The sequence below is a fragment of the Magallana gigas genome, chromosome 6, assembly GCF_963853765.1.
Source record: "Magallana gigas chromosome 6, xbMagGiga1.1, whole genome shotgun sequence".
Taxonomy (NCBI): domain Eukaryota; kingdom Metazoa; phylum Mollusca; class Bivalvia; order Ostreida; family Ostreidae; genus Magallana; species Magallana gigas.
The window spans coordinates 48,209,743-48,318,008 of record NC_088858.1 but is presented as its reverse complement, the minus strand read 5'-3'; the positions used below and the strand labels follow the sequence as shown (position 1 = coordinate 48,318,008).

The 108,266-nt window shown below is 34.6% G+C and overlaps 8 protein-coding genes and 1 long non-coding RNA gene across 13 annotated transcripts in view; 3 read left to right on the top strand and 6 right to left on the bottom strand.

Moving 5' to 3' along the window:
* Positions 1-1,928, top strand: part of LOC105321348 (heterogeneous nuclear ribonucleoprotein U) — a 13,056-nt gene extending 11,128 nt beyond the window's left edge. The window contains exons 17-19 of the mRNA XM_034458936.2: positions 4-104; positions 658-885; positions 1,149-1,928. Coding sequence (XP_034314827.2) covers positions 4-104; positions 658-885; positions 1,149-1,352 — 533 coding nt within the window. The 3' untranslated portion in view covers positions 1,353-1,928. The remainder of the gene's footprint in view (positions 1-3; positions 105-657; positions 886-1,148) is intronic.
* Positions 1,929-5,509: 3,581 nt separating this feature from the next.
* LOC105333177 (uncharacterized) lies at positions 5,510-17,722 on the bottom strand. The gene is made up of 15 exons (XM_011436023.4): positions 17,433-17,722; positions 16,454-16,507; positions 15,717-15,953; positions 15,123-15,230; positions 14,787-14,864; positions 9,861-10,635; positions 9,549-9,662; positions 9,273-9,418; positions 8,744-8,840; positions 7,852-7,932; positions 7,456-7,575; positions 7,093-7,157; positions 6,555-6,645; positions 6,084-6,142; positions 5,510-5,876 (listed from the first exon to the last, which is right to left on the bottom strand). Exons 1-15 carry the CDS (start codon positions 17,628-17,630, stop codon positions 5,802-5,804), a joined length of 2,298 nt encoding a protein of 765 aa, XP_011434325.3. The 5' UTR covers positions 17,631-17,722; the 3' UTR covers positions 5,510-5,801.
* A 7,475-nt stretch (positions 17,723-25,197) lies between these two features.
* LOC105331140 (uncharacterized) lies at positions 25,198-25,974 on the bottom strand. The gene is made up of 3 exons (XM_011433221.4): positions 25,696-25,974; positions 25,531-25,584; positions 25,198-25,404 (listed from the first exon to the last, which is right to left on the bottom strand). The coding sequence occupies exons 1-3, from the start codon at positions 25,903-25,905 to the stop codon at positions 25,261-25,263; spliced, it is 408 nt and encodes a 135-aa protein (XP_011431523.2). The 5' UTR covers positions 25,906-25,974; the 3' UTR covers positions 25,198-25,260.
* An 868-nt stretch (positions 25,975-26,842) lies between these two features.
* LOC105331138 (zinc finger protein 106) lies at positions 26,843-40,558 on the top strand. Of its 3 annotated transcripts, XM_066086779.1 has the most exons (20): positions 26,843-26,926; positions 27,673-27,793; positions 28,157-28,215; positions 28,383-28,550; positions 28,854-31,468; positions 31,581-31,768; positions 32,343-32,394; positions 32,981-33,117; positions 33,439-34,644; positions 35,090-35,301; positions 35,707-35,935; positions 36,206-36,331; positions 37,773-37,889; positions 38,022-38,210; positions 38,884-38,946; positions 39,083-39,202; positions 39,408-39,488; positions 39,607-39,675; positions 39,790-39,942; positions 40,103-40,558. In XM_066086779.1, exons 2-20 carry the CDS (start codon positions 27,689-27,691, stop codon positions 40,136-40,138), a joined length of 5,925 nt encoding a protein of 1,974 aa, XP_065942851.1. In that variant the 5' UTR covers positions 26,843-26,926; positions 27,673-27,688; the 3' UTR covers positions 40,139-40,558. The 3 variants fall into 3 exon arrangements, with proteins under 3 accessions (XP_065942851.1, XP_065942852.1, XP_065942850.1); XM_066086780.1 differs by lacking the exon at positions 33,439-34,644; XM_066086778.1 differs by having other exon boundaries at positions 32,981-34,644.
* Positions 40,559-40,869: 311 nt separating this feature from the next.
* Positions 40,870-55,693, bottom strand: LOC105331137 (F-box only protein 6). Its single transcript, XM_034467499.2, has 6 exons — positions 55,302-55,693; positions 54,393-54,497; positions 46,112-46,238; positions 43,433-43,559; positions 42,941-43,080; positions 40,870-42,024 (listed from the first exon to the last, which is right to left on the bottom strand). The coding sequence occupies exons 1-6, from the start codon at positions 55,654-55,656 to the stop codon at positions 41,937-41,939; spliced, it is 942 nt and encodes a 313-aa protein (XP_034323390.1). The 5' UTR covers positions 55,657-55,693; the 3' UTR covers positions 40,870-41,936.
* A 1,831-nt stretch (positions 55,694-57,524) lies between these two features.
* Positions 57,525-67,635, top strand: LOC105331136 (protein farnesyltransferase subunit beta). Of its 2 annotated transcripts, none has more exons than XR_004601214.2 (13): positions 57,525-57,680; positions 61,851-61,918; positions 62,249-62,333; positions 63,232-63,323; positions 63,533-63,582; positions 64,055-64,151; positions 64,689-64,772; positions 64,930-65,016; positions 65,265-65,394; positions 66,350-66,479; positions 66,611-66,751; positions 66,919-67,033; positions 67,301-67,352. XR_004601214.2 is itself a non-coding variant. In XM_011433216.4 (13 exons), exons 1-13 carry the CDS (start codon positions 57,585-57,587, stop codon positions 67,391-67,393), a joined length of 1,242 nt encoding a protein of 413 aa, XP_011431518.1. In that variant the 5' UTR covers positions 57,525-57,584; the 3' UTR covers positions 67,394-67,635. The 2 variants fall into 2 exon arrangements, 1 of the variants encoding a protein (XP_011431518.1); XM_011433216.4 differs by having other exon boundaries at positions 66,611-66,725; positions 67,301-67,635.
* Positions 67,636-72,282: 4,647 nt separating this feature from the next.
* On the bottom strand, positions 72,283-77,730 carry LOC105331135 (protein max). 2 transcript variants are annotated; one of them, XM_011433214.4, is made up of 5 exons: positions 77,573-77,730; positions 77,395-77,457; positions 76,593-76,727; positions 74,277-74,400; positions 72,283-73,287 (listed from the first exon to the last, which is right to left on the bottom strand). In XM_011433214.4, exons 1-5 carry the CDS (start codon positions 77,609-77,611, stop codon positions 73,133-73,135), a joined length of 516 nt encoding a protein of 171 aa, XP_011431516.1. In that variant the 5' UTR covers positions 77,612-77,730; the 3' UTR covers positions 72,283-73,132. The 2 variants fall into 2 exon arrangements, with proteins under 2 accessions (XP_011431516.1, XP_011431517.1); XM_011433215.4 differs by having other exon boundaries at positions 76,620-76,727; positions 77,573-77,728.
* A 2,267-nt stretch (positions 77,731-79,997) lies between these two features.
* LOC105331134 (protein FAM177A1) lies at positions 79,998-83,325 on the bottom strand. The gene is made up of 5 exons (XM_011433213.4): positions 83,185-83,325; positions 81,477-81,641; positions 81,241-81,307; positions 80,940-81,037; positions 79,998-80,814 (listed from the first exon to the last, which is right to left on the bottom strand). The coding sequence occupies exons 1-5, from the start codon at positions 83,218-83,220 to the stop codon at positions 80,674-80,676; spliced, it is 507 nt and encodes a 168-aa protein (XP_011431515.3). The 5' UTR covers positions 83,221-83,325; the 3' UTR covers positions 79,998-80,673.
* Positions 83,326-93,293: 9,968 nt separating this feature from the next.
* Positions 93,294-94,327, bottom strand: LOC109619107 (uncharacterized). The gene is made up of 2 exons (XR_010714964.1): positions 94,188-94,327; positions 93,294-93,824 (listed from the first exon to the last, which is right to left on the bottom strand). It is a non-coding gene; the product is annotated as an uncharacterized lncRNA (long non-coding RNA).
* Positions 94,328-108,266: the final 13,939 nt, after the last annotated feature.

The window sequence follows — 108,266 nt, the reverse complement described above, 5'->3', positions numbered from 1 at the left end:
TAGGTTGGAATGACCGCAGTGGTGGCTATGGAGGCGGTGGTTTCAATCGTGACAGAAATGATCGCCGCTGGTCTGGTGGAGGGGGAGACAGAAGAGACAATAGGGTAGGTAACTCTTGGTAAATTTATTGAGTGTTTACATATGTTTTAAGCTTAGAAGTTTGATATTTTGCATAATTTTAATCAAAATTTCCTCCAAAGATGTTTCACAAAAATAAAATTTAGTACATGGATCATTGATAATTATCATTGGCAAATTGATAATGAAAGACAATCTTAGGAATAGTTATTCAGAGACAAAATCAGTAATTACTGATGATTTGCCAGTAGTTAATTGTACATAATTAAGAAAGATGGAATATTAATAAATTCTCTTTCTATAACTGGTGCTAGATTTTAAATTTGTGTTCAACTGTTACTTAAAAGGTAATCAGATATTCCTTATTAACTGTGAAGTAATTGGCTAAGATTGTATGGAGGGAAAAAAATTTGTAAAGAAAAATCATTGCAGTTTTAATTTGTTTTATGTACCTATAGTTCATTAGTTTTCCTAGTGTTTGACACAAAAATCTTAATTTTGTGGGAAAATTGCATTATCATATATAGGTAATGATAGTTTTATAATTTCTCAACTATGTCATATCTTCATATACTGTAGGATCGTCAAGGTGGTGGCAGAAACTTTGGAAGTGGTGGAAACAAATGGGGAAACCAAGGAAACAGAGGCAGAAACTGGGGCAGTAACCAAGGAAACTGGAGTGGTAACCAGGGAAACTGGGGTGGTGGTCAAAGTGGAAACTGGAGAAACCAGCAGGGAGGGTGGAACCAGGGAAACAGTTGGGGGAACCAAGGACAGTGGAACCAGGGCTCCAATCAGGGATACGGGGTATGCTTTTAAGTACAAAGTTAAACTAGAAATGAAAGTTTTTGAAATGTTCCATTATAAATATGAGTGTAGTTGTGTATCTGCTATTTATCTGGGGGGTTTTCATCAGTCATTTTATTCTGTCTACAAATTAAATCCTTTCTGTTTATTATACAGAAACACTTAGTTTTGTTGACATTCTATATTAATTCATTTTAAAAAAGATAAGCTTAGCAACTGCATGCCTCAATTATTGATGACTTTAACTCGTTATTTTATTTCAGCAATGGAACTATGCTCAGACTGCGGGGCAACAACAGGCAGCTGGTCAGCAACAAACCTGGGGGAACCAGCAGAGCTACTGGCCCCAACAACAACAGCAGCAGCAGCAGCAGTACGCCACCAATCCGCAATACCAGCAGTGGTACGGCCAACAGGCTCAGCAGAATTACTCCACCAGCGGGGGCGGGGCCGGTGGCACCAAGTAGATCTCTCCAGGACTGTGCAGGCAGCTTACTCTCAGTGTTGTTTTCATTGTTAGGGAGTCCTAGTCTCCTCTGTATATACAGTAGACCCATACTTCGTTGTGTCACTTGGTACCTATAGGGAAGGATGAACTCATACATTTAGCATGCACTCCACTTCTCATTCTCTCATTGGGTCATTTATATATTGCTTTATATTATCAGGAGATCAACTATTGCTCTGACAAGGGAATTGTCTGGCATTCTGAAAATTTTTAATCATTTCATATATTCTCTGAATGTACATCATCAATTTGAAGAAAAAATTGTAATCTTATGTTTTTGAAATGTTTAAAAGAATAAGAATTCACATTTTTGACAAACCATATATATTTTGTTTTGGAGTGTATCATATCATAATACTAAGTAATATGTTTTCCATTTTGTACATGTTTCATAGCAGTTTTAAGAGTTTTATATAACTTATCACCTTGCATTGCATTCAGGTGAAGTTTTTTTTTAATGATTTTTCATGAAGGCAATGATGGTGTTTATAATGTGCAATTGCCTTTCTTGAGCAAATAAATGTTAAAATGGCAATTATTAACTTGTTTTATTTTATTCCAAGAGGCCTTCAGTTGCAGATAATTGGAAAGCAAATGTTATTAATCATCATCAAAGAACTATATATGATATTAGTTAAATTTGGCCCCCAAAATTCACTATTTTTAAAATGATTCAGGTACATTAACTTCTTGTGTTATTTTATAAAAGAGTTGACATGAAATATGTTTTTCACCTATTTCTTTAATTTATATGCACTCACTGGCAGTATATGACGTCAGAAGTGATGCTATTTTCATAATTCGATCAAAACCAAAAATTGACATTTTTCTCATCTTTTTATAAATAATAGAGCGACTCTTTGAACAAGAACGAACTTTTTGTCACTTATAAGTATTGGAAAGATACATCTTTGGTGAAAATATATCTGTTTGTTCAAGTAGTCGCTCAATGTTTCCTTAAAGAAAAACTGCCTCAAAACAAGCCGTTTTATGCTAAAAATGAGAAAATGGCGGGAAAAGGTAAACTTTATGATGTCATATTTTTAAATTGTGGGCACTAAAATCAAAATGAAAATTATGAAAAAACTTCAAATGTATATTTGTACAAATAAAACGAAGAATTACAGTAAAATGACAATGTTCATTTTAAGGGGCCATTTTAGGCTAAAACCATATATACCGGTAGTCCTTTCTTTGAATGGTTTTATACATTTTCTATTCCTGGATGTATTGTTTGTTGCAAAGAGATGTAAAATCTTTGATTACCCAGTAGTAGTTGCTGATGATTAAGGACAGCTGCAGACATTGCAGTGATGAGGCTAAAATTAGTAAAAACTCAAATTCTGCCAAAGACTCGATCCTTAAACATTGACGAGTGGTTTTGTTTCTGTGCTTGTTTTCAGCAAACTTAAAAATGTAGCTTAATTCATGGCCGTGTCTCATGAAAGTTCCAAATCACTCTTCGACTTATCCTCATTCTTAAGACTTGCTAGGGTGAGTTGGCCATCCAGCAATCTTGATCCACAGCTTAAGGTATACCCGGTAATCCAATTCCATTTTATTCTCGCCCATTTTTCTATCCACCTTTCCTGGATTTAAACTAGTACTTAGCATTATTGAATATCTTGTCAAATTAGCAGTTGTTTCTGCTGCACGAGTAGCAATCGTAAATCAACAGCAGTGATCCATAAGTTGAAGCTTCTCTGTTCTTCACTGAGAGATTAATATTTTGAAACCCCATCATGGCCCCCTCTTGACCCCAAGAGGTTTGAGGGTTGAGCAATGTTGAATGTTCTGATATTAATGACCCAATGGTTGGAAAGATTTTGAAGAAAAAAAACACAACCAATTTCTCTATAATCTCTCTTACTTACTCACATACGCTTTGAGTTGAAATAAATGAGTGTAGAGGTCTTGAACAGACATGCCAGGCCAACGAAAAGATATTTCAACAAGGAGATTGAAATATGTTACTTTAGTTGTGAAAAACTTGTTTACAATTCATGTAGAAGGACATTCCTGGTCCAATACTTTGTATAAGTTGCAACCTTTTAGTCATAAAGTTTGAACAAAAATTCTTTAACAAAGGTTACTTAAGGTCTTAAATATTGTTATCTAATCTTAAGTCATTGACCCTTCTTCTCTCAGAGGTCATCCGAGGTGATTTATTTATCTCCATGATATGTGCAAGGGGTGAACAGTAGGAACACATCAGGTTTGTGTGTACAATATGTACAAGAGTGAAATAACCAGAAAAGTTAACCACACCCATTTTCCAGTTTGCACTGAACTTAAATTCAAGCTCATTGCAAACCTCATAGGTTGATCTTAGCAAATTATAGCTAATTAGAAAGAATTAATGGTCCAAAATTGGGTTTTAAAGATTGGCTATGATCTTTACATTTGACCTAAAACATGGTTCAAGGTCACTGCAAACCTTTTACATTAAAACTCTGTTTAAATGAAGTATGAACCAGGAAGGGCTAAAGGGAGATAATATGTGTTCAAGACAAAGATTTTTAAATGGGTTTTCCAACGGAAAAATCCAGTTATTAAAATAGTGAAAATGGCTGGCGGGCGGGCGGGTGGGCGGGCGGCTGCCAAAAGGGTACCCTCATTCTACGGATAACTCCTCCTACAGTTTTCAAAATAAGAAGTTGTTCTTTTGCACATCAATTGTACATATATCAGAGGTGTGCATATTGCTAGGATTTTGATTTTTCGATAATTTGTGAAGAAAATACCAGCTTTTGAACTTGGTCATTTTTTGGCAAAATATTGCATGAAGGGTACCCTCATTGTACGGATAACTCCTACAGTTTTCAAGATAGGAAGTTGTTCTTTTGCAAATCAATTGTACTTATATTAGAGGTGTGCATATTGCTAGGATTTTGATTTCCGGTAAGTTATGGAAAAAAAACCCAGCTTTTGAACTTAGTCATTTTTTGGCAAAATATTGCATATAGGGTACTCCATTTCACTGGATACGGGTTGACATGGATTATGGATACAGTTCACATTAATGAAAACCTGGTTTGCTGTCACATTGACAGCTTTTCACTTGTACAACATGGTCTGATATGACCTTGACCCTTGATCTAGGAAGTTCATTCAAGGTCACTGCACACCCTAGACCAAAGGCACTATGTGGATGAAGTATAAATCAGATTGGACCGAGGGGAGAGAATATATGATTTGAACAAGGATTTTCCACATAATTCTACTATGACCTTAACTGTAGTCCTAAAAACTTGTTTCAAGGTCACTGCACATGCACTATGTGGGTGATTTATGAGCCAGATTGGGGCAGGGAGAGAGAAAATACACTCCAGACATGTGGTTTCAGATGGACAGACAAATGAACAGATGGACAGTCTGGTCAATAAAGGGCACCTACAATGGCACCTACAAGTAGTGCAATGGACAATGCACTCGCTTCTCACTACCGAGACCCGAGCTTAATCCCTGTGATTGCCAGTGGGTATGGAGATGGCCAACATTAAAAAAAATAACTAGAAAGATAAGTTGAAAAATTTTTATTTAACAAAACAGCCACAAATTATGAAATATTTTTGTAGATCATTGAACCAATCTCTTATTTAAAAAAAATTTCATGTGTAAATAGTGTAGTCCTTGGCACAATTACATGTAATAAGAAACAGGTCTTGAGATTTCCGCATTACCAGAATAATTTCAGGAGGTATACTGTACATGTACATGCATGTTAAATCTATACACAATACCGTAATTATTTATAAATACTTAAGTTACAATATGATTTCAGCAAATAAGATTAAAAAAAAAACAACAGCTATTTATTTATCAAATATACAGAAGGCTTTACTACAGATCAACAGATAGGGAGGCTAGAAAAAAAATCAATCATTAAAAATAATTCAATTTGGGGGAGAATATTTAAAAATTGAGAATATTTGAAAAATTCCATTGATTTCAGATCATATTAAGGGGAAGAAATGCAATCAATACTAAACAATAGTAAAAGTATACACGTAATTACAAGTATTTAAACAAGTTTTGATCATACATTAAAATGACTTATAATTACTATGATATTATTGTTGTTGAAAACTGTTAGAGCAAGCAAGCAGAAAAAAATGACTTTAAACATGTTTATATATTTATAATCAAATGAAAGACAAAGCACAAAATCTAAAAAGTAATGAGAAGCCGCAAAAAATTACATCATTTCTTTGAGGACATAAGTATATACAAAGTTAATAAGAAATCCATCAATCTCCATTTCGTTTTGACAACTAAAAAGTCAGAAATTGTGAGACAAACTCATGTCAAAATAACAATCATTATCACATTTGAAATTTTAATATACTGGTACATTGTTCGATGATGGACTTAAGTACTGCATGTAGATCTGCTAGTTTTTTTATCCTCAGTTGACAACGGCTGAGGTACACATGGTGTTCAAACCACAAACTCCGGCCCCGCGGTAAACCAAGTAGTAACCCTACAACAGATAATAAAGACTTGTGTATAGTTCTCTCTATCCATAGGGGTGGAAATAGGGTAGGGTCTTTGACGAGGAAAATGATAATTAAATTCAAACCAAAACAATGATAATTTAATCAATGCGACAATTTTTTTTCAGAATTTTCAATGAGAAGAAGGTGCAACAAAACATCACAAATGGGTTACACAATCAAATAATGCAAACCTTTTCTCCCCAATCTGGGCCCCAGCTGTTCTTGATGATCCAGTATGGTTTACTTCCCTCTGAAAACAAGAGCATTTGCATGATTTCAAGAAGAACCATCTATAATATGATCTTGAAAAACAGTCCTGCATATTAGGCTATAAATACAAAATTGTTTTGTTTCATTTCATTTATTTATTTTTCACTGGTCATGCAGGTATGCATCAATATTTATATACATATACAGTTAAACACGCTTATAACAAAGTCCCAGGGACAGGGAATTTTACCTCGTTATAAGCGTAATTCGTAATATCCGTCAAGTTTACAATGTGTAATAAAGTCACGGGGAATGAAAATCACTTCGCTATAAGCGTCAATTCATTGTAAGCATGTTCGTTATAACCGTGTTTTACTGTATCTAAGTGTAGATGGACTATTTTAATGTATAACACAGGCTCTTTTCTTTTTATTTTATGTCACTGTACTTACCGACTCCGTATCCCACAATTAACACTCCATGATCCAATTCTTTAGGATTGCAGAAAATTTTCCAAGGATGTGAAATTCCTCCCATGTAAAACTGCAGGAGAACACAGGAGATAACACTTTTGAGAAGTTTAACCTAAAGATACTGATTGACAAAAAGCTTTAGAAACTTTCGAACAACTCATTAAGATTCTTGATCATCCTCTTTTCTTCAGGGAGTTTGATTGAAATCTTTATATCTCATCAAGAGCACTTTAAATATAACCTTTGCATACAAATGTTCATCACCTAATGCTGACAAATTGTGATCTTTACAGTAAACATTTCTTTTAAGGTTGTAGGTGAGGATTGCGTTGCTTATTGAATTGATAATCAAACTTTGGTGGGACCTTTATCTAACTCTCCCAAACAATGAACTCCAAACCCTACAGACGTTCATCTTACATCATCAGGGTACTAGGACCTTGATTCAAGATAATACCTTACTGGACATGGTCACATTTTGTGTTTAACAGAGAAGTAATATATAAGCTAACTGTACCTGCATAGCAAAAGCATTGATTCCAATAGAGATTGGTCCATTCTTCACTAACCAAGCTGCCATTTCTGTAAAAAAAAAAAAAAGCACCTTATATCTGAACTGGGAGTATATAGACTAATAAAAACAAGCAATTTGGAAAACAATAGATCAATAGTATGCCGGAAAATCTATTACCGGTACTAAGTATTTATTACCAGTAATATATTGAATATATTATGGGTGTAACTATCTGTAAATACCGGTATTCATTATTGTTAACTTCCATATAAAGATATATGTTTTGATTATTTATTTCATAATAAAACTAATGTAAATTAAACACAAACATTCATAATTTTGCACAAGATTTAAGTCTGTAGAGACCTGTTTCATTGCTGGAGATGGACACAGAGCCGTTGATTTTCACCCGGATCTTGGATTTATCCATGGAGCATTTCTCGTTGTGACCTCGGTATTTGTAATCTGTCTCCGTCTCCAGTCCACCTGTAAAAACATGTATCCCATAATGCAATAACTGGGTATTTCTACTGATAATCTCCATTCAAACTCAGAGGGCAGGGGGAGTAACTGATATAATAATTGGTACAAATAAATACAAACAGGCAAAAATGCAGTGAATCATCTATAAAACTTATATTAGGGCAAGCAATTTTTGCTTCTTTTTTTTTTAGTTGTATTTTTTTCAATGTGAATGTAAAAAACAAATCATTTGGTATCATGTCTATTGAAAATAACTAGACATTCCCCATGCTCACTGACCGAGTCGGATGATTTCTTTGTAGGCCTGGCTTGGTAATCCACCATTGCATCCTTCATCCACTTTGTCACAATCCACCAACTCTGTAACAGAGACAGAGAATATATATACCATAAATACAGTAAAACATGCTTATAACGAAGTGCCAGGGATGGGCTAGTTTGCTTTGTTACAAGCGTAATTCGTTATATTCGTCAAATTTACAACATGGAATAAAGTCACTTGGAATGAAAATTACTTGGCCGTAAGCGTCAATTCATTATAAATGTGTTCGCTATAACCAAGTTTTACTGTAACCACACATTTACAATGTACAGATCTATATAAAAAAAAAAGACACCATTCAAGGTACCGGTATATGCATAACAGTGTTTAAGAAATACATATTTGTGTACATGACATGATTTAGAGTAACTTTTATGTGTCAGAACATGACAAAAATATTAAATTCTTATTCAAAGTAGACATAAAAGCGAGTCTAGAATGAGCTACATGTATCTACATATATATGCAATAATATCCTCAAATGATTTAGTTTGAAGTTTGACCTGATTACAGATCCCAGTTATATTAATGGTAGTCTATTTCTTGACACCATGACTGAGAGGATATTAGTATCGTAGTGAGATCAGAAATAATCGTCCTTGACAGAGAGATAACAGAGACCATGCAGTCGCGAGACAAATGATCCCAAAAATAATGATAAGGACAAATACAGGCCACTTGTACTTCCATGTCCAAAATAGTCTTCAAATTTGAGTCTCTTCTCTTCAACTCAGTACCATTCTACTGGCTACATATAATTACACATAAACTAAGAAATGTATATGTATCACGATAATCCATTTTTAAGTTAAATAAGGCTGTAATATAAATGTAATGTAGCTTGTTTACCTTGTTCGGAGAGGGAGACCAGTTTCTTTTTGCTGATGGCCCACTGCCCTTCAATGTTCCCAGTCGTGGAGAAAGCCCAGCAAGACCCACAGGACCCCTAAAACATAGCCACACATACAAGATACTTAAGTTTTGTTCATATTCAATAAAATAAATCAAACTAGATACTGAAAAAGTTCACAGCAATTTCATTTTCGTTCCATTTGCACTATTAAATTTGATGTAAAACTGGATAAATTAATTTGAGACAATATTTAAAGTATTTTTTGTTTTACATTTATCTTTTGTTAGGGGCAAATTCTTTCTGCCATGGATTCTTTTATCACTATGATTGAGCCAGTACGTAGTACAGGTTTAAAATGCAATTCTTTGCATTGAGACTATAGACTTTAGAGCCAAATAAGAAAACGTAATATATCGTATAGAGCAAATACTCCTCTCTACACTCAAAATGCTCTTTAACAGTCAATGAGTTAACATTGTGAATGCACTGTATGACACAACCATATAGTTATCATCAATATCTGACCTGGTTTTTGACCTCTGTCACTGCCCCATGCTCCCTCCAGTCAAAGCTATTGGGCAGAGAATTCATCTTAGGGATTTTTGCCTTTTTCATGCCTTTGTTGGCATTCTGGTCCCACACTTTGCCAACATACTGCTTGAATTCAGATTCTGAAAATTGAATATGATAAATTGTTACTACTCCATTCATACACTTAACACTCCAAATGGTATACATGAATTTTGAATATATCAATAGCACTCTGACTAAAGTAATGAATCTAAAATTGCAAACATTTACCAGACATATCTGCAAATTTTGTGACTCCATAAACTGCAGTTCCTTTCTCAACATCTTGTAACTTTTTTGCTTTCCTCATGTTCTCACAAAAAATCTTAAATCGGGTTTTCTCCTCTAAAAACATTAATTTATATAATCATATGCATCACATTCCAAGAGAGTAAAAAAGCATATAAAAGCATCAGTATTATTTGAACAGTATTAAGATGCAGCACTGAAAAAGACAGATATTGGAATATGTTATTTCCAAGCAAGATTTCATGATTTGTGTTGATGAAATGAAGACAGGTTAATAAGTCTTTTTTTACTTACCCTGCTTTGACATGTACAACCTCTTGAAGGCAGCCTGAAATTGTTGAAATACAACCCACTTACAGAGATCACCAACATCTCCATTCAACATAGGACTTCCATTTAAAAGCAGTCCTCCACCCAAAGGATTAAAGTTTCCATGAGGTTTCAAGTCATGTCCATCTCCACCTATCAGATTTGACTTTCCATGAGGTTTCATGTCATGTCCATCTCCACCAATCAGATTTGACTTTCCATGAGGTTTTAAGTCATGTCCATCTCCACCAATCAGATTTGATTTTCCATGTGGCTTTAGATCATGTCCATCTCCACCAATCAGATTTGATTTTCCATGTGGCTTTAGATCATGTCCATCTCCACCAATCAGACTTGATTTTCCATGTGGCTTTAGATCATGTCCATCTCCACCAATCAATATCTGCTGTTTGTGTGGCTTCAAGTCATGATCATCTCCGCCAATCAAATTTGATTTTCCATGAGGCTTTAGATCATGTCCATCTCCACCAATTAAGTTTGATTTTCCATGTGGCTTCAAATCATGTCCATCTCCACCAAATACATTAGGTTTTCCATGTGGCTGCATGTCATGCCCATCTTTACCAAGAAGAGGTTTCTTAAGATTCTGCAATTTCTTACCGAACTTGCAGTTTCCTTTGCAGTCCATTGATGCCATTATTTTTTGTGCTGCATCAGATTTCAAATTTAATCCAAGTTTACTCTTTAGTTTGATTAATTTCTGGACTTTTGGATCCTGTTGTTGTACGCCATGGTCTGCCTGCAGGTCAAAAAAATAATCATAAAGCTAGTTAATAATCATTTTAAAAATACACTTCCATTTAAGGACTCTTTATTTTCATATGACTTAGTTTTGAGTTTCATTAGGCCCCTTTCACAATTGGCGCACGAGCACTTTACAACACTTTGTGATCGGAATTTTTTTTACTTTGCTATCGCATATGTTGCACAATTAAGCTCTGGCATTCGTTGCATGAATTTTTGTGGTCACATCAAGTCTCCTAAAAAATAGTAGGCATACACTTTTCAGATGCCACCGAATGGGATCCAAATTATTGCAATGCAATGCATGAACATTAGTACAAATGTTTTACGTTTTGTGTACACGCAAGAGCGATGCCCGATATTTAAAAATTGTAAGATAAATTGCAGCTGTTTATGCCTCTGTTGTGCGACCATGAGACTGTTGCTGAACGTGTCTCGTGTAATCTTGCAACGTTTTACTATCATTGCAAGATTTATCGATTTCAGTTTCCATGCTTTGCCACTAGAATATACAGGATAAAGGTTTATTTTGCCTTGTGACATTTTTGCTTGACTTCTGGTTTTTGCTCGTCTTGTCTTAATTCACTGACAAAAATAGTGAATCGAGCATTAAATAAAACAGTGGCGAACAGTTACCTTAAACAGTACACACTGTATAACATATCTGTTTCAGGCCACAATTAATTGACCTTGATTTTGGCTGTTGCATTTGTAATCTTCTTGGGTGGTATCTTCTCTTGCATTCAACTATTTCTACTGAAGAGCGTCGAAAACGGGCAGTATATATATCCCCTCTGACTCGCACAAGCATTTAATTGTACGATGAAACGCACAATCAGATCAGCGCTGTTTGTCTTACTGCATTGGCGCTAGTTCAATCATCCGATCATGTGGTCATTCATGCAATCCTATTGCATTATCTTACAACACTCGCTTTCATTGTACAACAGTTGCATACAGACGCAAGATATATCGCAAGAATTATTGCATTTACATCGCACAACATTCGCTCTGAATCATGTGAGTTTTGTATGAGTAATTTTTCATATGTGATTATTTTGACAACAGTTTACAAACATGTCCATTTTTTGGGGGTCGTATAATATTTTGTCGCTTCTGCACTAATTGTAAAAGGAGCTTTAGCTAATGAATTTAATGTACATTGTTTAACTGAAGGTGATGGTGAAGATGATTATCAAACAGTGAGTCATAATCACAATATTTACTGATAGCCACTCTGTATGTGTATATAATACTGCATATTTATGGTATACATGTATATGTACATCACACCGCAATTACATGTACAGCAATTAAGTGGAATTTTGTCATTTGCACTTCATATTTACAAAATATGCTTACTAGTTATGTACATATAGTTAATTTACCGGTAAAAGGAACATCCAAAAATGATCAAATGATATATATTGTAGTACATTATATTTTAAATTTAAGAAAATATTATATGATTGTATTGTACACGCAAAACCTCTGAATTTTCTACCGTAACTTTTTTCTTCACTCAAGTCTCAGTTAGTAGAAATAAAATCCTATAATAATCATGCACAGATCCTTTACAGGATTCTAGAATGGGAAGATGAAAACATTTTTATAGAGGGGTCTGAAAGATAAATTTGTTTCCCTAGGAAGAGGGGTAAGGGCCTACTTTTTGCAATTTTCTAGGTGAATTTAATTTGAATTTTCCAATGGGGGGGGGGGGGAGAAAGATCTGGACTCTTCCTACCCTTCTCTAGATTTATGTATAATAAAATTATCAAAAAGAGGCCTCAAACCCTCCCATCCCCTCTGGCAAACAAAATCATCCCATGGACACCCCCTGAAAAAAAAGCAATGTCTAGAATTGTGCATGACTATTATCTCTTGGCTGGTACAACTGGCTTAATTATGTAAAGTATCTAATTATAAGTTTCCTACTGAACTCCCTAGCTGATCTGAAATTTGTCATAACATTGATCCTTTTCTTTACAATAAAGGCCAAGGTCATTGCAATAAATTAGAGATGGTAAAGGATGTGTATATCATTTTAGTATTTGGAAATTCTCTAGTTTCTTCAAACTGTTAAGCTGAAACCTAACATTCAATCATTTTTTACCAGACCTAGCTCATCCAAATGAACTGAAAAAAAAAAAACATTTTTAGGGTGACACTTCAAAAGATTTGTTTTATTTTTTGTACTTCAATCTATCACATGCAGGAATATATGACAGATAGCTATCGATTTCATGTTATTCTGGTAAAAATTTAAATGGTATTATACATGTAATAAATGGACAGGAAATTAATATTTGTTTCCTAATTATAGATTAAAAAGCTTAATAGAAATTCATAACTATAAATGTTATATATGTAACTATTGTGTAGCATTGTTAATGCCAGCAATAGTAAGTGTGTGATGTTAGTCATAAGAAGTAGCAAAACTGAATTTAATGTAAACTGTAAAAAAAAATCTGCATATCTTTGAAGTGTAACACAACAATTAAATAACATGACTATCATAACACTGAAGTTTTACAAAATAGGAAAGGAAGAATAAATGATGAGAAGGAAGAACAGACTGGTGTAAACCCATTAAACGTCACTTATACCAAAATGAGTGTTCATGTAGAGGGTTCTCGAAGCAACAGTTGTTTTGTCAAAGTTCAAGTACAGCTGAGTTATCTATGTCAATGACATATAGTGCAGTTTGTTAAAATAATGGCTCTGAGCTTGTTTTCATTGGCAGTATAAATAAACGAGATTAAATCCATGACAAATTTTTAACACAAGTAAATACTGAATACAAAGAGATTATATTAATATAATGAAAACAACAAAATTTTGACCCAATGAAAATTTGTGCTTCTACAGTATATTTGATATAATTATAGATAATTTATAAAGATAGCATAATGTTATCTTACTTTTTTTCAAATACATTATTGTACTTTAATTTGAATAATTTACAAAACAAAAATATGTAACTAAAAATATGGTACTGATATTTAGCATGTTTCTCTCTTGGTATTTCATGTTTCTCACTTGGTATTTACTTATTTATGTACAGTTTAAGTAAGTAGAATGTTTATAGTTACTTAGCTGAATATAGATTTACATGTCACGAAAAGTCAGGATCATCATGCAAATTTCATCAAAATCATTTTACTAATGATAAATAGGCACCATTATGCAGGTATAAACCTTTAGATTTTGTAACAACCAATTGCACACCTGATACTACAGCAAAATACTTTAAAAAGGGGTTGTAAGGATAGCAGGGATGAAAGAGAAGTATGGCTGACAATGACTTTTATGAGTCCTGTCTAGTTTTAAATGGATTCATGCAGTCAATAATCTAAACAAAGAAATATGAAGAGAGTGTAATATACTAGCTGTTTTCTGAAGATACAATGTAATCCAAATATAAATTGAAGAATCCACGTAGAAATCAATGTAGGAAGACAAAGTGTATAAAAACTTTAATAATAAACAAACCAATATAGCAACAACAAATAAATTAAGTAGGTTAATATGGTCATCTAAAATCACAACAGGAGATCCTAAGTAGGTGATGGTATTAGTAAATTAGTGTGATGTGTTAGTTGCCGTGTCACCCAGGTAACCGTTTAGTGCTGAAAATAAGACCAAAATGGACAATAGTTATTGTAAGGTAGATCCATACATGCTCATGCACTTCAGTGGAATTAAAATTGGTTATAAATCAAAAGTTTTAAAGGAGCAAAACAATAAACGTGGTGCACATGTACATGTATTTGAAAAATGCATCAAATATAAACAAACAACATTTCTTCCTCTGAATGTACATGTACACTTCCTTGTGTTCATTGTTTAAAGTACGACTGGGAAATCAGTAAACAAAAACTATGCAGGGATATTGTTTCAAAATAAATAAAATGATGGTACAACTGCGAAAAAAGTAAGACAACTAAATTACTGTGTGCTTAATCTATCTATAGAAGTAAGTGCATACAGTACATATCCATAAAGTTAGTGATTAATAAAAGCAGAGAGGGTGCAGATCTTAGGCACACAAGTAGAAGGAACAAACTGTTTGTCTATCCACTATTCCTGAACATTAATTACTGTTGACTATTTGACATAATAAAGGAGGCCACGTGTGATACCTACCACCATTGTGAGCTGGTTCAGTGTGTACTTGGTGGGCATCCAGGGCTGGGACACGATGTCCACATGCCAGGTGGAGGACTGAAACAGAAACAACACAAGTTTCATCAGGAGAAGTCAATCAGCAGTTTCCTACCCAAGTCAAACTTCACGGAATATTCTTTACAAAAATAGTGAGAAACTTCATGGAATATTCTTTACAAGAATAGTGAGAAATATGTTTTTTCCATTTCTAATATGAGTTCAGCATAAAAAATGTCTTTATAGCTTTCAGTCACTAAGGTTAAGCTTTCTGTTGTACAGTCTTTTTAATAATGAAGATATGTGTATAGTACTGACCATTCCCTGGCTCTTGACGGCACACAAGGACAAATCTCTGTTGTCACTCTTGGTGCATTCGTTCTCACCCATTGTGACATCACAGACATATCTCATACCAGCAACAACCTACAAATATCACAAACCTAACTACAATGCACTTATCTTCAAACAAAAAGTATCTATCTATTGGTATTTCATCTTAATTCATCCTATCACTTCTGACACTAGTATCTCTATCTTTAAAATATCAGTTTATCAAAACTTCTGCCTTATTTTGTAAATGAAAGTTACAGAAGGTATTTAATGTAAATTCCAATTAAAGAAATAGGTTTAATGTACTTATTGAGCAAATTCAAAATCAAAGTACTGATATATATAGCAGCTAATTTTGCAAATCATGCATTAATATCTCATAAACACAATGCATCTAGTAAATAAAAATCATGAAGTCAAGGGTCACAAATCAAGCAGGCCCAAAGTGCTACAAAGCCCTTCCACTTATTGTGCACAAGAGGTACCAGATTTAGAATTAAAGATAGAATATTGCCAATAAAAACTGAGAGTGTTGTTTTGTGCTTCATCAAGCCATTGATATCAACTGAGGGTGCTGACCTGCTGGAAGCAGTGGCTATAGTGTACAGGGCTGGATCGGAACAATCCATTGCTCTGCAAGTCCACCTGGGAGGCAACGTAGCTCATGGCATCTTGGAACTGGGTACTGGTGGTGTCAGCATGAGACATACCTCCAACCAAGGCATTACGGTGGTGCCCTGAGGAACAGTGGTCACTGGTGAGCTCTCTTGTCTTGGTCCAGGACTGGTCAAATACTACAAAGTTGCACACTTTTGTCTGCAGAACAATGAACAGTATTGAGTTTAGTGTTATCCATCAAATATATCATATCCAATTATTTGAAATATCAAAGTAAAATCTCATTCTTTAAACATGATTTTAAAATCATGTACATGTATAAAGTACATTTGTACCACATTCTTAAGTACACTTTTTAAATATCCAAATAAGGAACACAATGGTAATTCTATATAACATACATTTTTGTCCACAAAAACATATTTATTGTCAGTTAAAAAATGTGACTTGGATGAAATCCAAATCCTTTAAGATTAAAAACAGTGTTTTTAAAAACCACAAAATCTAGGTTCTTGATAAAGGTTTGGTGTAAATGACACATATGATTTCAATGAATCAATAGATATGATTATCATGTAACTTAAAGATGTATGTCACAATAACAGCCATCCCACTCCTGATTAAATGACAGAAAAGTCAATCGTGATCCGTAGATCAAGGGGAGTGACTGAGATAAGAATCCACAATAATTCCCTTACCTGTCCACCGCAGGTAGCTTCTACGGTCACCTTGTAGTTCAGACCGGCAACAACCTGTTCAAAACAGAATAAAAAGATTGATAAAGCTTCACTTGTTTAATTTATTGAAATTCTTTTATGACATGGGTGAATAGCAAGCAATTTTTTCAATTACTCTAAAGACATTTGATGATATATATAGTATATATTTACATTGTATTATGTTCATAATACTATTATATTATAAATATCACCAAAAGAATCTAAAATATACTGGTATCTAAATATTATCTCCAAGAATACTTATTTAATCTTTAATTAATGTTCATTTCATAATATAGAATTTATTTCGATCAAATATCTTATCATTATTTTTTAATAACTCAGTTCAATTAATTCATATTTTTTAAAAATCTTATTAACTTTTATGAAAATAATACTTTCTATTCATATTTTGATAATCCACAGTATTACTGATATCACAATGTGTGTAAAATCAGAATGCTGACTTAAATCAGAGATATATAATTAACATCTCAAAATTTCTTATCTGTGAATTTTCAAACAAAGGTTCAAGATTGTTCACCCATTAATTACAGGTATGTAATTTTGTAAAGAGTTTGCATTCTAATAATTAAATAATATCTATATATAGACATGTGCATCATATTATATATGCATATGTATAACGTATATTAGAGTTTTGATATATAGGATAGTAATATTGCCATTTGATGCCTAAACATTCATATTTGATGCATAAATATTTTAGAATAAAATGAAGTAAATGATGTTTTGTTGTGAGTGCCTCCAATCAAATATTCAAGTCCCATGACAAGGACATGATGCATAGGATCTTTTCACCTGCAGTGTACCTGTTCACCACCCCCCCCCCCCCCCCCCCCCAGAAACAAACCAGCTGTTAAACGCCCCCTTCCAAACCCTGGTTTTATTTGGGACCTACGTAAAAACTCAGATGACGTCATTTTATAGTTTTTACCTGAGTCTCGGCGTGTCTGATTGTGAAGGTGTTATCACACATGGAGTTTGTTTTCGCAGCGTGAGTTGTAAGAGCGAACTGAGCAATTTCTTGGAGCATCAAGTTGCTCTCTGGATTCTGCATGGGACAGTATCCCCCTGGCATACATTCTGCCGTCACATAAGCCAACACACATGATAATAAAACCAAAGTTCTCATTTTCACAAGTCTTTGTTACGACGAAAAATAAATCTACTGATACTTCTCTGTCATATCCTTCATGTTTATATACGTATAGCGCCCTCTTACAGTCAACGTCATTGAAGGGAAGATAACCACCTGCTTAATTTCCCGTGGCCTCGAAACAGGTCAAATGGAATTCCAAAAATACATAGAGTATTGCTCAATCTTAGCTCAGGGAATTCCAAAATAGAGAAAAACAGAGAAAAACAACAAAACCACAAATATATGAGTGAACATGCACGAAATTTCCGATTATAAGCACTTGATATAAGCTAGGAAATTGAATATTTGATAACAAAAAAGTCAATGCATGAAAATCAATGCAAATCGCCTGAATGTAATGTATAAAGAAAAAAAAAACACCATAAGAAAAATAAATAAAACAAATATTCAAATAGTTTGATAACTTACAATTTCATAATCGTATATCAATATTGGGTAGAGTATTTCACAGTTTCAGAAATTCATTGTACTCATATGATCGATGATCATATTCTAACATTACAAAAATAGTCAATTAATGGATATAAGGGGATGCATTCACGGATATAAAATATGTCCCAGTGTGGGTCCGAAGGAAAATTTTAGTTTTTCAGGGGGAGTGGGGGTGTGGTTGGGGTCCGAGGCCTATTTTCGGTAAAATAGTAAATGGGGGGGGGGGGTGCAGAACATATACTATGCATAAGAATTTTTGATACCCTAATAATCCTGTAATCAAATATTTCTTCAATTAGTCTGAAAAGAATCTATTAAGTGATTGATTTGAACACTATCTATCAATGTTTTTGTTAACATTTCCATCTATCGGATTTTACCGTCTTCAACAGATTCACAATTTAAAAAAAACACAATTATTTTGATTAATTATAAAATTATAAAATTCCTTTTAACTTCCCCCAGAAGTTGATGACCCATTTGCAATATGCAAGTAAACATGTTTTTTAAAAAACACAACTTGACGAACTGACCTGCATGCATGTAATTAAACTTATATTATGTTAAATTTGAATTACCTGAAAATATTGTGATCATATGTTCTTTTGGACTGGACTGATCACCACTCCTCCCCTTTCCGACATAACCCCTACCCCCCCCCCCTCCCCCCACCCCACCACTTAGACATCTAAATCTTCTCGATTCCTTGTTTAAACCAAATCATGGCTCATAAAGAAAAAATCCAAATTATGCTACCGTGACTTCATTAAGAAAAAAAACATTTTAATATGCAGCATCGAGTATGAAAAGCACAATTATGCAATAATTCTAATCTATGTTAATTCAAACAATAAATTGCTTTCTTTGATCGATTCAACGTGGGGACATTGCAGAAAAAATACATAACCCGCGTTATATAACAAGTGGGTTATGAAATTTTTTTCTGCAATAATCGCTACCTTCATATATCACGCATGAATCATCAAAGAAAGCATTTAATTGTTAATATTTACAATATTTACATCTTTCTTTTAACAAATTAAAATTGATTTTCAAAAGTATTGATTGATTGAAAAATTGATTTTCAAAAGTAAGTAAAATTCACTCAGTTACTGTACGTAATGTACATCAGGACGTATAATAGCTAAAACAGGCACGTAGCATCAGGGGGGGGGGGCAAGGGGGGGCCTGGCCCCCCCACTTTTTCTCGCAGCAACAAATTTTTTAAAAATTACATATAAAAAAATGAATTATAATGGAGTTGGCCCCCCCCCCCCCCCACTTTTTTGGAAGTTAGTAAAAAATTGATATGAAAATAAGGAAATGAGTAGTCAAATTGAAGTTACCCCCCCCCCCCCCACGGATTAGGAATTTCATGATATGGAGGAGAAACAATTTTTTGGGAAGTATAGTTGAGTCTACCCCCCCCCCACCCCCCCCCCCCCCCCCCACGGATTAGGATTTTGAAGATTTTTTTGAAACTTGAAATTTCCCTTTTTTTTTTTTTTTTTTTTTGCTTGTCAAGATTTTTTGGATGGGTCTGGCCCCCCCCCCCCACTTTCAAAAACGATGCTACGTGCCTGTAAAAAGAAACAGCCAAATCGTCTCCTATGGAATTTGAGTGACATTATCATGATTATTTCGTGCAGTCCGTGATTTTTCTTAGGTCGCTGTAGGTTACAACCAATCGATAAACGGGGCGTGTAGGTTTCAGTCGGACTGCATGTTTCTATAGAGCTATGAATTAACTATAAATTTCCGTAAAAAATAGAGGGAATCATACTCGAGGTAGATGTAAATATGAAAATACCTTTCCAGTGTTAGGCTTTTCACCACCAATAACAAAAAATTCATAAAATATATTTTCTCACATTTACATTTTTAGCCCGAAGGGCTTTATGATAGATTTGATCACGCCCCGACCGAAATTATCACCTCATAATACTCAAAAAATTATTCCTTATTACTTATGTTCATATAATTTTTAGCCATCGTACGATTAAATACTTAAATAAAAATAAGCAAACCCTGCTGGCGCCTCATTTTGGCGTCATTTGAATGTAATATGGGTTATATAGTACAAAATCGATACGTAGTGTTATCACAGGCAAAGACACTGGAACATGTAAGGCCCCTTTCACAATTGGCGCACGAGAACTTTACAAAACTTTGCGATCAGAATTTTTTAGATTCGCACGAGCTCTCTCATACGTTGCACGAACTCTCGCATTCGTTGCATGCGTATTAGTGCTCGCGTCAAGTCTCCTCAAAATAGTTGACATGCACACTATTCAGGCAGACGCGACCGAATGCGATCCAAATCATCGGAGTGCAACGCACGAACATTAGTACGAACGTTTTTTGTACTCGAGTGATGCACGATTTTTAAAGGCCGTAAGATGAATTACTGTTGTATATGCGTGTGTTCTGGGACCATGAGACTGCATTGGCGGATCCAGAGGGGGGGTTCCGGGGGTCGGAACCCCCCCTTTCTCTGGGACAAATGAATTTTTTTTAAACTTTTAATGCCTATTTAAAGACAATTTCCCCATTTATGATCTAAATACTCTAAAAATCTCAAATAAATGCTTATAAAATTGCTTATCTAAAGAATTTCGTACAACGTACCGTAATTTTGTTCCTATATGAAAAAAACCCTATCGATTTTTTTTACTATCCTTCAGCATCCGGTGTTTACTACACCGAATAAACACGTGGGTTATGCTATTTTTCTGGAATGCTAGCTACCCTCATACCCACATGAGACACAAAAAAGCCTTTTTTTGTTTTTTTTTTGTTTCCAACAATTGGAAATTCTGTTACAAAACTACCGTGTAAAAGGGTTATATGTAAACTATTATGAAAATGCAGAACTTTTCAAAACTTTCCTAAATACATGTATGATCGCATCTGTACTACTACCGGATCATGTAGCGCACCCATTACAGAAGTACCCTGGGACAACAATTGCTTGTACCATTGTATTACACATGTACCATATACAGCAGATAAATTATCCCCATTCTTTTGTCATATCGGATCATTTAGACCTTTATTTAAGAAGGCAATCGATAGAAATCAAAATCGATAAAAAGTTCAGAATTTAAACATCAAAGACATAAAAAATTACCAACAAAATCCATTTTTATAATAACTTGTCGTAATTATTCCGAATTATTGTTTGTTTTTTAGTGTTTCTTTTCTATTAAGCATAGACGCACGTTTTTATTGCTGGATACTTGGGGGTTTTTTTTAAGGCTAGAAATTATGCAAATCTTCCTTACCTAAACCAAAACAGCAAAACGCTCAATAATGCAGTGCACTCTGTTGTTGATATAGATGTGATATAGATAGTGACTAGATAAATGTTTATTAAATTTACGCACGGAAAACTTTCAAAAAGTCATTTTTATTGACAAGTAATGAATTTTGCACGTATTGATTTTCATCAATTTGAACCCCCCCTTTTCCAAATTGCTGGATCCGCCTCTGGACTGTTGCTCAACATGTCTCATGTAATCTTGCAATGTTTTACTATCATTGCACGACTTATCAGCCTCAATATGCCATGCTTTGCCACTAGCATTAATACCCTGTATTTATAAGCGTCTTTGTTTCAAGCCACAATTGGCAATATACATTTACTGCATGATGGTGAGGGAAATATGAAGATTTATTTCTCCAAGAAAATCATATTTCCCGAGGGCTTCGACCGAGATAAAAACGATTTATTACACCGAACAACATATACTTATACAAAATATGTTGATTTCTAAAAATTGTTTGACCTTTTATTAACAATAACGTCGTGATTGTTTGATCTCATAGGTTACTGTCTCACCTTTCTTTCATAATTTCGAATATAAAGAGAATCATAATGATTAAATAGTTTTGATTTAATCATATTTGTCTACATCGTATGGTCAAATTGGCTTTTTCATTCCTATGACATCGCCCTATAGACCAATCAGATATATTAGATTAATCATATTGAGGTATAATAATAAAAGCAGCTGCACGTTCTCTCGCTTTCAACTATGTCTACCGAAGAGCGTTGGAAATGGCGGGTATATATATACTCCCTCTGACTCGCACGAGCATTCGTACCATAGAACGCATGATCGCACGTCCAATCGCATTGGTGCACGTTCAATTGTCGATCACCTGGTCCTTCGCGCGATCTTTTCGCATTTTTTTCAACAGTCGCTTTCATTATTCAACAGTCGCATATAGTCGCAAGATATATCGCAAGAGTTAATGTGTTTACATCGCACAACGCTCGCTTAGAATGTGCGAATTTCGTACGAATCCTTTTTCAAATGCGATTATTTCGGCAACAGTTTGCGATTCATTTATAAATTTTTTTCGGTCGCACGAATATTTCGTCGCTTGTGCTCGTGCGACAAATGTTGAACGGCGCTGTAAAGAACAAGTATGCCATTAGTATCGTTAATTTTCAACGTCAGAATCCACGAGATACTCAGTAATTAAAGTAATAAAACTACTCATGGGAGTTGGGTTTTTTTATGGATTATTGTTTGATCTGAGTCTGAACATTGCTGATTTAATTAAAGATAACTTGAAGAAGAAGTCTCTTAGAATGTCTTACAATATTCCGTTTAAGCCGGGATCTGCCGAAAGCAGAAGGCAGGCAAATCGCCAATGTTACTATAAATGGCACAACTTCAAAAGTAAACAAAAAACCAAACAGCGTCAAAGCAAAAGCTTCCGCTATACCAAATAGTTACACAAAAGGTCACGTTTTGTCAAAAGTGTTGGCATTTTGTTTCTTTCTTTTTTTTTTAATTTGGAGAGAATTGTCTATCTTTTTCAGTTTTCTTCCTGGGTTAGGGCAGTTAACGCTTTATAATCCGCGAGGCTGATTATAAAAAGCGTAAATTGCTCCAACCTAGGTTATACGAGTTTAACTTGAGTAGATATTGAGTTCATTCCGTATAATTTAATTTTCTGTAATTTACTGCATAAATGGCGTGCGTTTTATGAGTATGTTTTTGACGTCAATGCAATGTGACTTGCGAACCAGGTTATACAAATCTGATTAACTTTTTCTATCCAATCAAATGCCGCGTTACCAGGCACGTAGCATCAGGGGGCCCACTTTTTTGCGCAGCAAAGATTTTTCTTAAATCTACATACAAAAAATTGAATTAAGATGGAGTTGCCCCCCCCCCCCCCTTCCCCACTTTTCTGTAACCATGTAAAAATTGAATTGAAAATAAGGAAATAAGCAGTGAAATTGAAGTGAAAAGTATTCACCTTCACCCCCCCCCCACATCGGGTTAGGATTTTCAGGATTTTGGAAAAGTAATCGTTTTTTTTTTTTTTCTTTTTTTTTTTATGCTTGTTAAGATTTTTTGGATGAGTCTGCCCCCCCCCCCCCCCACTTTCAAAAACGATGCTACTTGCCTGGTTACAACCAGAATTATTAACATATATTTCAGTACATGTCAGTACAACAGAGACAATCTCCTCATATTTTCCAGGAACTGTTTTATGTTGCGGATTAATTAATAGTGCACAGGTCCACGACACATTGCATTTAGGAGTTCGTTAGTTTAAAAATAAACCATAAGATTGAAAAAACATGTAGACTAACGACATTCCCGTGGATTCCGAAGATAGAATTAAAGTGTGGATGAAACTGAGTGTAGTATTTTAAATTTTTAACTACTACGTGACTTTGTCACAGTCCTTTGATCCTATCGGTAACTGAACCTCTGAAGGACAAAATAAGCTGTATGTATTGTTCATAAAGGTTTGTCCGTGACATTGTCCGAAAAGAAACACAGTTCTCCCATGTACGCAACAAAGCAACATTCAAAACAGCTGACAAATACTGTAACATGCATGCGACATTCTTGGGAAATGTTTTTCAACAGATAAAAATAGTCAATGAATTGAAGCTTAGAAATTGTATTTATTGAATTGTTGAGATTAAATTGTATTAGAACAACATACCACGGCCTTAGATTATTTGACTCACATGTAATGTTTCAATCTAATATAGATGAGATTTATGATGACACTATATATATATATATATATATATATATATATATATATATATATATATATATATATATATATATATATATATATATATATATATATATATATATATATATATATATATATATATATATATATATATATATATATAGTAAGAGTTTAAAGACATTGTTATATAGTTTGCTCAAACAAATGTACAAAGATACACTTATATTTGCATTATGCAAAACACACTTTTTTAAGATCCTAAATTTGTACGATAAAACTATATGCATGCACAGGTGCTTGAGGACAGGATCGACCCCCCCCCCCCCAATCTAACCCCCCCCCCCCAATTATAGACCCCCGGGACTTTATTATTATTTTTTTAATTAAATTATCCTTTTGTGACATATTTCTTATCTAATTTATACATTCATTGCCCAAAATTACCTAAAACAAATATCTTTAAAAAATCAGACCCACTACATATATTATACAGAGGGTCTGATTTTAAAAAAAAATGTTTGTTTTATGTAATTTTGGGCAATGGATGAATAAATTAGATTAGATTAGAAATATGTCATAAAAGGATAATTTAATAAAAAAGAAAAATAAAGTCCCGGGGGTCTATATGGGTCTATATATTGGAGAGGGGGGGGGGGGTCGATCATGTCCTCAAGCACCTGTGTATACATGTATATGTATATAGTTTCATAGTTAAGCTTCACTGACAGTTTGCGCACATATATTATAGTAATTTGTCTGAGGCACAATATTATATTAGTAAACAGGTAAGAATTTCCGCATACCAAGTTTATTATGATGCACTCCAATTATTGCTTTTAAAAAAGTTAACGTGTTAGCGTGTTAATTTCTATGAACGTGTATAATCATTGTGCTATGTACATTGTATCTAACAAGATCAAGCAGTTATTGACTTTTTATAATATTCACTTATGGCTGGGAGCATGTATCAGGCTGTGGGTCCATAGACTATATCAGATTTGCTTTGAATAAATGAATTTATACTTAATATTTACTAACATACTTATAAATAAGATATAAATTGTAATATTATTAAACATATAAAACCATGTATATGTTGAGATTTTTATGCAAGTTTACAAGTCATTATAAGGTACAAATTACAACATTTCATTTAATTGTAAAGTGCCTTCAACAGCAGACCATGTCCTTCTCGTATTGCGTTGCGCTTATGATGGATCACGTGACATTCGTCATTGGTGAGCTCACGTGTACTTGTCCAAGACTGGTCATAGACCACAAAGTGACATTCATTGGTCTAACATCAAAATAAAAAATACAGATAATGTTGAGATATGAATGGAATACAGATAATGATGAGATATGAACGGAATATCGTGCTGTTGAATTTGAAAAAGAGCGTTCGAATCGATGTACACAGTACCTGTCCGTTGAATCTAGTCGTGATTGTCATCTTGTAATTAAACCCAGACACAACCTGATAGAGAACAAATTGAAACATGATAAAAAGGTCGTGTGTTTCTATATCTTTAAAATGATTTAGAATAGATTTCTGTTCAATTAACAATTCATGAGAGAAGTTTCGTACCTGAGACCAAGCATGGTCGACAGAAATGGATCCATCGTTGACGGCATTAGTCCTGGAGGCGTGAGTACTCACGGCAAACTGGGCCATCTCCTGGACCAACGGGTCATTGGCATCGATTGGACAAAACCCCCCTAGAGTCGTCCCGGGTGGACCGCATGCTAGGGCAGTTCCTACTGCAATTAGAACAAGCAATACAGAACGGGCTATCATGGTATGTGTAAGTAGAAGCACGGTGCCTATTACAAATGTAGGACTGTATGTCTTATCTCTTGAAAGTGAAACATCACAGGTCATCGGTCTATAGAGGTTGTTGTATAAGGGACCAGAGATGGTAAATAGTTAGTTATGATACAAGAGTTGTTATACACGTGTACACTGTATTTATATGGTTCAGGTTGTGATTATTTATCATTCAAGGTAATATATTCACTCTGACCAAGTGCATGCAAGGCAGGCAGAATTCCTGATCGAAAATATCCAATCAATTTACAATATAATGAATCTGAAACGTACAATGCATTGAATATTCGCTTGTTTAGGAGAACAGATAAACCCCTTTTCTTTCCAGAATATCGTGCATGGTCAATTAGAAATGCGTGTTAAAAATCAAGTTTTTAGAAATGTTAATCTTGCAAAACTTTGAATTTACATCCCTACTGTAAATTCAAAATTTATAATATGAAATAATATAATGAGATATTTTTTTATTGATTAACAACAGTGTGCAACGAATAGCCTACATCAGTCTGTACAATCTGAAATATTTAGCACGTGACGAATGCGCGGGTGTAAAAGGGGAGGGGGGTCAGGTGCTGTGATATTTAGTTTTGGTTAAAAAAATATTAACAAAAAAAGCAAAAGTATTTGTAAATAAATATTGGAAACATGGATCCCTTTTTAATGTATGATGATATACAGTGTATATAAATCAGTAATATAATGTATAATGCTCGAGAAATTGATAATTTTTCTTACAGGCCTAATCAATCCCTATTTCTCATGAAATTCCTTCCACCAATATTAGCGATGTTAAATAGTCACGTTAAATTATCTTGTTTTCTAAACATAAATAAACTTATCTATAAAACATGTTATAATTATTTACATTGCAGTGTCGTTTTAAATTTCTATCGAATTAGTCGACGTCTGACTTAACTTTAAACAACATGGCGGCGAAAACAAACAACATGTGCCAAGGGGATTTTAAAAACGTTAAAGCTTGAAGATAAAGGTATCTTAAACGATATGCATTTTTTGCATTCATTCTTAGATTATTCTTTGTTAAGAATTTCGACTATAGTGATTAATTAGAACTCTTCTTTCAAACAAGTAACTGTGTTTATGGGATGACACCTGCACAAACATGTTTGGTAACAGACCACTTCATTTAGGTCACGGTATTTAAAAATAAGGATCAGCATAACTATAATTACGCTGATTAATAAACCTTTCCACAATCGAGTTATGATTTGTGCTTAAGGTAAATTAAACCGTAACTACTTGTTAAATTGAGCAAAAAAAAAATAATAAATGCAGAAAAGTAATGTATCTTCTAAATGATCATATGTTACTGCATTGCTTATTATTATGAAATTAAAGAACATAATCAACATAAGTCATTGTTCATTAAGGTAATGTATTATAAGTAATTAGATGTTCCTTAGTAAAAAAAAAACCCTGCCTGTAAAGAATTTTAACACTCTTACTAATTACGACATCCAATTACTCACTGAGTGACCAATCTGTCATTAATTGAAAAGTAATTAATAATGAGGCAGCTGAACAGTTAAGTGACATGTGTAATACATATTAAACAATGAAGCACTGTCTTTCACAGTCCATACCAGACTTAAGATAAAGAACCCTTGATTAAGAAATCCATCAAGAAAAATTAACCATTAAAATAATAAGCAGGTAATATTAATTTTTAATGTATGAATGCAAAGCCTAGCAAATAATTCAAGTTGCATGAATCAGTCTTTCAGATAAAGCGATGGCTGAGCTTGGAATGGTTAATGTATCGATGGAGTTTGACAGTCAGGAAGAGAGGGAGGAACACCCATGTGATATATGCCATGTATCCTACACAACAGATGTGGTAAGTCAGGATGTGAGGAAACAATTCATCATTTTAAATGTTCCCATACCTTTTAAAGGAAATATTTTTCATACAGTAAAGGTAATGATTAAGATGATGTTAACAGATTTTGTTTCAGTATATTAATTTTTCAATTTTTCAATGATTTATTGACATCACCATGTTGGCATACAGTCAAAATGAAATCAAATGACAGACAATAGAAAATTATAACATAAAGGCTACAGCATGCAAGACAGTTTTATACAATACTTCATAGTCCCTGAGGTTTTGTAAAGAGGTTTTCTGATCAACAAATTACTATAAGTTGTTTTAACAACTATTTTCTATTACATGTACCTTAAACTTTTTTCATCTTTGTAGGAACTGAGAGATCATCACTGGTCTTTAATGCATCATATTAAGATGGAAAAACAGAAAAAGTAAGAATGTTTGTGCTTCATTGTGAACATAATAATCACATATCATCATGGATAGTGTAAGTGAACATAATAAAATTTGCTCTTAAAATACTTTAACTTACATGAATAAAAACTTACCCAGGTACACAGTTATTCCATGTAAACAATGACTCTACTTTGTTAACCAGGGGTAGTGTTCACAACTGCACTCTGTGTTTTATGACGTGTGCCAACATCATAGAATACGGCAAGCACCTGAACGAGGAGAAACACAAGCGGGCAATTGAGGACAGCCGGCGACAGCGGGAGGAGGAGGACCTGTTGATGGGGAGGGACGTCCTGATGGCCCGCATCAGGTCAGTGACCGGTGTACTAATAAATGTTCTAAAGATGTGATGACTCAGAAAATTATACTAATTTGTGGTGACTTGGCAAAAATTGTCAGTCTCCACAATACATGTGCCCCACTGTTGTATTGTACCAATTTTCCTTGAGAATACCTGCAAGCACTTCCACATTTTCTTTGACTCTCACATGCTAGAGGGCTTACTGATTTACTTACCCTAATGATGTGTCTATCCAGACAATAATTAAAAATAAACATGCAGAAGTGATACATGAGAGTTCTTTTACTTACTGGATGTAAAATTTTCTTTTAGGGAGAAAGAAGAAAGGGAGAGGAAAAAATATCAGAACAAACAGAAAAACAATGAAGAAAAGAAGAATGGGGACAATAATTTGTCAGATCCTGAGGCAAAAAAGAACAAACATGTTGGCAAACGTCGAAGTGAAAGACTTAACAACCGAAATAACGGGACTGGTCACCAGAGGTCCTTCTCTCTCCCGGGACGGAATCCTGGGCAACAGTACAGACACCCACCCTGGGAGCACCAGGCACACAATGATGATTTTCATGTAGACCGAACAGGAAGTAACTTTGTGGAGCCCTTTAGGGGCCAGTGGAATGGAGGCTATGGCAATTACCAAGAGAATCAGTGGAATCGGAATATGGGCTTCCAAAAGTTTGGAGCACATGCTCCAAATCAGAATTTCCACCAACCTTATCATGATAATGGAGCATACAATATGCATGGTCAGTATGATAGTAATGGCTGGACTATAGACAGAAGAGGAATGAGAGATGATAGGGGACAAGGCCACTACAGAAATCAATATAATGATGATTTCTATACTGACCCAAACTCTCCCTATGAGTTGGAGAATTCTGGATTTCCTGAAAGGAGTTGGCAGTATGGAGAGCCATCTGGGAGATACCAAGACAATCACTCAGGGAGAGGAAGAAATCCCAACAGATGGAGTAGAAATAATTCACCCAGGGAAGATACTAGAACTCATGGCTTCAGAAATGGAAATGTTAGGAATACAGCAAATGTACCCAGGGACAGTCGCCAACCAGCTAACAATGGACAAGCTAAAGATGAAAGTGTATCTAATTCTAAGAAAAATGGTAGGCCTCAAGAGAAAAATGGAATACCTCAAGAGAAAATTAATGAAATGCATTTGGATGTAAGATCAAAGGTCATAGATGATGAAGTTACTTTTTCTTTCAAGAAACCAACAAGTCCAAAAAGTGAGAAATATATTGAAAGTATAAGAGAAAGTAGAAATAGGTCAGAAAGCTGTGAAAAAGTAGCTAATAAACGAAGGCGATACAATTCACCATCACATTCCCATGAACCCACAAGCAGGCAAGATAAAGATTCTAAGAATACTCACATTAGATTTGCTGATGAGGAGATTACAGGAAAACCTTTCCAGCATTTTGATGAAGCAGATAGTACCACTAGCAGTGGAGACAAGGAGGAGCTGTCCAGTAGCTCAAGTGGAAAGAAAGGGAGTGGGGGGAGCAAGGAGAGAAAAAAAGGCATATTGAAGAAAAAGAAGAAAAATGGAGGTAAAGGATCACCTCTGGGATCTCCCAAAAGGTCAAATAGAAAAGGGCGGGAAGATAAGGGAGGGGAGGGAGTGTTAGAAAAGGCTGAAAAACTGTGTAGAGAACTCCGAGAAAAGCGGGAAAAGGCAAAACTTGAGAGGGAGAGGAAAATGAAGTTAGAACAACAAGAAAAGCTGGACAACATTAATCAGGAATTGAAAAACCTGCAAGATAAGAGTCAGGAATATGTTAAAGGACACATTTTAACAGAAGAAATGAAGCTACCAGATGCACCCAGTGCTAAAGAAAATACAGAAAAAGAATCTAGTCATGGGAAAAGTACTAACCTAAGTCAGCCCAACAAAGAAATTGAGAAAATAAGGCAGAGCATTGAGAAAAGTGTACAGAGTGTCAACGAAATAGAAAAGCTTCAGAGTTCGTTAGGACTGGAAAGAAGTTCTGGAAAGAAAGACATGAGCAGTAGCACAAATAAATCAGTTTCAGTGAATTCAGAGAAATCGGGGAAAGATTCTGTCAGGAAAGAAACCTCGACAAAACCAGACAGTGTTGAAACAAGGAAGCCAGGACTCAGAGAAGAAATCAGTTCTGCATCGTCCAAAAAACCTAAAGAAAAGCCAAACACTGAGGCTCTGTTAAAAATGGTGAATTCTCCAAGGTCAAGGAAGGAGAGGAAACAGTTGGCTGAAATGATAAGGTCTTATGCTCAGTCTCAGAAGAAGTTGTCCTTGCCTCGGTACAATCTCCAGTTGTCAGGGAGTTATGATGACAATCTCGATGGTAGAATTGAGGAGCTGAGATTAGAAGAACTGTCCCCTGAAGTACAGATACAGATTGCTCAGCTCATGGAAGCAGAGGCCACCCCTGACCTAAATGACCTGGAGATGGCATTAATGTCCAGTTCAGAGAAGAGAAAAAGTGGAAGAGGAAAATCAGGAAAAGATGATGGTATAGCAGTGCCTAATTCAGTAGCTTCAGCAAGAGATCAGCATCATGGATTGGAAAGAGTGCTACAGGGCACTTCAAAAGAAAGACAGAGGACACTGTCTACAGACTCTGATAGAACTGGAACCACATTGAGAAGGAGAGAAGATTCAGCTGAGCCTTTGAAATTTAGTGACCTTTCTACATCTGTTATGACAAAAACTGAACCCATGGATTTCGAATATGAGAAAGCAGCTCAAATACCTTCTAGGAGTCCAGACACAATGGCTAGTCATGTAACGTCTACCACTAATCTTGGGGAGACTGAAAAATCTATACAAACACATAATGTCTCGGTACCCAGAATGCCTCAGTTTTCAGATCAGCTTCCTCAGAGATCATCAACGCAAATAGATGCTGCTCTGCCCAGTCTATCAGGTAGATTTTTAAAAAAGTCTTTAATTTGATAAAATTCAAAAATAAAATCTATGGACTGTAAAGAAAAAAGGATTCATATTAAATATGAAAAGAGAGATTTTCTCTTTTTAAGGTTCTTTGTCATCACTGGAGAGTGGTCGGTCCACAGAGAGTTTCTTTGACACGGTCTATGACATTAGCGTTAAGGAGGAAGCCCTGCGGAAAGACCTGACAGAAGCCGACCAGTTTATTCAGTATTTCAGGAATGTGATAGAGGAGGCCTCCATTCAACTGAACCGTTACAATGAGAAAAAGCTGCGGGTTTGTTTATGTTCATTCTTGACATAGCTTTAAAAAACTGTTAGAGCAAGCAGGTTTACTGGTACAATGTATGATAAATTAATATTTACAGCCAAGTCAGTTTCAATTCAACAGTTGCAATGTATGGTAAACTGTTTGTTTTATAACAATATTTTATTTACTCCCTGGCACTGCCAGGCATTTGGCTACAAGCATATTTTATTGTTAGTATTTTTGATAATTTCATTAATGTACATGTCAGAATTTTTTTATTTCACTGGTAATATGAAATGCCCATACTTATAAAATGTAGATTGTTTTCTTGGTTAAGATTCATGTAAGCACAAGAGAAATGCCTCAGCAACAGGCTTACCTAATAAAACTGTCAAATATTAGTATGAAATCTGATGAATTACCTGGTATAGGTGAGAATTTATTTGTGGACTGTTGGTAAGAAAAGTTTGCTTTTGAGAAAAGCACTCATCAGTCACACTTATGGACTGTCTTGATGTAGGTGTAAAATGAATATTGTAATCTACATTATTTTACTGGAATCCATTACTTAATAACCCCCATTGTTGGTGTCTTTGAACAGTTGCAGACTGAGGAAGAGAAGCTCCGTAGCCAGAGACTGAGACTTCTTCAAGGTTAGTAACTGCTTTCCCTTCAGATTCATTTACTAGTATCAAAATCATACATGTACAGTCAGTTAAAGACCCCTTCACGATAACTGCGGTATTGCTCTTTTGTAGGGCAAATATATATACTTTGCCAAAATTTTAGTAGGTTGATTAATTAAATGACGTAAATGAAACAATTGATGTTACGTCATGTTTCACCAAATTATGTCATTTTGCCCTGTAAAAGAGCATTACCGCAGTTACCATGAAAGGGTTACCGGTAATTGATATAAGTAACCATTCCAAAGGTCAAAGTCAACATTTCTAGCTCTATTTTTTGCTTGAATTGCTGTATATGTATATTAGTATGGAACTAACAAATGAGAGAGAAATATACTTTATTTTATTTCACAGATTTTTTTTTCAAAGATAAAAAATATGTTTATGAAAAAGGACAAGAAAATTAAAGGATTTACATATGTATATGTTTGTTTATGTAATAGAGGAACATACCTGTATGTTGGAAATGACTTTGTTAAGGAATACATATACCTGGTAGTTTGCTTTCTATTCCTATACATGTTTACTATAGTTAAACATTCCTGATTTGTAGAGGCCAGACTCCAGCAGAGATCTGGGCAGTCAACACCTCAGCTCTCGGAGTTCGAAGACCAACCTAGGGGTCAAGGTCGAGAGGATACGGGAACGGTCACAAACCCAGGTCACAGTTCTCTGACTCCTGCCCCCAAGGTATCGTCCAAAAATGACCCTCACTCAAGTACTTTGTTAAATGTTTTGAATCGTAACCAGCGTCTAGAGCCAGAACGCGATAGACAGGGTTTTGGTTCTTCGTTTGGCACTGCTAACTCCCCAGTTCAAGCTAACCTCAATCACCCAGCTTCTGACTCCATTCTTGCTCAGTTGAGAAATTTGTCCTCAAGTCTGCAACAGGAAACTATTTCCATGGAGACTGAGAATAAATTAGATTTTAGTTTACCTAGAGATTTGGGTTCTATTAAAAAGGAACCTGAAGAATTGTATGTAAGTCCTGATAGTGTTACCTCAACTCAGGGAACTCAAGGTGGTATACCCACCCAGAGCAAAGATCAACCAGTTAATAAAGAAGACAGCAGAGTCAGGTTAGGAGCAGCTAGAGGCAGTCCAGACAGCCCTGTACAGAAAACAACAATCCAGAGTGAGCCAGCAGCAGCTAGAAAAGTGACAGACACTAACTCTCTTCCACCAAAACCTGTAAAATCAACTAAACCCCCAGTGAACAAAAAGCCAGAGAGTTCTGATTCAAAGACTAGCACAGATGTAGCTCACAGTACGGAACTGAGAGATGCAGGGTTCATAACTCTGAATTCCTTGATCAAAACATCAAACCTTACAGAGGATATAGACTCTGATGACGAACCTCTGGCAAATGTGATGAGGCGACAAAGGCAGGATTCGTTGAGATCAGAAGACAGTCAGAAGAGATGCGAGAGTGACGACAGCGCCAGCGACGGGAAGAAGTTCAACATGCGATACATGGGGACACTGGGTGTGGACAGCAAGGCTTTTCTGACTCAGCTAGGAAAATGTCAGAGTGGCAGCAAACCTCAGGGCCCTTCTTATGTGGTTCTGGACAAAGACACAGATGCTTACCAACAGATTCAATCTCTTATTAAAGGAGGGAAAAACGACAAGGAAAGTTCAGGGACAGCTTCTGCTGCTGTGGAAAAGAAGACGGCAGATAGAGGGACCAAGAGTCTGCGGGGGGGACATGTCAGTGATTCGAATTACGAAAGTGTGAATAGTAACTGCTCGCTCGGTGAACAAATCAAACAGTATGCAAATCTGAACAAGAAAGGGGCAAAGAAGAAGTCCGAGGAGAATGTCGTGGTTGTGAATTCTGATTCGGACAGTGAAAGAAGTGATAGAACGCTTCAGGAGGACCCCGCCCTTCTGAGTGATAGCTGTACCCCAGTCAGGATGGTCAAGTCCTGCTCCAGCGGACTACAGAACCTAAACCTAGACTCCAGCCCACAGCTTGCCACAAACCAGCACACTCGCCTCGGAAGGGAAGAGGAGCAGACAGTGCGATCAGCAGACGAGGGCCGAAGCACATCACCATTCAGGAAGAAGTTGAGGACCAAAAAAGAGAGGGACAGAACTTCCTCAAGGAAACAGAAGGAAGACTATGTCCTCGATTCCAGCTCTGATGGAGGACACTCAGTAGATGAGGATAGTGTTCCAAAGATAACGGAAATTAAACAGCAACTGGTATTTAAGGTTGGTGATTGGATTAAGTCCTAGATGTGCTTTTTAGGCAGATGTGAATGTTTCAGTTATTTGTTTTCTGCATGAAGTTTTATTTGGGTGTATGGAAAATTTTTCAGTTTATTTTTCAATTATTTTGAAATCACGTTTTGTTAACACTTGATTTGAATTTATAAGGTATTTACCATGTGAATGATAATGTTATAAAAAAAATTTGATTCCAAAGAATTTTAACTGAAAATGTAATTTGTTAAACAAAAATAAGATGTAATTTAAGCTTTGTGAATGTAAGTACTGAAGATTTTGAATTGCAATATTCATGGATAGTCATTTTCAGCCATAAACTTATTTAAGGGAAGTGTTCCCAAGATGTATGTTATTCTATTGTAATATTGTTATCGCCTCTTAACTTGCTGAAGCACTGCAATATATTCTCAACACTGCTCCCTTTGATTAGTCCCTCAGTAATATCCCAGCAGCCCTGAGGGCCGAGGGACTAGATTCCGAGGAGGCGGGGCTCGTAGAGACGGGGTCAGAGGACACAGATCAGGTGGTTTGTGTCAAGCAGGAAGTGGTGTCAACGGACCCACAGCGCCGCCTACTGGAGGACGTACAGCTGGAATCGGAGTCGGAGGACAATCGACAGTTGGCCGTAGAGGCCCGGGAGAGGTGAGACACTGATGTTGGGTGTAAAACATGTATGACACCAGCGGCTGTGTCAAGTGTAGTCAGTTCTAATAATTACTTTGTGCACCTACTTAGGTCGCCGTGGTAGTAGTCATTATGTCAAGTATTAACTAGGTTTATTTATTGTTTCATATGGGATGTTAATGTTGTGGACATTGCAGCAAAAAAAACCAACATTTAGGATGACTATAAATTTTGCTGCAGTGATGGCCAGTGGTTATAACGTATATAACAATATCAAAATTTAATACTCATGTACCGGGTATATGTGAAATCATCAATCAGAATATAATATCATTTAAAGAGCAAGTACATGTGCACATTTGGGCTGTAACATCATGTTGGCTCATTTAACTTAATAGTATACTGGTTGTACTACATTTAAAGGCTGTCCCTTGACAAAGAAGTGATGGAGAACTTCAGGAAGGCTGTGGAGAACATGAAGTCAACCCTGGGTCTGTCTGCTCTTCAGACCCCTGAGGACTTATTCCTGCCCACCGTGAGGGACCCTGTCCAGTTCCCGGGGCCGAAGGAAGTTATCTCTGGCCTGGAGGTGCATGATGGGTCCCTGTATGTCTCGTACCAAGGCAAAGTCATCAACAAGTTCAACCTTCAGGTATGGACCTGCACTCACACTGATCATTGTGATAAAGTCCTATGAATGTTGGAAAAAAATATCTTCACAGGTTTAAAAACTTGTATGATTTGTAATATATGTACCAGACAAAAGCTGAGATGAAATTATTGAATTAATTTCTAGCTCTGTTATATAATTATGAAATGAATCTCAGGTACTGATATTGTTTATGGTAAATTTTATTGGAACTTAAGATCGATATTATTCTTATGCTTGAGAGTTAACATTATTAACTTGTGTTTACACTAGACTGGTAAGTTGGACTTTGAATTCAATACAATGAGTCACGATGTCAGCTGTATCCTGGTGTCAAAGACCACAGACCGACTGTACGTGGGGGCGAATGAAATGATGCTTCTCTCTTATTGCTGCAAGGTACTGTAAACTTACTATATTTAGCGTGTACAATATTTGGCGGATTATGTGTTTACAACAAGTTAGCGTGGATTTGATTTAATGCACTTCTGAATGTACTTACTGTGGTTTCATTAATTTTCGTTGGTATCAATTTTCGTGGATTTTCTAAATATCACAGTTTCAAGGATACGTAAATTCGTGGCCAATGATCCTATCAATACAAAATGTTAGTTGAAATTGCACTTCAATGAACATTTAATTTCGTGGATTAACTTAACAACGAAATCCACGAAAATTGGTATTCAACGAATATTGATGAAACCACAGTATTTATCCTCTTATGTGTTTTACATCTGGCAATGTACGTGATTTAGCGAACACCATTTTCCGCAAAAAACACTAAATAGAATACACAGCCAAATGCAATACATTTACAGTAAATGTTTGTTATCCCAGATTTTTAGTACAGTAGATACTGTGTGTTCTAAAAGCAATGAATTACCAGAATGTAATGTACCAGGGTAATGTAAGCATTATGTACCAGAATGTAATGTACCAGGGTAATGTAAGCATTATGTACCAGAATGTAACGTACCAGGGTAATGTAAGCATTATGTACCAGAATGTAACGTACCAGGGTAATGTAAGCATTATGTACCAGAATGTAATGTACCAGGGTAATGTAAGCATTATGTACCAGAATGTGATGTACCAGGGTAATGTAAGCATTATGTACCAGAATGTGATGTACCAGGGTAATGTAAGCATTATGTACCAGAATGTGATGTACCAGGGTAATGTAAGCATTATGTACCAGAATGTGATGTACCAGGGTAATGTAAGCATTATGTACCAGAATGTGATGTACCAGGGTAATGTAAGCATTATGTACCAGAATGTAATGTACCAGGGTAATGTAAGCATTATGTACCAGAATGTAATGTACCAGGGTAATGTAAGCATTATGTACCAGAATGTAATGTACCAGGGTAATGTAAGCATTATGTACCAGAATGTAATGTACCAGGGTAATGTAAGCATTATGTACCAGAATGTAATGTACCAGGGTAATGTAAGCATTATGTACCAGAATGTAACGTACCAGGGTAATGTAAGCATTATGTACCAGAATGTGATGTACCAGGGTAATGTAAGCATTATGTACCAGAATGTAATGTACCAGGGTATTGTAAGCATTATGTACCAGAATGTGATGTACCAGGGTAATGTAAGCATTATGTACCAGAATGTAACGTACCAGGGTAATGTAAGCATTATGTACCAGAATGTGATGTACCAGGGTAATGTAAGCATTATGAACAAGCATGGATATTGTATATGCAGGAAATGCAAACTTCTATTTTTCATTCATATTTTAAATGTAATTTACTGATACCTACTTGTGAAATGTGGGAAATGAATGATGAATTGAAAAAACCCATTTTATTGTTTGTTATAGACTAAGAGGCCAATTAAGGTTGAACCAACTGAAGGAAAACCACAGTGCTTCCACGAAAACTGGGGAAATCTCTACATGGGCACAGACTGTGGAACTGTCGTTGTGATGTCAATAAAGGTCAGCATTATATATTTAACTGAGTTTTTGTAAATTGATTTCTCAATATTTGAAAGAGATTTATAAAAGATTTTGAAAGAAGGGGACTTTTGTAAAGTTATTTTCAAATTATATGATGCTTTATTTTTGTAGAATGATAAAGTCCTTGACACATTCCACTGTGCTGACCGATCAATTAGCCGAATCTGCTCTGCCACAGAGGGTGTTCGAAGAGTGATTCTGGTGGCCTCCTTTGATGCTATTATCTATGTGTATGACAGCAGTACTGGTTTACTGATCCGAATGTTGGAGGGTCACACTAGAACTCCCTTCTCCCTGCAGGTATGACCATAGCTCACTTTGTTGTGAGGTGTATAGAACTACATGAAGATTGAAACCCCTCTCACAGCCAGTGATGGTTCTCATATGTAAAATAAAGAGTTTAATTTCCAAAGATTTCATTTACAAGAAGGTGCTCTGACACAACCCTTTTCAAGAGATGAAGTTAGATATACATAAAATGGTTGTGGATTTAAAGAAACCAATTTTAATTAGGTCAGATAAAACTCTGCTTTAAAAAATGTATCTAGTTTGAGTTTAGGACATTTTATGCAGTTTGATATTTAATTGTTGAATTGACAGCACTGCAAGGTTTTTAACTTTAGGTTTATTTAATTGTTTGAAGATATACACATAGTTTTTAGTGCTGGTTGTGCAGACAGTTTAGACTGGCACTTCCAGTGGATTACAATGTATTTGATGAGAACATTCACTGTCTGTGACTGATCGGGCTTGTCGTGCCGAGAGGGCTTGTATACAACCCCTGGGGTACCTGGCTACCAGTGGCCGGTGGCTGTAACCCAGGGCCAGGGAGGTTTAACCTCAGGGGGCGAGGACTAACAGATCAGTCATTCATATATATTTCATTCGACATTTGTTAGAAAAAAAAATTATTAAAAAATATCCAGACCATAAACATGTACTTTAATGATGAGTTGAATTCTGCACTTGAAAGGTTGATGGTCACCTAGTGTTTAGTGGATCTGGAGACAAAACTGTGATGGAACACAATGTATCAGTAAGTTGTACTTGTATCAGTAAGTTGACTTGTATCAGTAAGTTGTACTTGTATTGGTCTACATGTGCCTACTATAATGTAAATGCATTTATGATGTATGATACATTAGTGATGGAGTTTACCTGTTTCTTTACAGACAGGTGAGCTGTTGTGGACATACACAGAGGCCGGGGGAATTGTGTCATGTGTCTGTACCCATGGTGACCAGCTGTTCTGTGCCTCGTATGACCGACTCATCCGATGTTACAACAAAACAGTACGTGTTGGTACCAAGATCATATTGATGTACATGCAGATTGTAATTTTGCTAGATATATCTACATTGAATAAGACATGTAATAATTCCACAGCTATTAGTATTGAACTACTGAATTTTCAAAAAGTATATTTATTTTTCAACTTTGTTTAAAAAAGTATCTCCAAGTGGAGTTGAATTATAAAACTCCATATTTTGCTTACAGAGTCGAAAGTTGCAGCGGCTTTATTATGGTGCAGGGGCAGAGGATGGACTTATCATCAGAATGACAATCTGTGACGGAATGGTGAGAGTTTTAAAGGAGGAAGCTGTTTTGTTTGATTATACACACATGTACAATTAACTTAACAATGTTTCATTGTTTGTACAATACATCTAACCTTGTTTCATTGTTTTGTTTCAAGTTAATCACAGGAAACAGAAAGGGGCTGGTGGAGGCTGTGCCAATCTCACAAGACAATCACACCTGTCAGGTGGGTCCTCACAATGCATTATCTGATCATAAGAGTTTTGAGTTATTATTCAAATAATATACATTTTACAAGTTAAGCAGATTTCATGTACATATGTTCATATTTTGTTGTTAGTGTGGAGACTGTGATTTTGTTTTTGCTGTGAAAAGCCATCTCTTATACCATGTGGTGCACTGTCATATATTAAACAATGTCCGGTCTGGAAAAAAGACTTCATGTCCGTGGAAGAACTGTAAAGACAAATTTAAATCTACTGCCACAAAAGAGGTGAGTAAAACTCTATCAGTTATAAATAGGCCAAGTTGTAAAGTGGAATACCCAGATACACTGTAAAATAAAGAATGATGTATAGTATACATGAGAACTTCGAGGTTGACTATAATCAAGGTCGTATTTAATTCAACTTTAATTTTTTTTTTGCCTGCAGGAATTTGAGGAGCATGTCTCTCTACATGTCTACTAGAAGTAATTTTGAGTCTCTCCATGTCAACAGCAATGTGATTGCTTAACGTGATATTTCCCTGTCAGACAGTACTGTTATGGGATTGTATACTATTAGGCTGTTAACAGCCAATGTGCTCAGTCATTTGTGATGTCTAGTATTTTTACAAGCATTTATTTTTGGACTTTTTTTTTCAATGCGTGTACATGTATGGGTATACATGTACATGTATTTCACGATACATATTATATACATGTATATCGTTTAGAAAGTTTTCTCTTTTGAGGATATTTTCGTAAAATGTTTGTACTGTTTGATCTGTATGGGCATTTAGTTCTGTAACTTTTTGTTCAAGTGGTTTTACAAGATTTATCCCTGAAAAATATGGACTTGTTGGCACTAATCAATATCTTTTACATTAAAAATATTTTTGAAAAGTCATTGCAATTAAGTTCTTTGTTGAAGTTTGTTTTAGCTCACCTGAGCAGTAATCCTGATCACCCATTTTATCCATTTGCAAAATTTTGTGACTTTTCTAGAAGCACAGGGCCAATCTCAACTGTGTGTTGGTAATTGCCTTTCTTAACAAGGACATGTAGAGTTTGAATCCTCTGGGACTGGGACATTTATAGTTTTAACTATGAAGTTTGCTTAAGATGCATAAACTTCATATCATAATTTTGTTTACTGTGTAAATCTGTATTTTTAAATGTGAACTTTATTGCTGGTATTCATTTGTGAAAACAAACAGGTATTTGTAAAATGTTTTAATCGAGTTTGCATAAGTGAGGGACTACAATAACAGAACTAAAACAAACACAAGATAATCGGACACATCTATTATAGACTTTTCTAACTACATTTAATTGTACTCTCTGTTTGCTTGACAGTATAGTATAGACAAAACAATAACTAAAAATTTCACACATACATGCTGATCAAAAGACAAAAACATGTAAACAAAAAACAATACTAATCTGAACAAGTACATGTAATTGCTTAGTTTTATTGAAGATCTACAGGTAAACGAGGTAGGAACAAATATCATATTGTGTAACTTGACAAGTCCATTCAAAACCAGCGAGTTTCTTAATTATGATACATATTATTAATACCCCTGTAGTAGCATGTACATGTACCAGTACTTTGGAAGAGTTGTTATCGTTAACGATAATTATGCATTTTTTCTATTTCAACGTTTTATAACCTACAAAACTTATGGTTATTGACATTGTCAATATAAACATTCTCCGTAAAATAGGTAATTATAATACAAACAACGTGACTATAATTGCAACTTCGTGTTTTAGTAGATACATGATATTGTAAGTTATTGCAAATAAAGTAGCCTAATATGGTATTATGACTATACTGAAGGAAATATATAACAGGTAGAAAGTGGTTTGAAAAAAAAATCCACAACTGAGATTGGTATTATAAAAGTAATTATGTAATAAAAGTAATCATTTAAAATTTATCAGTGCATATACAGGTATTGACAGTTTTTGAAATTTGTACTTTTTACAACATACATGTATTTAAGTACCAGGTAAATTTAAAAAGTAAAACAGTATTTTAACATTAGAATTATTATCTATTAAAAGTATCAAGTCTAGAGTCAGTGTTTTTGTACACCCAGATTAGATACATGATATGCTATTAAATACACTGTAATTGGCAAGTTGTTCAAGGTATATATACTAGTAATCATTGAAAGTTGAATCACAATGAAATTAGATAGGATGAACATTCCTATACTCAAAGACATATGGTAGTCCACTAGCTCTGCCATTACCCTTTTGAGTGGCAAAGTGCATCATCAATCGCTGTATTCATCCTCGGATGAAGATGAAGAGGAGTATTCAGAATTCGACTCTCGTTGTGATTCGGAAGTCTTTTCCCCAGACCTACAATCATTTCAGACTATTTTATCAGTGACTGGGTTAAAGAGGTTTTATGTCAATAGGTTTACTGTATGTCAATATGATTGTAAATAACTTTCCAGTAAATTTACATAGATGACTTGGGTTACAATTCTAGATAACAGTGGTTACTTAATTTGATATGTTAAGAGTTGGAAGAATCTCAGTTTACAAATGTATTTATACTGGCTAGCTCCAGGTGCCAACATTGTCAACTTTTGGGAACAAGAGACCTGAAGGCTTTTAAATGTCAATCTTTTATAATATTCAATTTTATTTATAATGCACACAACATGCGTACAGTTTATTTCTACCAGCATACAATGCACAGGAAATTAAAGTTGATTTCCTAAAATATTGCGGCAATAGGTTACTCAAGTGCCTGACTTAAAGAGAAAGGCAGTATATGTTCACCATATGGCCACATTTGTTCACTCCCTCCAAAAAAAAATGTATAAAGCCTCAACTCCTGCCCCATGGGCAGTGAATTTCACAATTTGAGAACAGTACAAGTACACTATGTGTATAATAACAATGCATTTAGTTTATCCTCCACTACTGTGAAAGTACAGAAGAAAAAATTATTAAATGCAATGCATTTTTACTATGTAGCCAGCCATATTGTTCTTCCCAAGGGTCCTTAACTCCTGACCCAGGGGTCATAATTAGGGTTTCATGATTATCATAACAATGCATTCAGTTCATCTTCCCCTGCTGTGGATGAAGAGAATTGAGATTAAACACGTTTTCACAATTTACCTACCGTAAGTGGCTTCATGAATATCATAACCATGCAGTTTATCTGAGTGACTCAGGTGACCTAAATATTGTATATCATCAAAATCCTAAGTAACTCTTTACCACACATTTTAAACTACTTTTGTTTCTATAAATAACAAACCTGTGGCTGAGATTAAATCTGACACAAGCCATTGTAAACTTCGATCCATAGTGGCCTGCCCAGAACTGCTCATCTTTGCCTTTATGTTTAAATTTGATGAACCTTAGTCCCTTGGGATAGGATGTAAAAATGTGATCAACCTATGGGATTAAAAGAAAACAACTAAAAGATTTAATTCCAAAATATCAAACAGTATCATCATCATCATCTGCATACTTGTATATCAAAATAATTTTATCCCATAAAATGTACATGTAAATCAAGATATATCTTACTTTATCCACATAAGTATCAATTTTGGTATTTAAAATTTCTTTCATAGCACACATGTTCAGAATTGTGATTTTATTTCTGCACCCTCATTTGTAATAAAAAATTTGTAATAAAAAAATGATTACTGTGTTTAAAAATCCTGGATTTCTGTTCATAGATCTACTAGCATGTCATAAATGTACATGTAATCAATCCTTAAAATAAGAAAGTGCTTTATACCTTGAACCAATCTTTGCCTGCTGGCTTATGGTCCGAAAAGGACCATTTCTTTAGCTCTTTTGATTCTTCATCTAGTAGTTTCACCTTAATCTGATATACCATCTTGCAGTCAAATCTTGCTGCATACCTAAGTTAAAATGTAAAAAAAAATGTTAAAAATAAAAATAAATTCCATTCTAATCTGAGAATTGATGTGTTAATTCAAGTACTCATCAAATTTAACCCTAATGTACTCATCATTCATACACATATCATCACTTGTTCTAACATCATTTCATACTAAGGCCTATAAAAAAAAATTGTGTGTTTAGGGTAACACTGATGAAAAAATTAGGTTAGGTAGGTAGGGATTTTTTTTTATTTTATCATATTTTTTTCTGCATGAATCCTAAGAATGTTTGTTTGTGTCATATTTAAAAACGGATTTTCTAATAGAAATAATATAAAATTCACAATCGGATGAAAACAGACATCTAAAAATGGTAGGATCGGGGCATTTTTGTAGGTTAGGTCGGGTTACCCTAAACATTCAACTTTTTTTTTTTTAGGCCTAATCATCTACACTTTAATACCCTAATAATCACCCAAATCTGAATATGCTTTTAAATTTATTTTGCTGTAACTTTAACACATCAGCCACAACTTCTAATAATGTGTACTATATAGTACTCCACACGCATGCACTCACACACCTATACTTACCATATATATATATATATATATATATATATCTGTATTGTACTCATCTCTCACACCTCACTTATCTGTACTGTACTCAACATTTACACCTGTACGGTACTCACCACTCAGACACCTGTACGGTACTCACCACTCAGACACCTGTACAGTACTCACCACTCAGACACCTGTACTGTACTCACCACTCGGACACCTGTACTGTACTCACCACTCAGACACCTGTACTGTACTCACCACTCAGACACCTGTACTGTATTCACCACTCAGACACCTGTACTGTACTCACCACTCAGACACCTGTACTGTATTCACCACTCAGACACCTGTACTCAGCACTCAGACACCTGTACTGTACTCAGCACTCAGACACCTGTACTGTACTCAGCACTCAGACACCTGTACGGTACTCACCACTCAGACACCTGTACTGTACTCACCTCTCAGACACCTGTACTGTACTCACCACTCAGACACCTGTACGGTACTCAGCACTCAGACACCTGTACTGTACTCACCACTCAGACACCTGTACTGTACTCACCACTCAGACACCTGTACTGTACTCACCACTCAGACACCTGTACTGTACTCACCACTCAGACACCTGTACTGTACTCACCACTCAGACACCTGTACTGTATTCACCACTCAGACACCTGTACTCAGCACTCAGACACCTGTACTGTACTCAGCACTCAGACACCTGTACTGTACTCACCACTCAGACACCTGTACGGTACTCACCACTCAGACACCTGTACTGTACTCACCTCTCAGACACCTGTACTGTACTCACCACTCAGACACCTGTACGGTACTCACCACTCAGACACCTGTACTGTACTCAGCACTCAGACACCTGTACTGTACTCACCACTCAGACACCTGTACGGTACTCACCACTCAGACACCTGTACTGTATTCACCACTCAGACACCTGTACTCAGCACTCAGACACCTGTACTGTACTCACCACTCAGACACCTGTACTGTACTCACCACTCAGACACCTGTACTGTACTCACCACTCAGACACCTGTACTGTACTCACCACTCAGACACCTGTGCTGTACTCACCACTCAGACACCTGTACTGTATTCACCACTCAGACACCTGTACTGTACTCACCTCTCAGACACCTGTACTGTACTCACCTCTCAGACACCTGTACGGTACTCACCACTCAGACACCTGTACTGTACTCACCACTCAGACACCTGTACTGTACTCAGCACTCAGACACCTGTACTGTATTCACCACTCAGACACCTGTACTGTACTCACCACTCAGACACCTGTACTGTACTCACCACTCAGACACCTGTACTCCGCTCTTAGACACCTGTACTGTACTCAGCACTCAGACACCTGTACTGTATTCAGCACTCAGACACCTGTACTGTACTCACCACTCAGACACCTTTACTGTACTCACCACTCAGACACCTGTACTGTACTCACCACTCGGACACCTGTACTGTACTCACCACTCAACACCTGTACTGTACTCACCACTCAGACACCTGTACTGTACTCACCACTCAGACACCTGTACTGTACTCACCTCTCAGACACCTGTACTGTACTCACCACTCGGACACCTGTACTGTATTCACCACTCGGACACCTGTACTGTACTCAGCACTCAGACACCTGTACTGTACTCACCACTCAGACACCTGTACGGTACTCACCACTCAGACACCTGTACTGTATTCACCACTCGGACACCTGTACTGTACTCACCACTCAGACACCTGTACTGTACTCACCACTCAGACACCTGTACTGTACTCACCACTCAGACACCTGTACTGTACTCACCACTCAACACCTGTATGGTACTCACCACTCAGACACCTGTACTGTATTCACCACTCGGACACCTGTATTGTACTCACCTCTCAGACACCTGTACTGTACTCAGCACTCAGACACCTGTACTGTACTCACCACTCAGACACCTGTACTGTACTCACCACTCAGACACCTGTATCTCTGGCCTCATTTCATCCAGGACTTTTGGAGAACATCCCTCAGAAATCAGGTCAATCACTTGATGCTTTTCACACCAGCCGTAGGATGTCACCCAACATTTATATGGACCTAGTAATAATATCAAAGCTATGTGTTAAACTAGGGATCACTTTTTATATCTTACCTCTGACTGAAAATTATTGGTGAACAGCCGCTAGTCACGTGGAGACTATCTATATTCAATACATAGTCAGTATTACTCCCTTTAAGCATTATGATGTCATTCTCAGAGTATTACAACATCATGATTATTACCCAAATTAAAACTAATAAACCTAAGTTTTTGGGGTCTTCCGTTTCCAACGAAAGACCCTATTGTCTTTGTTAGGTTTCTTTTTCTCTATTTTTAGCTCACCTGAACCGAAGGTTCAAGTGAGCTTTTCTGATCACCCGTTGTCCGTCGTCTGACCGTCCGTCCGTCCATCTGTCCGTCCGTCTGTAAACTTTTCACATTTTTGACTTCTTCTCAAAAACCTCTGGGCCAAATTTAACCAAACTTGGTACAAAGCATCCTTATGAAAAGGGGATTCTAAATTGTTAAAATAAAGGGTACAACCCTTTTTAAAGGGGAGATAATTACGAAACAGTGAAAATAGGGTGCATGTCTTTAAAAATCTTCTTCTCAAGAACCACTGCCGCAGAAATGTCAATATTTACACAAAAGCTTGTATATATAGTGAAGATTCTAAATTGTAAAAATCGTGACCCCCGGACCAAAACTAGGGCCCCAGGCGGGGTTCAAAATTTAACATGGAAATACATTGGAAAAATGTTTTAAAATCTTCTTCTCAAGAACCACTGCACCAGAAATGCCAACATTTACACAAAAGCTTGTTTATATAGTGAAAATTCTAAATTATGAAAATCATGACTCCCGGACAAAAACTGGGGCCCTAGGCGGGGTTCAAAGTTTAACATAGAACTCCATATGATAAATGTTTAAAAATCTTCATATCAAGAACCACTGCACCAGAAAAGCAAATATTCAAACAAAAGCTTTTATATATAGTGACAATTCTGAATTGTAAAAATTGTGACCCCCGGACCAAAACTGGGGCCCCAGGCGGGGTTCAAAGTTTTACATATATAAGAAAAATGTTTAAAAATCTTCTTCTCAAGAACTACAATGCAACAGTTTGGGATATCACTATGCATACATCCTTGGCAATTGTAGATTCTAAAGTGTTAAAATCATGACCCTCGGAGTAATACTGGGGCATCAAGATGGGTTCAACGTTTAACATAGATATATATATGAAACATGTTTAAAAAAAAATCTTTTCGAGAACTACAATGTCATACTTTGTGAGATTACTTTACTTGGATCCTCAAATAGTGAAAACTTTAAATTATAAAGCGATTTAATACTGGAGCCCCAGGAGAAGAGGTTCAATGTTTCACATAGAAAGATAGGAGGGAACATGTTTAAAAATCTTATGGAGGAGAACTACAATGCTTCAATTTGTGAGATTACTATGCAAACATTCTTAAATTGTAAAGTTTCTAAATTGTGGAAGCCGTGACCCCCAGACTAATATTGGGGCCCAAGAAGGGGATCAAAATTAACATAGATATATAAAGGGAACATGTTTAAAAATCTTCTTCTCAAGAACTACAGCGCAACAGTTTGTGAGATTACTATGCAAGCATCATTGGCTATTGTAGATTCTAAATTGGTAGAATCGTGACCCCCGGACTAATACTGGGGCCCCAAGACCCCCAGACCAATACTGAGGCCCCAAGAGGGGTTCAAAGTTTAACATAGAAATATATATGGAAAATGTTTAAAAATTTTCTTCTTGAGAACTACAATGCTACAGTTTGTGAGATTACAATGCAAGGATCCTCAAATAGTGTAGTTGTTAAAGCCAACCATAAACCCTGGACCAATACTAGGGCCCCAGAAAGGGGTTCAAAGTTTAAAATAGAAATAACATACATGTATGCTATGAAATAGAATGTTACAAGGAACTGTTGTTCAGGTGAGCGATGTGGCCCATGGGCCTCTTGTTCACTATCATTATAATTATTCTTTTTTTTCTTAACATTTTTCTTAAAACTCAAATATGCTACAACAGATTTTTATGAATTTTTTTACGAATAATACAAAGTATTAAGGTCTTTTATCATTGTTGTTATTATTCATAATTTTTCATTTATAAAATGGCAGTCAGTAAGATATAATCGTTACAAGGTTTGAAGTTGACATAATATGGTTTATACTAAGTCAGTATATTCCACATGGGGCTCGAGACATGAAACTACAAAAGATGTAATTAATAGTACTGTACTCACTACTCACAGGTGTACTAGGTATTTGATACTCACACACCTGTACTGTACTCACTCCTGTAATTTACTCACAAATAACATACCTGTACTTTACTCACACACTTGTACTGTTCTTACCACCCACACACTGTACTTAACTCACATACCTGTACTTTACTAACTTCAGACCCTGTAACTAATAGTACTGAACTCACTACTCTAAGGTGTACTATGTATTAATTTAAAACTCACACACATGTTCTGTACTCAAAACTTTCACACCTGAACTTTACTCACACACCTGTACTTTACTCACTACTGACATACCTGTACTTTACTTACATAGCTGTACTTTACTCACACTCCTGTACTTTTCTCACAAACCTGTACTTTACTCACTACTCACACACTTGTTCTTTACTCACTACAGACAAATTATACTTAAATCACATGCCTGTACTTTACTCCTACACCTGCACTTGTCTTACACACCTGTACTTTACTCGCTACTCACCAGGCTTGGGGTAATGCTAAATGTAATGGTAATGCATTGTAATGCATTACATGTTTTCAAAGTAATGCTAGTAATGTGTAATGCCACAAAATTAGCATTACAAGTAATGGTAATGTAATGCATTACTTTCCAAAATCTAGTGTAATGCTGGCATTACATGGCATTACTTTGCATTACTATGCTTATTTATGCATGTTCACTTTTAAAAATGTGATAAGTAAATGAATAGCTGAAATTGTATTTGATTAAAATTATTTTAAAGAAGAAAGAAATAATTCTTTAGATAAAAATGTTTTAGTTGTATTATAAAAAAGATTTTTAAAAAGTTCATTTTATTAAAATATAATATTACTAGATATAACAACACAATTCCATTACATTTTAAGAGTGTTGTTATTAAGAGTGTGAAATCATTTAAACAATTTACTCCAATTAGTTTTCTTGTCAATAAAGAATGTGTCAACGACACTATGCCCCCAGGATAATCTAAGTATCAAAACAATCTATTGTTATAAGAAGTGCTAAACGCCCATATCCCCTTCCCTTGACAATGTCCCAATAGAATAGAGGACAGACATGCACCCTTAAATACAAAAACATAGGTAATCATAGATTACTAAGCTCACCGAGACGGAGCATCACCATTATGAGACATCACCTTCATAAGACCACCTTTATCATTTTATATGAAAATCATACTTTATGATCTTGGATATTCATGGATTCTGTTTTGACAAAATATCGTATATCATCTGATAAAATTTTTTTATGATAATCATATGTTCATATGTTAATCAATACAATGATATAAAATCAAATATTGTATCATGTCATATTTATAATATATATCATATAAAACAATAAAATACCGTAATAAACAATAATGAGATATGATATTGTAATGTATGATATGACATTGTATTGTGTTATACCTTATTGTATTTGATCACATAATACAATATCATAAAATATAATACAATATAGTATTATATTACAATATCATATTACATAATACATCATAACATTGAAACATATTATATTGTATAATATAGTATGATATTGTATTGAATGACACTGAAACATATTTGATACATTATATGATATTATATCATATAATACAATATAATTTGATTCCAACATTGTATCTTATCAAATGATACAATATTATGTGATAAAGCAAAATATTATAAAATACATTATTATATTATACATATTATATCATATGACACAATAATATATATTACAATATCATATAATACAATTTCATGTGATAAGATAATATATCATATAAACCAATATCATATCATACAATATCGTATGATACAATATTATATGATATTACAATATCATATAATACAATTTCATGTGATATAATTCTATATTACTGAAACCAATATCATATTATACAATATTGTATGATACAATATTATAGAATATACAATATTGTATCATAGGATACAATATAATATTTTGCAATATCTTATGTAATTGTATCATGTGATAAAATAATAAATTAAAAATACAATATAATATCATACAATATTGTATCATAATATATAATACTATACATAACAGTATCATGATACAATATCATATCATAAAATATCCAAAAAATTGATACAATATCATATCGTATTGTATAACTTTTTATAATATAACATATGATATCATATCAAACAATATTGTTTCATATCATACAATACTATATCATAGGAATCATGTTATATCATTTATCAACAAACACATCTATCTATCGAGCTGGTTTGAGTGAGGTAGGAGATTTCTTTAGCATCCTTGATAATGGAGATCAGGCTCTGCATATAAAGCAACCTCTGCATTTAATTTATAATAAAGTTAAATCAACTATGCAAGCTATCATCTATAAAACATGTGACTTGTTCCAAAAAACTAAACCTCATCCAGCATCCGAAACCTATGGCTCAGATTCAGCATTCAAGCCCATCAGGTGCATTGGTATCATAACACGCATCATCCATGCAAGTTTGGTGAAGTTTGGACCAGTAATAACTAAGATATCATCATCAGAGGGCACTAGCAATTAAAACCTTAACTTCCTCCAGCATCCGCAACCTATGGCTCAGATTCAGCATCCATGCCTGTCAGGTGCATCTGTATCATAAGACACACCATCCATTCAAGTTTGGTGAAGTTAGGACCTGTAATAACTAAGATTTATTTTTTAGCATCCTTGATAATGGAGATCAAGCTCTGCATCTGAAGCAACCTCTGCGATTCATTCATATTACAGTTAAATCAACTATGCAAGTTTGATATAGTACTATCATCTATTAAACATGTGACCTGTTCCTAAAAACTTAACTTTATCCAGCATCCGAAACCAGACTCAGCATTCAAGCCTGTCAGGTGCATCAGTATCATAAGACACACCATCCATGGAAGTCTGGTGAAGTAAGGACAAGTAATAACTAAGATATCATCAGAGGGCACCTGTTTCAAAAACTTTATTTAACCAGCTCTTAAAACCTTAACCTCCTCCAGCATCCGAAACCTATTGCTCAGATTCAGCATTCAAGCTTGTCAGGTGCATCAGTATCATAAGACGCACCATCAATACAAGTTTGGTGAAGTAAGGACCAGTAGTAACTAAGATATAATCATCAGAGGGCACCTGCAACAAAAACTTTAACCAGCTCTTAAAACCTTAACCTCTTCCAGCATCCGAAACCTATTGCTCAGATTCAGCATTCAAGCTTGTCAGGTGCATCAGTATCATAAGACGCATCATCCATACAAGTTTGGTGAAGTTAGGACCAGTAGTAACTTGGATATTGCTATCAATGGGCACCCACAACAAAAACTTTAACCTGCTCCAAAAACCTTAACCTCCTCCAGCATCCGAAACCTATAGCTCAGATTCAGCACTCAAGCCTGTCTGGTGCATCAGTATCATAAGGCACACCATCCATGCAAGTTTGGTGATGTACGGACCAGCAGTAACTAAGATATTGCTATCAAAGGGCACCTGCAACAAAAACTTTAACCTGGTCCAACAACCTTAACCTCCTCCAGCATCTGAAATTTAGGACCCAGATTCAGCATCCAAGTCTTTCAAGTCCATAAGTAGGTCCAGATGCATCACCCATGCAAGTTTGGTGAAGATAGGACAAGTAATAGCTTAGATACAGGACCTGCAACAAAAACTTTAACCAGGTCCGGACGCCGACGCCGACGCCGAGGGTATAGCATAAGCTCTCCTTGACTTCGTCTCGGTGAGCTAATGAATGCACTGTCCATCCATGATGAAAATCAAAATCACTTCCAATATTATAACCAATTTGAAAGTAATATCTCTCTCTCTCTCTCTCTCTCTCTCTCTTGTATATTTAAGTACATCCTAACAGGATGCAGTTAAAAGCTGAACCCTTTGAAACTTTAATGATCATAAAGTGCAACAGCAATCTATAAAGAAATCTGATTACGATATATTAAGAAATATTACTGGGAAAAACCCTCTGTTTATAAATTAATAGAATTAAGTGTCCAAAATTATAAAGATTTGTGTAATCTAGGGAAATATCTGTATTTAGCTTTTAATAACAGCAACGTTGTATCATAATTTGTTTTCTGTTAAGCATGTTCTTCTGTGTCTCTATTTCATACCTGACATTGTACCATGTCAAATGTCTATAAATACATGTATTAATTTACTAATTATGTGGTATGTTGTTCATAATGCCATAAGATGATTATATATTGAGTAAATAAAGAATGAATCTTGTATAAGTCGTAAACTTTGAACCTGATACTGATCATGAACATGTAGATATGTTAAAGTGTGTTTTAAAGAATTTGAAACATTTGCAAAAACTCTTTATTTAGCTTTACTTTTTTAAAACAAAGTAATGGTAATGGTAATGCATTACTTTACTCATGTAATGGTAATGTAATGCATTACTTCAAGAAATTAAGTAATGGTAATGGTAATTTAATGCCAAAATTCATGAAGTAATGGTAATGTAATGCATTACTTTACAATGTAATTCGCCCCAAGCCTGCTACTCACACACCTGTAATTTACTCACTACTCACACACCTGTAATTTACTCACTACTCACACACCTGTAATTTACTCACTACTCACACACCTGTAATTTACTCACTACTCACATACCTGTACTTTACTCACTACTCACATACCTGTACTTTACTCACTACTCACATACCTGTACTTTACTCACAACTATCACAGATGCACTTTACTCGCACACCTATACTTTACTCACGACTCGCACACCTATAATTTACTCACTACCTCATGTAATGTATACTGTGTACTGGGTTATTTTTGCCCTGTGTAATTTTACCCTTCAACTTTACTTGACTTCACACCTGAACTTTACTCACTACTCACACATCTGTACTTTACTCACACATGTACTTTACTCACTACTCGCACGCCTGTTATTTACTCACTACTTACCCACATGTACTTTATTCATAGCTGTACTTTACTCACTACTCGCACACCTGTACTTTGCTAACACACCTAAACTTTTCCCACTTCTCATGCGGCTGCACTTTACTCACACACCTGCACTTTACTCACTACTCACACACCTGTTATTTACTCACTACTCGTGCATCTGTAATTTATTCACTACACACCTGTAATATACTCACTACTTATGCACCTGTAATTTACTCGCTACTCACACAATTGTAATTTACTCGCTACTCACACAATTGTAATTTACTCGCTACTCACACAATTGTAATTTACTCGTTACTCACCCATGTGTAGTTTACTCAATACTCACACACCCTGTAATTTACTCACTTCTCACGCAATTGTAATTTACTCGCTACTCACCAATCTGTTGTTTACTCACTACTCACACACCTGTAATTTACTCACTACTCACCCACCTGTAATTTACTTGCTACTCACACATCTGTAGTTTACTCACTACTCACACACCTGATATTTACTCACTACTCAGACATCTGTAATGCACTCACTACTCACACACCTGTACTTATCTAACTACTCACACACATGTCCTTTCCTAAATGCAATCCACAAAAAATACTGAACTACATTTACAACAAATGTCATATTCAATGATCCCACAGTATATAGCTCAGCAACCATACATAACTAAGTACTGGCAACAATTATTACCGTAGTCCTATACAGTTTAGTTTGAATAGTAATTATATATACTGTATACAGGGTTATTTTCCCCAATGAAATTTTCACCCTTCAACACTTGCAAACATTTTAGCCCTGTCTTGAATTCGCCCAGACAGTTTTGTTTAAAGAGATAATCTGACACATTTGAGTTTGCCCATTCTTAAATTCGCCCGCTGAAAACAAGGGTGAAAGGGGCAATAACAAAGCGGGGGCGGATATTTTCCTGTATACAGTATATGCTGCAGGAAGAGAGAGGGTGTACCTTTGACATCAGTAAAGTTTTCCAAAGGATGACTGCCACATGGCTTTTCCTCTATCCTAAACTGATCACCACCATTTTGGTCAACTTTCCAGTGACTGAAGTTCTCTAAATGACATTAGTTGAACAAAATGTATATATTTAATTATTACATAACTAGTAGACTAATTGATCAGGGAACAATTTAATAGGAGGTCTCATCAATGCCTTTGTTTTGTTTAAATCTTTCAGAAAATCTGTAAATTCTAACAGGTATAGGCAAACTCTATTTTGGAGGGAGATTCTTTGCCTGAAAATATTTCATTTCTTTTTTTTAATACTGCATGCATGCAGTCATTTCAATTTGATTAAATATTATCAATGGTTATATTGATAAAAAAAACTAAATATGGTGAATTTTCTAAATTTCTGATGGGGAAAAAAATATATCCCCTAATAACTAAAGTTGCCTAGACCTGCTTAAAAAAAGAATATCTAAAATAATTTTAGAAACATCTCTCTCTAGCATCATCTTCCCAAGTCAAGGGTTTCTGATCCGCTGTGCTCTTCATAGATGGCGTACGTAATCGTTAACCCGCATATGTGTTGTCTCTTCGGTCAAGGGTTTATGTAGAGCACAGCGGATCAGAATTGACTTGGGAAGATGCTCTAGCATGTGTTGGTAAAGAAAGATAGAAAAAAAGGCCCATGGGCCACATTGCTCATCTGAAAATCTTGCTGAGAATTAACACATTAGATAAATTGTAATCAGAAAATCTCACAAGAGCTTAAAGTTAAAATGAACTTTTTAAAAAAATCCCATTTGAGAGATTAAAAACACAACCTGCTTCATTAACACTGAATAATTAAGAGAAACCCCGCCCATTGTCCCAACCTAGCTTAAGCAAAAAAAAAAAAAAAAAAAATAGTTACCTAAAGCACAAGGATTCTTTATCAAATTGCGATTGTATGGGTTCTGAAAAAAGTACTTTTTGAAATCGTCCGGTGGCGAAGGAAGGAGGTCCGTGGAGTAAAATCCAGCTCGTTCACACTTGGTTCTCCACAAAGTCTGGCTGTCGATGAGGCGTTTCCATGTTTGACAGACGCAGGAACATTTCAATAAAAGATCTTTCCCGTCCACAAATGACAGAATATGCACCAGCACTGTCTCTGGTAACGGATATTTACTCAGGTCCATTGCGAAACTTGTAGTTAATGTATGTGCATTACCCATGCCAATAACATGATTATAAACAAGTTGCACAATATAGTCGATGTCAATATTCATCCCCAGAGATTTTCGACCCCGGTACTTCTGCCACCAGATGAAATATTCTATATTTTTATGCTGAAGATAGATAGGATAGCAGTTATATTCCCAATGCAAGACACAGGGTCATCGTATCCGCTCTACTCTCTATGACATATATATATAAATAATACACTATTATATTATATACATATGTCATAGAGGGTACAGCGGATACGATGCCCCTGTGTGCAAGGGTTCGGCTATAAATATCTTCGGAAGAGGGAAGGATGCTTAATTGACTGTTTTTGTTTTGGTTTCAAAGGATCACGAACAGCATTTAAAATTTAATCGACAACCCATAGTGCTGTAAAGGGAAATGGTGCTGTATAATTTCAATTTTGCTATTATAAACCTTTAATTGGAAAGCTTTTTAAGCGTTGAATCATTAATTTTGAAAGATAAATAATAAAAAATAATAATAATGATTCAATGCTTATATTTACATTTTTTTAACACTTGTTCTCTTTCCGCAAATATGATTTATTTTAAGATTGAATGTAAATATAATATATAGTGAGTTAATTGTTATGGTTTTTTTAGGAGCAATACATTGCATACACTTGAACCGATTTTAAAAGTAAATCTACCCAATGATCTTATTTTCTCCTGAATTGAAATGAGCAATGGAAATTGACACATTAAGAAATTAACATGGCAGATGTCACGAATGACAGATGTCAAATACAGTTTAATTATCAATCTAATTATAAGCAAATATAATATGTACTTACAAATAAATACAAACAAAAAACTTTGTTTTAATCCAAGGAAATTGGCAATAGTCCTTCATTAACAGAGCCGGAAACTTGACAAAGGGCTGGCACTTCGCTCTCTACACTTTAAAGATTATCAGAATGACCAGAGATGCCAGAATTTAATTTAGACCAAACATACGAAACTCTTAGAGCTCATTTTCGTAGCTACTTAAATTTATTTTGAATTTTTTCGCAAATATATTTCTGTACTCAGTCAGTAACAAACCTAATAAGTGTTTTGTTTTTCCGATAACTATATCAAGTGACACATTTATTCACAAAAAGCGAAGATCTATAGACACATAAACCCATGTATACAAGTTGCCTAACATCTCGTCTAATTTAACTCATTTAAACTCGCCATCTATTAGATTGATCAATCCGATATATTTCTGTAGCTAGTCAGTAACAAACCTAATAAGTATATCAGTAACGTAATCTATGGTTTACAGATGTGAAATAATAGATTAACGTCGTAAGCTATATGTCTTTTTTTTCGTATAAAACTATAGTTTACAACCGTTAAACGTATAGTTTTTCAACTGTGAAACTATGGTTAGCTTATTTTTGTGAATTTAGCGTGGTATACATATATGCCCCCATGCGCGGATCCAGAAAATTTTTCCGGGGAGGGGGGATGTCCGACGGTTATTTCAGTTTGCCGGGGTCCGAGGCATATTTTTGTTATTTTTATAATGTTAAAGAAAGTTGAATTTTACAGGGGGGCCGGACCTCCTACCCCCCCCCCCCCCCACGCCCCCCCCCCCCCCCCGGATTAGGAGTTTCATGATTCTGGAAAGTTCCTGTTCCGATTTATTTTGTGGTTTTTTTTTTTGCTTGTCAAGATTTTTTCGATCAGTCTGGTCCCCACTTTCAAACACGCTGCTACGATGCGATCTTGCCTGTACCTAGATGTTATGAACCATGCATGTGCAGAATTATTAAAACATAACAACATTGCTGTAAACATTAACCAGCCTTTTTGTAACAAATCCCTCCACTGAAAATAACAAATAAAGCATGATCGTATTTTAATATGAAAACGGTAGTAGTTTTTGTTCCATCGGTTCCGAGTTTACCAGGCACCGAAATAAGCACGTGCCGCTTAACTCTTCAGTCAAAGAAGGTAGATAAATTGTGTAAAAGAAAATGGAAAGGTTTAGATGTTGCCATTCTCACGATTTTGCGATTGAGAAAGAAAGGTATAAGGAGGAAGGCTTGGAAACTCAAACATCAGAAGATCAGGTAACTAATGATGTTAAAACAGTCTGTGATTTGGAAAGTGGTATATAATCATTTGAGCAATCTACGATGTTTTGCCTTGCGGCAGAACACGTGAGTTAACCAGGTCCAGTACAATCACTAGATTTAGCTATGTAGCTTGATTTACCTACATAGCTTTATTTACCTACCTGAAGTAGGTTTATTTAGCTACTCAATCATACTTTTGTCTTAAATGGGCATTTGTACTAAAAGTCGCACTAAAGTGCAGCAGTAATTTTCAACTTTCAACTGATCTGAAAACAATTCATAAAAAAAATCACTCTTAAAACTGCTGCTCTTTTTGCGCAAATGCAGTCAAAGTTTTAAAAGTTTTGGGGCTATGTATAACTGTTTATGTGTTACTAAACAGCTATTTTCTAAATGGAACAACAAAGAAGAACAGTTCTGGTTAACATGATGATTGATTGGTAATAATTCAGCACAATATGAAGTAATCACACTTATCCATGCCTCATCGCACACAAGGTATCATACAGTTAATCAAACAATAGATATGCATGTGTTTCTTAAAACTGCTCAAATGCAGCGATGTTTTAACTATTTTTGCTCTGGGTTGCTTTTATAAAACTACACAGTACAAATATAGATTGACAGTTCCTTGCGACTTTTTGTCTGTTTTACATAAAATGCGAAATTGTATAAAGGTAGCTAAATAAACCAACTACAGGTAGGTGAATAAAGCTATGTAGATAAATCAAGCTACGTAGCTAAATCTAGTGATTGTACTGGACCTGTTAACAATCGAGCACATCAAACGAACCAAACTGGAATTTTTATGATAATGTAAATAGTGGATGCTGTTCTTCGTTGTGAATTTAAAATAAAGTTTTCGAATTTTTTATGAATTCTTAAAAGCTAAACGTTTAAAGACCTGTCACTTTTCAGTCCTATAAACAAAAAAGCTCTAGAAGTAGAAAACATAGAGAACTGTTTCACATGGTGGGGATTATAAACAATAGCGGTGCTGGATTTACCAGTGGTGAATACCAGTATCATACTTGCCAACCTCCAACATGTGAAAATCTGGTCATGACCAGATTTGGAAAGTAAAAAATCTGGTCATAGCGCGTAACGACATTCACGACATATTTATCATGCATTTCATAGGTATATACAATAGAAATAAGTGTTAAAACTTATGTGTAATACTTTATTGCAAAGAAGCATTTTAACTAACAGTTGCTGATTTTGAATTTTGTAAAGTGATCTGACACAGAAAATGGTAGGTTGTGTTCTGCTGAAAAAAAATGCAAAAAGAGTTTCTGCTACATTAAACCTTGCTTTTGAAGTCTGTAAATGATGGCATGAAAGTTGTAAGTGACTTGGAAGACTTTTGTGTATTAAAAAGCATTCTATACATAACTTAGCGTTTTTGAATGTTTAGTCAGATCATTTTCGGCACAAAATCCAATATTCAAATGTGCGATACATAGAACGCAAAAGCCTCGTTTTGTACTCGATTACTTTGTTTTACCTATGGGAATTCATTTTCCCAGATATGTTGATAGGTACAAAAATATCGTTTTCCTTTTGTTGGTTTTGATTCCGCTGGCCCCGATGAAGACCTTTTCTTATTGGAAGCCATCACACTTAATGATTTAAACCTTCGCTTAGGCAAAACAACTCACGATAATAATTACACTTAATGTGTCTGTTATAGCCATCGACATTGTTTACGCGTTACGAACATCCAAGCCCAGCTTAGGTTCATAACTGGAAGTCAAACTTGCAACGTAATTTACGAACCAAATCCGGAAATCGGGAGATTTTCGGGTTGTTCGACAAAAATCGGGTGAAAAGCATGACCCGATAATAATTACACTTAATGTGTCTGTTATAGCCATCGACATTGTTTACGCGTTACGTACATCCAAGCTCAGCTTGGGTTCATAACTGGAAGTCAAACGCGCAACGTAATTTACGAACCAAATCCGGAAATCGGGAGATTTTCGGGTTGTTCGACAAAAATCGGATGAAAAGCATGACCCGCCGGGTCATAAAAAATAATCGTGTGAAGGGTTGAAAAATCGGGTGTGACCCGACGAAATCGGGTCAGTTGGCAAGTATGACCAGTATTCCCTTTTCTTTGAAATACTACCGATTGTCACCAAACTGGTAATTACTTCAAAATTATACCAGTTTAAATGTTGTCTGGAATATGACATTTTCCTGGCTTTTTAGCTCACCTGAGCCAAAGGCTGGTGATGGGTATTCAAGTTTGTTCAACTGAAAGGGGAGATACCGTAATGTCGCGTGTATAACACGCACTTTTTTTCAGCCAAAATTTGATCAAAAGTGGGGGGTGCGTGTTATACATAGGACCAAAATTGTACCCCATTTTTTCAAGCCGTGATTCTTGATACCACGGGAGTAGTGACTGCCGATATAACGTGTTATGCAAATTGAATGAGTGTATACTAAATTTACTGCATCAGAAATACCTTATTCTTAATTTTTTTTCCCCCATGTATTGAAATATTTTTCCTCTCTTAACAATATTTCTTGCATCAAACAAGTTTAAATATCGCCAGTGTATTCGCCATTACGTAAGCAGCCACCTGTTGACTCGGCGCGTGGTCAATGTTTGTTTAACAATTTCCGGTGTCAGAAGCATGCACCTCTCTCGTGTCGGACTTCACAGGGTGTTTTCAAGTGCATGTAGATAAGCAATTATTCTGATTTTATTAAACTTAATTACTTTGTGTCCCGTTATGCAGTTAAACGTTATTGCTTTACATAGACACTGCTAAAATTACATCGATCATTTGTACGACTTGATAATGACGATATACGACATACGTACGTTTCTTCACAATGTTTATTTAAACAACAATCATACAGTAGGGTTTGACTATAATTAATCAATTAAATCATTTCTGGTTTATGTCTGCAAACATTATTACTTTTAAGCACTAAGCTCGGTTGCCGTTCTTCTCTACGTATGATGATCTTCTACTTCTCCGATGTTGTAAGAAACTCTTTACGAAGTGTCAAATGATATTTGATACCGCCCATGTAAATCGTGCCGTCCTTTTTAATTAAAAGTGTAAGAACTTTGACTCTAATATCGCTTTGGGCAATGTTCCGATCACGAAATTACAGTAATTACGCTTGAGTTAAAAATTCATCATTAAACATCGATAGTTATTTGGGAAAATGGCGGCCGTCGATTTTCATCGTCTGTGCTGTGTTCCGATCTCAAAATTAAAGAAATTGCGCATGGATTATAAAATTAACATGAAACATCGATAGTTTGGGGGGAAATGGCGGCCGTTGATTTAGCCATTTTTTGGGTGCGTGTTATACATAGGACCTGCTGTTTTTTCGCCTTTTTTTGGTCAACTTTGGGGGTGCGTATTATACACCAGTGCGTATTATACACGAGACATTACGGTAATTAAGATTCATTGAAAATTTGTTGGTATATTTCAAAAATCTTCTACTCTAAAACAATAAAATCCAGAAAAGCTAAAACTAGTGTGAAAGCATCCTCAGGTAGTGTACATTCAAATTTGTTCAAATCATGATCCCCAGAGGTAGGGTGGGGCCACAATGGGGGAATCAAGTTTTACATAAGAATATAGAGAGAAAATCTTTAAAAATCTTCCTCTCAACAACCATAAGGCCAGAAAAGCTAGAACTTGTGTGAAAACATCCCCAGGAAGTGTAGATTCCATTTTGTTCTAATCATGATCCCTAGGGATAGATTGGGCGACAATTGGGGTGGGGGTCAAGTTTTACATAAATTTAAAATTAAATAACATAGAGTAAATCTTTAAAATTTTTTTTCTCAAAAACCATATGGCCAGAAAAGCTTGAACTTGTGTGGAAGCATCCTCAGGTAGTGTAGATTCAAATTTGTTCAAATCATGACTCCTGGGGGTAAGGTGGGGCCACAGGGGGGAGGGGTGGGGGTTCAAATTTTGCATCGGAAAATTACATTTGTCCACAAACATTTTGGACAACCCTAGCGTATTTGAATTAGCAGTCTGAAAAGTGACTTGGATGGTTCTAATAAAAATATATTTCTGCTAAATCAGGTATATTTGTTTTAGATGCATCAAGTCATTATTTTACATGTGTAATTTGACAAGCTTTTTTAAAAATGATTTATTTAATATTTTATTACAGAAAAATGTTGAGGAATCGATATCACACTATTTCAAGTATTTTGCTGTCAGAAGCCATGCAGAAAAAGAGTTAGTATTATTCACGAACAGTTACTTAAACACACAATCACAAAATCTATGCATATTTTCTTTAAAATTGTCTTTTTTTCTGAACATTTTTTAATCAAACTATGCATGTGCCTAGCCCAACAACAATAAAAAAAAATAACTCTCTATCTAATGTGAAAAAAAACAACTTATGTGTGGTTGTGATATATAAAAAAATAATTAAATTTAAATCAGATTTAATTCAAGACTTAAACGGTGGATAGAAGTTGCTAGTGGAGACAATTTGTTAAGCAACATTCCATACAAAAACAGCAGCGTCTTTTTGAATGGTACCAATATTCATATTCCTAGGTCATTTGATTTGCCATCTCTCAAGAGAGATCAACACCTTCTCTTCCTGAAGAAAGGGTTACAGCACCTGTCCAATTCTTATGAGGTAGGTGATGTAGTAGTTGTTAATTACTAGTAGTGTACATAACGAGCAAACATATTTTGATTTATTTAGTAATCTCATTCTGGAGAGTTTATTGATCTTAAATTTAGTATGGAAGGGAGAAAAAAGAAAGTTATAAAGGTTCTGTTTTTCAAAAATAGTATAGTGTAATCTAAAAAATAAGGAGGAATTTGCATTTAACAACACACAGAAGAAGAAACACACTTGTCGAAATATATTTTTAGTGATTCACTAGGTTAATGACTTGAAATTTATTAGTGAAGATCCAGAATGGGTCTAAATTTACAAAGATAATCTCTTGACTTGTTTCTGTCAAAAATTGCACTATGAGTGATTCACACAAAGTCCATTTTTCACAATTGTATTCAATTATTTATGTAGCTCATAAGTAAAGGGAATTTAAAGTAAATATTAATTTAAACTCTAATACTTGGAATCATTAGAATTTGTGGTGGCTCAATTTTTGTGGTATTCGTGGGTAGCCCTTCCCAATGAATTTACATCCCTGACGAAAAAACAATCTTTGAAAGCTTAGTTTTCTTATTAAAACTGAGAACCGATGCATCCTCACAAAAAAGCAAAAAAACCTACAATCCACGAAAACTGGCCTCCGTGAATTAAATGATTTCACAGTACAGTTTCATAAAGTCTATCCAAATGAATCAAGTTACAGTAAAACTCATTTAGTACGAACACGGATATTGCGAATTCACGGATACAGCGAAGTCATCTTGGATCCCCAGCTATGTAAATTTAATTAATTTCTTATACGGTTATAACGAATTACGGATATAACGAAGTAAATTCTTAGGTCCCAGTGACTTCCTTATAACCGAGTTTTGCTGTATAAAGTTTTTGATGTAGTGCCTGTTTTTTCCAGTGCCTGGACGCCAGTCGAAGCTGGTTATGTTACTGGATTCTTCACAGTTTGGAGTTACTGGACGAACATGTCTCCAACGATGAAATCACACTGTAAGTATGGGACCGGCTTCATTTGTTTGGGTTACTAGTAGTTCAAGTTAATAAATTTATTATGAAACATGGCCCCCATAGTTTGTTTTAGAAAAATTAAAGTATGTCAGTACATTTAATATTGTACAATTTATTCTTTACAATTTACAGTTTATTAATTGAAGAGTATGATGTTTTATATCATTAACGAGGATGAAATGACTTTGTAGAATCTCTCAGTTTCTGAAAAGATGCCAGTGTTCCAGTGGAGGTTTTGGAGGTAAGGACTAGTGATTGGGTTCAAGTATTGTATACTCTGTCCCAAGATATTTATGCAGCACAATTGGACAATTTTTATTTACACATGTCTGTGAAAGATATGCAATTGAAATTGATGAAAGGAAAAATATCCAACTTATTGGATGAAAATCATAAGTACACTAAACTAGAAATCCTCCATTTTATAGAAATATTAAAAAAAGCTTTGATTGAACTAATCTTCCTGATCCCACCATGTTGGGGTTGTGTTTTGAATCATCTATATTTCAGTAATCTAGAGGATTACCTGATCATCCCTACAAATAAAATATTGACTACCGTTCGTTATTATGGATAAAAACATACTGAGAGGATAATCATGTCAGTTTGATTTCATATTGAGAGTACAGTGAATACTATGTACATGAATTGACATACATGTATCTGCATTTATCATTTTCCTCATATAAAACGTTGCACCTTTACCCCTGCAGGTGGCCCCGGGCAGTATGCTCATTTAGCCACAACCTACGCCGCAGTGAACGCTTTGTGTATTCTGGGAACAGAGGACGCATTCAAAGTCATCAACAGGTCAGTTCAGTGAGTTTTGTCAGTGATAAAAAACTGATTGGAAGTAGTTTATAAAGAGATTTTCTTGTAGCACTTTTATGTACATGTCCAAGTAAACATGTATGACAAGTGTCTATAAACAAAAATTGTATGGACTAATTTTTACTCTGAGAGATGATATTAAAAAGAGCAGTATGTTTTAATATCTTAATTCTGACTCAGCCAGGGAAAAGTATTACATGTATTTATTTGTACTTTCATACACTAAACAGTATTTTTGTGCAAAAATTTGAAATGCTTTAATTTATATAACTTGGTCATAAACTTTGATATCATTGAGCTGGGTACTGGTGGTTTACACAAAATTGAAAAAATTAAAGTTAGGAAAAGAAATCCTGAACATGCTTTATTAGCAAAACATTTTAAAATTCCATACACCTCAAGTCTTCAAGTTTCAAATTATTTTGTATACCATATTTTCTAAATCTGTACAGCCAAATTAAAATTTCTTAATGATATAAATAACAGTAAGTTTTAATATGAAGACTTTTTTTCCAGGGAGAAACTTTACTCATTTCTGATGAGAATGAAAAATGGAGATGGGTCTTTTAGAATGCATGAAGGGGGAGAGGTTGATGTAAGGTAAGGAAATAGTGGGTGTTGTACTTTTATATGTAGATCAAAAATTGAGTTAAAATACAATAATATGATCAGTTTTATGGATTTATTTGATAAAATTATTGAATTTTGTTGTGTCGCTAAACTTTCTTGATGAACTAAGATGTTGTGGTTTTTAAAGGGGAGCTTACTGTGCTGCAAGTGTAGCCAGACTGACCAACATCGTCACCCCCGAGCTGTTTGACTGCACTCCAGAGTGGATCACAAGGTCAGTATACCCCCATATTTACGGTATATCAGCAGCCATGTTCTATTTAATGAAAGAAATTTTGTTCATGTAATGCAAGGCCACCCACTAGATGTTATTTATGCTTATGTATAGGAACAGATGAATAGCTGTCATTCATGTGTTCACATGTAACCTGTTCTTTCATGAATTTTTTATCAGACAAGAGTGTCTTAAGATCCTTAATTCTTGTAAAAAATTAAATTAATTTGATTTGCTTTGATTTGCAGCTGTCAGACCTATGAGGGAGGATTTGGGGGATACCCAGGACTGGAGGCCCATGGAGGGTATTCCTTCTGTGGACTAGCTGCACTAGTCATTCTAGGACACGGGAAGCTGTGTAATGTGGAGAAATTACTAGTGAGTTACATGTGGTTCATAAGATCAATATACTGAAAATTGAAATACACAGGTATACACAGACACCATACAACTTTACATGGTCACAGTGGCCCGATTTGAATGGGAAAGCATAAAATATAACTTTCATATGTACCGTATATACTCGCCTATAAGTCGGATTTTTGGGAGTAGAAAATTGAGTGAAAAGTGGGGGTCCGACTTATAGGTGAGACATGGTAAAAAAAAAAATTCACAAGGGAAAAGTAAGTTATATTTCTTTTTAAATAATAAACAGATAAATGCATTGAACCTGTGTTCATAAAAAGAAAATTCAAGCAGTCAGTTTTTCACACCTAAGGTGATGATAGATATAGGGGTCATGTCACCTAAAACAACACAAGCCAACACCCCAGTTTTAGGGGCTAATTACCAACCTAATCAGTCAGTAACGAAATAAATCACTATCATAAAATTTTCAATAGGACTCTATTTAAATACCTGGTAGTTTTGAAGCTATTAACAACTTGTAATTAGTGTTATAAAAAATAATGGCATTTAAAATCAAAAGTTATTAACATCATAGACCCATGATAGAAATAGTCTAGAAGCAATTATGGGGTGAAGAAAGGACAATTTTTTTTAGAACTCAAAACATGTATGATAAAATGTGGTATTTATTGAGAGTATCTGTACATCAATTGTCCTGAAAAAGTGACCCGACTTATAAGGGAGTCAACAGCAAAATCTTCAAATTTAAGCTGGAAAAGGGCAACCGACTTATAGGCGAATCGTACTTATAGGCGAGTCTATACGGTAAATGCAAAAATTCAATCAGCTTCCTTATTTGGTTATCATTTCTGTTAATGAGACATTTCAAATGCTAATTAATAAATAATTAATATCATATCATTGATGAATAAAAAATCAATTTATTAATAACATGAGTTGCTGATATTGGACAAAACTTTTACAGAGATGGACAGTTAACCGCCAAATGCGGTATGAAGGTGGATTTCAGGGGCGTACCAATAAACTAGTGGATGGTTGTTATTCATTCTGGCAGGGTGGAGCCCTTCCTCTTATCCATATGGTACTTGCTCAGGGTAAGTATATTGGATTCAGAATTTTTAAGGACTATCTGCTTTCTGTGAACCTATGTACATGTAATTTAACATACTTTAATATGAACCTCAGATCCAATGTACCATATGAAACATATGAGATTTGATTTTAGAACACAATGACAACCTTAGCTCGGAAAAGTGGATGTTTGACCAGGATGCCTTACAGGAATACCTTTTATTATGTTGTCAGTATGCAGGGGGAGGACTTATAGACAAGCCAGGAAAGTAAGGAGACCAGATCATGCCACAAAGTACACACTAATGAACACTCTATCTTATCATTTGATGCAGTATTTTATGTGGTAATTGCTTAATTTTTAAAAGATTCCTTTAAGAATGGTAGAGGAGCCACTTCGTACACAATACATTTGTATTAGTTTTGATTTGTTAAGCTTATTGAGACTTGTATTTTTGCTAGGGCTCGGGACTACTATCACACCTGTTACTGTCTGAGTGGGCTGGCTATTGCCCAGCACTTCGCAGGCGGAAAGATTGCCCACCTGAATGTATTAGGAGATCCTAGGAATGAATTGGTAAACATTTCACAAATTTTAACTCTAGCACTATTTAGTATGTTAAAAAATCTTTTATAGGCATTTGGTTCTCGGTTTAATCCTATCTAATGTGTCATATGAAATGAAGAGATATTAAATGTAACATGTATATTTAAAACTTTTCCCAATCAGCCCTTTTACAATTTTATTAAACATATACTTAATCTATCATAAGTTGTATATCTTTGTTTATTTCTTGTATTGGGAACCTGGTACATACTCTGCAGTTATTATTTTTCCTTCCAGAAACCAACCCATCCAGTGTTCAACATAGGAATAGAAGCCGCAACGCATGCTACCCTCTACTTTGAAAAATTGCCTGTACCATCCTCACCTTAAATCATCATTGTCTGTATCATTTTTGTTTTATTTAAAGAGGCCCAACTTTTTTTATATCCATTCCACCATGTTTAGAACTGAATGTTGCAATCATTAAATTTTACCAGATAAACTCTCCTTGCTCCGTGGCATTATGAACAAGTACATGTATTTTTTAGCATAATAAGTGCCATAAAACTTGTGCTATTGTTGTGAACTGTGACATTTTCTGTTGTCATTGATGAATAAAATCCAAAACCATGGACTGTATCATCTTTTGTCACTCCAGTTGTTCAGTTTTTTTTCGTTTTCAAACCTTTGAAGAATTTATGGTGTACTTTGTACAAGTTGAAACAGTTTTACCTACATCTTGATACATTTGTAATTACCGGAAGGATTTGTGTGAACATTTGTAATGTACTAGTAATGGTAGATTAGGAAGCAATAAAAGCTGTCACAAATGAAAACTTCTTCATATTTTATAGATCCAATAGTAGACCTGACATCCTGGCTGAAATAAAGATTTAGGAACCAGACTATTACATGGTTTAATATTTAATAAAATTTATTTATAAATAAAATGTACAGTCTCATTAATTTCACACAAAATACTGTTCAACATTTTTATGGAAAAAAGTACATTAATTTACAGCAATTATTATTTTTTTTTTTGCATTTTCTGACTCCATGACTATAAGAAAAATATCTGAGAAATTTTCTTGCAATTTAAAATTTTAGAGGTTAAATAATATGATAATTTATAACAAAAATAGAATACCGGTACATGTAACCCAGTTATACAGCATGTGACAAAAATTGTACCTAGTAAAGAAGTCCACATTTGCAAGGTCTTTTTAAAACTGGTCTCACAACACATGCTCTTGTATCATAATACACAGACATGACACAATCTTGTATCAGAAATTCATGATGACAATTATCACCTTTGTATCAAGAATATATTGGAGATATAATACAGTCAGATATCACAACCTTGTATCAAACAGATATCACACACCCTTGTATCAAACATATAATAGATATCACACACCCTTGTATCAAACATATAGATAGCACACACCCTAATATCAAACATAGATATCACACACCGTAATTGTATTCTCAAACATACAGATACCGCACACCCTTGTATCAAACATAGACATCACACCGTAATTGTATTATCAAACATACAGATATCACACACCCTTGTATCAAACATAGATATCACACACCCTAATTGTATTATAAAACATACAGATATCACACACCCTTGTATCAAACATAGATATCGCACACGGTAATTGTATTATCAAACATACAGATATCACATATCCTTGTATTATAAAACATATAAATAGCACTCGTCCTTTTGTCAAACATACAGATATCATACACTCTTGTATCAAACATACAGATACCACCCTTGTATCAAACAGACATCAAACACCCTTGTATAATAAAAAGATACAAATAGCACACACCCTTGTATAAAACATACATATATAACACACACCCTTGTGTTAAGAACATACAAATAGCACACACTCTTTTGTCAAATATAAATACAAGGTGTCAAGTATAGATACAAAAACACATACTTTTTTATCTGGGATACAGATATCAAACACTTTTTTTTATAAAGGATACACACAGACACCACACACTTGTATCAAGGATACATCCAGAAACCACACGCTTGTATCAAGGACACACAGACACCACACACTCTTGTATCAAGGATACACACAGACACCACACTCTTGTATCAAGGATACACACCAACACCACACACTTGTATCAAGGATACACACAGACACCATATACTTGTATCAAGGATACACACAGACTCCACACTCTTGTATCAAGGATACACACAGACACCATATACTTGTATCAAGGATACACACAGACACCACACACTTGTATCAAGGATACACACAGACACCATATACTTGTATCAAGGATACACACAGACACCATACTCTTGTATCAAGGATACACACCAACACCACACACTTGTATCAAGGATACACACAGACACCATATACTTGTATCAAGGATATATACACACAGACACCACACACTTGTATCAAGGATTCATACCACACTCTTGTATCAAGGATACACATAGACACCACACTCTTGTATCAAGGATACATACAGAAACCACAAACCCTTATATTTCAGACAACATATACCCTTATATAATGGAACACACATACACCACACACCTTTGTATCTGGGATTCTAACAGACACCACAAACCACTGTATCTGGGATACACACAGACACCACATACTAGAACCTTTGTGTTATGGATATAAACACGGACATCCTTGTATTACTGATACACACAGACACCACATACACTTGTATCTTGGATTCACATAGACATCACACACTCTTGTTTACCCTAATATCTGGGATACACACAGACATCTGATGCTTTCTTGTATCAAGGATACACACAGTTACTACATACCCCTAGATCTGGACACACTGGCATTAAGCACTCGTTTATCACGGATAAGCACGGATACCACAGAACTTATATCTTGGATACAAAAATCACTAACCCTTGTATAATGGATACACTTACACCTGACATAGTCTAGGAGCTGAGGTTAAAACAGACATTACACAATCTAGTATAAAGGATACATAGACACACCATGCTCTTTTATACAGGATGCACACAGACACCACATACCCTTGTTTATAGGATATACAAGGACACCACACAAAGTTGTATCTGGGATACACAAACACCACAAACCTTTTTCTCAAGGATACACACAGATACCACAACATTGCATCCGACATCACATTCTCTTGAATCTGGGATACACACAAGCATCACACATCCTTGTATAAAGACATCATACACTTGTAACTGGGATACACAGACATCACAAACCATTGTATCTGGGATACACAGACATCCAACACCATTGTTTCTGGGATACACAGACATCCAACACCATTGTTTCTCGGATACACAGACATCCAACACCATTGTTTCTGGGATACACAGACATCCAACACCATTGTTTCTGGGATACACAAACATCCAACACCATTGTTTCTCGGATACACACAGACATCAAACACCCCTGTACAAAGGACGCCCACATACACCATGACCTTGTATCTGGGATAGAATCACATAAACACATCACACACAATACATAAACACATCACACACAATACATAAACACATCACACACAATACATCTACTCCAAAGATTCTTTAAGTCTGATAACAAAAGAGCACTTAGAAAATGTTTACATTTGTTAAAGGAAAAGCACAATGCCCATTAGATCCCTAGTATTCAGAATATACTGTTAAGTATAACTACTCTTTAAAGAAAATTGTTAATTATTTTTCTCTTATAATGAAGGTGTATATACTATTATATATTCTTGGTGACTTTATAGAGACCTGTCCCATATGTACTTAAAATAAGCCATCAAGCACTGTAAAGGCATAAGTTTGATTTTAAAATTCCCAGTTTATGACTATGAACACCCTACATTCAGTACATTTATAAACAAGAGAAAAGCTGTCAATGTGACAGCAAACCGGGTTTTCTTTTATGTGAATTATATCCATAATCCATGTCAACACGTATATCCAGTGAAATGGAGTACCCTATATACAACATTTTGCATAAAAATGAACAAGTTCAAAAGCTGGTATTTTTTTCATAAATAATCAGAAATCAAAATCCTAGCAATATGCACACCTCTGATATATGTACAATTGATCTGCAAAAGAACAACTTCCTATCTTGAGAACTGTAGGAGGAGTTATCCGTACAATGAGGGTACCCTATATGCAATATTTTGCCAAAAAATGAACAAGTTCAATAGCTGGTATTTTTTTCATAAATTATCAGAAATCAAAATCCTAGCAATATGCACACATCTGATATATGTACAATCGATCAGCAAAAGAACAATTTCCTATCTTAAAAACTGTAGGAGGAGTTATCCGTACAATGAGGGTACCCTATATGCAAAATTTTGCCAAAAAATGACTAAGTTCAAAACCTGGTATTTTTTCGATAAATTATCAGAAATCAAAATCCTTGCAATATGCACACCTCTGATATATGTACAATTGATCTGCAAAAGAACAACTTCCTATCTTGAGAACTGTAGGAGGAGTTATCCGTACAATGAGGGTACCCTATATGTAATATTTTGCCAAAAAATGCTAAGTTCTAAATCTGGTATTTTTTTCATAAATTATCAGAAATCAAAATCCTAGCAATATGCACATCTCTGATCTATGTACAATTGATCAGCAAAAGAACAATTTCCTATCTTAAAAACTGTAGGAGGAGTTATCCGTACAATGAGGGTACCCTATATGCGAAATTTTGCCAAAAAATGACTAAGTTCAAAACCTGGTATTTTTTCGATAAATTATCAGAAATCAAAATCCTTGCAATATGCACACCTCTGATATATGTACAATTGATCTGCAAAAGAACAACTTCCTATCTTGAAAACTGTAGGAGGAGTTATCCGTACAATGAGGGTACCCTTTTGGCAGCCGCCCGCCCGCCCGCCCGCCCGCCATTTTCACCATTTTAATAACCGGATTTTTCCGTTGGAAAACCCGGTTAAAAAGAAAGGACAAAAATTGAATTGCACTGTAAAAGTTTGAATATGAAAATACATGTATATGCAAACTAAACGTTGACATGTATAGTACATTTGTTGATTACTTCTGGAAAACATCCCTCTACTTGTATCCTCATTTCTCCGATTGGAGGATATCAAGAGTTAAATATACTCTCCTGTTCTTTCCTTGTTATCATGATTATATATATATAGTGTAGATCTCGGGCCTTTCTCCGTGCCTTGTATGATAAAACAGAATCAGATAACAACACCAGTATGAATTAATATTTATTGCTACACATGACATTAAACAATGATGAATGGGTAACAGGCATAAAATGAAGATGTATGTAAACTGCTATAACATGTTAACAACACACTTCGACATCTGTATTTTATAATAATGAGTTGGATTTCAGTGGAGTCCATATTGTCTTTTACATCTTAATTACAGTAGTTTTTTAACTCTAAAGGGCCACTTTCTCCCTGAAAAATATTCATCTTTGTTAAAAAATCTTCTAGGTGGGATAATAACATGGGAATATCACAAATTTCAAATAATTCATAGTCCTTTGATATACGTAGAATTGAGGCATTTTTGTAGCACTTGATATTTATACTGGCTGTAAAAACTGCACATAAAATATGTGTGTCTAGTGGCTTAATGTTCACTTCCCATTCCAAAAGCCTGTCATATAAGACACAAAATAAACCTAATGTAAAATGATTGGAAAAACAAATAACTGGTTATATGATTTAAAACAATGAAAAGTCTAGTACATTTCACATATATGTCTTTATATCTTTGTAGAAAAAAGAAAAAAAAAAACAAAACAATTTTTTAAATAGTCCGTATTTCTGTAATGAGGTTCATATGAGATACCTTTTAAAATCAGTTTTGTTCACGGCAACTCATTTCCATCAGTGTAACACACATTATGTTAAAACATTTATTAATAGTTCGTCCCAGATCCACAGCGAAATGATACAGCATAAGATGATATAAAAACTTCCAGACATGCATGCACCAATTAACAAATTAATCCTCTAGTACAGATGCACTGCTGATTGACAGATCATCATACACAATTTCTTCTTGCACTGCTGACTATAGAATTCCAGGTGTTAATCTGATGTTTTTAATTTTTTACGGCGTCCATGACTGATTTCTCCATCTATGGAGCTTTCAGATTCCGACTCCTCAAAAGCTCCAGCTTGCGCATTCACAGCCGATGACACTGCAAACTGCCCTGTAGTTTTAGCTTTTTCCAACGCCCTAACTGTAAGAAAAGGGAATGATACATATAAAATGAAACCAAATGCTTTATAAATCAAATCTATCAAAATAAAGAAGATATTTTAAGAATTTTCAGATCTTTAACATATAAGTAATGTAACCCTTAAGCAATCTTCATAAAAACTCAGTGGCCAAAGTCAGTGTCTGCCATTCTATTTTAAGCAACACTTTTTAATGATTAAATAGGGCCAGCAAATATGTGAGTGGCCAGTTATAAGGTCATGCACTTGATTTTTCCCCAACTTTTAAATAAAATTCCTTGAATTTTTTTTATATACCATAGGACTTTAGATATCAGCTTGAGTTAATAAATGTACTGTATCAGAAAATTATATTACGTGTCTAGATCACAGGAATAGAAGGAAGCAAAGGCTGTATCTCTGAACAGAGATTGGACAGTCTCTGAACAAGTGCAAGGACCAACTCTTCACACAAAATTTTAAGGCCACTCTTTCTTTTTTTTTTTATTTCATAATCAAGCTTCCAGCATTTGTACACCCACTTAAATGTACTTCCTCATCCATGAATTTCAACTTTATATACTACAGTACTCATTTCTAAAAACAAACACAAGATTTCAGGGGTAAACTAATATCTGTGCTCTACAATTCAAACATTTTAAATTCAACTAATACATAAAGATCATAAAAATTGATACTCATGTGCAAGTGTTTAATTTAATGCAATGAACTTTGGTTTTATTCAACGATAACATTATTAAACAATCAAGGTTAGTTTATCATAGGCCCAAGGCAAGCTGTATTTTTATTTTATCAGATATTGATTATGATGATAATTTATTTTAAACAGTAGGTACCAGGAAGTGATACAGGGATAAGACCACAATGAATCCCATTGATCTTATGAAGATAAAAGCCTGCAGTGTCAAGCAATCACATGCGGATATGACATTTTTGTAAATTGTTTTATTTTCAATTTAAAATAAAATGTTTACAGTTAAATTTAACTTACTTTGCTGCTCCAGAATAGCATTATGTTTTTTGAGATCATCTATATCTTGTTGATGGCTATGATTTTTTCTTCTCATAAATGAAATGTAGTCAGCTGCCTTTTTAAGGATTTGAGCTCTGGATACCTGTTGACAATGAATTTTGAATTTAATATCCATCTACTTCAAACAACTACATGTACTGGTATGCACAATGTCAAGAATATTAATACATGTAGTCACAAATATTAAATGATTTTTTTCTTCAATAAAAACTTCAAAATTGCTTTTCCCACAAAAATATGAATAACAAACTCCAACTACCATGATTACTAAACTACATTGTATAATTTTGTTCATTCAATGAGCTGGGGCTTTACAATAGAACACAATTCTATTCTAAACTGAAAATTGTGGTCCATATTGCTAACACAACAGCAAATGCAGAAATACAATTGGTAACAAGAGAAAAGCTGTCAATGTGACAGCAAACAAGGTTTTCTTTTGTGTGAACATTATCCATAATCCATTTGTCAACTTTGAATTGATAAACACTACCTATCCAGAGAAATAGGGTACTCTATAATATATGCATTATTTTGCCCCCCCCCCCCCAAAAAAAAAACAACTTAGTTAAACAGCTGGTGCTTTTTTTCATAAATTATCAAAAATTAATATCCTAGTAACATGCACACCTCTGATATATGTACAATTTATCTGCAAAAGAACAACTTCCATAATGCAGCAATATTATGCTAAAAAATGATTAGGTTCAACAGGTGGTATTTTTTATCCTAAATTATCAAAATTCAAATCAAAGCAATATGCACATCTTTGATATATGCACAATTGATCTGCAAAACAACAATTTCCTATCGTGAAAACTGCAAGAGGAGTTAACTGTACAAAAGGGGCTTTATTAAAGTTCCCTTTTGGCAGCCGCCCACTCGCCTACCATTTTGACCATTTCAATAACCGGGTTTTTCCTTTGGAAAACCCAGTTAAAAATAGACATGAGTATTGAATGTTGAATAAAATTTTTTACATTACTGTCAACCAACCTCTTTTCATAACTTTATTTCATGATTTACAAAAGATAAAATTGACATGATAAATTTTTAACACTGAGCCTAGGTTCATGATATACAGAGCCATTTGGGACTGACTAATAAGGAAAAAATAATGGGGCCAAACACATTTTTATAAAACATCGCCAAATTTTATGCCTGGTGAGTGAAAGTTCATAAACAGTATATATACAACACTAGAACAAATAAATTTCTAAATAATATTTATATTCAATAGATTACAGTTTTTATACTCATTTACAAATATAAACAAGATGGGCTTAATTACTTGTTAGTCAGCATTTTTTTGTCTTGGAGTGCAATTCAAACCATATCTCAGTTCAATAAAGCCCTCCCCCCCTAATGTATGGTTTCATTTTGACAAACACTTGCATAATTCTCTTTAAATTGGGGATTTTTTTTTTCCATTTCTTTCTGATCATAAAACTTGCTGTCTCTCCTTGCCTTCTTATTGCCGTTGAGACCATAATTAGCTGCAGGTCTGTATCTCCCAGTCTGAAAAAATTCGGATGGACAACCTGGGAGCTACAGTGCCTCCTATAGTAAAAATCTGCAATTTACTACAAAAAATGCGCTAGTTTTGGTCTGATTAACCTTATTTCCAAACACATTCTGTACAAATAATTGATTCCAAAAAAATTCCTCTTACGTTTTACTACAGATATCGTCACTTCACTTGCCTCTTATATTCTTTTAAACACCATCACCAAACTGGTGATCAGTCCCGTAAAGTGAAGTGGAGCAGTTTGTTTACACGTGAAAATGGCGACTCCTCTCGATCTCAACGTGAATTTAATATTCTTCGTTTCCCAAAGTCAGTTAGCATATTTAAGAGAAAGTCTGAGGCAAGTAAAGTGATGATATCATTAGTAAATTTCCTGAAAAATTTAATAATACTGTTTTCACAGAATTTGTGTGCAGATAAGGTTAATCAGTCCAAATCTAGCACAATTTTTGTATGCCGTAAATTGCAGAGTTTTACAATGGGAGGCACTGTAGCTCCCAGGTCGTCTATCCGAATTTTTTTAGAATGGGAGCCACAGACCTGCAGCTAGATCATAATATGCTATGAGTTCAAAGGACATCCATAACCCTTTGGTTCTTCAAGTCTTGCAACTTGCAAATTGCAAAGGGAGAATTCAATGAAACAGATGTGTTTCATGCACTGTAAATTTTAGACTACTTGACAATCAATAAATAATAAATGTAAGTAATGAAAATGATATTCCTGTAACACACTACACAAATTACCTTCTGGCTTGTCCCCTGCAATCCTACCTTTTCTCCTTGCAGTGCTGGCACAGAGTCCCTGAGACTGTGAAAGCTATCTTTAATGTGGTCTCTGCGCTTTCTTTCCAACGCATTATGATGAGCCCTTTTTTCAGCCTAAAATGACAACATTCTTTGTAAAGAAATACATAGGAATTATTGATACATACTTTCTTATAAAAACTAAATATTTTCATCAATAATAAAGAATCTAGGAACAGCTCTACCACATACAGGGTGATCAATCCATGTCATATTGAAGGATACTAGATATTTCATATTGTGTAACCATGGACATGAACATTACCTAATAAAGCATGTAAACTGAACATCCTTATTTATTACGTGACTAGCATACATTCATTGACGCTAAATACAGATAATTTAGGGATGATATAACATTGATCAGCAAAAGTTAAAATGGTTTATCTTCTAGTTCTATTGACAAAGGTCAAAAAACTTATTTAAGTATTATGGGTGGAAAGTGGCCATGTATTGAGCTATGTTGTAACCCTGGGCATCAACCTTTAACATTTTGCAATATTTATGCACTTAAATTATTTTAAAATTTCTATAAGTAACAAATGCTTAATCGCTTATTCATTGTCGTGCAACGACCATTTGGTTAGTGAACCCATGGATCACGTGTTCATGTTTGCCAACAAACTTGTGGACATGCGCATAAGACAACATGGCTACCAAGCAGACCAAGCCCTTCAAGGAAAAATATATGTACTTAAACAAAATATGCATCCTCATATTGAAATAAAAAGCGATATCCAACCTGGCTCATAAACTGCGTAGCAGTCCCATCATTTAATGATCCCCCGAGTTCGTCGTCTTCTTCCTAATTGAAAACGAAAACGAGACTCATACATTAACCTAAAACGCAATCATGGTTTCTTAAAATACGGTGAAGTAATTACTCAGAGAAGCTTTTTAAACGATGATTGGAAACTTACATCACTTTCTATTTCCACTTCTCTATCCTCATCGCTCATGGTTGGCTTATACGCCCATTCAATTCAATCTCTCCTTCTCCCGACGATAGGTCAATATGGCGTCAACAAACAATGCCACGAGATCGTCCCACGTGCGACTTCCGGCTACATGCTGGGCTTATTTGTCGTAAATTTCATTAACCATTTTTATTCAAAATTGTTTTAAAACAAATTTAAACTAAATAAAATGGATTGGTTACATGTACAATTAATGCCCTAAAGGTAATGTGAATGTACAATCTTTTGCGACATCTTTGACCACGCCCACGATTTCTGTATTAATATTCATGCAGGGGCATAGTCCTGCTCTACGAAATGTGGGACAAGACTTCATTCGACAGAGCAGGGACTTCTAGCTACTTAATGCTATTGGTAATAAAGAAAAATTAAAAGTTGACAATTAACGTTTTACTTACATCTCAGGCACGTAGCATCGTATTTGAAATTTTCAAAGTGTGTGTGTGTGTGGGGGGGGGGGGGGGGGGGGGCTGGCGTAGAATATCTATAACTTCAATATTATTTCAATTTCACTCCTAATTTCCTTATTTTCATATCAATTTTTTACATACTACAAAAAAGAGGGGGGGGGGGTGGGGTGGCAACTCCTTGATAATTCAAATTTTTATATGTAAATTTAAAAAAAAATTCCTGCGAGAAAAAGCGCGACACAGACGAGAAAATGCCTTCTTTGGTGATTCATGCAGGATATATGCAGGTGGCAACATTGCAGGAAAAAAGGCGGGTTACTGAAACTGACAGGACTAAAATAAACCCGTGCCTTTTATTGATTGGTTGAAACCTTCAGCAACCTAGGAAATATCACGGACTGCACGAAATAATAATGATGATGTCGGACCTAAATTCCCATAAGAGACGATTTGGCTGTTTCTTTTATCTATTACTGATGTACATTAACAACAATTTAGTTATTTTTTCTTACCTTCTATCAGTTTATTAATTTGTTGAAAGATCGATGTAAATAAAAACAATAAAATCCTTTCTTTGATGATTCATGCGGGTTATGAAGGTAGCGATCATTGGAGAGAAAAATTACATATAATCCACTAACGCGGGTTATCTAAAATTCCGTTCGTTTTTGGGTATACGTGTATTTCTGTGTATTGTGTGGTTAGGGCCGGGTGGATCAAATTTGTTTGTGGAAATAGAATGGACACAAAATCCGTGGCTTGAGACGATGGGTGGATCTGTGTGCGTTGAGGTCATGTGACATAGTCATATAAATAGTAATTGAGCGGGTTTTATGGTCATTCCATCGGTTATTGGGACTTAGTGTAGGATAGTGATGGCCACCATTTAGTTATTACAATTTATTATATATATATTAGGTGAGTATTTGTAATGAAATAAACTGAATAATAAACGTTCTAACGAGCAGCAATCCATATTCTTGAGTTTGTTTTTTTTAATTGGTTCAGCATATTCATACTATAATTTTGGACGAACCGAACGGAGTGATAGAGCCTGAATATAAGTACATGTATTTTTTTGCAATGTCGCCACCTTCATATCTCGCCTGAATCACCAAAGTAAGCATTTTATTATTTAAATGTTGCAGGGGGGGGGGGGGGGGGGGGTCCGGAATCACACAAACCTCGTGATGCGAATTTTGAACACAGAAAGCATTTTGCAAAAACCGATACTTAGTTCCTCTTTTATTTTAAGGGTTTATTAGGTTTATTTTTACTGCTTGTAGTTTTACAATGGCCGTGAACGTGCCTGTGTTGTTAGTAATGTTTCACAACCAGTCTGTAGTGCTTCTCGATACACAAAATTTGGAGGACCACTCCAGAATCCTAAAAACTTTTAAAGTTTGTCAGTAACGTGTATATACCTCACCAATCTCTTGAGGCATAGTCTAGGTCTAGTGGTAGCGTACATTAAACAAACACTTACAGTACCATTTTAACCCAAGATACATATGTGATTTCTTTGCTGTTGATTAACACATTTAACTATAGTAGGTTCATTTCTTATTCCTTTCCATTTTACATGTGTTATGGTGGACCTGCCCAGACTGAATTATTGTACCCATGGCAAACATTTTCAAACAATCAAGGGATAAAAGGTTTTGATACATCAGTTCTTAAATTCTAAACATAATTTTGGTTCAATACTGAATACTAGTATGACATATTATTAGCACTTTATTAATGTATCAATAATGTCTATAACCATACAAGATTATTCCAGGCCTAATATATGCAATCAAATTAACTTCACACATAGTGGAATATGTGTAACAAGTCAACTCATGATGATTTCATATTTGTTCAAAACCTTAAAATGCACAATGGTTTATTTTTGGGCATAGGGAAATTACATGTAAATCTCAACAGAATATATGGAATCAGTTCAACCCCAAAAATGCAAGTAAAAACCATGTTTATTATAAATAATTTAAATAACACCAACAACAAATATATAATCTGAATGCATAGGGGAAAATGCACAACTGTGTTCAATTCCTTTGAAAACAGTTAGAAAAAAATGAAATTCAAAAGATCATTATGTTCAAGTCATTCAACAAATCATATACATGTATCATTATCTCTTGAACAGTTTTTTTTTCACCCAATGCAGATAATATAGCAATATTACACAGCATTTATATACATATGGCATAAATTAAAATAATGACATTTGGAATGATACCAAACAAATTCACACACACTTACTCGCCCACCATCAAACAACACTTGTTCATAGAGATAAAAAAAAATTAAAAATATTTGTAATATTTTTAAAGGATCATCAATTTTAACTGAACCATTATGACAAATCAAATTTTATAATACATGTATTGAATTATCTTTTAAAGCTGTTTTGTTTACAAAATAACAAGCATTTACTTGTTCAGTTAAAACCTGATTCATATTTGAGATTCTAGAATCTGTTAGTTCAATCAAATCCACCCTATTGATAAGGTTTCTCAATGTTGTTATACAGCATATACTAGTAATTTTTATATCTTTGGTCCCTCAATCAATTGGTTATGATATTCAACTTCACAAATGACTGTTCATTTGGATGAGCCAACGCCCTCAGTATTTGGGGCCTGGAGAAGTTGCTTCTCTTTGTTCACATGATTCTTTTTCAGGTTTTAATTCTATTTTTATCTGCGACAACTTTTTTTCTTCAAACATTTCCTGGTTTCTTTTTTCTCTTTCTTGTTCTCTTTCCTCCTGAAAAATGAAAAATAAAATACTGGAAAATTTTTATGAATTGTTGACAACAGATTTAGTCATAAAAAAGTTATATATGTAACTTTTATCATTTTTGATTATTTTACCCAATGTGAAGGACATACCTCTTCTTTGAGACGGTAATACTCATCAATTGCGTACTGATATTTAGGTGTAGTGATTCCAAAGAAGGATGCTAATTTTTCTCCGCAACTGTCAGCCACTTTTAAAACAAGAACACATGATGTTAAAATTTGATAATATTATTCTATGACCTACAATTCTTTACTTTCGTTTAAGTGTCATTTAAGATTTATATAACTTATTTCTGAATTATACGAAGTGTACTTGATTAATGTAATCTTTTACTTAAGAACTGAAAGTGAACAATCTTTTTATTGGTTACTTATCATCAACTTTAGTTACCATATAATGTCCCCTTGGCAGCGTTCACAAAGTAATACCAAAACCAAGGCATCCAAGTCAGTTCTTTCTAAAAAAAATAAATTCAAGGAAAAATAATTTGTCTGGTGATTTTTTTTGTTTTCATGAACAATTTGATAAAAATGTCTCTGAGTAATAGATAAAAATACATATTACATAAATATCATATATTGTGATCTTTTCCCTGAAAAGTATTAAAATTTTATTGATGTTCTTACTGGGTTGACTGTTGGTTCTGGGGGTTTAACTTCTTCTTCTTCATCTGTTGAGTATTCTTCTAGAACTCCATCACTGCAATGAATTAACCTTCTTGGGACTTTTTTCTTTTTAATGGGTTGCTCCGGATCTACCTCCAAAGGAATACTCGTGAAATCACCGGATTCCTAATAAAAAAGAATCTATTGAATATGAAAATGTTTATGTTACTGTCTTCATTGTTATTATGAGAGACATTCAAAGTAAACCATTAATTTGAGTAAAGTACTTGTAACTGCTTAATAAAGCAAATTTTCTTTCAAAGTTTAAAATCGAAAACTCTTGATAAAGCCAATTTTCAGAGTGACTATACCAGTATATAAATAGTGCCTGTTTGGGAGAGTAAAAGTTGAAATTGACTCCCCAAGGAAACCATTGTCAACCGACGGAGGTTGACAATGGTTTCCGAGGGGTGTCAATTTCAACTGCAATCCTCCCAAACAGACACTATTTATTTTATTATACTGAATGTCTTAGTTTTTGAGATTTTTTACTAGTTTTATATAGAAATGACGTAAATTTCACGGCGTACCATACGCGCATAATTTACGCACATGTAACAATTCATTGTGTTACCCGTTCGCTAAGTGTGTTGCTAACGTTGAGGGTAATACCGAGCGCAGCGAGAGGCGAGCGAGACCGCCTCGCGAAGCGAGGATTAATGGTAACACGTATATATAAGAAAATCAGTGAAAACTGAATGTTGAATCAGGGGTACGAAGGCCAAAAAAAATTTCTTCCAGCCCTGGGCGCCGCCATATTGGCAGCCATTTTGTTTATAACAAGTTAGTTCGATCATTGATTGACTGGTACTTTTCGATGTTTATTGCCCCTAAACTCGCTTTAATAAGTTCCAGTGTTTCAATAGAAGTGAATTTGAATTAAAAGAAATTAAAAAGGAAACCAGATAAGTTTCAATAGTGCTTCAATCAAGAAACACGACTTATTCTATGTATGTCTTATCAAATTATCAGATGGAAAATCTTTTAGATACTGAACAAAGTATGCAATTTTATTACAGAGGCATTCATATGAATTAAATTGATGAACAATAAAAGAAGAAATAGAAAAAATTCGGAATCAGGTAACTGTCCTCGGCTATTTCCGAAGACAAAACTTGAACGTTTTACGTCTGAAATATGACGTCATAATGTAGACTGAGCACGCGACGTTTAGTTTAACTTTGACGAATGGTATGAGTAGGCAACCATGCAGGCGGATCCTACTGCATGTGTGCGTTTTAAATAGATTTTATCATACATAAATCAAACTGTACTGTGTTAAATCTGCGCTCGGTCCAACGGTCACACCGTTTACATATTAGAACAGATTATCAACTGCGTCTAAACCAATCAGATTTTAGTATTTAACATGAAAGTATAATAATATACATTACGTATAATGATTAACAGAATATATCGAATATGTTTTAATAAAGCAATATATAACCTGCCAGTTTGATTGCGTTCAAACCAGTTTTAATGGTTTTAAAATTAAAACAACACACTTCCTATATTTTTTTTTTCAAACAAACATTTCTCAATTTAAACTAGGCCTATTGTTTTATAAGAAATACACATGTCACATTAAGCTTAACTACTTAAAATTGTTAGTATGTGAGGATTAGTTATTGGATAACTTAAACGGTGAATTAAAAAAAAAATCCATTACCACGGGATTTGCTGTTGATTTCGCGTCAGTTGCCATCTTTCTGAAGAATCAATATCTATTTTTATTTTGAACAAAGTACTAGCACATATGCATGTTAAAACGTTCGTCTGATTTAGTAAGACGCGTTCGGATGTGTGTATTTCAGACGTTTAATAATTCGCGTGTATGCTCCACATGGGTTCGGTTGTCGGTCCGAATATTGTGAAGTCTTGTATGGAAAAAAAATCAAATTGAAATGAAATTTTCTGTTTATTGAACCATTTGAAAAAAAACCCAGCGTGTCGTACCTAAACTAAACAAAAGGCTCACGGGCCCCACCGCTCACATGAGCAATTACGGTCACGTGGTATAACTGACTCAGGAAATAATAATTTAACCCCCTCTCAACCCCCAACCCCCCCCCCCCCAAAAAAAAAAAAAAACAACAAAAAAAAAACTAAACAAGAAAAACAAAAACAAAATATCAGAATGTTTACGTTGATAAAAATGTTCGTAATTTGTGAATTCTTTGTGGTATTTACAAGAGGCGGGGAATCAATAATCTAATACTTTCAAACACGGTATTTTAAAAATATTTTTGCCCCAAAGTTATAGAAAAAAGAATTAGCTGTAAAATTTTAATTAATCTTATTTATACCACTTTTTCAATCAAGGCAGCCAATTTTCATATAAACTTCAATATTAGCTTAAATGTTTCCATATCAGATCTCCCATCCCAAATGTTGAAATGTAGTGGGAATTAATGTTGAGAGTCATGGTTAAAGCAAAAAATAAATCTTCATATAAATTTACTTTAAATTTGACTAAACAAATCATTTCCTTAACCACAATAATCTGAAAATCAGTTTTTTGGTGCAAAATTACCCTTTTCCACTGTACCCCATCTGTAACCAATTGGAGTCATGGTATAAAATACAAATAGGCTAATACGAAAAATGGAAAAATAAAACTTCATAATTTCTGCTCATATCGTGCCATTTAACTACATCTTCGCTAGCTGGAGTGGACCGAAAACCCTTGGATAGCGAAGATGTATTAAGATGTCACAATGAACATTTTAAATTTATTAACTGGCTGGGTGTAAAAACTAATATTTGAGGAGGCTGGGTGGTCAGCAAAATAACCATCAGATCTTCCTTAAATTTTTAGATATGATGTCTTTAATAGTATAAAAATAGCCACGACAATCAAACCCTCTAAAACAGATACTTTGCTTACAAGGAGACATGTATCAGATTATCGCTCCTGGACCATACGATAGTAGGAGTAGACTAATGACTAAGGTCTTACCATTGAAGCCGCGTGCACATGGAAATTTACTTTGTATACCCAACGATGACAACGAACAGAGATTGGCTTTACTTGGGTTTACTCCCATTTGACAGTTTAACAGACTGTGTTCCATTCTTAACGAGTATAATGCTTAAACTATGTTGTAAAAGCATTTTATTGAAGATCAATTAATCTTAATAATATTGTAATACTGGATTCACGAGAGACCTTTCTGTAATTCTGATTCAGCATTCATAAGCCCAAGGGCTTGCGGATGAGAACCAGACCTGTGGAGGATAATTCTAGCTCTGCCATTGCATAGGCGTCGGAAGCAAATTGAAAGTGGGGGGGGGGGGGGGGGGGTTAGGGGTAAACCAACCAACCAAAAAAAAAATCCTACGCTTCTTAATATTGACAATTGAGTTCATTTTCAAAGTGTAACTACAAATTAGATATGGCGATAACTGTTTGAACTCACAAGTCCAAAGAAAATGATACAAATCTTAAGCAGAGCGAACACAATCCGCTAAGGCATGATATGCACGACCTATTTGCATCTTCTGCTAACCGATCCCGCCCGCCTTGTGATAGGAAAAACGTAAAAATTTGTGGACAATTTGGTCCATGTGTAAATAATGCCTATGCCAATGGCTTACCGATACGAATGAAAAATGGTAGACGTCAGTCAGCATTCGACTTAACGGAAGGTTGTATTTAATGAAACTAAAATTAATACTTATGAGTGAGCTGCAGGAATTGGCTATTGCATGACAGAGAGCAGTGCAATAAATATAGATTATCCGTTTTAGGAAATTCTAATGAAGTTAGAATCTGCCAAAAACGGATAGTCTGTGTTCATTCTTTCCAACAAATTCATTTGCAACATCCCGAAGACCCAGTTTCTCTGTCTCTACGTGAATGATCATCAGGTTGTTCAGTCTGACTTGGGGCATAGTTGATCGCAGATATGATTTAATGCGGCGCAATGTGCTGAACATTCTTTCGCTGGTAGCATTTTTTGCTGGCATTACAAGAAGTTCAATCAAAACTGCAATTTTGCTGTACAGCAGTATGCCTTCTGTTTTGATGAATTCATTCAGTTATTGTCTGAATTTTGGAAGGAGTAATGTCTTTGGGGAAATTGCATTTCAGTGTTTGAAATTGAACTCTCTATTTTTTGCATTGATATCAGTGACCAACTCAAATTCCTTTTCACAATATTCGCCTTTGGCCCCCTTTAACATTAACAATTTCAACTGCATATACTTGGCATATCCTGGTTGATCAAAGCGATTTCTGATGCCATTCACAAGTAAATCAATTGCTTCAAAATATTTAACTCTGTACAAATCTTCGCAAGTGTCGTGGTGATACAGAGATTTTCGGTGGTCGTCTTTGAAGAGGCATGCAGGAACCATCACTATCAAAATCTGCAGCTTTCTTTTTGGCTTCCTCATAGAATAAGAGAAAGACTGCATCTGTTCTAAGAGACTCCAAAGTTTTCAACGTGCTGAGAGCCATTTTCTGACCTTCTGCAGCAGACAAAGATTTTGTCTGAAGGGCTTTGCTGAGAATATCGCTATGACGAAGCAACTGTTCACCCAACAGACAATCGAAGAGGAAGTCAAATTTGTACATATAGGTCATAACCCCTCTTATTCTGCATTTCATTTCTGAAACTTTGACATATTCCATTGATTCCTCCCATACGCCTAATAATACTTTGTAGTTCAGTATTACACTCTGAAGAGCATCTGCTGTAACTGTCCACCTTTTTGGACACAACACTCTAATTCCAGGTGAACTAGTTTCTAAATTCTGAGATTCTTTCAAGTTTCTAAAAGTCGCTTCTCTTTTTGTTGACTCCTTGATCAATTTTGTTATTTCACAGGTTACATCAAGGACATCTCTCAAAACTGTAGATGATTTAACAGCATCAGAGCATGCCAAGTTTAGCATGACCATAACAATGTGTATAAACAGCTCTGCCCTCTTTCTCTAAAATTTGCTTTGCAGCAACTCCATTTTTTGACCCTGCCATTGAGGCAACCATATCAGAACACTGAACCCGTATTTATTGAAAGGAATATTGAACCTGGTCAAGGTATCAGTGATTGCAGAAATGATTGTATCAGTTTTAATATCGTCGACCGTATAAAAGCCAACAAAAATTTCATGTGGCACAAACTGGTCATCAATGTATTGGAGACAAATAACGAGTTGTTTTCTACTGGAAATGTCAGTAGTCTCATCAGCCATAAGGGTTAGAAACTTGACACTCTCTAAATCTTTCATAACATTTTTAAGAACTTGATTGGCCATTAGTATAAGTACGCCGTTTTGAACTTGTACTGAAACATATTTGTCAGTTTTTCTGAATCCATGATTGCATATCAGGATTACTCTCTGTTTGTACTTTTGTTTGGCTAGAAATCTTGCACTCCCAAGTATCTTCAGGAAACAATCTCTATTGTTTTTTTCTGTCCCGAATGTTGTTCACTGAGAGATTCACCAACATCCTTTAATACTTTTGGAAGTGTAAACGATATCTCAACTGCTTCTTTATGACATTTGCTGTTGGCATATTCTTCAAAATCGCATTGTGGCTTTCTTCCAATTACCGAATCCTGTTGACAAAAATGCCATCTCCCTATTATGACTGGACAGCATGCCACCCTTATAAGCTTTTATACAACAGACACAAAATGCTGCATTCAAGGACACATCATAGTGGAGCCATTTCCATTTCTTTTACCAAGATTCCTGAAAAGACCTTTTCTGACTCCCAAAACTTGATACAGGAAATTTGAAATTTGTAGATTGAAAAGGTGACTCTTTTATATCAGGTGTAGGCCGCCTCTGTGGTTGTTCCACATTTTCTATTCCGTCTGGATCCTTGACAAGTTTTTGCCTTTTGGGCATTGATGTAATACCTGGACTTTCTTTAAGCTCAGATTTATTTGCAGTCCATTTGGCAGAATGATCTAAGTTTTCTGTTTCATCAGTGTCCAGTTTTTGCTTTTTGGGCGTTGAAGTATTACTTGGACTACCATTATCTTCAAGTTTTGACTTCTTACCATTTAGATCCCCATCATCCATTATTGATGTAGAAGGGTTTTCGTTGGGCTTCTGCTCAGCTACACGGCCGCTTTCAAAATAAGAGCAGCTAGATTTTCTCGAACCCCTAGCAAGAACATCCGAGTCAACACAGAGAGCAAAGTGGTTAGAAGACCAGCCCTGTCGTACCGAATTCGATGTATGAGTCCACATCACACATATGTCATTCAAAGACACATCGTAGTCCCTAAATGGTTTTATTAGCTGATTATGGCAGTCTCTGCTGATAGCAGCATTTATTAGCTCTGGGAAAATGCTTCGGATGGGCCTTCAAATTGCATTGCAAACAGCGTAGATGTGCAACAATGATGAATACTCGCCTAACTTAGCAGTTTAAAGAATTTCATTCTGGAGAGATTTTGGAGCATTATCAGTAATTCTGCTTTCATTCGAAAGTTATGACTCGTAAAAATATGGCATCAAGAATGCACTTTCTGACATTTTGCTTTAAACTTCAGCGTTTGAATACCATTTCTCATTGTGAACCAGTTCAAATAAAGTTCTAACTTGCATTTCACCATAGTGCTTTTCACATCCAAATAATGAAAGGGAAATTGATTGATTAAAACAATTCTCATCACCATAAACTTTAACTGGAGTAAGACCTTTTGGAGCGTCAAAAGGATACAAAGTCAAACATTAGTAGTCTTTAATGAGCTTGCCTTCAAAACCGCTCTCAGATACGGATAGTAAAGATACAGCCTCTATGCTTTTCATTTTTAGCATGAATAACATTTTCAGTGCTGCTCACCCTTTCGTCGATGCATTCTGGGACTCAATGATTGTGATTACACAATAATGAGAGAAACTGCTACTGGATGTCTCCACTAAACAAGTGCTCTACTCCACCCTCTTAACAATGGGGACAATACCATGTTGCTTTTAAAATGCAAAAAGATTGTAACAGAGATTTTTTTGCCATAATGCATTGACAATTGAGAAAGCCTCCTGTCTAATTAAGTTCGTTGGTTAACTAATTAACTAATGTGTAATATATACATGTAACCATACTACACCACAAGCAAAGTCACCCCCTCCCCCGATGAAATATCTATATCATTAAATTCTTCAAGCAATTTATGACAGATATCGTCTCCTTATTTGCCTCATATTTTCCCCGGAACATGCTACCGACCTCGGAAAATCAAGTATGTTTAAATTTACATCGAGATAGAGAGTTGCCATTTTGAATACATGTCAACAAACTGCACCACTTTACTTTACGGGGCTGGTGATGGTGTTTCAAAGACTATCAGCGGGAATTAAAGAGACGATATCAATAGTAAATAGCATGAAGAATTTTATGGTATTAATTATTTTCACAGAATTTGCGAATAAATAAGGTTGATCCACCCAAAACTAGCGCACTTTTTTCTGCGCAATAAGTATACAATTTTTTTCAACGGATGGCACTGTAGCTCCCAGGTCGTCCATCCGAATTTTTTTCAGACCGTGAGCTACAGACCTGCAGCCAATCATTAAGCGATATTCTTAATCGCGCATTGGTTTCCAATGCTGTGAAAATATAATAAAATAAAAAAAGGTAACGATGCCTCGACGTAACACAGAGCAAAAGGGGACGCCTAACTACAAATTTCCCTTGTCATTGATATTTTATGATTCAGATTCATTCATTATTAAGTGGTTTACCAAATGATTGCATCGTGATAAAAGAAATTGAATAAAAATAAAATAGTTAACGCCCAAGTATTTACGTCTTCGCGCCGGCAAGCTGCGCTCGCACGCAATGATCTTATAACGGCCACCCCTCCCCCCTCCTCTCGAGGTCATGATTTAAACAAACTTAAATCTACCGTATATATCAGAAAGCCAAATAATGAAAATGTTTGGACATTACAAGCTATTTGGTTTTTGAGAAATTTTTTTAAACTATACCACCCTATTTCACTTTCCCCCCAATAATTTCCCCTTTAAACGGGACCTGGCCCTTCATTTGAACAAACCTAGAAGCCTCTCCCCCTTGGATGCTTTGATCCAAGTTTAGTTGAAATTAGCCCAGTGGTTCTTGAGAAAATGAAAATGTGAAAAGGTTATGACGACAAAAGACAACGAACAAATATTGATAAGAAAAGCTAACTTGGCTCAGGTGAGCCAACAATGTAGAATTAAACAAAAGATAGTTTTGTCATCTTTGGTAATTTACCTTTTAATGGAAGGACATATAATAAATATTTCATCATAATAATAACTTGATACAAAGAGTTGGACCACGTCTCGTTGCCAGACGCAGATCAATAGATCAAACTCAATGCTTTGTGTCTTGTTTGATCTGATGATCTGTGGCAAACCCAAATGATCCGATCCTTCGCACCAAGTTACGTTATGATAATATCTATCTATCCAATAAATGCAGGCGAGTATTACCATAAGTACCAGTAAGAAGTGATAATTTGATTCTGTTCAGGACGTTGTTTACTCAGGGTTTGAGTTCTCAAATTCGGATTTTTATAAAGTTTAATGTCATGAGTAAAATTTGTTCTAAACACTAAAAGTAATTATGAAATGAATTATTATTGACATACCATTCGATATTTTTACTATATTATTTAATTAGGCTCAAACAAAGTTGGACTTTTAGCAAAACAGAGGAAATTCGGACTAAAATTTCCAGATTCTGTTTTTCAATGAAATATTGTTGGTACTTCTGCAATATTCAAAGTTAAGATTTCATTTGTTAGTCAACATAATTTAGCATATTTTATGTTGGTTTTATCTCACTTTTTCGTTTAGATAATCGAAAGGCACGCAGTACAAAAATATTGAAAAATGCTAAAACAATAAAAGACACCATATCTCAAAATTTTGATCATTGACCTCATATACGTTTTATACCTGCAGGGTAAGGTCAATTTACCTAGTTTAATGCTATAAATGTTTTAGTATTATCATCATTCAGTTTTTTGTTAAATTGAACCAAAAAGGTACGAATTTGAAAACTGATAGAGGAAATTCGGACTAGAATATTTATAACAATTGTGAATGACAACTTAATGCTTTGTGTGTGTTTAGTGTCACTGCCATTCATAAACTGTATTTCATTTTTAAAAGAGTTTAGCAATTTGTATTATTTTCACAATTAAGAAAATCTCAATCATAGTGTAAAACTTTTAGGGATTATCCTTAAATTTTTTTAAAAAGTATTCAATGGCCATTATCTCAAAAAGTAGGCCATTGACCTTTTTGAAAGTGAAAAATAGCACTACCATGATAAGTCTTTAACACACAATAGATGGTTTTTCATTTTCATCAGTGGAATTTTATTTCATTCTGAGTAAACGTATACCTTAACAAAAAGAAAACTCAAAATTTAATTCGATAAAAGGTGATTTAATAACAGGCGCATATGTTAATTCCGAATCTGAATTGGTGCAGAATTAATAAAAGGAAAGCGAGAACATTCATTAATTAAATCAGATAGTAATATTTTTTTTTTATTATTGTATAACATATACTACTAAGGATTTCTGTTGGATTGTATCTTTTGTTGATGTTTCATAACATTATACACTTTCGCGAAAACAGCCCATGGGTGCCGTCTTATTGTCCAACAAAGTTTAAACTCATTCATCAGAGGGCTTGCGTTTTTCGATGTATATTGCCTCTAAATTCTATTTAAACTTTTCAAGATTTCAATCTTAAATGATTAAAAAAAAACAATTAACATTGCAGAATTGATACAAATTTTTTACAAAAACACAATTCAGGATGACGTTTACTCAGAATGAAAAAAAAATCCACTGATGATAATGAAAAACCAACTATTGTGTGTTATAGACCTTTTATTGTAGTGTTATTTTTCATTTTCAAAAAAGTAGGTCAATGACCTACTTTTTTAGTTAATGTCCATTGTATATTTTTGGAAAATTAAAGGAAAATCACTGAAAATTTTATACTATGATTGAGATTTTCTTAATTGTGAAAATAATACAAATTGCTCAACACTTTTGAAAATGAAATACAATTTATGAATGGCAGTGACACTAAATACATACAAAGCATTAAGTTTTCCTTCACAATTTTTATAAATATTCCAGTCCGAATTTCCTCTATCACTTTTCAAATTCCTACCCATTTTTGATTCAATTTTACAAAAAATTGAATGATGATAATACAAAAACATTTATAGTATTAAACTACTTATATTGATCTTATTCTGTTGGCATATAATTTATATGAGGTCAATGATCAAAATTTTGAGATATGGTGTCTTTTCTCGTTTTTAAGCATATTTCAATATTTTTTAAATTCATGCCATACGGTAATTATAATGCATAAATGAGGTAAAACTACCAAAAAATATGCAAAATTATAAAGACTAAAATATAAAATCTTAGCTTTTAATATTAGAGTACTTCCAAAAATGTTTTAGCAGAAAACAAAATCTGCAAAATTTAGTCCGAATTTCCTCTGTTTGGCTAAAAGTCTATTTTTGTTTTGGCATAATTCCATAATATAGTAGAAATATCGAATGTTATGTCAATAATAATTCATTTCACAGATACTTTTTGTATTTAGAACAAATTTTACTAATGACATTGAACTTTATAACAATCCGAATTCGAGAACTCAAACCCTGAGTAAACAACACCCTTAAGGTAAACCAGGATTTGTTCAGATATAGTGTTAAGATAACAAAATAGAGTGTATCTTACTTATAAATGCAAAGAGTTTTCAATAGTTTGCAGAATATTTAGATGAAAGTACAGGAAAAAGCTAACGTCTTTGTTTTTTCAAATTAAATGCTACCCACCATTTTCCTTTTAATTCTATCACAGCATCACACGATTAAGCATAATAATATTCAGTGCCAGTCGGGTTTGCTAGACATTAGTTGCACATATGCTTGTCTTATTGAGTATTGTTTCATCAACCAGTTTCTTTTGGCATTAAGATAAGCTGTTCCTCAATTTTCGTAACAATAAATTATATTAAAAATAGTTTCTTCGATTTTCGTGACAATAACTTTAAAAATATATTTCTCAATTTTCGTGACAATAACATTAAAAGTCTGTCTTCACGAAAACTTTGTCATAAAAATATGATAAACAACTATTATAAAGCTAATCTGCGCTTATGATATGATCTAGGTGAACAATCAAAATTCAATGATGAATTTTAATACATGTTGTTTATTTAAAATTCATAATGATGATTGCAGACAATGTTGAATTTTGATTATAAAATATTATATTATATTATATTAATGTAACATAAATATGCTATTACCCACAAAGGTATACAAGTTACTTTTCCCACAAGGAAGAACACAGGAATGTTAAATGTATCACATACACGCGAAAGGTTGTTATTGCAAGTGCATTTGATTTTTTTTACTTGCCATTATAGTTTATACTTAATGGTGGTTGATCTTCCACGTCGTTTTCTCCTTCTAGTTCAACAATATTTCGTATGTCACTGCGAGGTGCAGCTCTGATACTTTCAAAAGGTCCATTTAAGGGATCATTTTCATTAATTTGTCTCTCTTCTGCAGCTCTGGTATTTTCAATAGGTCCATTCAAAGGATCATCTTCATTTCTTTTTCTCTTTTCGAACTGATTACCAGAATAATTAACAATATTTTCTCTCTTTTTATGCAAAAAATACTTATGGAATAAAATAAAAGCTAATATTACCAAGATGATAATTATACATGTAACAACAACCCCAATGACAACATACTGTTTTGTTATTTTTTCATCTCTTTCTTCCACAGTTTTTTTCAAGCTTCCTATTAATTTTTTCGATATAAGTTCTTCTTGTTCAAGATTCTCAATTTTCTGTCCTTGCTGCATTAAAGATGGTATTCCTCCATATACCATAAAACAACCGAACAGCTTGTAACTCTCAGAGGACTTGTATGCAACGTCACATGGTGTTATATCCAAGTTAGCACAAGGAGCCTTATATTTCGGTTGAAGAATGACTCTTCCACTTCTATCACGGTTGACTTCTGGACAGTAGCTCCCAACCACGATTTTTTCATAAAAACAACCAAGATGAGTTCTATTGCTGACAGAGTCCAGGACATAAGCCAAAATATGATTTGGATCTTCACACTTTATGCCTTTTGTTATTTTCATATATTCCTCGTGGTTCATGGGGACATAGGTAACATTTTCCTGTAAAATGTACTGGTTAAGTTGTGGAGAGCTAACTGTCAGAGCAATTGCATACCACACCAATGGGATCACTATGAACATTCCTTTCCAATTTACTCTAACCATACTAGTCTAAAAAGAAAAACAGGAAAAGATAATTATTGTGGAGCAAAAATAATATCTAGAGATGAAATATTGTTTGTTATTGTAACTTATTGATGTTATAAATATATATATGTATTTGTTATATTCATTATCCTTCCTCGAGAAATCAGCTCATCAGCTGTATTTTAGAATGTTGATTCGACCACTGTACCTCACACATGTTTGTAATTTATACATTTACAGGGTCGAGCTTGTTATTTATGGATTAAATTTGTTTTGTTCATTGTTGATATACATTGAACTTTTACTCTAAAATGTTTTACTTTCATTAACATGATCAGACATCGCTTTTATCTAGTACAGTTTCTATAAAACATGTGTTGCACTTACTTTCTTTTCCCTTTAAGTTCAAGGTCGCCAGTGTTGCACCGGAAGTTGTGTTTAATGGAGGGAACATACTAAAGACATGAAAAACTAATGACATGAAATACCTGTATATAACCAAAGAAATATCACAATACCTTGATGCACCTTAAGGTAAAGAGAAGGCCTCTTTTAAATAAGGAAAATTTATTTGTAAAAAATGTTAAGTGTTAGAGGGTGAACTACCCTGGAATGGATTATCTTAGGGCGTTTGTGTTTTTAAAAAAGGGCTGGTAGATGGCCTTTTAATGGCATCGGGGAATGCGTACAACATAAGACAGATCACATTTCTCAGATGAATTCATGTATAATTAGCTTGGGCGAATATTGTAAGAATGATGTAAATTTATTCTCCGATCTACAATCATTCAGTTTAATTTGAAATAGTGGAGAAATTTCAAAAGCATGATTGACGTTGAGAATAAAGTATTAACAGTTTTGCTTTCTCTTGCAGAAAACGGCCCAATGCTGATGTCCTTTTAGACGTATCCCCTGATGTCCATATAGACGTATCCCCTAAAGTCCATCTAGACGTATCCCTTATGTCCATCCAGACGTATCCCTTGATGTCCATCCAGACCTATCCCCTGATGTCCATCCAAACGTATCCCCTGATATCCATCCAGACCTACCCCCTGATGTCCATCTAGACGTATCCCCTGATGTCCATATAGACGTATCCCCTAATGTCCATCTAGACCTGTCCCTTGATGTCCATCCAGATGCATCACACGCAATTCTGCCTAAACCATCTGAACAATTATTACATGTATTTGGTGGTTGCTGCATACCGTACACGACAGAGCATGTTGCGCCTGATTCAGTTATTGATAATACAAAAAATAAAACACCAAAGTAAAAAAAGAAAGTTTTCCTCTCCAAGCGGTTTGGTCACCTAACCTTACCAAGATAAAGACAACCGAAGTAAAACATCCAGCAAAAAAATTGACATTGGAAAACATAATTGTAGAACCATCATCTCCAACATGGGTAGGTCGGCTGACGTCTAGACACATAGAAAAATTGAAAATAACCAACCATTGTGTTCAATTATTATTAATGAGGTACAGGACATTATACATGTACAACAGCAGTTCCCGGACATTAAAGGCTTACAACCAGAAGAAAAAACACCAATCTGGGAAGAGAATGAAAGTTGCTGGAATTACGGGCTTATATTTAATAATGTCATGTCACCTGCCGTCCAGATTCACCATAATGAAAAACTCCACTGGATAACCTCCGCGAACTGGACGGAGAGATCTATGTACTAGACAGCATGTCAAACAGCAAACTTACCTTCTTCTCAGTTTCAGTTAGCTTGTTTGTACGGCACTAACTACAATTTAATAACTGTACATCTTCCGCAAATTCAACAGCAAACAAACAGTATTGACTGTGGTGTAATTGCCTTTGCAAACGCAGTCAAGTTCTGCTACAATTATTTCCAGGGGAGTGACCTCTTGATGTATGATGCTCCTACTTATGGCCACATCTCATACACTGCCTTGAGACGCTAAGATTCATTCCTCTCCCTAGGATTGAGCCAAAGGTCAAATTAAACATACAAGGTGACTTACAAGGTTCAATGTGACTGTAAGTGCAGACTACCAAATCTTTAAGAAGAGTAAAGTATACAACTTTGAGAATAGACTAAAGGTTGATTTTATATATGAGCCAGTATACGAGAAAAGATTTGTTATGACAAAAAAAAATCATAAAATCATGTTTTGAATGATTCTTACAGAAGAAAACATGAGAAATCATATGATAATTAAATTAATAGTCTAGCTTGGCTATAAACTCTTTATTTTGACGCTGCAAACCAGTCTATTTTTATCATGACGTCAGAGGGTTTTTTTTGTTTTAACGTCAAAAAATTGAAACCAAGACGTCATAAATGCATTAAGAATTAGATAACCAAGGTTGACTCATAATCAAAGTACTCAAAGTACTGAAAAGCGCTAAGCCAGCCTCAATGCCACTTTTTTCAAACCATTGTTAATATTTTAAAATCATAACTATACAGAAAGTAAAAGAAAAAACAGTTTCATGAAAATGCATCATATGTATGAGATCCTGACCATACCATTTCAATCAATTTGAAGAGAGGAGTTTGTAATGTATATTAACTGATTAGTTAGCCCACTTACAACTAAGTTGGGATGAAAATTCGATTGCGCTTTTGTACATTGGAATTCTGGGAATGAATTAGACGGTCCTTGTTTAAGAAATTCGAAGTTATGAAACTGACTGTCCCTGGGTTCCGGAGTCTGCATATATAAATTTCTCGAATTTGAGAGGATATGTGGTGTAAAATTCAGAGAGCGATCTTTGCAATTTTAAAAGTCTATATAATTATAAATAACTAAAGTTGGCGTGAAGTCATACATTGTACCGCTGCACGCCTGTCTCCTACCCTACATTTATAAAAGTAAAGCGTGCAAACTCAATGTACACCCGCAGAATATTATTGTTCTGGTCGTTATATATCTTGTATTTTTAATGGTTGTATATTCAATTTTGATCTAAGATTAATATTCCGCTGGCTGACTTTATTTCCTTTTTTAAATGCTAACCTTGTTGATATATACAGTGTACGACAAGTTTTGAATACACTTGCTCAGTGAGTGAAAACAAGACTAACCGTACCTTTTCACCAACCGAGACCGTAAAATATGACTAAATGTCATTGAATTTAAAATCGACATGAATCAAAAGATCAAAGTTACACAACAAATGTTTTTAAAAATATCACGTTGATAAATTTGTCGTCCTTTGAGGGTCTTAAATTTTTTTCTATGTAACTTTTGGTATAGCAACAAGACAAGGGAATATCTCTGATTGCATGCTTTGACATTCCGAGATCCGCACCACTGGCCATCCTTTGTTTACATCGCACAGCGGTCACCCAACATGCATCTAATAATAGCAGCATGGAATGTCGCGTGGCATGTGTAATCGCCAATGCACCCTAGACTTCACTGATATTGTAAAAGTTTGCCATTTGTTCGGATCTCGATTAAGTAAACCCACAACTCGACGTTTTTTTGTAAAACCTGGGATCTTGATAGAAACTTAAGGATACCATGATCTTGCTATTTTTAGAATTCGAGCGTCGCTCAGCATGATCACTAGGTGGCGCTTATAAAAAGATCATGAAATTTGGTGCATCCCTAATAAGTGCTAGCGCATGCGCTTAGCGCTTAAAAATGATATCATATTGTGACAAAATAAATCTCATTCATTAACAAGGTTTCATTGTTTTATGTTACACAGAATAAAACTAATGTGTTTAAATCATGTATATTAAAATTGGCGATTGGTTGTCTCTGCAAAAGTCCTGAATAAATTGAGTTAATGGTATTTTTCTTTACTTCGTGATTGGTAGGAAATTTTTCATTAAGGTCAGACGACGCGTTCTTCAATTTTATATAACTTTTTATAGGAATCTGTTATTGATTTACTACCACTTTGACAAGTTTCCTTGCAAATAATTAAGGTACCAGACATTTCTGCAAGATACTAGAGTACGTAATTTTCTATATAATCTTCTTGAAAATACACTTGAATTGCTGATTAAATTTTTTTAAGCATATACATTTATATTTGTAAAATTTCAATCATTTTAAAATGATAATAAATAATAATTATTTATTTGGAATATTATCAGGCCGTTAAAAATTTGAAGAATAGTTATAATTTTTCGAGGAACGTTTCGTCTGACCTTAAATTCTATTTCATCTCAACAATTCATTAAAATTTAAAAATTTTGCGGGGAAATAATAAATAACACTATCAGATACATAATTTTTTATAAAAAGGTTTTATATTCTAGTATTGACTGGGGTGATTTACGTTTTAATGTCAGTGATGTAAAAATATTAACATATTGTAATGTATTTTTTTGGTTGCAATAAAGAATATCTTAATTCATTCATTTATGTCAAAAACAGTGTTTGGGTTTAAAAAAAAAAAAGAAATATTTTTTTCTTGACCGAAAACAATCTTTTCTAACCAACGTGTCAGAAAACCCAAATAGCACCACCGCATCATAACTTCTAACCGGGGAAAAATAATATTACTTTTTAACTTTTCGTTGACAAGCTTCATTTGTAGATTGGTGTATAAATATCTTTTTGATATTATACAAACACATACTATTTCTACCATTGATTTGCGTAATGTACAACTAGCGAGAATTTTGTTACATGTACCTACATATATTTACAGGTTAATTAACATCCACAATGTAGTTTTGGCGATTGGTTGTCTCTGCAAAATGTCCTGAATAAATTGAGTTAATGTTATTTTTCTTTACTTCGTGATGTATTTATTAGGAAAATTGATTGTAATTCATACAGCTATAAAGTGATAAGACTGAAATCTATGCGAATATGTGAAACAATTTCGACGTATTATTTTACTCATTCCTTTAATCTAAAAAATTTAGCGTATTTAATATCGTCTTTATATCAAATAGCTATAATGAATTTTTTTTTAATCATTCATTGATGTGTTCTTTGTACTATTGGTGTTGAATATTGCGTGGCTAATTTCTTGATAGATGAATACTAATTTAGCTACATTAAGAGCACGGACCCTACTAACCTTCACGGACTTGCACGGACCTCTTGTGTAATGATCTGATAGACAATAATTTACACACTTAACTCATTTTTAATGGATAAGAAGGGATTCAAAGATAGATGTAAATGTAAACAAAATATGCTTTCTCTTGTTATAAACATTGACTTTGAAGAAAGCAAGCATTGCAGAAAAAAATCTACATTAATTTACTTAAATTTATTCAAATATATATTTTTCTACAATTATTGCTACCTTTTCACCCGCATGAATCACAAAATAATGCATTTAATTACGCTTGTATATATGGACAAAAAACTTTTCTCTGATACACCCAATGTAACAGAGGCCTTTTAGTTTACATTTATTAACTTTTATTTTTTCGTATTTATCCTTACGCTTCAGTTCATTGATAGATTAATTAGATGTTGACTTTAAACATTGAACCTTTAGAATCGCTTTTTGAATCAAATTTGTGTTATTATCTAAGATACAAGAATTGCTCATGATACTGGTATATTGTACTGTTGTTTTGTTTTTTCTAATTTGATCGTACAATTTCGTTTTCAGAGAGAGAGAGAGAGAGACAGACAGAAAGACAGACTAGAAGGAAGACTTTTTTAATGAAACTCGTGTTTTCATTTGCTAAAATGATAGAACTTGAAATGGTTTGCAATAATTGAATCGTTTACCTCAAAATTATCTTTTACATATTTATGCTTAATTCATGCCATTGTAATGCAATCTTTTCTTACATATTTTATGATGGCTGTGTTGAAAATGGCGTGCAACCCGTGCGAGTCCAAATTTACCTTGTTTTTAAATGTGGGAGATCAATTTTTGCATTTAATAAATAATTTAAAATTTTGAAGAGTGGGCAATTTGATTAATTGTCAATCCAATACCTAAATATAAATGGCAAAACTGATTTTTCATAATCAAGTATTTGACTGCATGCTATATAATTATGTACGACTTCATTTTATATTATAAATAATATATGTCACTGTTTATAATACTCTTACCATGCCTATAAACTCTTTATCATGTTTGGTTTATTTTTAAATTTCTTTTTCATAAATTATGCCTAGAAACCATTTTGCAGTATATATAAACACAACACAATTTAGCACATGGTTTTTTTTACACGTTTATGAATTGCACCTACACCTATAGGTTGGTAGTTCTATTGAAATTTAAATTAATTCAAACTGCGTTTAACTTCAGATCTATACATTGTCATGTATATATAATCCAGCAAAGAATAGTATACATATTGCTGTTAAAAAAACTTCCCTATGCTTAATTTCATACGTTACAAAAAGAAATAAAGCATTACAGATTATAAACGACGTCGCGAAATGTTGCCGACGTTTATGACGTTATCTCTGCATTGTGACGTTATGTCATAAGACCCCTTTTCTCATACACTGGCTCATATATACACTAGATGATTACCCGCGCAAACATGGTACTTAACACTTTACACATTATGATTTGTTTACCCTTGGACTGAAATGTCACATTTTCATTGGTTTAAACATAGCACGTGATTGCCTCATACATCTCTATATTTGTTCTGTGAGAAATAATATTAGGCAATATGGCCGTCATAATTCGACGCTTCGCTTACTTATTTCGACATTTCATAGTATTTTATACATAAACTGCATGCCGTAAATTCTTAAAGTATTTGGAGTAGTTGCCCTTTGAAATTCTATAAAATTAGAGTACGCTAGTTGCCCTTAGAATATTGACGTCACATTGTTTTGTCTGGAGCAGAACAAAATTGCAGCGTCGATATTTGCTCAAATCTCTGCAGAGGAAAGGGAGAAAACATTTAAAATTGAAAATTTGAAGAGTTTAAATGAGTTAAATTGGACGAGATGTAAGGCATCTTGTACATGGCTTTGCGAAGATCATTGCTATTTGTGAATAAATATGTCGCTTGATAGTCCTCGAGTAAACAAAACACTTATTAGGTTAGTTACTGAATCACTACGGAAATATATTGGGTTGATCAATCTCATAGAAGGCTCGGCTTCGCCTCGCCATCTATGAGATTGATCAACCCAATATATTTCCGTAGTGAGTCAGTAACTAACCTAATAAGTAATAATAATGCTTCATATATTGAACCATATTTTTTGTTCAGTTTTTCCTTATCCTATTCTTTAAAATTGAAATAAAAACAAACTGCATGTATATTTTGAGGAGCGGACAGGGATGAAAAATCTAAACTGAAATGGATACCATATATACGTACATGTAACTCACTGAAACAAACCCTTTTTACTGTATTTATTTCAAACAAGTGAATGGGTATTTTGTGTATCTCTCTCTAAATTTGGGTATGTATGCCAATTTTCAATATACTATCTATTACTGTCCTAAATAGACTTAGAATTTCAGACAAAAACCGTAATAAAAACAATCTGGAATCAATTTGTGGGCATTTAACTTCCTTGTTTTATGCATGCATCATTTATCCATATAGACGTAGGATACAATAATATGTTCATTAATATTTACAATTTAATGTTGTAGGATTACAACCAACCTGTTGTGATATGAAGATGTATGAAATATGAAATTAAAAACACGCTAGGTTATGCATTATTATCCATATCTAAATATGAGACCGACCTGAACATGCATATCAATTGGTCTACATTTATGAGGCTTTGTATCACATATACTGCTGAGGATTTCTGTTAGATAGTATCTTTTGTTGATGTTTTGTACATAATATTTTACACTTCCGAGAAAACAGCTCATGGACGCCGTTAACTCAGTCATTAGATAGCTTGCGTTTTTCGATGTATATTACAATTTAAACTCTATTTAAAACTTTCCAAGATTTCAATCTGAAATAATGTTTTATAAAAACAATAGACAATGCAACATTAATACAAATTTTATACCAAAACACAATAAAGGAAAACCAGGATTTGTTCAGAGATAGAGTAAAGATAATATACGGGGTCAATAAAAAAATACTAAGATTTTTGCCATAGCTATGTTACTTAACGTAATATTAATATTAAATTCAGTAGACATAATAAAGCAATAGTTTCAAACAATTTGAAATCCAAAAAGTTAATATATTCCTTTAATTCTAAGAGTTATTAAGAATCTCATCCTGCAAAAATGAGGTCCCGTCGCACGGTCAAAATTTGTCTTATGTCAACAATAAACCAAATCGTGATGAATGTAATATCTCTATAAACTGGGCTTAAAACCAAACAATATTAAATCCTCGAATTAAATGTTGTCATGATATTTTGTGTACTAAATAACGACGGGATAAAAAGATTTGTTGAATAGATATCTGTAACTGAAGATAGATTGTCCTCTTTAAAATTGACTGAAATCATTGACGTCGCCGGACGTCACGGCGCAACGAAAAGTATACACAGTATGGATTTAACTCCGGGGAAAAGCTGATGCAAACCGAGATTTGCTCAATGGGGGAAAATAATCAAAATTATTTTCACGTTTGTGTTTCATTGTGTATCCTTTTTTTTTGGGGGGGGGGGGGGGTTGAGTGGGGGGGGGGGATGGTAGTATTTGTATTTTGGGCATCAAAAGTACGAAAGAGAGTGGAATATCTGTAAATATTTGGTCAAAAGAATAATCAACGTCATTTGACTTCAGGGATTTTCTTATAGTAAACAAAAAGACATGCGGTAAAAAAATGAAAACTTCGAGGAACTAACTTACGATTCTTGAATTTTTTTTTAAAAATTAGATGTCGAGTGATATAGTGAGTTATGACTATTATGAAAAATATATGATAGATGAATTGTCATCGTATTTTTTATTGACCCTCGTCACAGAGAGTATCTTACTTATAAATGCAAAGACTGTTTGATGGTTTGAAGAATTTTAAGATGTACAGAGACTTTAATGAGTTTGATTTTTGGGAGTTGATTTTAACTAACTCTCCTATGCAGTTACTCTGACAAACCGAAAGTGAAACAGTGTTTGGACCTAAGCACAAATCATCACCGCTGAAAAGACTAAGTTCTCAAAAATATTAGAAAAAAATTCAATGTAATGTAAGCTGAAGCATTGTTTTTCAAGGAAACTTATCTATAAAGACTTTGAAAATAGTCAAATTTTATATACTACGAACAGTTTAGATATTTTTGTAGTCTCATGTATTCGTACGCCAGTGTTAATAATATGGTCTCGTTCAACCAGACGCTCGGCTGTCTCCGTAAATCTGCGACAAGCAGAGAGGGGGCTCTCTTGCTTGTCGGGTATTAACGGAGACAGCCGAGCGTCTAGTTAAAAGAGACTATAGAGTTCGATATCAATAGTGCTTGGATCCATACAATTTTTAGAATTGTTTCGATAACTAATACACACTAGTAGTTGAAATCTATCTTTAAATATAACACAACATGATTCATATGGGGTTTCTCGAAAGTCTTAAAATTCATATCAAAAAAGTGCGTAATTCAAATACAAACTAGAAACTAATTGCCATGAAAGATAAATTGATTCTAAAATAAATGATAATCTATAAAATCAACTCCCGTCAGAACTTGAGTACTTTGATTCGAATTAAATGCAACCCACCAGGTTTTTTTAATTCTATCAAAGCATCACACAATTAAATATAATGATATTCAGTGCCATTTGGTTTGCTAGACATAAGTTGCACATTTGTTCTTATGGAGTATTTTTCAGTTTCTGTTGGCATTAAGATAAGCTGTTCCTTAATTTTCGTACAATAAAAATAGTTTCTTCGATTTTTGTCACAATAACATTAGTTTAAACAATATTTATTGATATTTTACAATAGCAGGTACATGTATTTGACATAACGTACAATACAAATCCCTCTCTTAGATAAAAAAAATATGATAGGTGCAAGTTACATGTTTGTATGATGGAATAAAGAATCAGATAGCTTATGTAAAAGAGGAACAAAACGTCCAACATATATATCAAAATCAAGAGTAGACATTTTGACATTTGCATAATGAGTTTGAGAGTTGGAACTACAAATGCATAATTAACCTGTGAGCTAATCGACCCACGAGCGTATTACTTCATGTAATACTATAAGACAAACAATACAATTATGTGCAGAACAATTTGAGGTAAAACTCCAAAGGAAATACATGTATGTAATACATCCCTGTATAAATATATCCTACATGAGTTTACATATTTAGAGAATATAATTACATGTAAGTAGAAAAAGTGTCGAGATTACACTAGGTAATATATTTCTTTTCGTTTCCATATAAAATTTTAAAAATTGGTTTGTACATTTGAGGTTCGATCCCGGTGCATTTGGGTTTGTGTGCCGCGCTCAGGCTGTCTTGACTATTCGGTGTTCAATTTGTATCGCATTTTCATATAAGTAACGGTTACCTTAGGAGTTAATATTATAGCTGGGAACTATTTTCTTGTAAGGAGTTATTCGGTTCTTGTGGTATTTAAACCTAGGACCCAGGCTCTATTGCCATTCGACAACTTAGCTACGACCACTTAGTTACGTTCAGATGTCGGACTCGGACACAGTCAGCTCACGTGGTAGCCCAGACAGACACTCATTGCACGAGATAAACGGACGCCCCATGTCATCAAGCAAATCTCGCTTTACGGAAGACCTGACCGATGCAGAAGCTTTTCAGCTATTCTCATGCAAGTTAGACGCTGCCATGGCTGAAAACAAGAAATTGATTTTAAAAGAATTCGAAGCCAAAACCTCTGCTACACAAGGGAAAGAGAATTCTGTTGACTTCAAACTTGAACACCATAAAGAGAGGTACAATTTTTTTAACAGACATTCAATCCGATTTTGAAAAAATTGAGAAACGTTTTGATTTCGGTGATATTGCCATTGTTAAAGACGTTATTAAGAACTCTGTACTTCGCATTAAAGAGCAGAAAAAAGTTATTAGAATTGCAGACAAATATGGATGGGACGTGGCCAAAGAATTCAAAGACGACCTAATTACAGAGAATTCAGAAGAAAGCCAGAGGCTCAGACAGGCAGAGGCTAGGGCTAAAAGGAAAAGGTTTGATAAGAAAGGTTTTAGTAATCCTTTTCGTGGCGATAGCAAATTCGTTCAACCTAGATATGCTCCCTACCCCAGGTTCCAGTTCAACTCTGCAGGCTGGAACAACGGAGGTTCGCAATCCGGACCGTACAGAATTCAACCGGACCAGTGTCTATACTGTAACGGATTCGGACATTGGAGCATCAACTGTCCGCTTAAAAAGAGAAGTCAGGCCATTGGAAAACCAACATCAACCCATACCAGTGCATCGGGAGAAAGTCAGAGAAAATAAACTGGTAAAGGAAAACTTGACTTATAAACATGAATCTCTACATGTTGTAGAGTTTAGAAATACAGGAAATGTCAAAGGCAATTTAGCAAAAACTTTGTCGTGCTGGAAAGAACAATTGTGCGCCGAACAATACATTATTGATACTATTCAGTTTGGTTATTGTATTCCTTTTGAGTTTTTTCCAGATTCTGTTTATCTTCAAAACAACAATTCTTCTCTTGACAGCGAAGACTTTGTAGACTGCGAAATTGAGAGTTTATTGAGTAAAAAAAGCTATAATTAAATGTAAAAGTGTTCCATCAATTGTCAATCCTCTTTCTGTCGCTACAAATTCTTATGGCAGGAAAAGACTTATTTTAGATCTTAGGCATGTAAACAAATGTGTGTCCAAAAACAAATTCAAGTTAGAAGGCATTAATTCCGCTATTAAATACTGTAATGGAAATGATTTTATGTTCAAGTTTGATCTCAAGAGTGGTTATCATCATTTGGACATTAATCCTTCCCACTTTCAGTACCCCAGTTTTTGTTGGAAAAATGTATATTACTCTTTTACAGTTCTTCCGTTTGGCCCGAGTCCAGCTCCGTTTATCTAATATTGGAGATCACGGGGTCATAAAATTGTCATTTATCTGGATGATGGTTTGGGATTGTCAACAGATTACAGTTCTTGTAAAGTAATGTCTTCAGCTATGCAAGCAGATTTAAAATTAGCAGGGTTCTTAGTTAACGAAGAAAAGAGTATTTGGGAACCGAGTCAGTCAATGGATTGGTTGGGTTTTTCTTGGGATACAGTGCAAGGTATGCTTTTTATTCCCCAATCTAAAAAGGATACATTTTTGACAAAGATTTCTAAAGCTATTTCATCCAAATCAATTACGATAAGGGAAATCGCTAGTATAGCTGGAAACATTATTGTTCTATTATGTCAAGATTTATGCACATAGTTATTGCAAATTCATTAATATGTCATGGGACGATCATGTTATTTTGAACGCTGAAATTGTTAATGAATTCAATTTTTGGTTGCATAATTTTAATTCTCTGCCTTCTCAATGTTTCTTTAAAGAAAAGTTTACTCCACAAAGGATTGTATATACGGACGCTAGTAAGCATGCAGCTGCTGGTTACATTGTAGAATGCACAGACAGCATAGTGCATAAAATGTGGACTTCTGAAGAATCGGCCAAAAGTTCTACCTGGAGGGAAATGAAAGCTGTTGAAACTACTCTATTATCGTCCGCAGATAAAATAAGCAACAGAACTGTAAAGGTTTATACCGACAATCCAAACGTAGTTAAAATTGTAAAATCAGGAAGCATAAAAAAAAGATCTTCATGATATTGCCTGTAAAATTTTCTTCTTTTGTATTAAGAATCATATAACATCAGAGGTAGAATGGATTCCTAGAGATCAAAACAATGAAGCTGATTGTTACTAGTATAGCAAAATTTTTGATTTTGATGATTAGTCTGTTTCAGATGTTGTTTTTAATTTTTTTAGTCAAAAGTGGGGACCTTTTGATAAAGATCTTTCTGCAGACTGTAAAAACAATAAGGTAAATAAGTTCTTTAGCAAATTTTGGACGCCAGGTACTTCAGGTGTCGACGCATTTGCTTTTGATTGGAAGCTGTATAATTCTTGGATTGTTCCACCTGTTCATTTGATAGCAGATACTATTAGACATCTAGAATTATGCACAGCGCAAGGTACGTTAGTTGTTCCAAAATGGACATCGGCTCATTTTTGGCCTCTGTTGGTTAACTCTGATGGAAAATTTAAAACATTTGTTATTGATTATGTGGAATGTCAAACCAAGAAATTTTTTCATCTCAGGATCACATAAAGAAAGTGCGTTTGCTGGAGTCAAATTTTTATCGAACGTTTTAGTTCTGAACATTAATTTCAAATCTATGTAACATTATATTTTCGGATTTACAAACTTCTACTTACTAACAATTGCATGCATATACGTCAGAACTGACTATGTTCTAGAGTTTGTGTTCAATTTTGAAATTTAGCCTGTTGGCCTAAATTTGACTGTACTTGTGACATTTAGTGCATGGCGGAGAGCCACACGATCACATTTATATATATATACATATATTGAATGCGTAGTACAGGCTGAGAGTCTGTTTATGTTATGTGAGACTGAGAGTCAGATTGTTTGTTTTTTACGGCTGAGAGCCTGATGTTGAGTTGGCTGAGAGTCATCTTTTGTGTGTAATGTACGGCTGAGAGCCAGTACATAATTTGGGCTGAGAGCCTTGAGATTAATCACGTATATTTTATAACATTTATTATCATTCGAGTTATTTGTTAGTTAATAAATTGTTAAATTGATTTTTGAATTTTATTATTTCAGATATTCAACCATTCACATTGGGCCGAATTGCGAAATCATGGAGAAGGCGACTTGGCAGCGTTGGCTAGAAACATACCAAGTTTAATCGATGCTTCTAAATCCAATGCAACCTTGCGTAAATATAAGTCTTATTTTTCGAAATTTGAAAGTTGGTGTTCTATAAACAAGTTATCATCTTTCCCAGCTACGCCTGCTACTGTTTCTCTCTACATTTCGCATCTTGTTCAGTGTAAATCCTCTTCATCAATTCTTAGTTCCGTGTTTTACGCAGTGCAGTGGTATCACGATAAAAATCTGTTTCCAAATCCATGTTCGGACAAACTTGTTAAACTTACTTTGGAAGGAGCCTTGCGCACTCTTTCTAAAACTTTGATAAACAAAAAACAACCTATTACTTCTAATATCATATCAAGAGTTTTCAGTGCGAAGAACAATGTTGCTGATTTATCTCATCTGCGAACTAGATTGTTGTTTGTTCTTGGTTTTGCCGAATTTTTCAGAGCTGGAGAGTTGTGCAATATAAGAAGATCGGACATCACTTGTTGTGACACTCACATGGATATAAAAGTAAGATGTTCCATGACTGATGTTTACAGAAGGGGTAATATTGTGTATATTGCAAAAACCAATTCAGATCTTTGTCCTGTTCAATGTCTTCAAGATTACCTTAGTCTGGCCGGTATGCAATAAAACTCCGATATGTTTATATTCCGGTCACTAAGGTACTTTAAGAAGTCTAACACCCATAAACTTGCAAGATCTAACAAATCATTGTCTTA

Coding starts and splice junctions, on each gene's coding strand:
- LOC105333177 (XM_011436023.4), bottom strand. CDS start 17,630: ATGAGAACTTTGGTTTTATTATCATGTGTGTTGGCTTATGTGACGGCA. Junction 7,576..7,851: donor CAAAGAAATCATCCGACTCG/GTCAGTGAGCAT, acceptor ATGTTTTTACAG/GTGGACTGGAGACGGAGACA. Junction 6,143..6,554: donor AATTGTGGGATACGGAGTCG/GTAAGTACAGTG, acceptor TCTTGTTTTCAG/AGGGAAGTAAACCATACTGG.
- LOC105331140 (XM_011433221.4), bottom strand. CDS start 25,905: ATGATAGCCCGTTCTGTATTGCTTGTTCTAATTGCAGTAGGAACTGCC. Junction 25,585..25,695: donor TCGACCATGCTTGGTCTCAG/GTACGAAACTTC, acceptor GTTCTCTATCAG/GTTGTGTCTGGGTTTAATTA. Junction 25,405..25,530: donor CGACTAGATTCAACGGACAG/GTACTGTGTACA, acceptor TTTTGATGTTAG/ACCAATGAATGTCACTTTGT.
- LOC105331138 (XM_066086778.1), top strand. CDS start 27,689: ATGGCTGAGCTTGGAATGGTTAATGTATCGATGGAGTTTGACAGTCAG. Junction 28,551..28,853: donor GTCCTGATGGCCCGCATCAG/GTCAGTGACCGG, acceptor ATTTTCTTTTAG/GGAGAAAGAAGAAAGGGAGA. Junction 36,332..37,772: donor TTCTCTCTTATTGCTGCAAG/GTACTGTAAACT, acceptor TGTTTGTTATAG/ACTAAGAGGCCAATTAAGGT.
- LOC105331137 (XM_034467499.2), bottom strand. CDS start 55,656: ATGAATATTGACATCGACTATATTGTGCAACTTGTTTATAATCATGTT. Junction 54,498..55,301: donor AAAGAATCCTTGTGCTTTAG/GTAACTATTTTT, acceptor AATGTCATTTAG/AGAACTTCAGTCACTGGAAA. Junction 42,025..42,940: donor AGATTTAATCTCAGCCACAG/GTTTGTTATTTA, acceptor AAATGATTGTAG/GTCTGGGGAAAAGACTTCCG.
- LOC105331136 (XM_011433216.4), top strand. CDS start 57,585: ATGGAAAGGTTTAGATGTTGCCATTCTCACGATTTTGCGATTGAGAAA. Junction 64,152..64,688: donor GCATTCAAAGTCATCAACAG/GTCAGTTCAGTG, acceptor CTTTTTTTCCAG/GGAGAAACTTTACTCATTTC. Junction 66,726..66,918: donor CTTATAGACAAGCCAGGAAA/GTAAGGAGACCA, acceptor TATTTTTGCTAG/GGCTCGGGACTACTATCACA.
- LOC105331135 (XM_011433214.4), bottom strand. CDS start 77,611: ATGAGCGATGAGGATAGAGAAGTGGAAATAGAAAGTGAT. Junction 76,728..77,394: donor CTACGCAGTTTATGAGCCAG/GTTGGATATCGC, acceptor TTGTCATTTTAG/GCTGAAAAAAGGGCTCATCA. Junction 74,401..76,592: donor TGCAGGGGACAAGCCAGAAG/GTAATTTGTGTA, acceptor CATTGTCAACAG/GTATCCAGAGCTCAAATCCT.
- LOC105331134 (XM_011433213.4), bottom strand. CDS start 83,220: ATGGCAACTGACGCGAAATCAACAGCAAATCCCGTG. Junction 81,642..83,184: donor AATCAACAGCAAATCCCGTG/GTAATGGATTTT, acceptor CTTTTTTATTAG/GAATCCGGTGATTTCACGAG. Junction 81,308..81,476: donor CAGAACCAACAGTCAACCCA/GTAAGAACATCA, acceptor TATTTTTTTTAG/AAAGAACTGACTTGGATGCC.